At 46.2% G+C, this 121,809-nt stretch overlaps 8 protein-coding genes across 32 annotated transcripts; 4 read left to right on the top strand and 4 right to left on the bottom strand.

The window, feature by feature from the left end:
- Positions 1–7,750: 7,750 nt before the first annotated feature.
- On the bottom strand, positions 7,751–9,550 carry RPL35 (ribosomal protein L35). Its single transcript, XM_080561902.1, has 4 exons — positions 9,433–9,550; positions 9,071–9,207; positions 8,673–8,754; positions 7,751–7,971 (listed from the first exon to the last, which is right to left on the bottom strand). The coding sequence occupies exons 1-4, from the start codon at positions 9,433–9,435 to the stop codon at positions 7,822–7,824; spliced, it is 372 nt and encodes a 123-aa protein (XP_080418028.1). The 5' UTR covers positions 9,436–9,550; the 3' UTR covers positions 7,751–7,821.
- Positions 9,551–9,565: 15 nt separating this feature from the next.
- Positions 9,566–53,262, top strand: SCAI (suppressor of cancer cell invasion). 10 transcript variants are annotated; one of them, XM_080561890.1, is made up of 19 exons: positions 9,566–9,706; positions 22,286–22,401; positions 23,224–23,355; positions 24,368–26,238; positions 29,850–29,945; positions 30,576–30,662; positions 31,249–31,347; positions 32,664–32,760; positions 34,158–34,256; positions 35,028–35,180; positions 36,006–36,107; positions 36,830–36,931; positions 37,549–37,627; positions 39,699–39,798; positions 40,271–40,352; positions 44,684–44,756; positions 46,078–46,251; positions 46,446–46,546; positions 47,636–53,262. In XM_080561890.1, exons 4-19 carry the CDS (start codon positions 26,099–26,101, stop codon positions 47,783–47,785), a joined length of 1,734 nt encoding a protein of 577 aa, XP_080418016.1. In that variant the 5' UTR covers positions 9,566–9,706; positions 22,286–22,401; positions 23,224–23,355; positions 24,368–26,098; the 3' UTR covers positions 47,786–53,262. The 10 variants fall into 10 exon arrangements, with proteins under 10 accessions (XP_080418016.1, XP_080418020.1, XP_080418013.1 ...); XM_080561891.1 differs by lacking the exon at positions 9,566–9,706 and adding an exon at positions 10,086–10,195; XM_080561894.1 differs by lacking the exon at positions 24,368–26,238.
- A 509-nt stretch (positions 53,263–53,771) lies between these two features.
- On the top strand, positions 53,772–71,615 carry GOLGA1 (golgin A1). Of its 6 annotated transcripts, none has more exons than XM_080561881.1 (22): positions 53,772–54,299; positions 55,570–55,660; positions 56,503–56,577; positions 56,995–57,092; positions 57,610–57,642; positions 58,318–58,446; positions 58,736–58,905; positions 59,322–59,433; positions 59,557–59,652; positions 59,878–60,003; positions 60,544–60,639; positions 61,088–61,183; positions 61,467–61,619; positions 61,845–61,940; positions 62,690–62,779; positions 64,017–64,119; positions 64,811–64,929; positions 65,446–65,607; positions 66,169–66,228; positions 67,065–67,235; positions 68,191–68,277; positions 68,763–69,100. In XM_080561881.1, exons 1-22 carry the CDS (start codon positions 54,165–54,167, stop codon positions 68,853–68,855), a joined length of 2,391 nt encoding a protein of 796 aa, XP_080418007.1. In that variant the 5' UTR covers positions 53,772–54,164; the 3' UTR covers positions 68,856–69,100. The 6 variants fall into 6 exon arrangements, with proteins under 6 accessions (XP_080418007.1, XP_080418008.1, XP_080418009.1 ...); XM_080561882.1 differs by lacking the exon at positions 68,763–69,100 and adding an exon at positions 69,114–71,615 and having other exon boundaries at positions 53,776–54,299; XM_080561879.1 differs by having other exon boundaries at positions 53,777–54,299; positions 64,811–64,968; positions 68,763–69,098.
- Positions 71,616–72,015: 400 nt separating this feature from the next.
- On the bottom strand, positions 72,016–75,179 carry ARPC5L (actin related protein 2/3 complex subunit 5 like). The gene is made up of 4 exons (XM_080561901.1): positions 74,877–75,179; positions 74,728–74,800; positions 74,207–74,383; positions 72,016–72,768 (listed from the first exon to the last, which is right to left on the bottom strand). The coding sequence occupies exons 1-4, from the start codon at positions 75,014–75,016 to the stop codon at positions 72,706–72,708; spliced, it is 453 nt and encodes a 150-aa protein (XP_080418027.1). The 5' UTR covers positions 75,017–75,179; the 3' UTR covers positions 72,016–72,705.
- A 155-nt stretch (positions 75,180–75,334) lies between these two features.
- PPP6C (protein phosphatase 6 catalytic subunit) lies at positions 75,335–78,950 on the bottom strand. Its single transcript, XM_080561900.1, has 7 exons — positions 78,791–78,950; positions 78,566–78,661; positions 78,418–78,483; positions 77,995–78,136; positions 76,908–76,987; positions 76,562–76,771; positions 75,335–75,639 (listed from the first exon to the last, which is right to left on the bottom strand). The coding sequence occupies exons 1-7, from the start codon at positions 78,863–78,865 to the stop codon at positions 75,391–75,393; spliced, it is 918 nt and encodes a 305-aa protein (XP_080418026.1). The 5' UTR covers positions 78,866–78,950; the 3' UTR covers positions 75,335–75,390.
- RABEPK (Rab9 effector protein with kelch motifs) lies at positions 78,948–81,572 on the top strand. 3 transcript variants are annotated; one of them, XM_080561897.1, is made up of 7 exons: positions 78,948–79,077; positions 79,169–79,314; positions 79,398–79,550; positions 79,709–79,870; positions 80,222–80,371; positions 80,763–80,912; positions 81,180–81,572. In XM_080561897.1, exons 1-7 carry the CDS (start codon positions 79,022–79,024, stop codon positions 81,458–81,460), a joined length of 1,098 nt encoding a protein of 365 aa, XP_080418023.1. In that variant the 5' UTR covers positions 78,948–79,021; the 3' UTR covers positions 81,461–81,572. The 3 variants fall into 3 exon arrangements, with proteins under 3 accessions (XP_080418023.1, XP_080418024.1, XP_080418025.1); XM_080561898.1 differs by lacking the exon at positions 80,222–80,371; XM_080561899.1 differs by lacking the exon at positions 80,763–80,912.
- An 825-nt stretch (positions 81,573–82,397) lies between these two features.
- HSPA5 (heat shock protein family A (Hsp70) member 5) lies at positions 82,398–86,750 on the bottom strand. The gene is made up of 9 exons (XM_080561885.1): positions 86,595–86,750; positions 86,284–86,423; positions 85,838–86,069; positions 85,433–85,570; positions 85,068–85,180; positions 84,591–84,981; positions 84,022–84,259; positions 83,660–83,827; positions 82,398–83,284 (listed from the first exon to the last, which is right to left on the bottom strand). The coding sequence occupies exons 1-9, from the start codon at positions 86,688–86,690 to the stop codon at positions 82,722–82,724; spliced, it is 2,079 nt and encodes a 692-aa protein (XP_080418011.1). The 5' UTR covers positions 86,691–86,750; the 3' UTR covers positions 82,398–82,721.
- A 535-nt stretch (positions 86,751–87,285) lies between these two features.
- Positions 87,286–119,437, top strand: GAPVD1 (GTPase activating protein and VPS9 domains 1). Of its 9 annotated transcripts, XM_080561877.1 has the most exons (28): positions 87,286–88,349; positions 91,445–91,533; positions 94,574–94,785; positions 95,196–96,039; positions 97,272–97,358; positions 98,385–98,519; positions 98,641–98,830; positions 99,731–99,811; positions 101,073–101,233; positions 102,144–102,273; positions 103,121–103,246; positions 104,083–104,256; positions 104,562–104,702; positions 105,285–105,419; positions 105,995–106,114; positions 106,668–106,745; positions 106,870–107,243; positions 107,771–107,858; positions 108,450–108,530; positions 109,183–109,305; positions 109,760–109,889; positions 110,291–110,400; positions 110,754–110,913; positions 111,384–111,571; positions 112,941–113,154; positions 113,742–113,814; positions 114,581–114,778; positions 115,521–119,437. In XM_080561877.1, exons 3-28 carry the CDS (start codon positions 94,601–94,603, stop codon positions 115,659–115,661), a joined length of 4,467 nt encoding a protein of 1,488 aa, XP_080418003.1. In that variant the 5' UTR covers positions 87,286–88,349; positions 91,445–91,533; positions 94,574–94,600; the 3' UTR covers positions 115,662–119,437. The 9 variants fall into 9 exon arrangements, with proteins under 9 accessions (XP_080418003.1, XP_080418001.1, XP_080417997.1 ...); XM_080561875.1 differs by lacking the exon at positions 99,731–99,811 and having other exon boundaries at positions 87,287–88,349; positions 102,144–102,210; XM_080561871.1 differs by lacking the exon at positions 99,731–99,811 and having other exon boundaries at positions 87,288–88,349.
- Positions 119,438–121,809: the final 2,372 nt, after the last annotated feature.

Here is a 121,809-nt window from a genome sequence, read left to right as displayed (position 1 = left end):
CTGCCCCGGTGCCCCGCTGGCGGTGCGGTGCGGTGCAGCACATCCCTTGCTCATCCGCCAGTCCCCCGCCAGGGGAAAGGAGCTGGCTGACTTTTTTTCCCCCGGCTGGGTCTCTGCCAGGCTTTTATCTAACGATCCCCAGCAAATCCCTGTCTAAACAATACGGATTTCTGACATTTTTTTGCGGTAAAGTAAACTCCCAGCACATCTCTAATTCCAGGGCTTTGTTGTTCTTCTGCGGGGGCTGCCGCTTTGCCTTGCGCTGTCTTGCTGCGCCGGACCAGCGTTGGGCTTGGGGTTAGGGGCGTCCCTCGATCCCCTCTGGGAACGAAAACATCAGGAACAAAGCACGGCCCCGGCCGTGCCCTGGGGGTAGGCGTCGCACCCAGCGCCACGGGACCCGCAGGCACCTGCACCGGAGCGCCCTGGGGCCTGTCCCTGCGCCCCCGGTGCCCCCGGCAGCGCTGCCTGTGCCCGTGCCCGGGGCAGCAGGCGAAGACGCAGCCACGGCTGCCCGGGAAGCAGAGGGTGCGATGAGAGGAGACGGTTTGGGGCCCGAAGGGGAAGGGAGGGGGGGGTCCCAAGGCAAGGTTAATTAAAACCGCGTGGCTGGAGGGCAGCGTTGCCTAATTGCAGCTGCGGGGCCTCCGGCAAAGGCGCCCCTCTGCGAGCACACCCTGGCTGCCATTAACACCACGATAACGAGAAACTTTAATTACACCCAAGTGACAGACATTTCACGAGATAAGTCCTTCCCCCGACGGCTGCTGGCATTTCCCCAAACCCTGCGGCCCCAGCCCGCGGCACCCGTGGCCAGGACAGCTCGGCGCAGCCCTGGGGGACACGCCGGTGGTTGGGTGACGCCGACCCCAGCGCACAGCATCCCCAGGGCTTGCCCAGTGCCCGCCACCACTGGGCCCTGCACTGGCCACGGGGGCTGTGGAAGCATCCCCGACCCCCGGCTCAGCACCACAGCAGCCCTGCCCCGCTCCTGCCTGACAAAACACCAGCAGCGAGCAAAAACAAAGGGGCTTTTGTCTCCCGGAGGGGTCATTATGCTGGGTTCTTCGGGCTTCCCCGGCCCCCCACCGCTCCATGATTTTTTCTCAGCCTAAAGTCACCCCGATGCCTTTCTCCGCTATTGTGTGCCGGGGACTCCCCCCCCGGCCGTGGCCATGGAGCTGCCCCTTGGCGCCTGCCCGGGGGCTGCCCACGCAGCCGGGACACACGGCTCGGGGACATGTGAAACCTCCTGGGCCACTGCCACCGCCACGGGGCCGGGCTGCTTGCGCATGTGGGGACCACAGCCCTGCCAGCCCGTGGGCTGCACGGTGCCAGCTTGTGCTCGTCCTGCTCCTGCTGCTGGTCCCCGGCCAGGCCGGGCAGGACGGAGGTCCCAGCGCAGGATGCGGTGGGGACACGTGGCTGGGGACGGGCCGGGTTCCTGCCGCGCCAGACGCCACTGACTTCCAGACATTCCTCCTGTGCGTGCCCAGCGCCACCTCTGCTCATAACGTGATTAAGAGATTAAAAATCCCTCCACGCAGCAGCAAGCAGCAAACGAAGCTTGAGATGGGGACGCAGCGGGGTGGCAGCGCCCGAGGCCTGGTGCTTGTGACGGTAACGCAGCACCTGGGGAAGGGCGGCCGAGCCCAGCGGGGGCGGGTGGCTGCGGGCACCGCGTGCCCCGTTCCACAAACACCCGCTGTGGTCAGCGGGGCGCAGGCGGGTCCTGGGGGGCTGCCCCCTGCGGGCCCCTCTGCCAGGGCAGGCGGTGAAGCAAGAAAGGCCAAACTCCCCCCTGACCCCGTCTGCTTCCTTCTCAGTTACCAGCCCGGCTCTGTGTGTTTGCGGTAGCTTTGCCTCCCCGCTGGCCCAGCTAATCAGGCTGGGGCCCCTGCTCAGCACAGAGCTGCCCGGGGCTGCAGGCACCCCCCAGGGTGCCAGCCCCATGGCGGGGAGCAGCCCAGCCCAGCGGGCAGCGTGCAGAGCAGGACGGGGCGAGGGCGCGGTGCAGGGGTGCTGAGCGAGGCACGGGCTCTGCTCCAGGCGTGGCTCAGCCGGAGCCAGCCCTGGCTGCAGCGTGGCTGCCGGAGGGCCGGAGCCTGCCCGGACCTGCAGTGCCGGGAGCTGCTGCCGTGCCAAGCGCACCTCCCGCCCGCCAGCTCCCGTGCTGGGCACCGCCGGGACCCGCTGTCGGGGATCAGCCCTGCACCACGGATCTCAGTCCTTGTCCCACCTCCAGCCCCCGGGGGTTTGGCTGTGCTGGGAGCCCCCAGCCCCGGCTGCTGGAGCCTCAGAAACAGCCAGCGGGGCTGCCCAAACGTCCTCCCCTGAGTGCGGCTGTGCCAGCGCACGGCACCAGCCCGGCCCCAGCCTCCAAGACTCACCACACCTGAGAGGAGCCATCAGCTACGGGGGAGGCTGGCAGGGAGACGGGCACCAGGACGGGGCCACATCTGCCTGTGGGTGGCACCGAGGGGACTGGCGCACGCGGGGCTGCGCGCCCTGCGTGGCCCTGTGCTGGGCGTCACCCACCTGCCCTGGCCACGGACAGCTGAGGGTCGCGTGCCCATGGTGCTGCACAGATGGGACTGGCGGTGCTCAGGGAATCTGAGCCGGGGAATTGGGCCCTTCCCTCACTTCTTATCTCTGGCCAGAGCTGCTGACCCGGGGAATGAAGCAATGTGTGTCCGGCAGCAGATGGAAGTGTGTCCTGGTGCTGTGCCCACATTGCAAACATGCTTCAAAGCCAGAGCCAGCCGTACCGAGTGTCACATCGGTCTATTTTTATCGCCCTCCCTGACCCTTCCCTCCACACTGTCCCTGCTACGTGAGGGCCTGGGCGCAGCCCCTGCCAGCGGCACAGGAGGCATTCCCCACTGCGCCTCGCCTGCAAGGGGCACGTCCCCGCTGCGAGCTGCCTGGCAGCCCCCGGCTCGCTGCACCCGTGGCTGGCGGGGAGGGGGGGGCTCCCCCCAAAGCACCCCGCTGCCCAGCACCAGGCCTGCTCCAGTGCCCCCCCTTGGCGGGGCCGTGCTCGCGGCAGGGAGCTGTTTCTCTTGTAACCGATGAAGCCGCATCTGGCAGTGCAGCAGGAGGCTCAGGATGCGAATATCGACCAACCCAAACAAGGCTGGTCGGGCGAGCAGCAGGCGCTGCCGGCCCCCACACACCTTCCCAGCCCCCAGGGCTGCGCGGGGCTGCCAGGAACGGCACGGAGGGGAAGCCGAGGCACGAACTGACCGCAGGACCAGGGGGGCTCTGGCATCCCCTGAAGTGCCCCTTTCTGGGCTTGGGCAGGCACCGAGGGCACATCCCCGCACAGACACTGCAGGACAGGAGGGGGCAGAAAGGGCAGAGCACAGGGCATGGGGCATCCCCTCACCCCTCCCGCTTTGCCCTGGGCCCCACCGCCCCCCTTCCCTGTGCCGTATCAGACACCGTCGTTCCCTGTACCTAAAATAGAGCTGATGGTCCCCAGGGCCAGCAAAAGACAGGGCGACAGGGCTGTGACTAAGTCACTGCAGGAAGCAGCGCAGCTCGGCAGGGAGCACGGCCTCACGCCCAGCAGAGCCACTGTCCCCAGGCCCAGGGGGCCGGGAGCTGCGTGGTGGGGCTGGGAGACGGGGGGCTGCCGGTCCCTGCCGGCACACCGGGGCTCCAGGGCCGGGGCTCGGCAGAGGGCTGTGCCGTGACGGTGCCCAGACGTGCCGGCAGCGGCTCAGCAGAGCCTAGGGGCCCCCAGGACCCCCGGGGGTGGGAGTCTCAGTCCCTGCCCGTGCCCCTCTGTGTGCCCTGACCCCATCGGCCCCCTGCGCTGGGACTTGCTTGGTGGGAAGGTGTCGGTGCCTCCGCAGGTCCCAGTGCAGGACCCGCAGAGCCGTGGGTGATGTGGGGCCGAGCCCTGCTGACCCCGCACGCCGCGGGGCAGGGGTGGGCAGCGGCAGGCGGCAGCGGCCGGAGGGAAGGGAGGGAGCCACGGGCCTTGGCGGTGCTGGGGCTGACTCACTCGCAAGTGGAAACACAAATCCGTTCCCAGGCTCACCGCTGCTGCTCCAAACCGCCCTGGCAAGGCAGCCGGGCATGGCAGCCCCCTCGGTGTGCCCTAAGGGCTGGACGGGGCCAGAGGTGATGCTGGGACAAAGCAACCACTCCCAGAACAGTCCCGCCGCCTTCTTGGGCAGCAGCAGCCCCCCCCCTCTGGGCATCCCCAGGACCAGGGGGGATGCGCAGAGGGGCCACGGCGCCCACTCGGACCCTCAGCCCCCACTGCGAGCCCCAGGGCAGCCTCCACCCCTCCGTCGGTGTCGTGCTCCCAGGGAGCTCCTCTGCTTGGCCAGCCTGCGCTCTGCAGTCCCCGCCAAGGAGAATCTCAGCAAAAATGGGCCAGAACTAAAGAAACAATGCAGGACGCAAAACTCTTCCAGATGTCGGGGTTTGCTACTGTTCTCCCACGTGCGCTGCTGCCTCGGCCCAGCGCGCACACTGCCTGCTCGCAGCCCGGCCGGGCCTGCGCCCTCCTGCTGCGCACCCCGGCACTGGCCGGCTGGCAGCGGGGCCACGCCGGGGCCGGACGGTGCCCGTGCAGCGCGGTGGCCGTGTCGCTGCCTCTCCCCCCTGCCCGCTGCAGGAGGGGCTCCTGCTGCTCGGGGTGCCCCCGCACCTACAAACGCTCCCTCCCAGACAGCGCCCTGTGGCACGGCACGGGGGGAGGAGGGCCGCCCGCGCTGCTCCCCCGGCTGGGCTCTGCTCGGCCTCGCACAGAGGCTCCCTTCATCGGGTGCGCGGCCCCGGGCTGGCAGGGAGTCAGAGGGCCCCGGCACGCAGCACCCCCGGGTCCGGGAGCCCCAGTGCCACCTTTGTCCGGGAGCCACCAGGACAGCGGGAGGGGGCCCCGCGGCGCAGCGCCTGCGTGCAGACACTGCCCGCATTCACGGGAGCAGCGGGGCCGGGGGCGGCGCGGGGACAAGGCCTCCCCCTGCCCGGCCAACAAAACCAGCATTCAGGGCAGCCAGCGGGCGGCTGCCCCGGGTGGACCTGGGCTGCCCACGGGGCTGGCGGGACGGGGACGGCGGAGCACGGCTCTGCCCCCCGGGCCGGGGGTGACGATGGCATCGCCGCTCGCACGGCTCCACGGTGGCACGCGGGGGGCAGCGGGCGCGGCCGAGGACACGAGGGCCGCGGTCACAGCCCCGCACGTCCCGCTGCGCCCCCACGTCCCCCGCTGCGTGCAGGAGCCAGGGCAGCGCCCAGGGGAGCCGCGGGGCTGACGTCCCGCAGGAGGGAGGCAGCGGGAGCAGCACCGGGAGCAGGGCCGGGAGCGCCGCGCTTTGTGTGCAGCGGAGCCCCCCCCGTGCCCGGGGCTCCCCGCAGCCGCCCCCCCGCTCCCCGCGGGCTCTGCCCGTGCCGCTGGTGCCGCCCCGCGGCCGGCGGGGACGCGGAGCCCGGCCGGGGCCAGCCCGGGCCCGCCCAGCCCCGCGGGACGGGGCAGCGGCAGCTGCCGGCAGGGAGGGGTCCGGAGGGGTGTCCGTCTGTCTGTCTGTCTGTCTGTCCGTCCGTCCGTCCGTCCCCAGGACCGCGTCAGCCCAGCGCCCCCCGCCCCGGCCGGGGGCAGGCAGCAGGTGCTCGCTGCGGCTGCCAGCGGGAGCCCGGCCCCGCTACCGCCCCCTGCCCCCGGGCCGCTGCAGGAGCACGGAGGCGGCGGCAGGGCCAGCCCAGCGGCTGCCGGGACGCTCGGCGGAGCGGGAAGCGGCACAGAGCGCTGCCGGCCCTGCGCAGCGTGGCACGGAGGGCAGGGAGCAGCTCCTTCTGCTCCGACAGCTGCGACGTGCGGTCCTCCCCCTGCAGCCCGCCACTCCTGCATCCGTTCAGAGAACCGCAGTAAGTTGCTCCCAACATTTTTAGAGTTTTTTGTCCACAGGATGTCTTCTGTAGCAGCGCAGGGCGATTCTGATGAAAGGGCAGGGCTCGCACGTTTTGCCGCCCTGCTACAGGCAGATGGAGCAATGCAGCCCCAGGATTTAATGCAGTGCCTGAAACGCACTTGGCTCTCCCTACACACCTGGTGCAGATTGTGCAAAAACTTACGGTGTTGTCCCCTATTAACTCCCGCAGCAGTGTGGCGATCCCTTTGCCTCGCACTCTGGGCTTCACAGCCAGGTATCTAACAGGTCACCTACTGCCCCCCTCGACAGGAAAGCACAGCACGAGAACCCCACCCCACACAGCAGTTACACACTTTGCTCCACCACTGCTTGTGTAAGAATGCAGAAACAAAGCGTGCCCCTCACCCTGAACGCTGCACTGAGGGGAGCTCAGAGGGGCAGCGCTGAGGCAAGCTGAGCTTTCTTTTGTTGTTTCACAGGTGGATACAGAAAAGCTTCTGAAAAACAGCAGATTGCAGCTACAACCCGTTAGATACGGAAGAATACGGAAGAAGTTGGACAAACTGATTTAACTGCAAAGTCGGCCTTGCTCTCAGCACAGCTGCACTGGAGACCTCCAGAGGTACCTTCTGACCTCAACTATTCTGTCTGGAACCGCACCTTGGAGAACCGCAGCACAGAATTAACAAATTCTCAGTAATGGCTTTAGGATGTTCAGAGGTGTCAGCTGCGAGCCATGATTCGTTTTATCTGTGCAGCCTGGCCAACATGCTGAGTCTTCCCCGGGCATGAGGATGCTGTCCAAGCCTGTGGCTTCACCTTAGATTCTCAGGGCCTGGTACTTAAGCTTTCCCCCCCCCCTTTTTTTCCCCCCTTTCTTTACTGAATGGTGGGCAGCATGTTAACAATCTGTAACCCAACGGCATCAGGCTCCTGGGACAGCAGTGTGCAGATCTGCATCCTCCCAGCGGTCTGCTTGTTTTTCTTCTGGAGGGCCACGCGTGCTGGGGGAAAAGCTCGTGCTTATCCTGAACAGGCTACTGCTGGCCACTGCAGGGCATTCAGAAACGGTAAGCAAAGCATTTTGTAACGCTGCACGTATTTCGGTAACGCATTAGCCTACAGAAGCCACAGCTCAACGCTCCAACCTGACAGCGTCCTTCAGCAGCCTGGCCCCTTGCAGGGCCCGGGCCAGAGCTGTCAGGCTGCGCCTCCTTCACTGCCAAGTGCATCGTGTTCAGGTCCGCACTAAGCCCTTAATGAAGCTATCACACAGCCAACATTAGCGTCATTGTAAAGCTATCCCTCCTAATATCTCAATATATGGGAAATTCACTTTACCACACGTAATTAGACCTCTGTCTGGTTACAATTTGCTTGAGGCTTAAAAATCCTTCAGATCTACGCTGAGTTCAGCGAGCAGAATTAAGATCTTTTCCCTGAACAGAATCTGGATCCAATTGTGTGTAAGGACTCCCTGATGGGTAGAGAATTTCTCATGTTAGAATACATTAGCTATACTAACACAAACCATTACTACATCAATAACGCTTGGACAGCTCTGTGCAACTCTTCACTACATCAGAACCAAAAAAGGCCTTCAGAATCACAACTTTGGGTTCCAAAGAACTCCAGCAAGGGACAGAAAAAGAAATCATTTAACGGGTTCTGTGCCAGCTCCACAGATATGTACTCATTTACCTGCTCTTCAGAGAGAAAAGATAATCGTAGGCTGCAAGTTACGTTAGCATATTCATTACCAATAAAAGTTCAAACAAGTTTTCTGAGAATCCTCTGATTTCTCTCCATAAAGCTGAAGACATCTTTATCTAACTGCTACTCAAAAGACCACCACTAACACCTTCCAAACAAAGTTCTATTTAATGAGACATACCCAGCCCATACAATTAAGAACTTTCAGTACGCTGCCGTTTTATGCCTTGATGGCATATTTCCGGACAGGGTACAAACGTTCTTTTCTCTGCTGTTTTTTGGTCTTCAGATTTTCTTCGTGCTTGTTTAACCTGCGCCGCATGGCACGAGTCTTCTTCGGCCGCAGATCCAGAGGCTTATACTTTTTGCCCTATTTTCAAAAACATACAACAGTTGAGTTTAAAAGACTGCAATGCAGAGATCGATGCATGAGCTCACAAAGAGCTGAGTTACCTATAAAAACATTAGCAGCAGTACTTTAAGCTTCTTTGCACTAGAACTATCATTACAGTCTACAAGCTTATAGGATTTCTCTCCGCTGGGAAGCAGTAGTTGATACTAACTTCTGTACCAGCTCTACTAACCTTCACTCAGGTTAGAGGTAAGTAGTTGATCTTATGGGTCCCAATTTCCCAAGACCTTTTGAAATTTTCTTCTTCTCCCATTCTAACCAACCCACACCCCTAACAAGTATTATTCTAAAAACTACAGGAATGTGCTGAGCAGGAGAATTACTCACTCACCTGCAACTTAATTATTAAGATTTAGCAAGCAGAGCATCTGCATTTCTGGGAACCGCACCTTCAAGAAAATATACTAGACTTTCAGAGAAAGGGTGCTGCCCAGAAAACTCTCCTGGCAAAACGTACTCACACTGAGCTTACAGAATCCTGGTTAGTCTCTTAACAGTATTTTAAAATGAACCATGATTAGAAAACTTTATACATACATGAACATTTTTTTCCTTAAGTTTAAAGCTTTAAAAGTAAGAATCTATAATGTTAGAATGCTTCTGAAATTTTAGCGTGTTTGAGAATAACAAAAATCACTGCGTAGGAAGTTCAGACTTACTTTGTAAAACTTTCTCAAGTTCTCCTTCTGAGTCTGATTGATCACAGTTAAGACTCTAGCAATAGATTTGCGCACCACACGGCTGCAGGTGGAAAAAAAAGAAAAGAGGAGGTCTCAGAACGCACCAAGGGACAGCCACCACAGTTTTAAACAACCACGGAAAACAGACGACGGGGATATTCCACAACCACGCCGCTCGCACCGTGCCCGCTCTGCGCTGCGGCACAGCACCACCCAGCAGGCCTCCCCTCAGCGCCCCGGAGCAGAGCCCCGCACACCGAGCCCCGGGCCCACACGCTCCCCTCCGCCCCCCGGCGCGGGCAGCAGGGGGCGGCCGGTCCCTGCCTGTCCCTGCGCTCGGCCCCTCACGGCCCCGTCCGGTCCCGGGCCCCGCTTACATCTTGGAGAGCTTGGAGGCGGCCCCGCCCGTCACCTTGGCCACGCGCAGCTGCGACAGCTCCACCTTGAGGTCCTCCAGCTGCTTCAGCAGCTCCTCCTTCTTCTTCCCCCGCAGGTCTCGGGCCTTGATCTTGGCCTGCGGGCGGCGGGCAGCCGGTCACGGCGCGTCAGGCGGGCGCCCCGCAGCCCGGCCGCCCCCCGCCCCGGCCCCGGCCGCCCCCCGGCCCATCCGCCCCCCGCCCCTCTCCCCCCCCCCCGCGGTGAGGCCGGGCCGGGCCCGCAGAGCACGGGGCCGCCGGGCCGAGGCTCGGGGTCCCGGTGCCCGCGCGGATGGCGGCGGATGGCGGCGCGGGGCGCTCACCATGATGGCGGCGGCGTCGCGGCTCGGGCGGAAGGGCCGGAAGCGGCGCGGGGCGGGGGGGAGGGGCCGCGGCCCGGCGCCTACCAATGGGCGGCGGCGCGGGGGGGGGAGGGCCCTGAGCCGCGCCACACCCCCGCGGGCCGCGCCGTGGTACCGGCCGCGGAGGGCGGGGGGCGGCGGCGGGGCTGGGCGCCGGTACCGGGCTGGCTGGCCGCCCCGCCGCCCCGCCTCGCTGCTGCCCCGGAGCGGAGCCGGCGGTGCGGAGCGGGCCGAGGTGCGGCGGCCTCCGCATGGGGGCGGCGGGGACGTGACGGCGGGCGGGGGGCGGTCATCGCGGCGGGGCCGGGGCTGAGGCCGGGCGGGACGCGGGGAGGGCCGGTGCCGGTGCCGGTGCCGGTCCCGGAGCGGCGGAGCGGCGTTGGGCCGGCCCCGTGTGGCGCCGCGCCGCGTCCCCGCGCGGTGGCGCCTCCGCTCGCCTCCCGCCTCCCGCCGTGCCCGGCCCCGCGGGGGGGCGAGGCGGGCTCCCGAGTGACGTCCCGCGGGGCCAATCAGGGCGCGCCGTCCCGCCGCTGCCTAGGCGCTCGCCCAATGGGGGCGGGGGGGCGGGGCGAGGCCGGCCCCGAGCGGCGGCAGGCGGCAGCCGCGCTCCGCGCCCCCGGACCTGGGCGGCCGCGGCCGGAGCCGAGGGGGGCTGGGGGCGGCAGCGCCCGCCCGGCACCGGCACGGGCACGGGCACCGACAGCGGCACCGGCACGGCCTCCAGGTGCGCGGGGCGGGGCGGGAGGGCAGCAGCGGCGGCGTGGGGCCGGGCAGGGCCGGGCCGGTGTCCCCTCGCCCCCCGCCTGCCGCCGGTCCCCGCGGAGAGGCCCCGCCGCAGGCCGAGGCTCGGCCCAGGTGAGGCGGCGGCGCCGCGGCAGGTGCGGGGCCGGCCCCGGCGGCGGGTGCCCGGCGCGCGGCGGGAGCGCGCTGCGGCCGTGACAGCGCCGCGCCCGGTGCCCGGTGCCCCGGCGCTCCCCCGGGGCCGGCGGTGGGCGCTGAGCGGCCCCCGGGCGGCACCTGCCTGCCCCCGGGCCCGGCCGCGCTCCTCCGGGGCTGTCGGTGCGTGGCGGGCTCGCCCCGCGGGAGGCGGTCGGGGTCCGTGCGGGGGGCGCGCGGGGCGGCGGGCGCTGAGAAACCGGGGGCCGGCTGGGGCCCGGCCGTGCCCCCCGGGGCCGGCTGCGCCCTCCTGCCCCCAGCCGTGCCGCCCGTTCCCGTAACGGCTCCAGCACCTGACGGCGGCCCCAAAGAAAGGCCGCGGGCAGAGGCGGCTGTCAGCTCCCAGGCTCTGCTCCTCCGGCACGTAGAGCGGGGCACGTTCGTGGCAGCATCTCCCTTGGGCTTTTGTGCCGTAGCGATCGGGCTCCGAGCTCGTGCCGTGTCTCGGTTCGGCAATTCTAGCCCCCCCACCCCGATCCGTTATCGTAAAAAAAATTGCCAGGTTTTGCAAGAGCTGTCCGAACGCGAGCCGTGGCTCTCGGCGTCTCGTCTCAGCGCGGAGCAGCACTGTCGGACCGTAGGATGATGAAAACGCTGGGCGAAGCGGATCTCCCAGCATGCGCATGCCCTCCCACCATTCCTGCGAGCAGCTAAACTGCGGTGGTGGGAGCAGCCTTGGGGATGGCAGCAGGGGCCTGCCGGGGCTCTCGCCCTGGAAGTTTGCGGCTGCAGTCGCTGCCCAGCAGCCCGGGGCGAGCCCCGTTGTGTAACGGCCGCGACTCGCCGCGCTCCGGCGGCGCAGGGAGCGGTGAAGAAGCGTGACACCTGCTCCTAAATCGTGTTCTTGCTTCTTTTTGGAGTCGGATAAGTCGGTCTCTTCTAAGATATTTTGATAAACTGGATTATGCTTGTTTAAAAAAAAAAATGAAATAATGAGCTGCTTAACGAGAAGCGAAGAATATAACTTGCCAGTCAGTCTGGGCTGCCAAAATAATACAGACAGCATACACAAATGTGATAGCCAGGTACTTTGCTCCAGAAAATATAAAAGCAATTATTCACAGAAACCATACGTAGAGGAAAAATATATTCCTGCTTTATAGAGACAATTGTCATCATTGCTTTATTTTGAAGTGCGGGTACAACGCACAGACAAAAGTCACTTGGTAATCCGCGTCCCTTATGAACACTGGAGGTTTTCTCACAAAGATGGCCGGTTGGGGTGAGCATGTAAGAACATGCTTACATCAAACGTGTGAGGACCATCCAGACAGTAGCACCCTGTGCTTTGTTCGCAGTGGTCACTAGAGAAACTAGGTCTACTCGTGATAAAAGGCTGAAAGTCGCCACTGTGCTTGCGCCGTGCAGCCTGCGCATGCTGCACCTTTGCATCGGTTCTGCTCTGATTTAGCTCTGCTGGCTTTAAAAGAAGTTGTTGATAAACAGCAGTGTAAATGGATAATGGAGATGAATCCGATCATCTGGACGCGTCGCTTTGGCTTGTCTTTTGCCATGTATGGTGACTTTGAGGCCAGAAGGAAGAGTTCTGGTGTGAAAGCCTGTTCTGAAGTGATGTTACAGTTAAGTCTTAGCTATTTAGGCAGTATTTGGAAGGGGGAAAAAAAAGCAGAATACAGCTATCAATTTTATCACAGAAATCTGTGTTGGTGTCTTTTTTTCACGGAACTCTTCATAGTTCTTTTCATAGAAATGTTTAGTTGGAGTGAGCTGTGCAGGAGGAAAACCAGGACTTCTACATGCAATTTTTACACTTTTTCTTTGGTATTCTTGCCTAAGAACATTCTGCGGGCTTGGCTCTCATAGCCAAGCTGCTCTCTTTAAGCACATAAGCCCTATTCTGGATATGTAGTTTTTAAACAGGCTGGAAACAGAGTTATGGAATGGGGTATGTGTTGCAGCAGAGGAAGGCTGTTTAAAGGAGTGCACGAAGTTGTATGTGGGAGCTGCATGGAGGGTCAAATAGAGGTCTGTTTCTGTAAAGTATGTGTGTTAGTTGCCAACACAAATATTACCTAGCAGTTTACATGTGCTGAGAGAGCACAGTACAGTCCTGCAACAGGAATAGAATAGAATAACCATCAGTCTGGTTCCCTCAGGATATCAGTCAAGAAAGGAAGTGTGTGATGCCAAAAAGCCTGGATGGAACAGCAGGTTTGGAGGACTCCTCGCTTGAAGGATTTTTAATTATCGCTATTATTATAATGGAACACAGACTAGAAGCTCAATTTTTTGTATAATTAAGGTAGAAATCAGCAGAGGGATTTCTCTGCCTTGTGGTAGAGTAGCGGTCCAGGAGCGGTTTGTGCTCTGCAGGGTGAATTCCCGGAGTGGTGACGCTCTCCGTGCAATTCCCGTGCTTGCTGGCAGCTCACTGCCAAACACCGTCTTGGAGTGAGGAGGAGAACTGAGCTGATCAAAAAGCTTTCCCGAGCTTGCACTGCATTCTCTCTTGTCAGGGTGCGGATCCTGTTGGAAAGCAGCCATTGACACCTTGGCCAAGAACGCTAACAAGATGTAGCATGCGATGAGTCCTGCCCTGCAGGCTGGATGCTGGCCCCAACTGCCATTTGGACTATCTAGTAAATGGCTTGCCCTAAAGAGGTCTCCGAATTCTCTGCACCGCATTAACATCAAGTCCCATTGTATGGCAACCTTTCCGTTTTGAATTAGGAGTGTGTATAAAGGAGTTAAAACATCGGTCGTTTTCTGAGTCAAGAAAAAAAATTATCGTGTAGCTCGGATGCTTTTCAGGAACTTGGCCGCCGTAGATGCGAGAGGCATGTGCTTTTCCACACTGCTTTAGGTGATGGCTTAGTTCAAGGGGGCCCAGCTTTGGCTCAGTCAACAGTTGCGTTGGCGTCGTGCCATCGAACGTGCATAAAATGGAGCTGACTGCAACTCCCTGCTCGCTGCAATATGGAGGGGCACCCCGCGCGTCCCGGGGCCCCGGTACGCCGTGCTGCAGGTTGTCCTGGCCGCGGGAGCGACGTGGGGATGCGCAGCCCTGCAGCGCGTGCTGCTCTGCTGTGACTCGGGAGCTGCCTTTGAGTCCCTGGGTTGTATTTTGGTGTCTTGTCATAACTGATGCGTTTCAGCCCTTACTGTGCCTGTGCTTCCAAAATCCTCCTCCCTTCTCGCAGTGGCTTATGTGCTTTTCCAGATGTGCGAGGTTCACATCTCATTTACAGGCTCTTCCTGTGATTTTGTGGCTTCTGCGCGTTGCCACCAAATCAAGATAAAACACAACTGGCATTTTAGCTGCTCCAAGCACATTGTGTGTAAATAAACCACTAAATAGTTGAGCTTGTGAAATGTAAATACACACAGCTCAACCCGCCGCAGCTGATGGTGTTTTTCTCTCTCCTCTTCCCCTCCCACCCCTGCCAAGAGTAGGCTAGCCTGATGTTCTTTTTTTCTCCTGCTCTTTCATACAAAGCAAATGACTGCTAAGCACCATGTAGGTGGTATGCAGGCACCACTGCAGAGTCACGATTTGAATTAAACGTGGACGAAAGGAAGTAGGTGCATCCTCTTCCACGCTGCTTCTGAACCATCTTCTGGGGATTCCTGGACTCTGGTGACCCAGAGGCTCTGCCTCAGCCTGACTTCGGGCTTGGGCTCGTTTTCAGCTGTGAGCTGGTTAAGTCAGCACAAGAGCAGAGACCCAACTGTGATGGCGTTTTGGGGCTTTGCCCTCTGTTCATCCCATACACAGAGGGTCGTGAACTGTAGCGAAAGAGGGATCACAGAGGGCACGGAGCGGACAAATGTGGAACAGATTGCGAGTGGCAGGAGCATAAAGAAGAGAAGCAAAAGTTTTGTGTTATGAAGTTAATTGAAAAAGGCCACATATGCATCCCATGGTGATATTGTGTCGCTCGTATTTAAAGTGAGTCGGCCTGGAGTGAATTCAGAGAGAGCCTGCTGGTAAGGCGTGACGTAGACGATCTCTTGCTGTAGCGGACGGGAAGGGGCAGCTTTCTGTTCCCAGGGCATGGTGCCGGTGGGCAGCTCCACGCGGTTCTGGGGGAACGGTGCCAAAGCTGCAGTTCTGGGTGCAGGCAGGTGTGCTGGAAGCAATAAAGGGCTTGTAAAAAAAACTGGTCCTATAGCCTAGGCACGTATTTGAAACTGAAATAACAAGATTGACACTCTGTTCTGGGTATTCAAATTCATTTGCCTCCGAGCGGAGCAGGATTTGTAGCGTTGGCTGTTTCCCTGCGGGAGTCTTGAGTCAGTTCCTGCGGAGGGGCGGGCGGCAGCGCGGGGCTGGCAGCCCACGTCCCTGCGGGCTTCGGCGGCTGCTGGCGAGCTGCTGGGCGCCCGGCGGGCCGGGGACGGGCTGCACGTTCGTGTGAAGGCAGAGCGCTGCCGGCCTGCGGTGGCTGCCGCTTGTGCACCTGCGTGCCTGCCGTCGGCCACGTCCACGTGCCGTAGCGCTGGGGGTCTGGAGAGCGCTACGTGTGCGCCCTGTCTTCTCGGGCATCTTCCCTCTCCTCCGCCCTGTGCGGCAAACAAGGCTTGTGCGGTTGCAGTCAGGCCTCCTCCTGCTTCTCCCAGTAACTCTTGGGTCGCTGTCCGATGACACCAGCGTTGCGGGAGGGACAAAGGCCCTGACGGTTCTCGAGCCAGTGATTCCACACAGCACGGCGGAGCTGAAGGAGCGGGACACGGTCGGTGTGTCTGAGGGGCAGGAGCGGAGGGCGGCCCGTCGGCTGACCGGTGCGCAGGGAGGCGCCGGCCTGGCCCAGCGTGCGGGGCAGTGCCACAGGACTCCTTGGCTTTGTGGCTTTGTTAGTTTTTTAACGTATCTCACCTCTTGCTTGATTCGCAGAGCTTGCTACTTCTGCAAGTGAGCTGTAAAGTTGGTACGTTTTGAGTAGGAAAAATACTTTCCTGGAGAGTTCCCGATTGAGTAGAGCTATTTGCGTCTGCAGGTGATTTTCAGTCAGCCACACTCGTTTATTGACAAAATAGAAGTTTTTCACCCTCCTTGCTCGTGCTGCATTTCCCCTTAGTGCCCTTTTGAAGTAACCCAACATCCAGGCACAGAGAACGTGATCCGACCAGCGTTTCGAGCCGAACGAAGGGGTACTTGTTTCTGTGTCTGAAGTTACATTTTAAGTTGATTGTTTGGTCAGACACAAAAATGTCTCCGCAGGCCGGGCTCTGTGCAAGCCCTGTTCGTTGTGCATCCCGTGGGGGTGCTGTGCGAGCAGCGGGCGCAGCCCATGGGGAGCCTGGCCGGGTGTAGGCCGGGCCCGTCCCGCAGGCTGCAGCCCCCGGCCTGCGCCCCGGCGCGGGGAGAGCAGGATGGGGCCGGGGAGCCGCAGTCACCGCAGCGCGGGCGTGCCCCGGGGTCAGCAGTGGCTGGGGATGAGAAATGCCTCTGTTTGGTTCCAGCTCGTACTACAAACCTTGGAATGATAAAGGAATCTATATTTTTTTTTCCTCATATTTCTTTATAAAGTCGCTGTACCCGACGTGTCCCATTCCTCTGCCTGTCAGCCTGTGACGGCTGCGATGGATGCCTGCCCCTCGCCGCTCCCCCTGAAGTGCTGGCGCCAGCGAGCTGTGAAGCTTCTGGCGTGCACGTGTGAATGGGGGCACGCATTTACTGACATATTTACTGATGTGAAAAGGGGTTCTTGCGCAGAACTGAGCGGCGGCTCAGGAATTTGGGGACGGTGGCGCTCAGCAGAGAATTAGGTATTTTGGCAAGAAGAATGGATTTGGGTTCTAATTAATTTTGTGTTGTCTGCAGCTCTGTCAGGACTAGCGCTCTGAGCAGAGTACGTGGAAACACACAGATGGTTTTCCCAAAACGTGCAGCGTAGCTTTGAAAGGAAACACAAGAGGCGAGTATGCCAGTCTGTAGAAGGAAGAGAGAGGCGAATAGCAAAGGTAGACGTCTTGCTTGACAGCAGCAGAAATGCTCATATTTCTCCTGGCCAATGGCAGCAGGGTGGTGCTGGTCCGTCTATTGTAGACCAGTAATCTTTTGTTTGTTTTTCCTTAAAGGATGAAATGGGAAAGAACGTTGGCATAATGCAGGGGCGGGATTCTTTTTTTCTTTTGATGGGTACTGCCGTCATCTGCAGTGGTTCGGTGTGGTTTTTCAGGAGGAAGTTCTCAGCAGGGGAGGTGCCACAACCAGCTGCTCGGAGTAAAGCATGAGGAAGATTCTTGGCATCTGTCCTTTCTTTTTAACAGGGAGTTAGCGGGCTGTTAGGAGCCCAGCACCATATTTCAGTATCATCTAGCGAGAACTTTGAAGCTTTCTGGATACAGAATGGTGCTTCAATCTGATGTGGAAGTAAGGGACAGCAAATCAGACCTTTATTGGTAGAGATTCGAGCTGTGATGGTACCAGGCTTTGGGTATGAGTGATCAAGAGCTTAGTTTTATCTATTTCTTATCAGCCAATTAATGCCTACTGGGTGTCTGGCTTTATATTGCATTCCCTTTTGGCAGTGATGCTGTGGGAGATGTTTCAGGATGAGCCGGTCTCTCTGACTCAAGGTTTGAAACCTTTCAAGTCCTGACAGATTAGAATGATTAGAAATAGAATTCCACCATTAGTTTCTGTGGAGAGCAGTTCTAATAATGCCTTAGTCTGGGGAAGTTCCTGTTTCAACAAGATAGATGTAGAAAGTTTATTTGCTTTTGCTTTTTGGTTATTACTTGCATCTCTGTGCGAGGAGTGGGAAGCATTTGAAAAGCAGTTTATATTTCTCTGCTGTGATTTCTTGATTAAAATGGTAAAACTATCCATGAAGCTGTGAATCAGGATGCAACCATAACTTACTCTTATCATTAGCTCACTTGTCTAAGCACATGATTATATTTCCTGCTCGACTCCAGCATTTGAATATTAATCAGAGCCTCAACTGTAAACCCCAGGCCATTTGTATTCGGTGCAAGCAATGAAACTCCAGATCAGCAAGAGTTTAGGACGTGCTGTTCATGTGACAGTGTGCTGTTTCATGTTGCATCTGTTGCAGAAATGCAAGTTCTGATTCTCAGGCTAAGGGTTAATCAAGACAGCCAGCCCAGCCTAGCTCGCTGCTTGGTTTGCAGCCTGCTGTCATCAGTTGCGCGGGTGAAAAACACTAGAGCAGCACTTTTGCCATAAGATGTTGCTCTTCCTCTTACTCCTCTTCCCAAGACTGACCACCCTGGGTTGCCATGCTAGGCTTGCATCTGCTGTCCTGTTTTGAAGCTCCTGTGGGGGTTATTTAAGGGACAGAGTGGAAAGCCCAGTAATCAAAACAGCTGGAGCCTGAAATAAAATACAGATTCTTGTTCTAATTTTCGCCACGAAACTTCCCTGGGTCATATTGATCACTTTTCTGGGTCATAATAAACATTTATCTGCGTAGTGTGAATATTCAACATCCAGACTTAATCTTTGAAAGGCTGAACCTCCCCGGGGATCAGTATTTGTAAGGTGCGTGAAGTCACTCGCTATGTGAGCGATGTGTTCTGCTTTTAGGAAGAGTTGCTTCCGAAAGATGTATTTGTGCCTATACTTAGGAAACAATAGGATTTTTTAATGAAAGTGATGGTTTGAAGTATAAATGCCTAAAGCTTTAGGGCTAAATTCCTCCGATTTGAAGTAAGAAAGACTGGTTGGTTATCACGTATGTGAAGTATCTGCGCTTGTGCTCAGTGATACAGACTTTGATTTCTTAAAATACAGGAGAGATGTGCAGCTAAAGGCTGTGTAATGGGATTGTGCCTCACCTAGTACAGGATGAGACTTTTAAGTCTAACGCCGATTGTCTGGTGAGAAGAGTTGTTTTTTTCAATTGACCATTTAAATGAAGTAGATAAAGCACTGCTAATGGGCACTCTTGGCTCTTATCCCATAAACATTTGTGCGTGTGAGGAGCTGTGCGGGCTGACTGGAAGGCAGCTGGGCTCCTGAGCCCGCTGCTGAGCAGGAGCGATGGCTTGGCAAAGGAGACATCAGGAGGTCGAGGTGCCACGTCCAGCCCACGCTGCTTGTGCAGCTCCGGGCACCTTCCCTCGTTTGGCGTGCCCGTGCTCAGCAGTTTGCCCAGGTCGCGGGCACCATCCTGCTCCAGGATCGCCGCTTGTTCCGCAGCGAGTGTCAGGCGTGAGGCTGTGACCGCCCGCTCCTACCGGACAGACGGATCGCAGGTTACAGCTACCCTGGCTGAGCAATAAATCTGGCTAGGGAGACGTGCGCGTAATGCCGTTGGTTAACATATCTGTGCTTGACTTCCGCTGTCAGCTTGGTTTCTGTGAAGCAGGGTGTCCTTTCACCATGCACAAAGCATGCCTTGCCTTGCAAGCTTGAGCCTGAGCGTAGGGCCAGTTGGGAGTGCACACCGTTGACTCGAGCAGACTTTTTCCCTTCCAACCGAGCCTGGAAAACCTTAGCCAAAAGACAGCAAACCGCAGGGAAGTGGAAATGTGTGTGATGTAAGTGACACATAACTTTAAAAACTACTTGCTAGCATCGTGAAGCTTTCATCCGTTTCCCATCCAACCCCTCCTCCTCCTACTGCCTTTCAGCTCCAACTGCTCTGCATGGTCTTGGCGTTCTCTGGGATGCCTGTAAGCTCTTCTCTCCCATCCTCCATGCTGCAGTGGGATGAATTTGCACAATATAACAACGTATTGTACTGAGCAAACCTGGAATTGTGCATTCTGAGAGCGTGTTGGTAAGAACCTGGCACGTGAAGTGCTGTGTTTGGCTAGCACAATTTTTCTGCCTTGTATAGCCTGAGGAGTTGGCAAAACCTTTGAGAGAATAATAACTTCTGCCGAAAGTCACATTTTTCTGTCTTATTTTAAGTCTTAAATCAATGTTTCAGAGTCTCCTTCAGACTCTAGAGACGCCTACCTACCTACCTACCTGCATCCCCATTTTTATATATATACATATTTTTTCCCAGCAGCATCGTTCTAAAATGTGCTACTTGAATAAAAAACAAGAAATGTGCAGAGCAGCCCGGTGGTTTCTTTTGTGTGAAAGAAAGCAAAAAACATCAAACACAAGAACAAAAACGTAAGTAGGTGATATTTCTAATATAGCCGGGCTTAGAAAACTGGGACAACCGTCTGTCTGCAGAAGAGGAGCACGGATCTGCGGGGTTACTTCTTGAATCGAGGAGGAGAGGTCTACATTGTGGATATACTACTGGTTGCATTTTATTTCTTTTTGTCATTTGTAGCTCAGCAGTCCCTGAGGAAACGGCGATGTCAGTAGCTGTCTTCCTCCCTTTGCTGTGCCACTTGCTGTTTCTAATAATAATTTTCTCTTCTGTCTGTGATGCTGCTGCATTACAACACAGTCTCTGAGGCAGGGAAGACCTCCTCCTTTCCTGCGCTGCTGCGATCGTAGTTCTTTCTTTGTACAGCACCAAATGCCACCCTCTCTGGTGCATGAGAAGCCAAACCCAGTGCATGAGATAACTGATTTTATTTTTCTTCTTGATTTAAAAAGGAAAAGCCAGCTTCTCCTGTCACTTAACTGCTCATTTTCCTTTTTCTGTCCATCTTCCCTTCCCATCTTCTCTTCATATTCAGGCACATGCTGTGGCTGAGTGAAACTAGGGTTTAAATTGCAGCAGTGCTCAGTTCATGCCTGTAACCAAAATGTTGCTTTGAACTTGGGATCTGTGGAAAAAATTACCTTCTAGCAGCTTTTCTAAAGATACCTCACAGATGGAAATTGTCATGCTTCTTACAACTGCACTTATTTTTCCTCTGCTTCTACTTCTTTCTTGGTTGAAATCCTTATTTCTTTTTCCATTATTTTTTCCCTGGAAGGAAGGCTCTGCTTGCCCATTATGTGGCTCAGTCCGAATGTTTTGGTAGCGTAACTTCTGTATGGTTGTTTTTATAATCAGCGTGAAGATAGGTTTGATGCACGGTGAGTAAGAAACGTGTCCATCCTGAGCAAGCCTCGTCTTACTCCTTAAGCATCTCCTTAAGGAATTTCAGGAGGACTTTCCACTGTACCGTGTCCATCTGTAAATGCACCAGGTGGTTAGAAGTACTCCAGTTTTCTGAATGCAAGATGTGGCAGAGCCAAAACGTGCCTTTAATTATCCTGCAAGAGAGTGAAACTTGAGCTCCTCCGCAGGCACCGTCCAGCGGCGCTACTTGGGGCGTACTCGTTCCCTCTCCCCACGGAGGCGTTGTGTCTGTTGTATCTGTTCTGTCCCACGGGCGATTACGTTTGCATCTTCAGGTCATTGGTGGTTTTGTGACTGTGTGGATAACTACAGTTTTGTTTCATTCTCCTTTTAACTGCGATTTGGCTGTTTCATTATAAAATAACCTAAAACAAACAGGGCACATTGAGACTTCTGTGTGTAATGTATTGTGTACTAATGAAATAGCTTGTTACAAACGCCTGAGTCCTACCCATTCGTTCTGATGTCTCAGACCAGCTGTCTTCTGGTCACCTCCCTCCCTCTAAAAGCATCAGCAGAAAATGAGATAAGTTCCCGTGCTCGTCTCACGAGGTAATGATTAACGTTGGGCGAGAGGAATACCCTCAAAATGTTCGACAAATATTAATGAAGTTAGGCTGTGCATGTCTGAAAAGCTGGCAGGTAGGATTTTTTCCAAGTCCTGCTGTGGATCAGGGTGTTCCTGGTTTCTCACAGAGACTTCTGCCCAAAGCCCTGCAGGAGAAGCCTGCCTGCGGCCGGGAGGGCGGCGCGGCCACCACGCCGTGCTGCTCCAGGGGGCCGCCCATCCACACCGGGTCTGGGTCTTGTGAAACAGCAAAACAACAGGCTTCAGAGCCAGTTTGTTGTCATGGGGGCTGAAAGGCTCTTGGGTAAAGGTGGGTGTTTTTCTGACACCAGGTGGTGGGGGCAGCGGCGGGGATGGCGTGCTGCTGCGGGCGAGCCTGCCCCGCGCTCCTCGTCCCCGCTTCGCGGTGCCACCTCTCAGCCTGGTCCCGGGCTGGTGGTTGCCTCAGTGCCGCCTGCATGGCTCGGTTGCAACATGCATTTGTTTGCATTCCTGAACCCCTGTATAGAGGGGGAGAAAAAAATGTTGTGAATGTTGTAGCGGGCTGTCTCCGGGGTGTACTAATTTTCCAGGTATGTGTGCAGCGTCCAAGTATGCTGAAATGCGGTTTGTTTTCTGGGTTCTTTCAGCAGGAGTCTTGGATAAGAAGACAGGTCGTTCCCTGTGCTTTCAGGCATTTTTTTCAATAAGCAGAAAAGGTGCTTTGGCCCTCTGCTTCAATAAGAAGTCCAAAGCCTTATGCCAGTAGCCATATCATGAAGCTGAACATACAGAATATTCTCCAGTTTTTTTTGTTTTCAGCTGGGGAATCTCTTCCTTTCTCCCCCTCCTCCCCCCAACTCCCCTGCAGTTCTTCTGACTTTCCACAAATTAGTTTTATGCTAAATAATTAGGAACTGGCAGGGCTTAGCATAGGCTTTCAAAGTACGTCTTAACTGTCTACAATCTGAAAAGTCTTTTTTTCCTTCCTTCATTCCCATTTTTTGTTCTCCCCCAGCTTTTTATGGTTTCTCTGCAAGTATTTTGTCTGCCGCCTGATACCTTTCAGAGCAGCAGGCAGGGAATTTGCTAGCTTGTCTTTTAGTGATTGCATAAACAGTCCTCTTTGCAGAGGGCCTGGCGACTCTAATGTGAGGACTGTGGTTGGTTTTGCTTGCCTGCTCCAGGGCTAACACAGATTCAGTTGGCCAATGTTAGCAATGGTTGGGGTAGATGAGTAGTGTAATTTAAAGGTAGCATACGATAAAACTGACTGTACCATTAAATTAAATTTGGGGAATGATATACTGACTGTATGAAACATACTCAGCCATTTAAGCAACCCCTCATTTTTTAGAAATCTGTCTGAAGTTGCTCTAGAGCGTCCGATCGTCCCCAGCGGAGCGCTGCAGAACCCGGGGGCCTCGCCGCAGGATTTAGGTCAAGCTTGCTGCAGAACACACGGGAGCTGGGGTATTGTCCCTCTTCCTGAAATTCTTGAATCACCTCCTGGCTGCTTCTGACATCTGTTTTTCAGCTCTCATTGTTCCCTTCGGTTTCATGTGTTGGTGCTCTGAGTGCTGGCTGTTGTGTTTCACGCTGTGTGATCGCAAACGTAGGGATCTCAGACGTGGGCCGGTGCTTTGCAATATTCACATCCTGCTTTGCTGGACTCATACCAACAGGTTTCGACATCTGGCTGGTATGTTTGAACTCTTACATGGTCTGGCACCCGTACTCACCCATATTGCAGTCTCCTGACAGTGAGCAGAAACTTCCTCTTTTTCTGGAACTCTTCAGCAGGCAGCTGGTGCGCTGCACCCTGTGCTCTTGCAGTAGTGCTCTAGTGCACTGACACGTGGGTGTACAAAACTCAGGTGAATGTGTCTGCATCTTGTCTGCCCTGGGAATCACAGAACTGCTTGGTCAGCAGTGCACACTCACTGCCATCCCCCCAAACTGGAAGGCAAATTCAGAATGTCTTTGTCCAAGTATGAAACTCAAATGTTTATGTTAAAATCCTTTGACTAGCATTTTTGTGTTTGTGAATACAGTCCTCAGTTATTTTATGACTCTTGTGCCAATTCTATTTTTAATTTTGTTCTGTTAGCTAGTGCATTGTGAAGTAATAAGTCCCATGCTTTGATTCTCAGATGTTGCTTTTAACGAGTCTTGAGTCACCCAAGGGAGCATTGCATGCTCGTTGTCACCATCCCCGTGGAACATGCATCTAATCTGGGTGAGTTCATAGTAGCCCTCAATTACTGAGTAATATGTCTATTTTCTTCTTTGTAGGACTGAGTTTGCCCTAAAAGAAATCATGTCATCAGGAGGAGCTGAAGATGATATTCCTCAGGCAGAGAGGAAAACAGTTACAGACTTTTGCTACTTGTTGGATAAATCTAAACAGCTCTTCAATGGCTTAAGGTTAGTGCATTGCATATTTGATAGTACTCCTTCAGAAAAGCATTGGAACATACGCTCGAGTATGTGAGTGAATGTGAAGTAAGACGTACAATCAGCATTTTAATCTCGAAACCAGCAAGTTTGTTTAGGAGAGAGCAGCGTGCACCTGTGTAGGGGTAGTTTTGGACCATATATGTAAGAACGTCTGTAGAAGTTCGCATGGGCTGTTTGCATGTTGTTCAAGCGCAGATCACAAAGATAGCAGAGTACTTACAGCCATTCTGTCTGTTCTTTTGGGGCAGAGTTAGTACTTTTATTGGATTACCAGATAAGAGATGTAGTTTTCATGTACATCCATGGTATTTTGACAAAAAAGTAACCTTCTTATCCAGACAGAAGATAGGAGGTAACCTTTGGATGGAATTTGGGCAATAAAAAATAGAGAGATGGGCTTCAGCAGCCAGCTCTCCTGTGTGAAAATAAAAACATCCTAGAATGGTTAGCTGCCTTTGTCCTTGCTGTAACTTGGCACAGTTAATGTAGGTGCTTCTTGCACCAAACTTCACCGCCATTTCACCTACAAGGCCTGTGATTCCTATGGCTGTAGCTGGGTAAAGCAGCATTCAGGTTATCTCCTCTGTTAATGCTTATTCTCTTCCGGATAGTTCACCTGGAAAGGACTTGGCAAGTATCCTGATTCTTAGTCCAGTTGCTCGCTTTTCCTTTTAGCGTAATAAATACATTGATACCTGCCTGCCCTCTTCTGTTTTGAAGATGATGGTAGCCTTTGCTGCTGTATTTGATGCCGTTGTCTTGTCCGTAACATGTTTCATGGAAAAAAAAAATGTGGTGGGGGAGGGAGAGGAGAGCAATGATTTCCTTCCCGAAATCTCCTCTGGGCACTTCAGCTACAGGGAACTGAGCCTATAGCTGTGTTGGCAGCTGCTTAGCTATTGCTGCTGCCAAAAATGCAAGGGCTCAGCCTGCCACGTCTTTGTTTCAGTAGCATTTCCTTCCTCTCTTCCCAATACAGATGCCAAATACAGCATTTGAGGAAAACATATGATGATCTGCCAAGGTTGCTGCTCCAAAGTATACTTCATGCTCACACTGCCAGTGATACCGTCCTTTTGTGGCCATACCTACTAGAATAACTTAGAAAGGAGGTTGTCTTCCTAGTATCTATACTTGTTTTTGGACGAGCTATAAGTTATAAACAACTGTTAATGAAGTGTGTTCCAGTTTCTCTTTTTCCTCCTTTCCCCACTCCCACTTGCTTTTCTCATCGAAATGTGGAGAGGAGTGTGTTACAAAGCAGCTTTTCACGGTGTGCTGTCTCCTGTTATCTTCTTTTTGATGCTAAAAAGTGCTTCAGTGTGTTCAGTATCATAGAGAAGCTTGAAACTTAAATGAGGAGACTTTCCACATGTGTTGTACTTTCCCAGACTGCAAAGTCTTGTTACTCATTGTGTTGGCTGCAAGAATCATGACTGCTGTCCTTTCATGGAAAGAACTGGTAGTATTTAGCTGTTATTTCTCAGACTTGCAGTAAGATGCAAATTGAACCTCTTAGTTTTATGAGATGCTGCTGATTTAGAAACAATGGGGCCCTGCTAGCTTCAGGTGATGCAGCGGGCTGTAGCCCTGGCTCACACTGGGAGAGGGACTGGCTTCTCACACCAACGGCATCGGTGGGGCGGGCGACTGCGTGCTGTACTGGTGTGCTTACCTCTGTGGGTTGGTAGAGGCCAGGGGGACGCCGTGCTGAAACCCCGTTATCCCACTGCTGTCTAGGTTCTGGGAACAGGAGCCTATAATTACTACAAGCATATGAACATAATAGGAAATTGTCCTTTTTATCTCCTGTCAAAACTGTGAATGTGTTTGAAGCTCTGAATGTTAAACTTACTGTAACCTTCTTTTTGAATCGAAGTGTGCTGCTGAGCCTCTAGGACTTTCTCAGTGTCTCTGTGTCTCTGTGAGCTATGTCCCTGTGTGACAACTCCCACGAGGTGCTGGCCAAACAAATCTCAGCACCTTTAATTGCTTTCCTGTACTATCTGGCATCTGCCAACAGCACGGATGGAACAAACTTCTGGCAGAAAATGAATTACAAGCACAGGAGTAGTGCTGGTCTTTGCTAAGGCTATGCAGCAATAGTGGATAAAATTCTCTGTGGAATTTACCCACCAGCCACTCCAGTGTGGTAAGGAACCAGTCTTCTGTGCCCGGGGTGAGAAACCCATCCTTTCAGAACACGGGAGTTCTTGTCTTCACGTCCGGTCTGGAATATTGTGACATCAAAAAATCAGAAACAGTCTCCATGTGTTGCTGGAGGCCGATGTGTCTCCATGTGTTGCTGGGGATTGCTTCTTGCTGCCCCTTCGTCCCTCTCTGAAGCTGGTCATGATCAGTAATAGCACGAGTGAGTGCCCCTTGGTCCCTACCCAGCGTCCTGAGCCAAGCGCACCCTGGAAGAAGAGGGAGCTGTTGCCTTTTTCTCTATGTATGGCTTTTGTCCTTCTCTAGATCTGAAAGCCGCAAAATGTCTTGCTGTACTGTAGGTATTTTGCTTTCAATTTGGGTGTGTAGTTAATTCTGGATCATATATTCCCTGCCTCCTTCAGTGGGAGAAGCTATATTAATGATCCGCTTTGCAGTCAGCTGAGTCTCTAAAATTCTTTTGGGCTATTACTTCTCACCAAATAAGGCAGATCCTCTGGTCTCATTAAAGAAGCTGTGCACTAAATGTCCTCTCTTGCTTATGCCGTCTGCTTTCTCACAGCAAAATTTCTTGATACATGGGAGCAACATGCGTGATCAGAACACAGAACAGCAAATGGGAAGGAAAATGGATGGTAGCAATGGCAGGGCTTGTCTGCAAAAATCTGAGATGGAACCATGGTAATGTATTGTCATAAATGAAGTGTTATTACAGCCATGTCAGAATACTATCAAAAGAACAAGTGCTACTGTCTGTTTCCATGGAGATCTTTCCTGTTCCCTGGGGAGCTGAGGAATCGCATGGTATTGTGCAGCTATGCCAGCTGCAATTAGGCGAGCATAAAGCTAGAGAAATATACGTGTGGACACCCAGCAGTGACCGTGGACAACAATGGCCAAACATATGTACGCTGCACTAACAGCTTTTTAAAATATCATTGATTTTCACATATTCCGAACTAGTGCAGCACAGCGAGTTGAACTCGGTTTTGGAGGAATGCTCAGGCTTGTATAGAGAGGAAGGTGCAAAATAAGAGGAGTCAGTTGCATGAGGGAAGATGTCAGGTGAGGTACAAAGAACATTTTAGCTTACTGATATGGGATATATTCGTAAGCATCAGCAAACAGATGTTTATTTCTTCATTTGTGCAAATACCTGCTTTTTCCCAGTATTCAAGGGAGGAAGGGTGCATCTTCTTCTCTCCTTATGTCAGACCTCTGCTCAAATGTCCTGAGCAACTTTGCCTAGAAAGCTCAAATTAATACTTGGAGTCAGTTTACTAATTCAGTCATTAAGTCAGTGTCATTGAACTTTTTTTTTTCCTTTTTTTTTAATTTTAAATGATGAGTTTGCATCTTATTTTGTGTTCTTTTTGTGTTTTTTTTTTTTTTACCCCTTCAAAAAAACCCCCACAAACAATGAAACTTGTGCACATGCTAATTAAATTTAACATTACCTCTTGCTATATCAAAGCTTGCAATATATCTTAGTCGTGTATTTGGACAATTTGTTAACTTCGTTGTTTAGCTGAAATGTTTGCATTTATTACTACAATATTTTGCATATATTACTACAATAGAAAGTGGTGAATCTTTCATTGCAGTAAATTATTTAAATGTATGTATTTTTGTATCAATCTGTATTTGGATGAAGACGTATATTGTGTTGGTCTGAAGCACCTGCTTATACTCCTGTTTACCCCTCACTACAACAAAGTATGTTCCAAGATGTTGAGCAGTCTGAGATGATCCTTTTTTTTTTTTTTTTTTTAAATAAAATGCTACCTTGGCATCTCCATAGAATAGCAGCAGCAGGTACTGGAACGGCTTTTCTGGGTTCGTAAGTGTCATAGCTGATAACAGATTCGTTTTGCATATAGTAACTAAGCTAGGTCCCCTCAAGCTGTGTGGGAAGTATAGTTGGCTGATGAGCAAAAGAATATTAATTTACTTTTCTACCCAGGGTGCTGTTAAAGTAGTTCCAGTTAGCAAAAATGCACCACAGTTTTTTTCTCTGGAAATTGTGGTGTGCTGCTTTGCCTGTCTTACTCTTCCAGAGGACATGGCGTGGTTTCCAAAAGGCGGTTTGGAGTGGTTTTGCAGCAGTCTGGGCATCCCAGGCTTGGAGGTAGAATATTCTGCTTTTGTCTGCAAGTCTGCTGAAGACTGAGGTTTTGGATGGTGCGTGAAGCAGCCCAATGATCTGAGAGAGCATTCCCTGAAGGAATAATTCTGGAATCAAATGACAGATTATGCCATCTTGCACAAGTGATTCCAGTTCCGTGTAGGGTTGTATACCTCCTCTGAATCAGCTTCAGTATAGTTTGTAAGCAACATGCATTCAGTGAGACTGATGGGTTTTGGTCTCCTCTGTTGCATTCGTTCCAAGGCTCAAATAACTCCCAGATGAAGGCCTTCTACTAGGATTAAGAGCATGTGTATTTAAAGCTAAGATCCGTAGGACTACATCATCGTTGTGGGGTGGAGCTGGGGGGAAATACAGCTTGGAGCTTGAATGAACGTACGCAAGGAGAGTTATGTGGCTTGACTAACTTGTCTTTCTGCACTGGAGACCAGTGTGGAAAATAGAGTCTCGGGTTCCAACCTATCACTAAGTGTGAGTTAGAGGGTGACAAATGTTTCTCTGATGATGTAACCTGACCCAGTGAATGTTAGCCGTGAGCATCTGTATTGCTTGCTTGGCCTGGTGACACTTGCACAGCTGATTTATGGATGATGTTATAATAGGGTCTGTTTCTGAAACAGTGAGCAGCCTCATCCATCTAAAAAAGGAAATTTCCTTAATGGGTAGCAAGAAATATTTTCAATCTAAATGAGTCTAAGTGAACTAATTACCATTAGATTATTCTGCTTGCTCTTGGGTAGTGTGGTTTGTTTTGTTTTGTTTTGTCTTTAATTTCTTTTTCTTTTTATTATGGGTAAGAGTCCAGTTTAGCTTTCAGTGCATGTAACCAATGAAAATACTTCTCTTAGCAAGACAGTAAGATGTTTTCAATCACATGTTGAAAAATGCATGTAGGAACATGGTCATCTGTTCTTTGGGTTGACTGTAGGCCTATTTTTCTAAGGTTGTTGAGAACCTGTTAATACTGAGGAGCCTTGATAAAGGCATGTTTATGGGGTTAGCATGGATTCCTTTCTACTCCTTAGACAATGTTTTTGTGCATATCCAATCACTTGACTCTTGTGAGCTCACTCATGGGAGTACTACTTCCATCTGTTGCCATTCTGCGTGTTGGAGTAGCCACTCTGGCATTCCAGGTACATCTGGAGAGAACAGGCGCATGTGTTCAGTGTATTGTGTGTTAATAACAAATACGGTATGAATGCATCATAAATATACCATATGTTTCATAGCTGACTTGGAAGTGAATGTCTACCTGTATAACTGGTGGAAGCTGTGGGACACAACTCACCCCGGACAGTCAGCCTTTCCTAAGGGGTCTGCTGTGTCGGGATCGTTGGCCAGTCTGATTTGTAGCTGGACAGGTGCCCTCAGGTAGGGTGTTAAGGACGGGTGGGTGTTGACTGGTGATAGACACTAGAATGATTAGAATAATTCTGCTGTTCCTTGAATAAGTGATTGAATTACAGTTCACACATATGAAGGGTGAAGTATTGTCTTAGCAGGAAAATTTTACCTCAGACACTTATGGTTAAGCTGCATACCTTCAGTTTAACATGACAGCGTTGTCCTTTTTTGGATGGAATCTGTAAAACCAGGGCAATTTATGACACTGGCTCTCTGTATCCCCAAACAGTGATTACCTTTATGCAATCATTCTGAACATTTGCAAAATGCATGGGACCTTTATTAACACTGACAACTTTAATTCTTTTTTCATTTGAAAAGTGACTAGAGAATTCAGCTGGAAGTAGGAAGCCATAGTTAGGAGACAGTAGTGAAGAATTGCTTCATGCCCATGCATGCTTCTTTCTCGTATATATGAGTACACAGCCTTGTACACATGTTAAGTGAATATGCTGCCTGGCTGTTTTGGGGGTAAATGTGTTGGGGATAGTATGGTCAGATCTCGATATATGTACTTCCTACAAGCCAAACAGCATTTCCTTGGAGATTGCAGTTAGAACAGGTTTTGAAAAACTGTAGGAATCATGCTTCTTGTAGTTCTGGGTGCAGGCAGAGTTTGAAAATATTTCAAGTCAATTCTGAACAAAGCTATTCTGACACTGATTCAAATACGCTGCCATCATGCTGGGTTGACTGGAATCTACTCAGTAACTCTGTGTTTGTCGCTTGTCTGTTGCAGGGATTTACCTCAGTATGGGCAAAAGCAGTGGCAATCCTATTTCGGGCGAACGTTCGATGTTTACACCAAACTCTGGAAGTTCCAACAGCAACATCGGTAAGGGAATGTTGTAGACAGCCGTTTTCTATGGATTTAAAGGCAACTTTAATCTCTGGTATTACGGTATGCCTAGGGGCCCCAGTTAAGACTGTGATTTCACTGTTATTCAAGCATGAAGGGAGGGAACAGTCACTTCCTGGAGTGCTCACAGTCTAATGAATTAAAATGTTACAGAGTTTTCGTTTTATTTTATTTTTGAACAAAACCTTTTGCTCTACTTGAATGCATGTTGCTTTAATATATTGCCAAGGAGAAGCTGAGATGATGGCTTCTGCGGTGCAGAACCCATCTGGAATGGTGTGAAGCGCCTTGCTGCAGTGTGGGCTCCGATCTTTCACACCTTATGTTGGCTGTGTTGTTGAGTGTTCTCCTGGGAAGTGGTGACCTTTTTGTGTATTTTGTGCAACATACTTATGTCTAGCTCTTGCAAGTTTTTGCAACATAAATGGTCCTTGTTCTGGTGTGTGTATGCAGTGCTGTTGGCTCTGTGAGGGACTGCTACTGGGAATGCCACACCAGGAATGAAAGCTGAATTTGGCCCTACAATGGCTCTTTGTCTTGTCTGGTGTGATGTTCTGAGAAATTCTGGAATGCCTTTTAATCTCTCTTTTCTCTCTTGCGAAATAGACAAGTATTGGACAATCGGTATGGGTTGAAGCGGTGGCAAATTGGGGAAATTGCTTCCAAGATTGGGCAGCTCTATTACCATTATTAGTAAGTAAGCACAGAAAAGGATTCGGTAGGGAAATGCAGAGTTAGTGGCAGTTTCACGCCAGTTATCTGGATGCTCAGTCAGGAGCCTGCTGAGGTAGAAATGAATGCCAGTTGAGTTGTGATGTCTGTTTGTGAATGAGAACACACTTGGGACTGCATGGGGGTGCTGCAGAGAAAGGCACCTGTGAGCCTGATGTGATATTGCGAGAGTCACACTGATACTGCCTAAGGAGTTGTCTCCTCCCTCAGAAGTGTCTTTAAGTCTTCCATGTGTGCTACATTTGACTCTTGTGCAAAAGTGTGATTTACAAGTTTGGGAGCTTAATGTTCCTTTAAACATGAATTAACCTGTCACCTGTACATGTGGGCACAAGATAGGCAGATTTGATTGTTTTCAGAAATGGAATCCAAGCTCTGAAATCTGTATTCCCAGCATGCACAAAGAATGAGAGTCTGGCTTTCATACAATGTTACTTGAGGAGGGAGTTTTGCCATTGATGCACAAGATGGTTGAGGGGGCAGGAAGGGAGGGTCTGGCATGGATTTTCATCTGAAGCAGTGAGCTAATCTGATTCTTCCTCTACAGCTTGCGCACTTCAGAAACCAGCTATCTCAATGAAGCTTTCTCCTTCTATTCGGCAATTAGGCAGAGGTCATACTATTCCCAAGTCAACAAAGAAGACAGGTATGTCTGAATGCATGCACTCCTTTTTTTCTTTTCTTCCCCAAGGCTAGAACGATGTATGAAAGTAGCAAATAATTATGGACTGTAGGATCAAAACTGAGATGAAATCAATGTTTTTGGAGGAAGTTTCTTTCAACCCTTTTGCAGTGATTAAAAACCTCAGGATAAATAAGAGCTTTTCAGGATGACTGGAAGAATATTCTATTGTGTAGTCCTGGCTAGAAAGCTGTTAGCCCAAAGGTTTTTGTCATTTTGAGTCCTGCACAGTGGCAGTGCTAGGACCTAGTATGCTGCACCTGGGAGATAAATCAGTTGGGCTGGAGCAGAGGAACTGTTTGTTTCTAATCAGGCATTTTGAGGGAGCATCATTTGGTACTGCTGTACAACAGCCCTCTGTAACTAACTGGGACAAGGTCCAAGAGCTTAAGAAGGCATAACATCTTCCTTTGTCGGTATAGTGTCTTGAAGGTGTACTCAAAAGAGGGATGTGTTGTGGCAGTGCCAAGACTGACTGACTGCCAAGAACATAGGTATAAATAAGAATAGCTAGAAAACTCAATTGTGGATCCTGATAATATGTTCTCGAGAGTAAACCTGGGTTCCATTATCAAATTAAAGGTAAAGAAGAAATTATCTGAAGTCATCAAGATAATGCAGAAGGTTTAGTTAGGGACTTTCCTGCAAAGTATTCAAGGATCTCTGGACTTCTTTGCACTTCTGTAGTCTTGCAGATTTCTAAATGTACCTACGTGCCACAAAAAGATGAAAGTTGCTCTGCTCTGGTGTCTGTTGCTCCTATTATCTTCTCTCTTAAAAAATCTCTCAATTTCAGTCTGAGTGCTTGAGCAGTTCCAGACAAGATAGGACTGAGCAAGCATGTTTCTAGATGCTGTCAGGCAATTTTAGAAGTGGTTAAGTAATTACAGGGTATGCTGACTTGCAGGTCTCTTAAGTTGTCCCAGGTGGGTGAACTCTGAGCCAGCTGTGATAATCATCTGATGCAATGGGGTCAGATACTGCCCATGAACTGTCAAAAGGCTTAAAGACAGCTATTATAACTGATTCCCATGCCTCTTCTCATGTAAGGAGCCTGTGAGGAAAGGGGTTTTCTGGTTTTTGTATCTGTATTCAATTTAAATAAACTGAGCCAGATACCTGTTGATGTCTACACGAATTCAGTTAGAATTCCTAATTTGCAGTGTGTTTGATCTCTTTCTGATCTTAACCTCCTCCTCTCCCTTACCCTGGCTCCGTAGTTGCCTATCTATATTGTATTTCAATCTCAAATTTGACTGTGGTGTTCTTGTTGTGTTCAGGCCTGAATTAGTGGTTAAGAAGCTGCGTTACTATGCAAGGTTTATAGTGGTTTGTCTCTTGCTCAACAAAATGGATGTTGTAAAGGACCTTGTAAAGGTATGTTAAAATGATGATAAAGGTGATGGGTGGGAGGCTGCTGTTTATTAAAGGCTTTTCTCCTAATTAAGGAATCTATAATTTAGTCTATTTCATCTGAAATATGATTCATTAGATCTATGATGTTTGCTGCTGCTACAACATAGCTTTTCATTTTTTTAAATTTAATTTGATTGTGCTGTTGGATGCCACAAAAGGAAGGAATAACGTGGATTGATCTATGGAAAGATGTCAGTATGATGTGAACATTTGGCTAGAGAAAAAAATTACAAATTGATATAGTTACTGGGAATAAACTGTAAAATGCATGTTAGTAATCTGAAAGTGTGGGAATCATCCGGTAGCTCTGAGTACATCTTCATTCTTATACTTCATTTAAGACATTGCTGAAATCTTCCCCAGAAAGTCTTTATGACACTGTATTGCTGTGAAAGCCAGTATCTCCTAGATTGATATTGGGCTTATTTTTTCTTCTTTCCAAACTGCTGTCACTCTGTCCCATGTCTAGGACACATCCTGAATATATTTTGCACCTTCCAGAGACCCATCAAAATAAAACCTTGCTAAAGGATATAAATATTACTATGAAATTGGAGAGGCTGAGTCTGCATATGCCTCTGCTGTGGGAGTAAAGTACTGACTGCATATAAACTCAAGTCTTTAGGTACAATGAATAAAGTACTGACCAATGTTGATCATTGCCTTTGTGGTATATCTGACATCCAACACAATGAATATCCTCTGTGAGTCTGACATTTAATAATGACACTTAATGTTCCGATGATTTGACAGTATTGTTTGAACACCAAGTAAAATATTCTGATAGTTACAACTGAGATTGGGAGGTACCCTTTAACTACACCGAAGGAACAGTATGCTTCTCCTGACAGCATATGTTTCCCAAACCGCTCTAACAACCTTATGCAAGCAACTCCTGGCATTGACAGTTTTGTGTAGGTTGCATTACTGTCTTTTTGTCTAAGCTTACTTGAACTAGCAGTAGCAGCTAAAAAAGCCATACCATTCACTTTCTCAATGTATTTAAAATTGCTTGTAAGCTTAAATCTGAGTCCTCTGTGTCCGTAGATTCAGGTAATAACCAGTGACGTAGCTGTATGTGAGTGTGATAGTTACACTTAACTCCAGATATTCTTTGCATTGGGACCTGATGAAAAGACACTTTTCATTGCCAAAGCTCAGTGCAACATTGGCATTCTGTCTCTTGAAAGAGCACGCTTTGGCTAGCATGTTAGTCACAAGCGTGCTACATATGTTCTCAAGTAAAATGATTTTTTTTTTCCTTCTTAAAGGCCAGCACAGCTAACCAAATTGTAAAGTTACTGACTGTTAAGTTCTCAGTTTAAGAAGTAACTGTGTCTTTGAACTTTTTACATCAGGAGCTGTCAGATGAAATTGAAGACTACACTCATCGTTTTAATACTGAAGATCAGGTGGAGTGGAACCTGGTTCTTCAGGAAGTGGCAGCTTTTATTGAGGTGAGAATAGCGGTCTCTCTTAGTTGTCAGTTGTTGACTGTTTTTTTTTGCTGGCGTTTCGACTGTTTTAAAGTGTACTTTGTTGGAGTACTGGCCTTTTACACAGGCAACACATAAACCGTTGGAAAATACAATGTAATCATGGCAGTTAACTGATAGTGTCTCGTAGCAAAGTTGTAATGTGACCAACTTCTGAAGTTTGTTAAAATAAATGTATTTATTCTATCAAACAAGACAGTGTTCTACTTTCTTCTTTTTGTACAAGACGTCATTGTGTAGCATGATTATGTATTTAAATATTGCCAGAATAGATGGCAGCATTATCTTTGATTGACTCATCGCCCTTCCTAGTTCCTTCTAGGAAGGGAAGAAGCAGTAAAATAGTGCACGATTTTTCTGTATTCTAGGAATGTGTAGTTTGTTCTGCATCAATTTGTCCGGTTGTTGATGACATTCGGTTCCTCAGGTGTAGAAAAGCTATAGTATAGGAAGTGGAGTTCGTGTTGTTTGAGGGAATACATTTTTTCTATCTGCTGTACCTTCAAATACTTGTACCATGTATTTGCTTGAAGTCTCTAAAAGCTGTTTCCTTGCCAAGCGCTAAGGCATTGCTGTGTGGTTTGCATGCAAACATCTGCATGGCAAATTAATTTTAAAAATCTGCCTCGGTTATGAAAGGTTTGTTGTAAGTGGCGAGACCTTCGATCTTCTCTCTAACTGTAAATCTGTACATTCCGTTGAATTCCTTATTTATTCTGGTTGTCTTTTTAGGCAGACCCTGTAATGGTTTTAAATGATGACAACACCATTGTAATCACCTCCAACAGGCTTTCTGAAACCGGAGCTCCATTGCTAGAGCAGGGAATGATAGTGGGACAGCTTGCTCTTGCAGATGCACTGATTATTGGGAACTGCAACAACCAGGTAAAAGAGATTGAACTCCAAAGATACAAGCCCAAGGCCTCACAAAGTCCTTCCTCCTGTGACATCCCTTTGGATCATACAGTAGAAACTAGAGATTGCAATAAAGTGATCACTGAAATATTTTGGAAGTGATGTTTGCAGTGGCAGCAAACATAAGAGGTTCTCAGAAATAAGAGACAGGTTTTTTTAGATATTACACCTGTGGTACTCACCTCATATTGCTTATTATTCATCATGTCAATAAGTAGATACAAATGATTTTTCATATAACAGATCAGTCTTAGTAATGTTCAAGCACGAAGGGCCTGTAGGCTGTCTATAAAAATCTTGACTCGGGCTTTCATATGATATACCCCAGCTTGTTGCAACTTCAGTTGCAACAGGAAGGGATTTTCACAAGATATTCAAGGTCTTGTGTTTTACACGATGATGATAATGAAGTTGTGCAAACGTCATGACTTTTCTCTGAGCTCTTTTTTCAGGTAAGCAAGTTGTATCTAAAGTACAGTTTGTGTATCTTCCAGATTTTGTCTAGATTCACAGTACATAGCAGGTTCCAGCACTTGATTTGTAAACACCTCAGAAAAGTCTAACTTGTGAAGTAGAGTCTGCATGACAGTGAACTGGACTAGAGGATCTTTAATAAATAGACTTTGTCCTCTGTGAGCTCTTCTAAGATGTTAATGGGTCTTTAGAGATTCAAAGATGATACTGACAGAAAACAGTCTGTCTGGGATGCAGTTGAAGCTGTTATCTGGGTAATTCTAAAGAAAGAGACTGTTTAATTTGTGTCTGGCAGAGTAAACCATTTCACTCTTTTTGCAGGTCAAGTTCAGTGAATTAACAATTGATATGTTTCGAATGCTACAAGCACTTGAAAGGGAACCAATGAATTTAGCTTCACAGATGAACAAACCTGGAATGCAAGTGAGTTGTATTTCAGTGACAAATCTGACAACAGATCTTAAATAGATTTAAAAGAAAAAAAGGGTGTAATATTTCTGTACTGTCCCTGTGCAGAGGTTATGCAGGTTATGAAGGGTAGTTCAAACCTCTGGAATTTGACCCAAGTAATCAATTTTTGTTGTTGTTTTCTTGGGGAAACCTTCACTGGTGGGTAAAGTATCTGAAGTGAATATTTGGGCATCATTTCACAAAAGGTTTACACTGGTATAGTTTGAGTACTTCTGAAGGTGTGTAATGGCTATCCTTGTCCATGTACACTCACCCATTGTTTTGTTTTCTCTCTAGCAGTCATGCAGCCACACAAGTTCATCAGCTTGCTAATTCATAGGAAGTTTAAATGTCCCTTCCAGAGAAAGCACAAAAATTATTTATCTGTAGGCAGAATTAAACAGCTAGATTTTAATTTATTCAGGGGACATGGGGAGTGTTTTTTTTTCCATTCTTCTCATGGGTTATGCTTTAGAGAATAAGAAAGATGTAGATAAAATGAGGGATAATGTAAAGTTCTGGTGCAAGTACTGTGCATCATACTTTACTATGTAGTAGGAAATGCTGCACAGACAGAGCATTTGTATGAAAAATACGTTGAAGATGAGCATTCTAATAAATATAAATTTAGAGGCTTATGAAGCTGCTTCGTAAATTTAAAGTTGTTGTTGGTTTTTTTTTTTTTTTTTCAACAGGAGTCAACAGAGAAACCAGCCAGGCGGGAAAACCCCCATAAATATCTACTTTATAAACCAACTTTCAGCCAGCTGTATACATTTTTAGCAGCATCATTTAAGGTTTGTGAAAGTGGTCACTTCTGGCTGCCTGCATGCTCAGCCTTTTGCAGAAATTAAAAGTTTCTGCTTCCTCATGTGGCTGGCCCAGTCTGTAGACAGGTGGAAAATAGATTTCTTTTACAGGTCTATACAGGAACCTGGATGTGTTGTGCTTGTTATCCAGCTGAGAAGTTGAAAGGGTCAGGGGGAAGAGGCAGATGTTGCAGACCCTGGGATATTTGGAAACAAAGAATTTCCCTTAGGATCTTGAATTATTTGGGAGTTAGTCTGCATGGATCTTTTGGTTTCCATTCTGTATCTTGAGAATCCGAAAATCCTTTCATTTTTTTTTTTTAATTGCTGCTTGAACCTCTAATGTCAGCTTAAATGTCAATATGGAAAAAAAAAAAAGTGTTAATGTATCTCCAGTTTACATTTTTGTCTATGTACTCACCTATTTGAAGGGGTGTATGTAGTGGGGCGAGGTATATACACCTAAGAATAATAGAGTGAAGGGAAGCTAGAAGCAGAAGTAGCACAATCTTAAATGATGACATTTTTACTAAGGTGATGGTAGTGTATTATAATAAATTTATACATTTTCTCCCTTGCTACTCTTCTCTCTATTTGAATTTCAGGAGCTGCCTGCAAACAGTGTACTGCTGATTTACTTGTCTGCCACGGGCGTGTTCCCATCAGGTCGTTCGGATAGTGAAGGTACAATAAAGGAATGCTCCCTGTCATGAACAGGGCTTGAATTCTCTATGTGTTCCAGGACAAGTGGCCAAGAAAGATGTCACAAAGCTCCTTTTAAAAGACAAGTCAATTTTATTCTCCTGTCTACTTAGTCAGATAGTCTTTTCTTTGCACAAACAGTAGTTAATTCCATGTATTTTAATTAGTGTTCATTAACCTGAGACCTTTTCAGGGGACATAGACAGTTTTTGATGCATCTGAAGTATTAAAAGCTTCACCAGTTTTGAAGACTACATGTCTCTATTGATGCATCCGTGCAAAGTTAATAAAATGGCTAAATGGCACTTTGTGATTCTTTCAAATCTCCAGTACCATGAGAACATATGGTCAGGAAACGGGTGGTAAAAGGGCTGAAGCATCTGCAGGGATTGTTCTATTTGCGTGTTTGTTCATGTGACAATTCAAGCCCTTCTCATGATTTTTTGACAATTCCCGTCACCTCATCCTCCTATTCTTTGCAATCTAGCAGAATATTTGGATGCAGCTGCAGTCTAAAAGTTGAAAACTGGTTGGCTGAAGCAAACACAGTCAAAAGATCTGTTTATATAATTGAAGGAAAAAAAATGTTTTTAACATCCTAAATATTGTACACGCCTCATCTGTTTGAGACTTGCATTCCTTTATAAGATGCATGCCTTGTCCATTCTCATGCATGACTTTTGAGCTCCCAAAATGTTAAAGGAAAAAAAATCTCTGTCAACATCCGATTGTGGCAGTGATTTTTTTTAAATGCTTTTAACATTTTATTTTTTGCTATGACTTGGTGGTGGCTTCTAACTGAACTGTGTTCTTAACAGTATTACGTTCACTTCACTGCATGTATTATTTCAGCTTAGTACTTTACCATAGAGCCATCAAGGCTCCTTTTTCTGTAAATCTGCACAGTCAGACTTTAGTTTTTATTAAATGAATCTCATTACAACTGCATTTTTTTAATAAGGTAGTGTAGTCTGCAAAGACCAAAAAGTTCTACCTTATTAAAAGGAAGAGCAGCTGCAAGCTGCTCTGTTGATTGCCTGTAAGCAGTTTGACAGATCACATTAAACATTTGTAACAGTACTAAATTAATGTATGTTCTGCTCCTAATTTTCTATTCCCAAAGCTTCCCTTAAAATGCAAGGGTGTCTGACATACCCAAGCCTGAAAAAAATGCATTTGGTGGCCAAATACTAGTCTTTCAACTCTGCAAATACATAACAGAATTAGGAAAACCTAATACTGTCTTTTACTAATGTTAATGATGCTTCATAACTGTATCAATGGCAGAAATATTTCTTGGTATTTCTAGTGCTTTTTTTTTGTAGGGTTTGGTATTTTTATTACTTTCATCTTTGCACTAAATCAAACAGATAGGCAGGTGCTCAGCTGTATAAGATTAGTGGAATCTTTCTTTAGGGTGCAGTAGGAGCACATGTCCAGGGTGCGTGCATTTAAAAACTGTGAATTCTTTATTTGAAATCTTAAAAATAAATCTTCTCTGCAGATTTGAAACCCAGTTAAAATGTTTTTTCCTTTCTAGAAGTATTAAAAGCATATTCATTCTTTGAGCTTTTTCCTTTCCCCTTTGCAGACTTCTTACTGCAGATATTATATCCATTCTGAGAGGCAAAAGAGTTTTTGACTGATTTAGCATTAGTTTTTGGTCACATTCTGATTCTAGAATATACTGGCTTACATAGTAATTTAACAGAGGTATTGATTTTCCTGTATGAAACATGTAATGGGTTTTAAACTTTTTGCTATGTAGTATAATGAGAGACAGTATTTGGATCTTTTGTGCTATATTTGTGGATAAATAGCAAGTTAGAAATTACAAAGTTGCGTTGTTTTCTTCTATATGATAGATGCTGAAACTACTAAAACTGCATACAATTGAGCTAGTAAAGTCTCTACAGCTACAGTAGTTCAGATTCACTTAGTTCTCTGGGATTTTTGGTTGCTTCTTTCCTTTCATATATTCATTAAGTCCATAACAGAGCTGAGTTACCTCTGCTAATTTTAACTTTTTTTTTTTTTTTTTTGCCATGTGTAGGTCCATATGATTTTGGTGGTGTTCTGACAAATAGTAACCGGGATGTTATCAATGGAGATGCTATCCACAAGCGAAACCAATCTTACAAGGAGATGCACTGGTAAGTCTCATGAATGTGACAACTGAGAAGAATTTGTTTTTAGTAGAGAAAAATACATCAAAGCCTCTTGAATTCAAACTCATCATTGTAGAACATCATAAATGTAGATTGGCTTGAATTTCAAGAATTATAAATGAATATGCAATTCTGAATGATGATTTAAGCACTGAAAAGTATTACTGTGACTTAAGGTAAGTTCTTTATTATTGGAAAATTTCAGGTAATGGATGATAAGTTTGCAAGAAGATAAACATCTCTTCTTGGGAAGGTGCTAATAACAAGTCTGGTATATTACAGAGAATACCAAATTAATTCTGCAGTTAATTTCTCAGGATGCGCCTGAAGACCGGGGCAAGAGGAATCTGCTTTCTTTTTATCTGGACGTGGGCAGCTGTGTATCTGAGAAACTTCTGCACTGTCACAGCTTTGTAGTGATTCTAGTGCTCTGTGAAGCATCTCTTTCTCTTTTCAGTCTTCACCCTGGAGATCTCTACCCTTTCACAAGAAAGCCTCTCTTTATCATTGTGGATTCATCAAATAGCGTCGCCTATAAGGTAAGGCTCTTGAAGGCAGCTACTTACATGGTAGGATACAGTGTCAACCCCTAGTTAGCTTACACTTTTAATGGGCTATTTTTTTAAACACTTTGTATTCAGTCTTTCTTTTCTTTTGAGGTTGTGCATGCTAGTCAGGATCTGATCCTATGAATAGGAACAAGAAGGAGAACCACATGAACAGCCGCTCATTGGAAAGTAATAAATCCTCCTGGAGGGAAAAAAGGTTCAAGATTTCCAAGATCTCTGGTGGGAGGTTTATTTTTGTTATATACCAAAGACAAATCTTGGTGCGTGTGCATGGGGGAGGGAGCTAACTAATCTGCTTTTTCTTTTTCCAGTCGTCCAGCACTCAGTTGCTTTTAACCAACAGAAACGAGTCAAAGCATTGAGCCTGATCTTTTAAAACACGGGGTGTCTGTGTCTGAAAAGTGTCTCAACCAAGGAAATAACAAGACTCAAATTAGCATCCAGTGTTACTGTAGAGTGGTATATGCTTGGACAATGAGTCTCCTTCTAGGGGGCTATCGACTTAAAGTAGAATTACTCCATGCCAAATCACCTTTGGGAATCTGCAGTTCGGGTAATAAAGAAGCAGGCATTTTCAATCTCAGTTGCCAGTTGCATCTGGATAGCATTATGACAATTATTTAATTCCTGAATGGGATATTAAGAATATGCTGTATCTGGGGAAAGTGCCACTTCCTTATGTCTTCCTTTTTTATAGCTCCATTATTTGCAGTGAGAAAAGTGAACATTCACAGCTGCTTTTCTGAAGAGGAATAGGGACGTCTAGTGGCCAGATGAACTCGTTCTTTGTTCAGTATCCATAGTCTGTGTCATTTGTTTTAAAGGCATGTGTTGGCTAACGAGTTACTAAATTAGTGATCAGTATAATTCAGAGTCGTCCAGTATTGTATCATAGAATTTTTACCCAATAGTTTTAAAAATGATCTGGCCCTCTCTGTAGGTTTTTCTGCTTGTTGTATTGTAATGCATTTCAAAGGGCTTTTTAACCACTATTGCATTTAACTTCGCTGCACTAGATATCAACACAAATCTGCTTTTTGTTAAATTCCCTTCTCTATTTTAGAATGGTTTCCTTGTCTTTCAGAGAAAATGAGGATTTGGTAGGGATTTATTTTCCTTTGCTCTTTCTTGACATTGATTCTGGTATAACAACAGGGGAGTTTGGGTTTGTTTCAGGGGAAAAAGAGCAGCTTGGGTATGGACTTCTTTCTCCCCCTTTCTACTAGATTTGCTGAAAGTGGTCAAGTGGATCATCTCTGGAAGAGAGAGTAAGGGATTTCTGGAGATCCTTAGTTCCAGTACAGCTCTAGACATAGCTGGTTTCTGTGGATAGCTTAGAGCAAAGGGTCTTTTTGGGGTCATGGATTCCCACATGCAGATTTGTACCTGTTTTGAGTATAACTGCCAAGGTTTTTTTCAGTAGAATTCACTTTTTGTACTAAATTTTAAGTTGATAATTGAATTATCTTCAGATTGCAGGGGTTTTTTTTGGTGTTTTTGGTTTTTTTTGTGGGCACACAGTGTGTAAAAACGTAAGTCTCCAATTTTTTTACCTTGTTCTGCAGTGAACTGACCATCAGTGGTGTAAAATACCCCAGTGCTCTGTCTGTTAAGCACACAGAACAGCTGGTGTAAGAGAGGTCCTGTAGTTCCTGCCTTTATTAAGGAGCACAGAAATGCGAATGGTGTGGGTATAATTGTGAGGAATCTAAGAACAGAATGAAAAAAAAAAAAAAAGCATGGTCCTCTATTTAAAATATATATATATATATATTTATCATTTAAGAACTTGCACTCACCTTCACAGTCGATTGCAATTGCACCTAGGCAGGTGAGTATGTGGGAATGGGTATAGGGTTTTTGTTTTGTTTTCAACTGAAAGTCAGTGACAGAGTTCTTGATCTCAGTACTTCCTAGCCTTTGTAAATTCCCGTCTGTTGTTCTGCATGTGTTTACATGCTTGGTTTCACATAGCCAGAATATACCCATAGTGTTGTCCTGCAAATACCCTCTGGGTGTGTTACGAGATGCTTTGTAGACTCAAGCACTGGCACAAACAAAGAGGTTCTGTGCAATTGTGTGAAAAGTTGAAGTCAGTGTACTGACTTTTTTTCCACATGGCTGCTCTGATCTTTTCTGATAGGACAGCAGCTATCCTGACATTTAAATGTCACTGCTAGCAATACCGGCAGTATCAGCAACTGCTCGCACATCTTTTTCTAAACCCATTTCTGATCTTCCGCGCGCATTCTCATTCTCACTGTCTTTCTTGAAGGTTTAAATGGTGATGACTGAGAGTCAGTCTTGCCAGGAAGTGATTCGCCAGTTTGCCAAATCAGCGGCACTCACTTGAATAGCTTCCTCCCCTATATATTTAGCTGAAAGTGGAAGAGAACTGCAAATCAAGCATATCTACGTAAAGCTTTGAATGTTTTTTTAAACCTCCATTTAAATATAGATGGCCGTGCTTTTGAAGGTTACCACTGTGTTTGTGGATGAAATAATATTTTAAATTCAGTATGTTCTTGTAGCTGTGGTTGTCTAAGATTATGATCAAATCCAAAGGCTTAAAGAGTACTGCTCCAGCCAGTAAGAATGCAAAGTCTTTGTTGGTGATGTGATATAATACTCAGTAAAACTTACTTGTGAAATGATCTTTTTGGTGTTGACAGGTAGCTCTTTTTTGGAAAGAGATGTTTGTGAGATGTGAAATGTATTTTTAAAAGCCGCAGTGCTTCTTTTGGAAAACTTGAATACTGAAGTCAAAAAAGAGTCAATTTTGAACCAAAAAAAACACCTTTTTTGAGTTGTCCGTGCACTGAAGGGTAGGTTGTTCCTTACCCAGAACTGCTGTTAACATCTACCCTACAGGGCTGTTTCTTTCCTGTTTACGTTGTGGTCCTACTCTCTAAATCATGGCTGTAACCTGCTCCTTTTCCTCTGTTGCATGTGTGCACACAACTCTTTTCTGTTGAAGTCAGGGGCTAAGGTGGTGGAGAGTGAATCCTGGCATTTGCTTGGGCTGTGGTTAGGCAGTTGTGTCCGGGCAAGACCTGGAACAGGTACCTGGGAGCTTGAGAGTCTTATTCTCCTGGATCTACAGTTTAGATGTAGCGACTGGATATAAGCAATCATCTTCCAGAGAGTTGTGAGTTAGGGTAAACCAAGTAGTTTCTCCTCTTTGTAGGATGTAGTTGTTTTGTTGACTTAGCCTCTTATGGGACATTTAGAGTCCAAAATGTTCTCAGATGTTGTCAATGAATAATAGCCTTTTTGAGATATATGAATGACCCTTGGTTTTGCTGTAGGCAGCATTTAATAGCATTGTTATTTTTACTGAGGGAGTGTATGGGAAATCTACTTTGGTCTCTAGCTGCATGATACAAGATTGAATTCAACATGTGAATCTGTTCATGAATCCTAAGCATGTATGTTGCTTGAGAATGTGTGACCTGCCAGTGCCTATTCAGTTCAAACTGGCAATGTTGAGTGACTCCTCCTGGAGTTTTAAACTCCTTCTTCAGTTTTAAGAAAGCTGTTGTTGACAAGAGATATGAGAGGTGATGCAGGGAGGTTGTTTAAATGAAAAATGTTTTTTTTTTTCCTTAGTAATCATTATTACCAATGAACATACTTCGTAGATACATAGTAGGACTATTACCAGGTAACTGTTGGTGAAACTAGACACGCTTCTTTTGAGGTTTCTGGAGAAATTTATGTGCCACAGGACACTTGTGCAATATTTAAGGTGCTGGTCCAGGAAATGGTTATTTTACAATACGACTTCAGTATAGCAGATGTTAAGGTCATGACCCACTTGTTTTAAAGCAAATGTATTTTAAAACTTTTCTCCATTGATCTCTTCTGTTTCATCAGAAAGAAAAGTGTAAAGAAATCACTTTGACTGGATAGTTCAGTTGGTATTGAGGAAAGACAGTAGATCTGTTTTGACCTGAAAACCATTGGCTTTCATTTTTATTGCAGAAGGTGGTTGGGTTTTTGTTTGTTTATTTTTTCAAGTAATATGTTACTACTGAAAGCCGTATTTCTATGAAATCGGTGTCTGCTATCGATAACAGTGAAAGGAGAGAATTAAACATCCTTAAATATGTAATGGGTTATATTCCTTCTGTGCTGTGTTCTAGGAGTAAGTCAATTTGTCAGCCTTACTGTCAATGTTTAACTGTGTGACAGGTGTTAGCGCGTTCTCTGTCATGAATAGTCTTTGTACCCTTAACCTGTTAAATATTCAAAAGCAAGCAGACTGACAATCAATACTTCAAAATTCTTATCTGTTACAGAATTTCACAAACTTATTTGGACAACCATTGGTGTGCTTGCTTTCTCCAACAGCATATCCAAAAGCATTACAAGGTATGTGTAGTACATTGCATTTCCTAACAAGTTACGGTTGCGTCATTTGTCCATCTCAAACATATGTAGTGTAGATTCTTCAGGAAAAGATATCTTTTTATCATTATGTATTCCCTAAATCAGGTTAACATTCTTAAAGTAGTATGATAGAATTGACATAAAGTTTATGGCAAATAACTTACTCTAACAACAGACAGCTTCAATAAGTGCTAAAAGGCAAAGTTGCTCCTACACGAAGACTCGGAATATTGCCTGCTCAGTGTTGGGATTCTAATTATTGTATTACTGTTTATTTATCATTGTTATTAGTAGTACTTCGGGTAGTTTTACTAGTACCAGAAAGTCAGCAGAGTCAGTTAAGTTATCAGCTTTTAAATACTATATGTAGAGCAAAAGCTTCTCAGAGCTGGTTCTGATTTTGGAGGGTAAGTTTAGGAAAGCTTGGATTTGTATGGCCTGAGAAGGTGGGTTTGTAGTAGGAACGGGCAACAAAACATTATAATCTTTGTCACAAAGACAGGTACGAAGATCTAGCTCAAGCCACGTAGAGAGGTGTTAAGCAAGTATCATGATCAAATGTACGAGAAATAGAAGCTTCTCATTTCTTTTAGAACTAGTCCTGTTACTTAGCTGAAACTTGAGTAGAAAGTAAATACTGTAATGATGAATCCCGTTTAAACAAACTCTGAAAAACAGAGCTTAATTCTTTTTCAAATACCAGATGCTTATATGGTGTTCACTGACCAGTCAGGAACGTCTTGCAGCAGTCCTGCAGATGTGGCACACTGCACTAGAGCGCCATGCAGAGACTTCTTAGCTTATTGAGCTGAAGCTTGGACCCCTGCATATTATGTTGAGCTGCATGAAATAAATGGACTTTAAGATATTGCGATGCCCAATAAAAGCGCAACTGTGTAGACTTTTGAGATGTTGTATAGGTTCAGCTGTCTGGTTCTGGGAGTGGAATAGGAATGTCCATGTTTAACTAAATTCCTCTCAGGGTTTATAATCAGTATCTTCTATCAGTTGTTTACAACTTCTGTGTTCAAGTTGAGTGCACAAAATGATGACACAGACTTCCTACAGTTCATGGGAGAATCTCATTTTTCTTGGTGTTAATGCACATCTCCAGTGAGGCTTTATTGCTAGTTTTGTGCATCACCTTGAGAACAGATCTTCCACAAAAGCAGAATATACGTAGCTAACACAAACGAGTAGTTCTGCTGTTAGAGAATTTAGCGGGTGAGTGACTCCATTCTGTGGCAGGGACCTCTTTTCTGTTTCATGTGCCAAATGTATCTCTTTGTCTATTGATTTTTAGATCAGTCTCAGCGGGGTAGCCTCTTCACACTCTTTCTGAACAATCCTTTAATGGCATTCCTATTTGTCTCTGGATTATCAAGCATGCGCAGAGGTTTGTGGGAGAAGTGTCAAGACTACCTTAGAAAAATCAATCGAGATATTGCCCAGCTGCTGACCCACTCCCGCTCCATAGGTATGTGCCTACAGATGTACAACTAAGACTTACTCTGCTGCTTGAGGAGATGCTGGTTGTTCTTGCCCAGCCTTTCCAAGGGACAGAACAGTGAATAAAGTGAATGCACAAGTATTTGTGGTGGTTTCCTCCAGGTCTTTTCTTGTTTTTAAAGCCTTTCTAAATTGAGTTTTCTTTGTTGCCTTCCTTTACAGATCAGTCCTTTCTTCAGTTTTTTGGGGATGAATTTCTTCGTTTGCTTCTAACAAGATTTATTTTCTGCTCGGCTACTATGAGGATGCACAAAATTTTCCGGGTATGCAGGGATTTCTGTCCCTTTGTGAGAGCAACAATTGAGTGCATATAGAACTGCAGGTTGGAAGGGTCTTATGGCTAAGCATATCACTGTGAGTTCGGAAAGACAGCTGATTCTCACATGCTAATGACTTCAGCTTGTATTGAATTTGTACCTCTGTACCTCTCCAAAGGCATGAAGCCTTTGACTTGCTTCAGTCTTATTTTTCTACATAAGTAGCAGACACCTTCTGATTCACTTATGTCACTCTAAACAGCCTTGTCTGGTAGAAAAATTCCTCTTAATAAGTCAAGGTTATTATTTCTATGCAACTAAAAAGCTGTAAAACGAGAGAATAAGAGGAAGTGGGGAGTAGTGGAACTTTACTGCTGGAATGCAATAGCACAAATAGAGTTTGAAAGGTGTTTGAAGTTTGAGTAAACTAAACAGGAAGATGATATCTTCCCTCCCTGTTGGTTAGTGCTGTGCCAACAGTGAAGTCCTTCTGGATCTACATCATTTTCTATTTATAATTGTTGGCATATAAACTGCCTGCTCCGTTTTAAACATTAGAGGAAAAAAAACAAAAGTCAAAACACAGAAGGGTGCAGTATTCTTCTCGTCTAACTGCAGACATCTAGTAGCTTTCCAAACCTAAGTTAATCTACCTTGGCTTCCTTGGTATCGGGGAAAAGTAGGTTATCTCTGAGCGGGGATGGATTCGCCCCCCGTGTCTTAGATATTTGTTTTAGGATGAGATGAATCTCCCAGTGGAGATGCTTAGATGTCTACAATTTCAAGAAATGAACTCCAGCCTAGTAGGTAAGTATATGTCAAGCCTTTTTCAATTATTATTCTATTTGCAAAGCTTCTTTGAACATGAATAACCATCTTAGATGAATGGGCATTTGTATTGCCGCTACAACCATCTCTGAGTCAAAAGGAAAAGAAAACTGAAAGTGGCTTTATTTCTGCTAGAATCTTTTCTCTCTGTGGCATGCTAAACAGATTAGGGTATCTCTTACGTGAAACTGGCCTTTTGCAATCTTCTTCTGAAAGGCTGTAAAAATAAATGAATGTCTGATTCTCTTTGTTTTCACTGTCATCTAGCAGGAAACACGAAATTATCCAGAATCTTATCCTCAGCTGCCAAGAGATGAAACGGTGGAGAACCCTCACCTCCAAAAGCACATTTTGGAGCTGGCTTCCATACTGGATGTTAGAAATGTTTTCATGGAAAACACTCTCGACGACTATTAAAAGAAACTGTCTTACTGCAAAGGGGTTTCCCTGGCCACAGATTTTGAATGGTGCAGTTTTCTAATGTGAAAATCATAAAAGGAAGTACTTGATTTTATTTTTAAACTTAGGACCATTATTTTAAAAAGTAACAATAAACAGCTGTTAGGTTAGCTGTTCCATTCTGTATGGGGTCAATTTTATAAGCAGAAGTTTTCTTGTCTTGTAAATGTTAAACTAAAGAATCACTAGAGGTTTATTTGTGGTCTTGTGGATATCAACCACATTTCCAACAGCTGATCCTAAGCATATACGTATTATTGGTTACCTTTAGCCCACATTTGTGGAAATTCTTTATTTTTATACAAATTTTAAGAAATTGGAAAAAATCAATAGGGAAAAAAACCACAATATTTTATCCCCAAAGAGTCTGGATTTGAAATGGTAAAGGTGGAACAACACAGTGCAAACCAACAATAGCAATAACACAGAGTCCTTCATAACAAATATATTTTTTCAGTCTTAGGCGAGTAAGTAGACAAAACTGTGGAAGATTAAGTTGTATTTGGAGGCAGCAGGTTTGAAATGAAGTTGTAAAGAAATTAATGCTCCCTTTAAATTCGACACAGCAATTTATATATAAATTTGTACTGCTGACCAAGAACACAATTTCCACTCTGCCTGGCTGGGTAGGTGGTTAGCAGGTTAATAAATTAGAAACTAAGAAAGCTAGCCCCCTTCTCAATGTAATAAGGGTCATCCTGCCACTTGTATTGCTGCCATGATTTTCTAGGAGAGGGCATTCTTCATTTTGAGATACTAGACAGAAATCTTTAAATTTTCAGCAGGTGTGTTACCCTATTTTCTTTGTGTGGGTGAAATGCGAGGCTCCCACAGTGTTACTAGTTAGTCCCTGGTTGGAGTTGAAAGAATGCCCCAAAAAGCACTGAATACAAACAATCCCTTCCTGTCACTCGTTTATCAGACCAGTCTGTGCTGGATCCCAGTGCCCAAGGAGAGATGCTGGTGCTCCTCTCGCAGGTTAATCGAAGTGGGTGTTGCCATAAAGCCCTGTTAATGTTTTGAGTGGCCATCATTGCATCTCGGTCCTTTCTTTGAACCAGTAAAACTGGGGGGCTGTAGTTATGTTTGGCAGAACTATGGGCTCCCTCAGACTTGGTATGTTAAGGAGTACAGTGGCCTTTGCAAAGGCACTTGCCGGAGAAGGCTGTTCTGGCTGCTGGGAAAAGTTACTGCCTGCCTCATTTGGACTGTACCGCCTTCTTTGCAAAGCTAGAGCACCTCTTGCAACTCCTGACAGTGAAGGCACGATCAGAAGGAAGGAAATGAAAATATTTTAGTTAAATAAGCCAATGTTCACTGTTCCATATACTAGAAAGGAAGTGAAAGAACAAGTCTGATCAGTTCTTTTAATGTTGAACCCCAGCCAGGCCTCCATTTTTGTTGGGAAAAAAAAAATTGGTGAGTACCTGACTGCCATAGATACTACAGTAGACCTGTTTGTAGTGCTGTCATACGAGGTATGATGTACTCAGCTGGAATAGTGCAGGGCAGCAGATCAGCACTGATACATCCTCATTCAGCTGGAGAGAGCACAGTATGGAATAGCAAGAATTGCTGGAGTGTAGGTTGGAGTTGAAGTTTGTATGAGGGTTCTCTGTATCTGGGCTGTAGCTGATGCAACCCGTTCTTTAATTTCCCAAGTGTTAAAAAAGAAAAAACGTGTTTGTTCTAAGCAGTCTTGAAGCTATTATGTTGCCCCCACCATCACTTGGTGCTGCTCTTCTTGGACTATGGCAGGACTTTGTTACATGGAATGTGGAGTTTATTTTAAAGAGTGTGTGTTTGTGTGTGTGCATGTGTATTCTAGGCGTTTGTGTGTATATGTACAATACGCATACATCTACTGGCTGGTGTAAATTGTAAATATGTATATATGTATAGGTACTTGTATATGTATTAAAAAGTATGAAACAGTACAATGTCTATATACAAAATTTATATATACACACATACGCCATTCTGGGTGCATTCCGCAAAGTATACCAGATCATTTGTGGTTGTAGTAAAGGTTATTGTTCTTCTGCCATTGTAATTCTCTGTTTTCATGGACTTGCACTTGGTCCTTGAAGTAATTCAGATCTGATTTCAGGTACAGGAGGCCTCGGTTAGCCAGGGGGAATGAGTACTCCTGTATGTATGACAGTGATTAGATTCATAGATTCTTAACTGTGAAGCTGATGATCTGCCTTTTCTTCTGGTAGGAGGTCCCCAGATATTAAATCGTGGGATTGTATGTGGAAGCTGAAAATAGTGAAAGCCTTTAATGCAGCAGCAGGGGATAGATACGCATTATCTGTTACCCCGTCTGCTGTTCCTCCTCCAGCAGTGTTCAGCTTGCACGGGAGAGGGGAATTCAGGTTTCCCCAGCTCACTCCCTTCCAGTCAAATGCTTTTGTTTTGCTTTAGCTTTTGCTTTGATGAAGCTGTTTTCATTTTGGCTCCGTGTATCTGGACAATAGTATGCTAATTGTAAGCATGGGAGTGATGACCATCAGCGTGGGCTGGTGACCCTCTGTGGGATGTTGCGTGTTACCTGACTGGGGAAGCCTTGGCAGACTGCGAGTTTTCACTTTAGCTGCGCTGAAGCGAGGAGTCCTTGCTTGTGATCCGGGAGGCTTCTAATCCACTGTGCAGCCCTGAGAAGAGGTTTTGTTTGCTTGTTACCAACACAGATCTAATCAGAGGAGAACGCGCTTTTTTTTAAAAAAAAAAAAACAAACAACAAAGCAAAGATGAAGAAGCTAGAATACATGAGGAGAATTTAAGGCTTTGGAAATTAGTTCAGAAGTTGAACTTCTTAACAGCGTTGACTGTCCAAGTCAAAAATTCATTCTGGAGGTCCCTCATTCTCTTCTTACCTCCTGACCTTTGCTTCAGAAGGTTTGCTGCTGACAAGAGTATTCAAAGATATTGATTTTACTCCTGTTGTGTTAGTAGTACAAAATTGTACTTTGTAAGAAAAAGGCTGATACCTTCTGTCTGCTCTAGCTGTAGATAGGATGAGTATCTGATCTTGGATTTTGAGCCAGTCCCCTCCCTTCTGGCCCAAAACGACTGCTTTCAAGATGAAAATATTGCTATTTTCCCTCCTCGTCTTGTTTGAACTTACTAAGTCATTCTAAACTTGTACTACTGTGTGCTGTGTGCCGTGGTTGTAGGTACCTTCTCTATGTATGCTTGTATGTACTGAAGAAAAAAATTGGTTTGTGTATCTAGCAGTCCTCACTGGAAGCGAAGGAAAGACTGAACCATTTTTAAGTGAGAAGAGAACAGATCCTTTTCTTCTCAGGCCTAATGCCTTCCCTCTTGTCTCATTAACCCTTTCTTCACATATAACTATATTGCATATGTTAGTGAATAAGACTAGTCACCACCAAGCAATACTGAACTAAAAGGGTAAATTTTGTATGTAATATACTAAGAGAGGAAAATGTGAGCTGTACTGAATGTCTCTGTGTCGGACTCCTTCTGCCTAGCTCCCTACTTACTGCATGTGATACATTCAAATTAATCCTACTTCCACAGGAGGCACCTCTATTCCTACTCCTCTGTTCAAACTGGCTTTAGGACATCTAGGTTAGTGTTGTTGCCTTCTGTTTTTCCCGTTTGACTTCTCAGAATAACAGTGAGAGGGGAAGAGAGGGTCATGAATCTTTACAGCTCTGTTTTTAACTACTCTTGGGATGTCATGTATCATTTTCTCCATGCACAGCTAAATGGAGCACTAGCTTCTGTGGGCTGTGTGAACTGGAGTTGCTGCCTGGAGTGCTTTCTTGAAAAGTTTCAGGACTTTGTTTGGGTAATTTGTCAAAACAGTATCTGCAAGGTTGTGACTTGTTAAAACTCTCATGACAGGGAGATGTGCAGAGATGTCTTTTAAAGACCATATGAAATAGATGAGGAAAGGGAATTAGACTTAAGGTAATCGTCTTCAAAAGCTGCAACTTGAGTAGCTTTGGTCAGGCTTCCCTTCTAAGGATGGAAGTATTGCTCCATCATTCATCCACAGGCATGCTGTTGTGAAGTGCCTCCCCCTGCTTTGCCTTCTTCCTTGCGCTGTAACTCCATGCTATGCCTGAAATCTGCTTTTTCCTGAAAGCTAAAAAAAAAAAAAAAAAAAAAAAAAAAGCTTGGAATCTGTCTGAACAACTTTTTTTTTTTTTTTTTTTCCCTCTCTTGAGGCTTCTTTTGTAAGATCTTTAGCTATGTTAGATTCTTCAGTAGATGTTCTTACTACAGATCACTAATGATGGCAGTGGCACAGTCCTCGTTTAGTCCTGCCCATTCCAGGCCCAGAGGCTGCTTCGGAGTCGGCAGCTGATCTGTGATGGCTGCTGCAGTTCCTGTGACTGAGGGAGCTCCGCAGATGGTAACAGTAAGGGAATCTTACCAGCAAGGGAAAAAGCTAACGTATGAAGCTGGAAGCTCTTCTGTACACCTTGCTGACATGAGCCTGGTGTCAGCCTCAGCGTGAGGGATACTGGTGCAGAGGACAAGGCAAAAGTCTGCGGAGTAGAGAAAATACATGTTCCTGAGATGGCTCTTGTGTTTTCTAGTATCTTTGAATTCTAGAGCAACTTTGTTACTGTGACCAAATCTATTGCAAGTGCTTTCAAGATTCAGATGTCTACAAATAGAACCAGGAAGGAATACATCAAACGAATTTGTCTGCTTTATATTCAAGAACGAAAGTAAAGCTACTTTTTTTTACTTAACTTTTTTTTTTTACCTTAACACCAAACCATTCCTCTACCACGACAGAAAAGACTAAGTTTGAGATTTCTGAATTTGACAGATCTTTTGGAAAATCAAGGACTGTCTCTGCATTCTGATTGCTACGTTAATGAGCCAGCTGCCCTAAGCATGCATAGATGCTTCTCTTAAAGCTCCTGGTTTCACGTTTAGAGCAGATTTCAACTGCTACTTGCTGGTCCAAAGGAGTTCTTTAGCTATTTAGATCTTTCTAGATCTAACAGCAGCTCTTTGTTCAAGAATAAAAGCCTGGTTTGAATATCTGCCCCCTTGACTTCGCAGATTTCTTTTGGCATGTGTTTGTTATCACTTCTCAGTTGTAACCGGTTTCTTAGGAGCAGGATTCTGCATGGTGCAGCCTAAAAAGCAGACGTTGCTTGTGCCCCAGCCCCAGGCTCAGGCAGGACCAGGGCGGTGCGGATGGCAGGGCGAGGGGCAGGGTTCTGCAGCAGCAGAACGGGGAGGGAAAAGGGCCCGTCCGCCCGCGAAGGTAAAAGGAGCGTTTTGCCTCTGAGAACCAGATGATTTGTTACGCAAAGTAATTTTATAGTGAATTGGTTTAAAGTTATTTCACAGCCATGTGCCTGTATATCATATTTTGGTAAAAAACAGATATTTTACTTTAAAAATATAAAGATATATAAATAAACTTTTCTTTTGGAGCAAACAGCCTTTCTTTGCCAGGGATCTGTAATACCAGAGCCTGTCCTGCCCTTGCTTCCGGCGGCTGCGGGAGGAGAGAGCCGCGTTTGTACGGCCGCGGGCCCCGTCAGGGGGCAGCCAGGGCCCCGCCTGAGGCGCGCCGCGCTGCTTCCCCGCCGCCGCTGTACCCCGCTGCTCCGCCGCGTTTGCTGTCAATAAACTGTGGCAAGTGCTTGTGCGTGACCAGGCGGCTGCTGCTGCTGCTGCGCCGGGGGCGGGCGGGGAGCGGGGCCGGGGCCGGGGCCGGGGCCGGGCGTGGGGCTGGGTCGGGGCCGCCTGTGGGCAGGGGCCGGGGCCCGCCATGGCGCCGCCCGCCCACGGCGCGTGCGCAGCGTCCCGCGGCGCTTCCGGCCCGCGCGGCGCTTCCGGGTCGGCGTCGCCAGGGGAGCGGCGGCGGCCGCGGGGTCCCGGCGGCGGTGGCGGGCGGGGCGGGGCCGGGAACCGGGAGGCCGGGAACCGGGGAGGCAGGCGGCGGGGCCGGGCCGCAGGGCTGACGCGGTGTCCGCGGGGCCGCGGCTGCCTGGGAGCGGGGCGGGGGCGGCGGGGCCGGGCGGCGCCGAGCTCCGGCCTCCCGCACAGCCCCGGGGCCGCTCGGCGGGGGGGCTGCGGGGGGGGGCTGCGGGCCCCCCGGTGTCCGTGCGCGGCCCGCGGCCGCCCCGCGCGGCGCGAACCCCCCGGCCGTACCCCGCAGGCGCTGCCGGGCCGCGGGGCTCCTATGGGCCGAGGGGCGCCGTGAGGGCGGGCGGGGCTCGGAGCCGAAGCCCGGCAGCGGGAGGCGGTGCGCGGAGCCCCGCGGCCTCACCCGAGCGGGGCGCGGCGGCCGGCGGGAGCACGGGGCCGTTGCGGCAGCGCGGAGGGTAAAATGTTCGCCAAGCTGAAGAAGAAGATCGCGGAAGAGGCGGCCGTGGCGCCCAGGGCGGGGGGCGCCGCCAGGATCCCCAGGTCCCTCAGCAAGGAGTCGATAACGTCCGTGGGGGCCGACTCGGGAGACGACTTCGTGAGTTGCGGCCCGCGCCGGGTTTTGGTTGCTTCCGCAGCCTTTCTGCCGTGGCTCCGCAGGCCATAAGTGCTGAGCCGGCCGTGCGCGTTGCGTACGTGTCGTGTCTCTGTAGGTGTGCGCCTTAATACGTGGATGAGTCACTAGTTTGAGGCGACTTAAGCACGGATGAGAAAATATTTGTGTGTTTACTACAGCGCTTAGTAGCTTGCTCACGTAAACGTGAGCTACAGAGCTGCCTCGGTACAGAACATTGCTGAGCAGTTATAAAACTGAACGAATGTTAAACGAACGAACACGTAAGATACCTGTTCGTGAAGTTAATTCCTTGAAGCAGTAGGAAAGGGAGCTGGATGCTGGTTAGCTGTGATCTCGCCGTGCACCTGCGTTTGCCTCCTGGTTAGCCAGCACGTTGTGTAACTGCTGAGAGCGCGCGTTGGGTATGGTTGCACTCAGGGCACTGTCGTACCTCCCATGTTATGCACAAGCTGTCTTTTGTTATAAAACGTTGCTTAAGCAATCTGCATAATTCCAGGTGTGAAGGGATTAAATGAGTGCTGTAATGCTCTGGCACCTCAGCCCCTTGATGGCCATAGTGTTTTTCAAACCCCAGATTAAGATGCAGGGTAACGTTGCTATAGTTGGTGCCTGCTGTATTGATTGCAGTCGTACAGCAGGTCACTTCTGTGCTTCCATTTTGCTGTCTGCAAAATTGAGATGTTAGTTACCCAGTGGAGTTTTAACTCATTGTTCTGAAGCTCGCGTAGTTGAAATGCAAGTTCTGTTGTGCAGAAAGTTGCAATTCCTGATGTTTAAATACACTTGCCAATGGAAATATATATTAGCCTTTTATTTTTCCGGTTTCTGTTCTGCGCTTAACAGATTCTCGAATGGAATTTTCATTTATTGAAATTGAAGGAAAGCTCATTCTTGTGAGTTTAGAGCACAGAGAATGAATAAAAGTGAAAAAGTCTATGATGCCATCTCCTCAGCGATCAGTTTGAACAAATGGTTTTCAGCTATGGCTTTGTTTAAAAGCATTATATTTCATGGAACAGGCCAGGGTTGCACAGCTGACTGTTTTAACTCCTTACCGCTCTTCTTTAACATTTTCTGTGCATTCTGCTGTGCTAGTACAGCTCCCCCCCTTTATGTGAAAAACTGAAGCATCGTCCCTTGGTGGAACGGTGTTTATCATCGTAGAGTTAGTATATGACAGGATCGTTTTGTCTATATTTATACGTTACACAAGTGTTCTTCTTCTGTCAAGGCTTCTGATGGAAGCAGCTCTAGAGAGGATCTTTCATCGCAGTTGTTCAGAAGAAATGAACAAATAAGAAAGCTGGAGATCAAGCTGTCTGGTATGTGTCTTGATGCATATAAAATCCTATTAGAAACTATTTTCCTTTCAACTTAAGTGTTTACATTTATTTAAAATGTATGTTTGGTTTGAACATTGATGGATGACTCTTCTACTGATTCCTCGATGCATTTATGCGATCCTTTTGAACAGCATTTATGTACTCCTTTTTGGGGTAGCTTTCTGTCCCCGTGCCTCAAATAGTGTTTCCCACTTTTTTTTTAATATATTTTTATGTGATAGTTCATGTCTCTCAGTATCTAAGACTTGTGGTGTTGACAGTAACACCGTTGAAATGAAGAAAAAGCAGAGAATTGAGCATAAAACAGTCTTGAGGCTGTTTTTCTTTCTAAAATGGTACCTTGATCTGTAGAGCTGTTGGAAGGGCTCTGCTCAAGACTGTTTCCATTCCTGTTGCATGGAGTGGATCAGAGACTAGGATGAGCTGTTGTGCAGCTCCTTCCCAAAGGTCAGAGATGGCCTTGGGAAATAAGGAGAGGTTATAGCCAGATGAAGATAGTTTTTTTTATAGCCAGATGTGGGGATAGTTTTCCATTCTCTGGTACTGCCCTTTTTTTGAGTAACTAGCGTGCCTAGGACAGGTCCCTCCTGTTTGTACTGGTCGTTTTCCCTATGGACAGCGTAGAATTAGTTGCTTGTGTTCATTGTTACGGTCACCCGAGTTTTCCTCAGCAGGAATGATTTTCTGGTTGAGAAAATCATTGTCATTTTCCACTCATCCTTTTTTCTTTTTTTTTTCCCCTTATTGTTTTTTTTTTCTCTTTGATTTCCTTCCCTAATGTCTGTCCATTCCTGGTCTGTGCTTCTCCCTCCTCACACAAGATTATGCTGATCAGATCCGAAACTTGCAGAAGATAAAAGAGAAGCTTGAGAATGCATTAGAAAAGCATCAGGATTGTACGTATTTTTCTCTCTCTCCTTTTTTTTTAGTTGAAAACTGCTATGATTTAAATACAGCTGAAAAGAAACAATTTTGATGTATAGTTGTTTTAAACATTTCTTTTCAAACTGTGCACCTGTGGGTTGCAAGAAATAGAACCCAAGCTCTTGCCTTATTTACAGCATGATAAGCAGCAGTAGTTTGTTGGCTGATGAATGAAATTGTTAATACACTCTTTTTGGGCAAATTTGGGGCTAACGTGCAGGAGAGACTTTTGAAACCTACAGCTTTGTTATAATCCTGTGAGGAACGATACTCGTATCTTTGTTATTTCTGGAACTTGTTTCATGTGCAAGCAGTGTGATGTAAATGACATAGAAATTTCGGAAGCCGTTGATGGGTTTTTAACACAGCTGGTGATTCTCTGTTGATAGCCTCCATGAGGAAGTTTCAGGAGCAGAATGAAGCTCACCAGGCCAACCGAGCCAAGATGGCTGAGGGAATGGCTTTGGCCTTAGAAAAAAAGGACCAGGTAATGGAGCTTGAACAGCTCGGGTTTTGACTGGCTGTGGAGACCTGAGTGCATGACGTTGATGTTTTAAACAGGGGTCACCATTAATTAAAGTAGTTGTTCTGCATCGTGTTCGATTAGTGTGCCAAAGTTTAAAAAAAATAAATTAATTAAAATGGTGTAGTACTTGTCATTTTTCTGAGTCTTCTTCATGTTTTTAATAAGAGCCCGCAAAACTTTCTAATGTCAAGTTCACACTTGTAAGATTCCACTGCAGTAGACCTGCTGTCATTTTTGTTTTATTTTACTTGAATAATGCTTATATATGCAGGTAACATAAATTATTCCACGGTTTTTATATATTGAAATATTACCTGTTATTTTTTGGTGATTACTGTGGTTTTTTTTATCATTTCCACAACTTATCAGTATCAGTAACTTTGTATCAGTACAAATTCTTTTTTTTTTTCTAACCATAATTGCTCTCCTTTAAAGTCTGCAGCTGGGTTTTGATTTTTCTTCTTTCTTTCTTGTTCAGGAGTGGATGGAAAAATTGGGTCAAGTTGAAAAGGTAATTAAGCTTTTCTTTTGTTTTGTATTTTTAAACAGCACCCACATGCTTTCTACAGCTCAGCTCTGTTCAGCTCTTTTTAATATTTGATCATTGTTCAGTGGGTGGGGCCAGGGATTTACCAGCTCCAGTGCTTCATGAAATATTTCTGGAATTAATTTTCAATGCGGAAAAAAAGAACGATGGGTTGCAAGAGGAAAGATCTTACTGAGGAGGCAGCTGGGATGTAGAAAGAGGTAGTGACTTAGTCTGAGGTCTTGTAGTGGGTCATCTGTTTCATAAAAGAAATAAACCTATTTTTTGGTATGGGAGTTCAGTTTTGCTGTAGTTCTGGCCGTTTAACTTAGTCTATTTTAAAGTACCTCTGACTATGAAGACATTAAACATGTTACTACTTGCTGTCAGTTTTTTAGAGTTGCGTTTTCATTGACTGCATTGTAACGAAGACAATTTTTAAAAAAAGATTTTTGAAGTTCAGTAGTTTGCTCCACATTGCCTGGTGCAACACGAATTTGAAGAGGTTCTAGTTCTATATGTAGCACTGTCAGAGTGCCTTGGGGATGCCAGAAAAGATTTCTTTCCCAGAGAATTTAACTAAACTCATATTGACTTCAAATTAGCATTCATATATTCTCAGATTCCTTTTGTGTTTTTTTTTTTGTTGTTGTTTATCAGGAAAAAAAAATGCTTGAAAAGCAGTTACGAGAAATGAGGGAGCAGAGTTTGAACCTTTTTCAAAAGAGAGATGAAATTGATGAACTGGAAGGCTTTCAACAGCAGGAAATGGCCAAAGTTAAACACATGGTAAGATTGTTTTGAACATGACTTTTTGCTAAAATTTCTGTTAGAATACCTACTCAGTGGTAGCACTGTGTTATTTTTAGCCCTAATGCTTATATACAGTCTTGGTCAGTGTCCAAGTCCTATCAGTAGGTATGTGCATACAGTACTGTACAGAGCGTTACAACAGTGACTTTTCTGGGAGTTATTTAATTCAGCTCATAACTTAATAAGGGAGACAGGTTTAAATGAGAAGACTCTGTCAGCATTACCAGTTCATATATATTGTTAAAGATAACGTTCTGGTATCCAGCTTTTGAAAAAGGAAGAATCTCTGAGCAAAGCAGAGCAGGAACTAGAGGCACGCACTCAAGAGCTAGCCCACACTAAGGAAGTGCTTCAGGATGCAAGCAGTGAGTCATCAGGCCTACGAAAAGATCTTCAGGAGTTGCAGCAGCAGTTCTTGGAGCTAGAAGCACAGAGGTACGGATGTTGTATTTCGTGATGGGTGTATTCATTTCCCCTATACTTCTACTTTGTGCCCGAGTCTGTCTTTTATGGAAGAGTTTATATATGCAATGAACAATAATTGCATTAACTGAGTAATTGCTTCTAGTGTGCCAGTGTGGATGCAAATGTCAAGTTTATATATCTTGATTTTCAAGCCAATTAAAGTGGTACTGGTTTAGGATTTTGTAAGAATGTTACAATTTTTGTGTGCGTAGTTTGAATACTTAATCATTACCTCTTTGGAAAGCATATAGTCAAGATGGTGGCTGGTTTGAAGGCAAGAAAATGTTGTTCATGTTGCTTAGTCCATTTTCATAAGAAGCAGAATTATTTTCCAAAGGTTATTTTTCTAGAATACTATATCACTTTTTTTCCCTCTTTCTGTGAAGAGATGAACTAAGGACAGCTGAGACAAATGCAGAAAATAAGATCACTGCTCTGGAGTTACGAGAACAGGAACTCCAAGCTGTCATTCAGCAGCTTTCTGTAGACTTGCAAAATGTAAGTTTCAGATAAGTGAGGTTTGATTCAAAGAGCTCGCTGTTTACAGAAGTTATATTTGATATCAGTTTTGTGGTTTTGGAAATCTAAGGTTCAAAGCAAGTCATTTCTCAAAATTTTTAGGCTCAAGTTGCTGGTTCTGGTTGTGAGAAGAGACTGGAAATGTTACAGGTGGAGCATGAATCTCTGAAGGTGGAATATGAACAACACAAGCTAAAGGTTAAGTGTTTTCAGATGCATCTTCTGTTGCCTGGTGTGAAGGTGTATACTTTGGTAATGCACTGTTAGTCTGAAATTTGGTGTTCATGAAGTGTTTGAACATTATATTGTCTTTTCAAATAGAACTTTTCTCTTTCTAGTGGCATTTTTTTCAAGTCAAACTACAATGGATTGGATGAAAGCTTGGCTACAAAAAAAAATAAAAATGATTTCTTGTTCCCACAGATGACTTTTGAATTTGCTGAGAGAAGTAAACTTACCGAACAGCTGCAGGAAAAAGTGTCCTCTTTGGAAAAGAAGCTAGAAAGAAATCTTTCAGGGGATGAACATGTGCAGGAACTGCTCAAGGAGGTAGTTTTACATTTATAGACTGCTTAAAAGTGCAATCTTAAGGAGATCTTTTTAGAACATACATTGTTCACTACATATGGAAAGAATATATGATGATGTAATGCAGGCATGTTTGATCTTCTAGTGTATACTGGCACGCTGTGCTGGACAGGCTTGTGTGGATGACTACATTGGGCCTATTTATGTACTTTTTGCACAGATGTCTTCACTGGTCTTTCTGAATTGTCTGTTTAGGCAACGTGTCTATCTGCTTAGAAGGGAAAGAAGAGCTTTTTAACATGCCCACAAAAGGTGGAGCAACTGGAAAGTTTTATTGTTTAATCCTTACAGAGAACAGTGCGCACTTTTTCTTATTCTTCATTTGTTATTATCATGAATGGCAAAGCATTAAGATAGGAGTGGGAAACTGTTTTGTTTTTTTTTTTTGCACGTGGGTCCATTTTAGTATTGTTTTATTAATGAAATGCAAAGACAAATCTTAATTAAAATCCTATCTCTGTCTGTCTGTTCTCCTGTTCTTCAACCCAATATAATCTTCAGAAAGCTGCTCTCGAGCTGAAACTGGATGAAACCAGACAGCAGATACTAACAGACAGAATGCATCACACTGATACTGTGAACCAGTTGGAAACACAGGTAAATATTTTTTTTCCTACAAATTCCCACTATTTCCATCCTTTTTATACACAATACCTCTTCCTCTCGCTGTACTTGTGCTCTTGACCAAAGGTGAGGCTGTGTCCCATTTAGTCTTGAAGGGAAAGTTTAATTGATCTGTGGCTCTGGTCATCTCCCCACCTACAGTGATGGAGAGGTGCCTAGTGGTTCTGAAGTTGAGAGTTTTCAAGCGTATCTTTCCTACCCGAAGAAACAAGTAGCTGAAGTGCAAGCATTGCTGAGGAAGGGCTGGGATGGTGAAGAATTTTTAAAGAAAGCTGCATGTGTCAAGTAGACTTTCTCTCTGAACTATGTGGTTTCACTGTGTTGATATTTACTGGATCATCCCACGTTCTGTATGTTATTATTTTTTTCTAGTAGTGTAGATGCCAATGGATAAGGAAGTTACTGTATTGTTATGTTTTAGAATAGAGAACTGGAACAAAAACTGCAGATCACAACAGAAACATTGAAAAAGATCAAAGAAGCAGCTGGTGAGCAAGATCTGAAGATCCAGAAGTTGGTGAGTATGCTGCATAATATTTTCATGACCAGTAGCAAATCAGTTTTCAGCATCTCCAGTGGCACTGTTTTCTCTGTGTTCAATTCGTTGCTCCGGTGTTTTCTTGCTGTTTGTCTCCTTAAACTAATAATGTCTGTATGAGAGTGCATGGCACTGCTGCCAAAGAAACAGTGTTAATTCAGTTTGAGTATATGTCACATGAAATGATGTCCAATTCTTATCAGAGAATAATACAATTAATAAAATACCGTTTTATTACTCAGTGGTCTTTATTTCTCTTAAGCAAACAGATCTGGAAAATGAAAGAAATAAACTGCAGCAGCAGATATCAAGTGAGAAACATCAGTATGACCAGAAAGTTACTGAGCTGGAGTCTCAAATTGCTGCTCTTGAAACAGCTTGGGAATTTGATAAAACATCTACTCGGCACAAGATAGTAAGTACAGATACTGTTCAGGGGGCACCTGAGTCTTCACAATTATTTTAACAAAGCTAGTAGATACTCATGTTGTCTGAATGTGCTTACTTAGAGCTCCTAAGCATTCCAATAGATGATCTAATACTTTGAGAAACTAAATATGAACAGAGCAACTCACTAGATGTGTTTAAACGAAGCATTGGAATACTTGTACTTAGTAGTTAAGCAATCTTTATTTTACAGAACCAGTTGGAGAAGGAAAATGAACATCTTAATGAAAGCAGAGAAAAGTACGAGAGTTCTTTAAAAAATCAAGAATCTGAACTAAACAGGCTAAAGGTAAGGGCTTAATTGGTTAGTGATACTGGTTAAATGTTGTGCTTAGTTTGAGAAACCGTTCCTGGCAAAGTATGTTACCTTCTCAATACTTGGAATCAGATTGCATTTAGGTTCTGTGTACTTAAAGCTGTAAATCATCTCTGGTCCTCAGTAGAAACACATTTGAGGAGCATTACAAATGGGTGATCCTTTCTTGAAACAGAATGCTTGTATCTGCCTAAATCATGCAGAAATAATACATTCCCATACTGTCAGGCATGAAGAGCTTTTAAATCTTGTTGGCAGCAATGAACGCAGAGTAGTTCAACATCAATTCCACTCGTAGCATTCAAAAAAAGCAGTCATAAACGTAAGTGGAACTTGGTTAGGTACTTACAGCTTATACTTAGTCTTCTGACTAATTTTAGATTGTTGAAAGTTTTTTTCTGTAGCTACTGTTAGATGCTTAATTAAATTTAAAGATAGTTGTAGGAAGGAGCCACCACTTTGTAATAGATACTTCAAGCTAATAAAAGATGTTTTTAAGTGTTGGATGTGTTTGGGGTCTATTATGAGTTCTGTACTGCTGCGTGTGCGGGTGTCAGTAGTACAGTCAAACAAAACAGTGGTGCGCAATTGGAAATAAATGTAAATCATAGTGTATTAGAACACCGATAAATTGTAGTTGCTAATGGATTTGGTTTTAAAGATGAGACACTAACCTGATTTTAGTTGCCTCAAGTAACATCTGAATTACCTTTGTTTTGCAGAAGGAATTAAGCAGCAGAGAGACTGTCAGCACTGAAATTGCCAAAGCACTGGAAGAAACACGAAAACAGAGGGAGGAATTACAACAGCAGGTTGGTCAATACCAATAGTCTAAAATACGTTCAGGTGCACAGGTTCACCTTGCACAGATCAGATGAGACTTGGACGTAATGTTCCTGACTTACGTTAATTAATTGGAATCATCTTCAGCATGCAAGACAGCCAGGGTTGCCTCAGTAAACTTGAAAGTTGGGGTGAATATGTAAATGCTTGCACAGGAATCTTACCAACTTATGCAAGTTGTTCCGGTGGGAAAATGTAAAATGCTGCTAGCTGCAAAGTTGAAGGTATTTGTAAGTTTGTAGGCTCAAGAATTAGGGCAGGTTGTGACGTTTACTATAAAAAACTGAGGGGAAGACCAGTTGGTAGCAAATGAACACATTTGCTCAGAACAAAGATGATTATTTCAGACCCCTTTAATCTGTAAGATGGTGTGTAGTCCCAGTGGGCCAGTCATCCTGAGACACTGGCTAGCTGGCTTTCTTTTTTTTTAATCATTCTGTTGTTCCTTTCAGTGCTTGTATCACATCTTTGTCCCTCTTAAGCACAGCAGTTCTAGAATCCTAAGTTTCCTTTTAGGGAGGAGTTTATATCCAGTAACCAAATGTAAACTCTGGGTAGTCTTATTTTGTTCTGTTTGTTCAAAGCAATGTAGTGGATAATGGGAACTCCTGCTTTCTGAAGCTGGGAACTGCCAGCTGAGCAAGTTTGAATTTAGTTTGATCTTGATCTTCCGGCTTCTTCATGCTTCTAGAACAGTTGTAGATAATGTGCTTGCTCGATCCAGCTGTAGAAGGGGTACAGTGATCTCTGGTTTTGCACAGTGGCTGTTTTACAGCTGCCACCTGCTGGTTATGAGGCAAGCTGTAGTTGTGACAGGGAGCTTGTTAGAAGTGGAAGTGTGGTTTTAGCTCCGGCAGCACATTGACTTCAGTGCTTTCTAAATGAGGAGAGTGTGGAGGTGATGCCTTCTGTGAGTCTTGGGACAGATCACAGACATCCAGGTTGTATTATCTGTAACACTAATGCTGCACAAACTACTTCTCAAGGTGCTGTATTGCCTAGCGCAGGGCTCAGGCAGCCCCTGCCTAGTTGTAGATACCAGCTGCTGCCTTCCACTGAGAGGAGAATTCTTCTCCAGTCCTCCTCCCTTGCCACCCCCCCACCCCCCCACCCCCAAATTCTGAACCTGAGATATGTTGAAATCTTTCCATAGCCTCTTCTAGTTGCATGTCTTTAATGAATTCTGTTTGTTTGACTGCTTTGAAGGTTTCACATCTGGCTTCCTTAATAAAGGAAAAAGACCGACTTATTGGTGAAAAATCGGATGTGTTTCTAAAACAGAAGGAAGAACTAAACCAACTCAGACAAGGTTAGATCAAACGAGCTTACTGTATTCCAGACAGCTTCATCTGAGTACAGTCTTGCTGTAGGCAAATGTATTGTGCAAAACACGTGAAATAAAGAATTGCAGTTCAAAAACTGCTACTTTGTTGTACCACTTTAAAAACTGCACTTGCATGAAATACATTATTTACATTCTTAAAGAGCAGTTGTAGGCCGATATTCCACAATTATACTAAAAGATGAAGTGCAGTCATCTTCATTCAATTTCAGACACTCTGTGTTTCTCTTGTGTGTTGTCATTATTTAGAAAGGGAACAAAACTTTAGCCTCGTGTTACACCATTCCATTGGCTAGCCATCTGTGCCAGCTAGCCATTTGTGCTTGCAGCTCAGCCCCACGTGTTCCTGCATGGTCAGAACACAAGTTGCAGACTTCTGGTGGAGGTCCGTGTTCTTTTAGAACAGGGTATAATTTATAATTATACTTTTAAGTATTAAAATCACCCTGACTTTTAAACAGCTAGAGCGCTCCTCTGCAAGAATATGTGCATGAGCTTGGGTGGCTTAAATTTCATTGTCCTCTGTCTTTGTGACAGAGCAGAACAAAAAGGTCAGGATTTACTGTCAGTGTATCTTGCTTTGTCTAAGAAAAATAATTAAAAAAAAAATCCCATTTGATTCAGAAGACTGATACTAAGCAGATTTCTCCTTCCTCAGATCATGAAGCTGTCTTGCTGCAAATGCACCAGTTGCAATCTGAGATAGAGGCATGTAATAGCCAAGCAGTGGAGAAAGAAGAAACGGCAAGAAAGGAAATAGATGAGTTGAAGTTGCAGGTACAGGAATGCATGTTGGCCAGAGAACATGAGAAAAATGTGAGTGCAATTGCAAAGCTACTCTGTTCTGACTTTTTAGGAAAATAAGTAGTTGTGCAAGAGATCCTGCTTCTGTCATTCCTTGGTTATACACCATTAGTTGTTGCTCCTTGTCTTCCTAAAGGAAGCTGTTTGCTGTCAGATCTGTGACTGGTTCATGAAGGATACCATCTTATTTGACTTACTCAATTCCCTCAAGACATTTTATGAGACAGAGACCCAAAAGCTCTGAAGAGGCCACTGGGAGATGATGTAGCCAACTCGATTGTCACTAATGCTTTGTGGTTTAAAAGAACACCCCCACACAAAAAGAAAACCGCTGCCACCCACACACAAAAGCAAACAAGTAAAAACAACAAAAAATAAAACAAAACAAAAAAACTCCAGAAGTAGGAAAGTCCAGCTTTCTTCTTGAAGAGTGATTATGGGCTGCAAATACCATGATATCTCTGCAATTCACTGTTTTCATTTTTACAGGTTTCAGATCTAGAAGAATCAGCAGGAGCCTTGAACAACGAGCATTTACATCCTCCAGAAAACCGTGTGATGGAACAGAATGGAGAGATAGCAGCTGCAGATGTCATTCAACTTCAGAAGGATAACAGAGAGCTGGAACAGCAAATTGTTGAGAAAAACAAGGTAAACTGAAACAGGAGAAACAGCTGTTAGTCTTTCCCATTTTAATTAGGAAGCCTAATAATTGGAGCTACCTGTGCCACAGCCTTAGAAAGACAGGCCGAAGCAGGCTTCTCCAAATGAGAGATCCAACCTGAATCCAACGTTCTATGAGTAATTTTTTTCCCTCTGGATTGTATAAGGGTATCGTAACAGTAAATGAAAACTGCAGCCAGAGTTGTAAGGAAATCTCTGCTTGTGGCATGGTCTGCTCCTTATCTGTTTTGGAGGAAGGAAGCACCAAATGATACCACGTACAGCTTTCCTGCAGAGCCCTTTTGTTTGAAATCATTGAATTAATTTCCGTTGTGCTGTCACATTAAAACCCAAGTATCCTATTGCATGCCTGTGAATGTGTGCCGCTAGAAAGGCAAGACATTCAGGTTGCTTCTTTGGAGCTGTCTGTGTTTAATTACTGTTCTGTTCCTTACACTTACTTGTCACGTGTTTTTACGTACACCTGTGGGTCAAAATGTGTCCTAACAGTGAATGCTATGTTAGCGCTGTCCTTTGCTCTGTTTATAGATGATAAAGCAGCTACAGCAAAGAATGACGGAACTGAAAAAAACCCTCCAAAAAGAACTGGTAAGGGTTGTGTTTCTCAGTCTCTCTCCAGCTGGCACTCGCTGACAGTTACTTGAACTAGTAGTTCCAAAAACTTGACTGCTAGCTACAGTGTAATTTTTTTTCTACTGGGAATGCTTGCAGTTTCCTTGCATTTTAGGCAAGTTCTGTGAACCCTTAACTTAAGAAATACGTCATCCTAGATCATTATTTATTGAATGGATGGTGTGACAGGTAGCCATCACCACTGAGCTATTGCAACGCCAAATTTTAGCTGTAGATGACCTGTGTTTGGTAGTGTCCAGCATCCAGTACATTTCTGTGGAGCGATTGGCTGAGGTTTGATTGCTACTTAGCTGCCATTCATTGAAGTTTTCCCACGGGAGTGATGTCAGCCCTCAGGGAAAGCTCTTCTTTAATCCCTTGTACAATGGCTTTTCTCTCTGAGAAGAAGTTCTCTTTTAAACATTTTAAAAGCAATTTTTAAATATTCTGATGATGTGATTTTTGTTCTGAGCTTGAGAATTGTTTGGAGAAAGCCCTCATTTGAAAAGCATAGAGCAGATGAGTGGTGAAAGAAAATGACCAGATGACAGTTTCTAGGCTGAAGCCAATTCTGCTAGTTTGTGGCATGTAGACGTAACACTAACAGCAACTAGCTTCTGTCCTAGAGTCTAGGGAGAGGTGAAGATGTCGCTCTGCTATGATCCCATGAAGGATGAGAAGCTCGTCCTATTGATGCCAAGGTTTTACCCACCTTGTGGATACAAGCCCTCTGCGTTAGATATTTCAGACGCAAATCTTCTCCCAGTGCCAAACTGACACAGTCCACAACGTATTTCTCTTTTCCTTTTCAGAAAATAAGGCCTGACAGTGAGGTACCTGAAATACGTGAAAAAACAAATTCTGAAGTGCCTAATACTTCTGTGACTGTCACAAACAATTCTGATTTAAATGACTCGAGGGAGATAAACTTTGAATACCTTAAACACGTTGTACTAAAATTCATGTCCTGCCGGGAGTCTGAGGTAAAAATGTATGCTTGTCTTTTAAGTCTTTCATTCTCTAGAAACTGGCACCCGCTAAGGATACTTCTGTGCCAGTTCCGTACTTTTGCACTTAAAAAGTAATTGACTGATTCAGCACAGTAACACAAACTAGCTAACAGCAGTATGTTTGGAAGTACAGATTTTTAGGAACTAAATGGAAGGTAGGAGGTAGTTACGTCTGGAAGTTAAAGATCTGAAGCCACAAGACGTTCTCTCTGCACTATTCTTAAAAAGCATATGGAGTATATGCAATTAGTGTAAAGTGGCTGTGTATTTAAGACAGCAACAAAAAAGGACGACATAAACCACTTGCTATTGAGGTGATATTTATGAGGTGCAATTCTGTGTGCATTGGGGCTCCTTTATACTCTCCACATTATGTTGGAAAAAATATAGGTAAAAGTCATGACAAAATACGCTTATTTGCAAGTCAGACAGTAGATAAGATCAAGGAAATAATAGTGCAGCTCCATGGCATCTTGACTGCTTGACTCCTTTACTAGTTCTCCATGATGTGTCACGTTTAGAATACTAGTACTATGCAGTTAATACACCTAAGTGTGTGCTTAAAACACCATGATTCTTACCTGCCTGCATGCTGGCTTGATCAACTTTTCAAAGCTTAAAAAAACTAGGATGCCACAGGAGCCAGGCTTCTTTATTCTTACTAACTAGGCTCCCCATTTGTCTTTTTTCCCCCAAATATGCAAACCACTGTTAAAGAACAGAAAGCCAGGAAACACAAACAGAAGAAATAAGATACAGGCTGTCCTAGTCTACTGGAATTGGGGATAATGGAAAGCTGTTGCTCTTCCTCTCACAGCTGTGACTAAAAAGTCTGTGACTAAACCTACAGAAAAACGGTGCTGCACTGTAGTCCAAAATGTGGAGCCTGAGAGCATCATAAGCAGCAAAACTCTGTGGTTTCTTTCAGGCATTCCATCTAATTAAAGCTGTATCTGTGTTACTGAATTTTTCACAAGAGGAAGAAAATATGCTTAAAGAAACTTTGGAGTACAAGGTAAGGATTCTGTTCCACTTGTAATCTCTAACTGGATTCCGAGCAAAAGGAATGAATGTTCTTAGATGCTAGGAGATCATGAAAAATATCTTTTCCAAATGTTAGGTACCATAAGACATGTAACTTATTATTAAAACGTTAACTGATCGCATAGATACGTGTTGGAAATAGTCTGTCAGTGAGGGAAATACAGAGCAACTTTCTGGTGCTTCAGAGGAGTGACAGCACAGTTTTGCCCAGTGGACTTAGTCCGTGACAGGAAGCTAGAAGCTCCTTGAGTAGTCAAATGTTTAAGAGGAAGCTGAATTCTTGGTCTTGTCATTTTGACACTAGGCTTAGACACCTAGATCTGTTTCTCCCTTTGCCTTGCATAAAACGAGATCTGCTCTATGCCCCTGGCTATGTCATTGTCAGTGGATGTTCATAAACGAGTGCTGCCTCAGTTTCTTCAATGTGCCCTGCATTTATTTCTCTTGATTTGGTAGGTTGAACGCATTCAGTCTACGTACCCCTTGCCGTCTTGTTCAGAGAGCAGCTTAATACTAGATTGGCTACAGGTACCGTTTAAAGGACTGTAGATTTGTTATTACTTTAAAGAATACATATAAGTGTACTCTTCAGTAATCTTCACTTGTGAAAACAGGATGCTGTTCCTTCCAGGTTTGGTTATGTGAAACGGTTTTCAGTTTCTTAATCTGAAGAGCACAGTGTTGTTTTGTAAATAGCTCTTTCCCTCAAATGATAGGGAGATACATAGGTGCTGTATTCATTTTCAGGTCTTCAGCTTCTTAAAAGTGTGTACCTAGCATAATGCGTGTTGTGCTTTCCTGTCCTAGATGTCGTGGTTTGGGTCAAAGCCATCTCCTAAAGGCAGTATCCGGCCATCTATCTCGAGCCCAAGGACACTGTGGTCTTAAGGGAACCTGAAAATGGGCGTTCAGCATCTAGCCACTTTTTTTTCTGTGAAAAGAACACTGAACACACCACTTCAGGTGTGTCTTAATCACTGTCATTGCAGTATTTTGTACAAGAACGTTGAAGCTGTTTACAAAAGTAATACTGTGCAAGGAGAAATTTTCACTACAGACTGAAACACCTCTTCCGGGTTGGATTCGGGGACCATTGTCTCGATGGTCTTTCATTCAAAGGAAGTCAGCTCCTTGTGCTCGTCAATCTGGTTTTCTTGGCACCAAAGGGTAACGTTAACCTCACTAACACCGGTGCTGGCAGTTCAAGCTTCTAACACGTGCATCTGTTATGAGGGTGGCTCCGGCTTCTGTCATGGAGTGCTAGAGTTGAGTAACTCTAGGCACAGTAAAGCTTCCTTGTCTCGCTGTGGAAAGCAAGCAATGGAAGAAAAATGTTGGCAATACTGTACTGAACTTTTGACAGTTTGAGAAGGCTTTCAGAGAACAGGAGCAGGAGCTTTAACCAAAAACGAAATTTGCCTTGCCTTGTTATACTGACATAACTAATAATTTGCATCTTTTCATATCACTGTGTAATTTAAGGTGCATATATCCTGGCCTGCAGTCCTGAAGGCTGCATGTTGATGACGATTATTTAATTTGAGAGCACAACTTTAGAGTTGTCTGATTTTACTTTTCTTAAAGAAAAATAATATTTAAAATGGTCTTAATTATAGTCCTAATACTCAGTCGCCTTTAAAACTAATCTATTAGTCTGTACTATAGGTTGTTAGCATTGGGAAGAAGGGGTGGTAAACTATTTTAAATTTTTAAAGCTGAATTCCAGGTATTGTAAATGCACACTGAAAATAGCTTTTATTTAAAAAAGAAAAAAAAAAAAAGAAGAAAAAAAAGGTGAAGAATATTGGTACTAATTTTTTTTCCTTTCCAAGTCTGATAGTGACAAAATTTCATAACCAGTATCCACCTCTCTTGTGGTTTTGTATAGTTCAGATACTGATGCTTAAAAACTGCTATGAACATGTAGTGGGCTGTTAACTGTGTCCTAGCTACATGGTAAAAGGAACGCTGCTTATGAGGTTTTTGGTTTTGAGGGCAAAATTCAACGCTTAATAGATCTTGGTCCCAGCAGGTTGCTTTCTTCTGCCTTAGGAAGAAGGGACCAAGCTGGCACAGACTGGAAGCACAATTTTGCCCTTTAATTACAGCACCACCACACAATCTAGACGAAAATAGGAAGCAGCAATCAGTCTGGCTCCTTAAAATTTGGATATATTTTCACAAAAACTATGCATGTATGGAATTTGAGCAGGCTGCAATTCTGGGAATTCTCTTAACACTGAGGTTTGTGTTACTAACAATGTTAAATGCAGTCAAGAAATTTCCACCTGTCCTTAGTGGAAATACGGTCACTGTTCAGAATTTTAACTTTGCTTTGCTAACAGAGGTCTGAATGACCGTGGTGGTGGCAGTCAAGATGTAGTGTTGAGTTTCAGCATGTGAACTGCTCCCATGCACACGGACGCTGTGGTGAAGATGAAAGTATCCTACATGAGGTCAAGTTGATAGAGCAGTAAATCTGCTGCAAATCTTCGATTTTGGTTAAGTAGCCATATACAAGACGTAGGTACTCACAGTAGCTATTACCTTGGTACAGGTGACACTCCTCAGTTTAGAGCTAGGCTCTATTTAAGTTTAGTAAAACCAACAGGACTTTTTAGTACATTAAACTTATCAAAAGTTGCTAAAGACTCTGTTTTGACCTGTGGCACTTAACTGTATAGAGTAGGGAAGGTTAGGGGAAGAGTACAACTCTAATAATGAAAACAGACAATCAAAAGGTATATTGCTGTCAGCTGCTCCTGTATTGAAACAAAGTGGGGGCAGGATGATAACCCCATTGGTTCTGGGAAGGGCCTTCTTCTTTAGCATGTCCCCTTGTCCTGTTTCTGTGGGACCCAAGGCCATGGGACGGGATTCTCTCACGCTGATGCCTGCTTAATGACAAATTGGTTTAAGTTGAGCCTGGGTTGAAAAGTTACTGCTGAATAGTAACAAATGCAGTACAGGTACCCTAGAAGAAAGCGTGATACGTGTCTTAGATAACAGACTGACTAACGCTTTAAGATCTCAAAGCTCATACAGGATCAACTTACCATAAGAACTAGTTCTTAAGTGTTGAATTTTCTTCAGATACCAGAGCAAGAATGGTGTGTGTGTGTGTGTGGTGTACTAAAAAAAAAAAAGAGCTAATGCACTTTCCCTTGTATAAAACCAGTGGTATACACAATCCTTTCTATGGCCAATGGATTTCTTTCCTTCTATGCTGTAAATATGGATTGTATTGGAACACTATGAAATTTGTGGTGCAATACATTTTGGATTAAAACTCTAATCTTGATTTCTTTATCTTTATAGTCCTGGTTATGTCCCCTGGGACGCTGCAGCTAATTAAAATTGGGAGTTTTAAAGCATAAAACAACATTTATCATCTGCCCATCATAAGAAGGGGTAGTTAGGTAATTAAGGCCTCTATTTCTCGTAGAGAATTAGGTCAGGAATGAGGCAGAGTGCTTCCTAAAATCATCTCACCAGGGACAGCTGCTACTGCACTTCTAGAAGCTGATAAAAACAAAGACAGAAGGGAATACAGCCTCCCTTCACAGCTGCTTCAGGTGGCGTACACAGGGCTGTGCCAGAAGAAGCAAGGCCCAGACTCCGCCTGCACTGCAAACTGAGCCCCGAGGGACGCTACAAACGGGGTGCTCTTACCTAGGCTGCTTGTAACGGATGCTGGAGACAACGCTGGTTTGAACAGCTGCATCTTTATTAATTTACTGACAGATTTTGTAGGGAAGTGGAGATCAGAGCACTCTTCTAGAGGTGGGCCCTTAGCTTAGAAGTGCTGTATTGTTTTTGAATGTGTCATACTTAGGATTAAGCCAAAAATACATTACTAAACTTGTATGATCCAAGAACTTTATTACCGCAGCAGGCACTTTACAATGAAACCAACCCCATAGCCCAACTAGTCCTTCGACCATATGTATATATATGCACACACACACATATATATATGTATGTATACACACAAACCCATCTTTCTAATAAACACTTCTTCCATTCATAAGCTGTCAGAATCTTGCATCCGCTAAGGCCCTCTTAAATAAGCAGTACAGACAGGATCTGCTATCACCACAGCTAGATTAAGCAGCATCTGCGAACACCTGTTCACTTACAGTAACAGGAGGCAGGAGGTTGCCTTCTCTCTGCCTTTTTAAAGTGATCAGGAGAATGTCTTGGCTCCTGTATGTGGTAGTCAGAATATGCAGGAATACCTTTGCTCTTTCCCCACCTTTGAGGTTAAAAGCATTCCAAGAGGAGGTTCCCGTAGTAGTTCAGTAGATTGCAATCTCTAATAAGGATGGACTGGTGTCGTTTCAGCTAGTTCCTTCTTCTGGCTCCAAAACTGATCGTCATCTTGGTTCGTTAATAGTCTTTAAACAGACTTTCTTGCAGTAAGAACTCTTACTATGGCACCTAGTCCACCTACTGCTAATGCCTGTGGGGATGGGAAAAGGAGAGAGGTGTTACTCCAGTCACACACAGCCAGCCGCCGCGCCGTGCCCAAACGGTATCGTAAAAGAACAAGCGTGTGTTTAGTAACAGAGGCGTAGATGGCTCTTCTCCATAAAACTGCTTTTCACAGACGGGCAGGTTGCACCTCATTCTACCCTTTTTTCCTTTCAACTCTTTAAAACAGTTATTTGGGGAAAAGCTATTTGTTTTCTCTAGACTATGCAGGCATTCCAGACATTTTAAAGTTTCATTCAGACACCAAACCGCATTGTTCTCGACAGCCTGCCAGGCTGGCAGCGGTTCTCTGGGTGCAGCTGATCCATCACACAAAGGGTGTGCGTCTGCCGCTCAACTCCCGCAGCTGCCTCCAGTCTGAGCAAGCCACCTCTTACCTGTACTGCCACAATGCAGGACAAAGGCAAAGTTTTAAATACTGCCCAGCCTGCTTCTGACCCGCCTTGTTCCTTTCAAAACAACAAGGAAGAGATGCTTACATGTGGCCACATGCTCTGAACGCAGACGTCTTTCCAGTCAGGACAGTCTTGTGCAATGTTACACACTGGGAGCACCAACCCACGGTTACCCAAAAACAGTCTCCGGTAGTACGAACAACAACAAAAAACAAGTCAAGCAGAAACCTGTTCCCTCCTGAGAACTTTCCTCTTCCTCCTCCTCACCTGGCAACGTTCTGCAAGGTTGTGACAGCTGCTGATAGCCAGTGCTGTGGTTAAAACCTGTGCAGCTGGGGGAGTCTGCAGTCGTTTCAGCAGCATTCCCACCGGGCAGCAGTGGCACAGAACGCTTGCTTCACGTGCCTCGCCCCAGCACAAAAAGCAGTCAGCTGATGGGCACAAGCACACCTGTCCTCTCTGTGCCCTCCGTACCCCGCTACGAGCAACTCACAGGAACTCCAGGCAGCACCGCCACGGCTGCCACTGGAATCCTTCCAGAGCTGGCAGAAGCCCTCACCGTGCAAACTAAGCAGGCTCACGAAATCCCGCTGAGCTGGGTCTCAGCGTGCTGACAGCACCTGGCTGATGGGAAGCGTCAGACCCAAGCCCCCCACTGGCCAAACACTCAGCTACAACAAACCAAGAAAACACCTCTCAGCCAGTTACATCCCTGCTCCCAGTCCTCTCTCCTTGGTGGGCGAAACCACCGCGCATGTTAGTCAGAACGTGCAACGCCTCCTGCAGCGGTCGCTGCCCTGCCACGTCTCACCTCTCTGCCTGGCTGAGGAAAGCTCTGAAATCAGGTAAACACTTAAAAAGTCCAAGCCTGAAGAGACCAAAGATAAAATGCAAGACCAAGGACTGCGCTCCTCAGGGAGGGATCTCACATACTTCTCCTCCCAGGGGCTCTCCCTGGCGGTGCCGTGCTGACCGCGGCTGTGCCAAGAGGGCACCGGAGGGGACACCTACCTTTTCGTGCCATTGAAGTAATATTGCACTGCTATTTTCTGTTGGCTTTTCAAATCCCTTATAAATATACTTCATTAACAAGTCAATGCCATTTCCGTCTAAGGAGTTCACCGCTTGCTCTATCTCACTGCTTTTAAAAGACGTGAGGACTTTAAGCATGGTTCCCTGGGCCTGCTCCTGCAAAGGGAAGGAAAACGAATCAGAGCCCGCAGAGCTGGAAGCGATCCCCGGGCCCGTGCCGGACAAAGCGTGCTCAGGGGGCCGGCGGCTGCTCTAGAGGACGGTTTGTTCGTTGTGCCCAGCAGGCGAACGGCCTTCACTTCGGGCGGGGAGAAGGAAGACGAGGAGGCCGTTCTGAGCTGGGCTTTTTGACGCTGCTTTCCCGGAGCAGCTCTCCGAACCGCACCGCCCGCCGCGCTGCCGCGAATGCCGCGCTTTAAGCCCCGTTTCCCCGCCCCGAAGCACGCAGCGGGCCCCACGCGGGTGTCACCGGGGCGCTTCTGTTTCCCCCCCCCCCTCACCTTGGTGTCCGGGCTGGCGGCGAGGCGCGGGGCGCTGCGCAGGGCGGCCTGCAGGGCCCGCACCGCGTCCCCCCTGCGGCGCTGCGAGTCAAGGACCCCAACGGCAGCGGCACCGCCCCCCGCCCCCCCGGCCGCCCCCCCAAGGATACTGCCGCAGCAGCGCCTCCGCCTCGGGGCCGGGCTCGGGCTCCGCCGGCGGCGCCTCCTCGGGCTCGTCCTCGAAGCGGCTCCCGTCGAAGCGCTCCACGTCCAGCCGGCGGAAGCGCGACGAGAGCGTGCTCCGCGCCATGCCGGAACCGGAACCGGGGCCCGCCGGAAACGGAACCGCCCCCTGGAACCGGCAACCGGAACCGGAACCCGGCTCCGGCACCGGTCCGCCCCCGCCCCGCCCCGCGGGAACGCCCGGACCGCGGCACCAGCGGCCCCGGCAGGGCCTTCGCTGCCGAAAGCCCCCGGAGCTCCCCCGGCAGCGAGGGGCCCCGCGGGCAAGGCCTCGGGCCAGGACTCTCAAATTAACCGGGGGGGGGGGGGAACGAACTCGCCGCAGGCTGCGCAACACGCAGCAAATTTCTGCAACCGATCAATAACGAGGGCAGGAGGCAGCGCGTCGGCAGCAAAGTGCTCAATAAAAATGTATTGCGGGGGGCGGGGGGCGCGGGGCGCTCAGAGGAAGTACGGCGTGGTCGTCCGCGGCGGGATGACGCGCTCCGAGTCTGGCACGGCGCGGAACAGCTTTGGTTCTCTCGTGTTTACGTCCTTAAAGACCATAATGGAGGCGATGTTCCCACAGCGGTAGCAGTAGTTGGGAGCGGACCACACTGTTACCAGCTTCTCGTCGAACATGAACTTGTAGCCTTCGTGAACCAGCTGGTGCGCTCTGCAGATGAGCTTTAAATTGTTGATGTGAACGAACTGCGGAGAGAAAGGAACCTCAGTGCTCCGCCCGGCACCCACGGCCAGCCCCCTCCCGGCAGGAGCTGCCTCACGGCCCCTGAGCAGCCCTGCCCTGTGAGCCCGCCCCAAGGCCCCTCTCCTTCCCGGCCCCCTGTCACGGTCAGGCTGCGCAGACGCCCCCAGCCAGCCCGGCAGCACGGCACTGCCGCCCCTGGGCCCCGGTGCGAGGGTCCCCCTGCGGCTGGAGGCAGCGGCAGCAGCGGGCTCCAGGCGCGGCGGGGGCAGCGCAGTGCCACGAGTGAGCCTCTCCTCTGGGAGCACGCCGAGGGCACGCTGGGGTTTTGAACGCTCAGCGGTGCGAACCGCTCCTTTCAGAGGCAGTCGGGATGCCTGCGGCTGCGCTGTCAGGGGTGTCAGTCCTTCCTCTGTAGAAGGACCTCAGAGAACAAGGGGCAGCACGAGGCTCTTGTAACGTTGCTGGCTCAGAAGCCTGGGAACATCAACATGTCTTAGCCTCGAGAAGTCTGCTCGCTGTTTTGCAAAGTAACAAAAATTAAGTGAAGAATTGCTCAGGAAACGGTATTTTTGTCTTCTCCCGACTCCTCAGCCAAGTACCCTACGCACTCCCCAACAATCCTGGCTAGTTGCACTGCACTGCGCTTTTTAAAAGCAAGATCCCTGTTCTCTCCTTTGGCAGTTTTATCCATGCCTTTAGGATGAAACAGCTTGTTCTTTTCAAGTGGGCTCAAAGGGACAACAATAAGGCACAAGCAAACCTCCTCCTCCTCCTCCTCCACAGCTTCCTTGCAGCTCCCGCAGGAGGACAGCTCCTCTCAGAGCGCCCCAGGCCACTCACCGCTCGGGTAATCGCCAGCGTTGCCACCAAGCCCCATGTCTCGTACCCGCAGTTGCCGCGCGTGCCACGCGGCAGCGCCCTCACCTCGTTCGTCACCTTGGCTCCGAACAGCCAGCCTGCGCCCCGCGGGCTGATGGCCCACGTGTCCACGTCCTCTGGGTCCGACCACACCAGGTCGCAGAAGGCGCCTTTGTGAGGAATTTCTTGATTGCGTTCAATGGTTCGAATCTGATCGAGCGTCTTGATGTCTGGAGACAGGCCGCCGTGCACGCAGAGGATCTGCTCGTCTATTAACTGGGGAAAGACACGCAAAACATTCAGTATTTCACTCAAACCCAGAGCGTTGCTGGTGTGGCCCTTAACGGCCACCGGTTCTGGAGGTCATATTTAGATAGTCTACTCGTGGTTTCACTGCGGCGTTTACACTTACAGCTGCTATTGTGAGCATGTCAAAGACTTTGGTGCAGTACCTCCAAGCGTTAGCATTTCCGTATTTGGTTTGGCACTCATCTGTCGAACAGAGAAGTTTTTCCTTCTCAATGGATCAGAAGAAGTTCAGGCAGTAAGATCAGAGGCAGCACAACAGAACTTGAAAAGTCGGGTGTATAATACAAAAATAACAACAAAAAAAAACACACAACCAGCCACCAAGCAAACACAACCCCGGTCGGGAGCAGCAGCGAGCAGCGGGTGGGAGCCGCCCCTCCCTGCTGCTCGGGCCCACCGGCAGGGAGCAGACCCCGGTGCCTGCAGTGTTCTGCTTACAGAGCAACGCGCGCAGACATCGGGGTCCCCAGCAGCCGATGCTTTCCCTGCTTCCCACAGACCCCTCGGCGCGAGGGCAGCTCTGGTTAAAGCTGTACAAGCGTGACACTGAAGCTGACAGACAAATGTCTCTTTTGAGCTTGGCTGACTGGTGAACTCGTTTACTCGTGCTCTTGGTGACGGTTCCCCAGCAGGACGCACGTCACAGGCCATGCTCGCTGCTGCAGGCACTACGATACTTCCCAGCATTTCCTCAGACTTTATCAAAGCCTCGCACCGAGGAAAAAATAAGTTCCCCAGCAACTTAATTCCCCCAGATTTCGGAGCAGTCATTCTGCTGCTCACTTCTTGTCAGGGGCATTTTCCCAAATGGGAACTGCTGGCAATACACGGCCTCCACAGCAAACTACACACAGACGCTTTTGGTTATACCTAAGGAGAATTACAGTAACAGCAGCGTTTGGCGTAGCACCTTTCATTCACAGACACCAAAGCACATTGCCGAGCAGAAGCACAAACAGAAAACACAGACGCTGGAGGAAAGGACGGGCGAGGTGTGGACTAAAACACCTTTACTTCACGAGCACAACAACCGCGCTGACAATGTTAACATTTAAGTTTTATTGAGTCTGTTTCCCCCCCAGTTCTGGAAAAGCCCCACGCAGTTCAAAGCGGGCTTCCCAAGGGAGAGGTGAGGCACTCGCTCACTGCGCGCTAACCCCCGCTCAGAAAGCATTGGGATGAGGACTTACCGTAAAATCCATACACTTGCGTTATCTGCCTGCTCTCATGATTGCCCCGTAACAGCGTGATACGATCAGGCCACTTAGCTTTTAGTGCAAGAAGGTAAGTGAAAGTCTCGAGACTATAATAACCTCTATCTACAAAGTCCCCCTGCAAGTCAAAAAAACATCGGTGAATGGACAAACGGAGCGGCGGGGGAGGCAGCGCGGGAACTCCCGGGTGCGCGAGGCACCCAGCGCCGGAGGGATGCGCCCAGGGGAAGGGGCTCCGGTCACTGGGATCGCGTTGGGGCACCGCGGTGCTGGGACCTGCGGGATCCTTGCGGGGGCCGGGCACGCTGCGGGCAGCTCCGGGGCAGCTCCGGGCAGCGCCGCAGGGCCCGGCAGCGGGAGGGGAGGGGCAGCGGGCTGGTGGGGGAGGGCCGCACGTACCATGAAGATGTAGTTGGTGTCCGGGACCTGCCCGCCGGTCCGGAACAGCTCGCACAGGTCGTAGAACTGCGGGGAGGGCGCGGGCTCAGCGCGGGCGGGCGGCACCGGGAGCCGAGGCCGGCGCCGGGCGCCGAGGCGCGGCCGTTACCTGCCCGTGGATGTCGCCGCAGACGGTGACGGGCGTGCAGACGGGCTGCACGTTGGACTCCTCCAGCAGCAGGTCGCACACGTAGTCACACAGCCGCTGCGGGGCGACCACAGCGGGCCGGGGCGGGGCGGGTCAGCGCCGTCGCCGCCCCCGCTACCCGCTGCCCGCCGCCCCCCACCGCCCGCCCCCCACCGCCCCGGTGCCGGTGCCGGCGCCCCGCCGCACCTTGAGGTCGTTCTCGGGCAGGTACTTGCAGAGCCGCGCGATCTCCACGTACTTGTCCAGGTCCAGCGGCGCCATCTTGGGATCGGCGGCTCGGGGCCGGAAGCGGAGCGCGAAACTTCCGGGCAGCGGCGCTGAGCGGTACGAGCGGAAGCGGAAGCGGAAGCGGAGGGGGGCGCGCTTCCGGCGGCGGCCCCGGGAGGGCGGCGAGGCAGGGCCCGGCTCGGCCCCGCCATGGGGCCGCCGCTGCCGCCGCTGGAGCCGGGGCGGCGCCCGCAGCCCGGCACGTGGTGAGCGCTGCCCCCGGCACCCCCCCGGTACCCCCCGGTCCCTGCCCCCTCCCCTGCCCCCGCCCCGCTACTGAGCGCCGCCTCCCCGCAGGTACCGGCTGCGGCCGCGCGGTGCGGGCCCCAGCGGGCGCGTGGGCCACGGCTGCCTCCCGGTGCCGGGCGGGCCCGGCCGCGTCCTGCTGCTGGGCGGCGCCGACCCCGACGGCGCCTTCGCGGACGCGCACGTCGTGGAGCTGGGTGAGCGCCGGGGGCGGGCGGGGCGGGGGCGCGGGGCCCTCACGGGGCCCTCGCGGCGCTGACGCCGCCGGCGGTGCCCGCAGGGTCCCTGCGCTGGGCCCAGGCCGGCTGGAGTGGGCTGCGGCCGCGCTACGAGCACGCCACCTTCCTGCCCGCCCGCCGCCCCCTGCGCCTCTGGGTCTTCGGCGGCGCCCACCGGGCCGGGAACAGGAGCTGCGTCCAGGCGCTGGACCCCGGTGAGTGCCCGGCCGCGGCCCCGGCAGGGTGGGTGGGGGCCCGGGGCCGCGGGCTGGTGGCAGCGGGCAGCCCCCGCAGCCCCCCGGCTCAGGCCCGGGGGTGTTCTGCGTTCCCCCCCGCCTGCCGCGTTGCCTTCTTAACGAAACGCCTCGATTAGAAACAGGAACCTGGGAGAGTCCCGCGGTGGCCGGCACCCCGCCGCTGCCCAGGACGTTCCACACATCCTCGGCAGCTATCGGGGACCGTCTGTACGTCTTCGGAGGGGGAGACAAGGGAGCAGAACCGGTCCGAGACCAGCAGCTTCACGTGTTCGACACAGGTACCTCTGGGTTGTTGTCGAAGGTTGGAAACGAGCACCCGCCAGGCTGCAGGTCCGCGTTCTGAGCTCGTCAGGGACACCCAAACACCGGGCCCCCGCCTCGGCCGCCAGCTTAACTGGGTGGACGGAGGCGGAGGCTGCTGATGCACGCTCACCCTCATACCGTAACTGGGAACTTGGACCAGGATGGCAGTGGGATGGCAACGCCACGGGTGTGCTCGCCCGGTGTCGTTATTGCTCTGTTCATTCCCCGGCCCCGCGTGCAGCAAGGAGAAGCATCGGCGGGGCTGTGGGACCGCTGCTTTGGGGGGCCCCAGGGCCGTTCCCTCATGCGGCCGTGCTCCATTGCAGCCACCTGTACCTGGTCCCAGCCGGACACCCGCGGTGATCCCCCGTCCCCCCGGCACGGGCACGTCGTGGTTGCAGTCGGGACCAAACTTCTCGTGCACGGAGGTTTGGCTGGCGACGTTTTCTATGATGACCTGTTCTGCATCGATACAAGTAAGGATGGGTACAGGCTCCTTGGAGCAAGAGCCGTGGTGGTGCGTTTTGCTTTCAGGGAGACCTTTTTGCTAAAAGATCAGCTCTGAAGTGTAGTAGACAGGGAAGCAAGGTCCGCGTGCTGCCGCATCTTGCTCAGCTTGGCTCTGCTGCTGTTTGCAGAGTAGTACCAAGTAATCTGCAGCTGCCTTTGCTTTCTCTTTTAAACACGTAACATTTATTTCCTGAGCTCAGAAAAGCAAAACCCTACAGGAACCCTTTTTAAAATAAAGGGAACCTATGATTTTGGGTAATTGCCGTGAAATACTTCAGTCATGCTAAGCATGACTGTTTTTGTGTTGTGGTTTTTTTAATAACATGTACCCGTAGGTGTGGTGTTTTCCTCCCACAGACGACCTGACGTGGGTTAAGATACCAGCCAGCGGTGATGTCCCGGGAGGACGGGCGTCCCACGCCTCAGCGGTGTTTAGGGACCACCTGTACATCTTCGGGGGGATAGGCCCGGCCGGGACCCTCAACACCACGCACAAGTACCACATCGGTAGGGAGGCCCCTCGGGACGTGGCAGTAAACACCGGTCTGTCTGAAAACGTTAACGCCTTCCGTTCCCAGGCTTCATCTTAGCAGCTGGTGTCATTGCCCTGGGACTACACCAGGACAAGACTAAACGCTGCAGCTGCTTCTCTCTGCTGCTTTTTTAAGGCTGTATGATGTTGCAAACTAGTCCGTGGTGATGGCACCACTCTAGCACGCGTCTCTGAGTCGGATGCGCTGTTTGTAGATGCGAACACATCTCTTTGCACTGCAGGGGAGCAGCGGTGGACGCTCCTGCAGTTTGAGGCCCCTCTGCCCGCGGGGAGGCTGGACCACGCCATGTGCGTCATTCCCTGGCGGGCCGGTGGCACTGCGGAAGAGGAAGCTGAAGAGGAGCCGCCCGCGCCAGCTGGGGGCAAGGCCAACCTCCTCCAGGGGAGCCGGGACGAGGAGGGGCTCGGTGAGGACCCAGTGCTGCATCTGCTGTTTGTGTTTGGGGGCATGGACACACAAGGGGAGATGTTCAGGGACTGCCTTGTAACCTTGATCGAGTAGCCCGCGGGCGGTCATTTCCGGGCAGGTTTTGTAGCGGCATCTGATCAAGTTCCTGCCCTCCAATAAAGGAGCTGGTGCTGCCGGACAGGTGGCGCTGCGCCCACCCCCGGTACAGCCGCCTGTTCTGCACGGTCATGCCTCGAGTCCCTTCGCAAGACTGCAGCTGGGGAAGAGCTTCAGCAGCAAACTCCGGGAACACCGCGGGGAGGCAGAGGCCTGCGCATCGCTTCTGGGCGGCTTTCTCCCTAATGCAGCTCTCATGGTCCTGCTCGGCCACAGAAACCTGCAGAGCGCTGCTGTTAGCTACAGCTTTCTGAAGGATAATTAAAGGGGTTTAATTAAAGGGGTTCAGCTGCCAGTACTGTGAAAGTGAGTGGGAAGCACAGGGCCACCTGTCCCCCACACCAGGGAGAGCCCCGCAGGCAGGAAGCAGGTACAAGAGCTGGACTTTGCTCCCCTGGTGTGAGGGGCTTTGTCATCCCCTAGGAGGGCTGAGCTTTCGGTGCTGCAGCGGGGGTTCAGTCCCTGTGAGCTTTGAGCTTAGCTTCCCTCAGACGCTTACACAGCCACACTCCAGCAGCAGCAAGTGCTGAGCGTGAGGAGCCTCATCCAACCGGGGCTGGGAGCTGTCCTGGAACAGGCAGCTCCTGCACAACAGGAGGGGCCTGAACCCAGCTCTCAGCACCAAACCCCAGCAGCAGGGTGACAGCTCTCAAGCCAGCACCTTTCCTTGGCAGCTTTCTTTGCATCAAACTCAAGTTCTGCAGCCAGAGCTCAGCTTTGTAGCAGAGCTGCTACAATTCGCACCCTCCCAGGGCAGTCTTACCCTGAGGAAGAAGGGTGTCAGGGGTTACCCAGCCCTAGCATTTAGGGCCCCCCCACTTCCTCAGTAGAAGGAGCAGCTGCTGCTCAGTGGCAGAGGTACAAGCTACAACAATCCAGTGTAAATAACAAATTTATTGTGGTCACTTCAGGTAGAAAAGTTCTCCACCAACTTCACATGACCGAGTTGTTAAATAGAACGCTTCCATGGCCAGTACTTCTACGCCCCTGTTCTCATTTACACGTCCCCCCCATGCCCTTCCCTCCCCAGACATCAAGCACCTGCTAACGAAAAGCAGTAAACAGCCACTTCGGGCTAGCATTTCCAGCTCCACTCACAAGTGAAGATTCAGTTACATTCCAAATTAAGAGTTCAATATTTTAAACAAGTGTTCCTGAGTCCAATATATACACACACCACATTCAGGGATGCCGGTATCTACAACTCATCCTTTTCTGCTGTTTCTTCTTCACCCGAGGGAGGGGGGCCTGCACTTCCGTAGAGCTTGCTAACAATGGGCTGAACGACTTCCTCTAGCTCCTTCTTCTGTGATTTGAAGTCTTCGATATCTGCATCCTGGTGGCTTTCAAGCCACTCGATCTTTTCCTCTACTGCCTTCTCTATTGTTTCTTTGTCTTCAGATGACAGCTTGCCACCCAGCTTCTCTTTGTCCCCAATCTGATTCTTCAGAGAATAGGCGTAGCTCTCCAGCTCATTGCGGGCATCAATACGTTCCTTAAGCTTTTTGTCTTCCTCCGCAAACTTCTCAGCATCATTAACCATCCTCTCAATCTCTTCGGGTGTTAGCCGATTCTGATCGTTTGTAATTGTGATCTTGTTTTTGTTCCCAGTGCCCTTGTCTTCAGCTGTGACACGGAGGATTCCATTTACATCTATTTCAAAGGTAACTTCGATCTGTGGGACGCCACGGGGAGCAGGAGGGATTCCCGTCAGATCAAAAGTTCCCAGAAGATGATTGTCCTTGGTGAGGGGACGCTCACCTAGAAGAGGCAATTACACAATTAGATAGTTCACAATTAGATAGTTTTTCCTTTGCTACCTGTGGTTTGCACTTCTTGCAAGACCATCAGCTTTAAGCTACATGCTTGTCAAAGCTGAGGTTTTAAATTCCACCTCGACATTTATCTTGATGCCTACAGTATCACCTCTTACTCTGAAGAGAAGCTCTTCAGAACGCAACCATGGAATAATCATGTTTGAGAGCTGATCTGCAGTTGATGCTGCTCAGAGCTGCCTCAGTCTGTTAACAGCCAGAGCTAGGTGTAAGTGTGAGAGTACCTACAGCTGTCTGACTGGTAGCAAGTACGAGTCTCAGCGAGATTCCAGCTGCTGCAGGGGACAGAGGCAGCACTTACCTTCATAGACCTTGATTGTCACAGTTGGCTGATTGTCAGAAGCTGTAGAGAAAATCTGAGACTTCTTTGTGGGAACAACAGTATTTCTTGGGATCAGCTTAGTCATCACACCTCCAACAGTCTCGATACCAAGTGTCAGAGGACACACATCGAGCAGTACCAAGTCACCTGTAACAAACAGGTCAAGGGGCAGAATGTGAGTGACTTCAGCTCCTCTTTGACAGAGTGCACCACTGTGAGGAGCAATCTGAGGCAGATGCAAAACTAATTAAGGACTCAGGAAATTCAGATCTACCACTATTTGTCAGTAACAATACCCACTATTCAGGCACTCCTCAAAGTGTGAATGAAGATGTAATTACCTGTATCTTGGTCCCCAGAGAGAACACCAGCCTGAACAGCTGCACCGTAGGCTACAGCCTCATCTGGATTAATGCCACGAGAAGGCTCCTTCCCATTAAAGAACTCTTTAACGAGTTGTTGTATTTTGGGGATGCGAGTAGAGCCACCGACAAGAACAATCTCATCAATATCAGACTTCTTCAGGTCAGAGTCTTCCAGAACTTTCTGGACAGGCTTCATCGTAGAACGGAACAGGTCCTGAGAAGACAAGAGTTAGGACAGTGAGACTGTATTCCCACACGCCTAGTCCCCAAGTTATGCAGGCTTAGGGTACTAAGAACTACCGAGTCCGATCATCAACAAGGCTTGTGTTCAGCCTCGATGGGACCTCAGCTGTCAGTAACATGTGCAGCCCCAGATGCCCGAGGAAACAATGGCTTTCTGCTTTTTAGGTCAAGTAGCAAGTTATTTAAATTCTAAGTTACTTATATTCTGCTGAAGTGTAAGGCACAATGTGAAGTCCTGTGCATTCACCAGCAGCAGTTTTGGGAGGGGCTGAGGAAATTTACTGTTAGTTTTCTAAGCTTACCATGTTCAGTTCTTCAAACTTGGCTCGAGTAAGTGTCTCAGAGAAGTCTTCTCCCTCAAAAAAGGATTCTATTTCAATTCTAGCTTGATGCTGAGATGACAAGGCCCGCTTTGCTTTCTCCACTTCCCGTCTTAGTTTCTGCACAGCTCTATTATCCTTCCTGACATCTTTCCCAGTTTTCTTTTTGTAGAGCTTGATGAAGTGTTCCATAACACGTTGGTCAAAGTCTTCTCCACCCAGGTGAGTGTCTCCATTAGTAGCCACAACTTCGAAGACTCCATTGTCAATTGTGAGGAGGGAGACATCAAAAGTCCCACCACCCAAGTCAAACACGAGGATATTCTTCTCACCCTCTCTCTTGTCCAATCCGTAAGCAATAGCAGCAGCCGTTCTGTTTAGGGAGTAACAAATTCAGGAGACTGATCTCTAGAGCCCACCCCCAGCCAACCAGCAGGCAAAGTGGTTTAGGCTACTTACGGCTCGTTGATGATCCGCATCACGTTCAGTCCAGCAATAGTACCAGCATCCTTTGTGGCCTGACGCTGAGCGTCATTGAAGTAGGCTGGCACAGTAACAACAGCATGAGTAACCTGCAGAAGTAGCAAGAGAAGATTATTAGAAAAATAAAGGAAAAGCTACACACCTTAGAAATGAGCATAGCAACGCCTGGAACAAGTAGCCCATTGTTCCTTATGTCCTAGTAAAACCCCACAGTCAGCTGAGCCGCCTAAGCACTGAACAAAGTTTATGACAGCAAGCTTAATCCTGAGATTCTGCCCAGTTATCTTTAGTTTTGTAAGGCAGCTGCTGCTTTAAGTTCTTGTTAGTAGCACTCAACTCACCTTCTTCCCCAGGTAAGCCTCTGCAGTTTCCTTCATCTTTGTCAGGACCATAGCAGAAATTTCTTCAGGAGCAAACGTTTTTGTCTGTCCACCACCAACATCAACCTGAATATGGGGCTTGGCTTTCTTTTCAACAACCTGCGAAGAAAAAGACATGGTGTCATATTCCAGCAATTCCAAAAGTTATTCCTAACTGCCAGATTGCTTCCTTCTCTCTGATAATTCAGTAAATCCTTTAAGACAGTTGATTTGAAAGCAGGGCTATAAAAGCCACAGGGTTGCTCATAAAAACGCTGATTTAATGGCCTTGCTTTTCTCAGGCAAGAGAGAAAGCAAGCAGCATCTGCAGCCTGTTCTCCTGACCCCCACCCACCCCCCCATCCACCACCCCGTAACCAGGCACACCTTGAATGGCAAGTACTTGATGTCCTGCTGCACCGAGGGGTCGTTCCAGGTGCGGCCTATGAGCCGCTTGGCATCGAACACGGTGTTCTCAGGGTTGGATGTCAGCTGGTTCTTGGCGGCATCCCCGATCAAACGCTCCCCCTCGGGCGTGAACGCCACGTAGGATGGGGTGATGCGGTTCCCCTGGTCGTTGGCAATGATTTCCACCCGGCCATTCTTGAAAACGCCCACGCTGCAGGAGAAGCGGAGCCGTCAGGCGGCACGGGGGCCTGCCCTCCCCTTCCCCCCCTCAAGTTCCGCTTCTCCCTTCCCCCTCCCCGTGCTCCGCCGATCTCCCCCCCCGCCCCCCCGGAAGCGCTCTCCCAGGCCCCCAGCCGGGCCCACGGCCCGCAGCCAGCCCACGGCCCGCAGCCAGCCCACGGCCCCCCACGCGGCCCCCCACGCACCAGGAGTAGGTGGTGCCGAGGTCGATGCCCACCACCGTGCCCACGTCCTCCTTCTTCTCCTCGTCGTCCGCCCGCGCGGCGCCCAGCACCAGCAGCGCCCACAGAAGATGCCTCATGCCGGCCGCTCGCCCCTCGCCGCCCTGCCGGGGAGCCAAGGGTCACAAAATGGAGGCGCCACGTGCGGGGCGCGCCGGCCCCGGCCCCCAGCGCAACCGCCCTGCCCCCTGCCCCCCGCCCCCCCGCCAGGCCCAGGCCCAGGCCAGGCCCAATGCAGGCCCCGATCCCCCCACCCCTTCCCGTCCCATCCGTACCGTGACACCGACCGCGCCGCCAACTGCCGCTGAACGCCCAGGCCGCGCCGCCCGCCCATATATACCCTCCGTTACTCCTGCGTGGAGGCTCGCCATTGGCTGCAGAGCCCTCGCTGGAGCGCGCCTATTGGTCGGCTGCCACTAAGCTGTCCTTCCTCGATTGGCGACGATCGCGCGGCCGCTCTGACACACCGGGCGCGCGCCCCTCCCGCCGCCCGATTGGTTCGTGCCCCGGCGCCGCGGGCCTATCAGCGGAGAAGCGTGAGCCAAGCGGAGGGCGCCCATTGGCCGCGGGACGCCGTCACGGCGGGGACGGGGCAGCGCCGGGGGGACGTTCTGGAAGTTTCCATGGTGACCGCGCGGCCCCGCCCCGCCCGCCGCGCCTCGCGCCTCAGGGACGGGACGGGGCGGGTGGGGGCACGGCCCCGCGCACCCCCGAGCTCCCGCCCCGGAGCCCAGCGGCAGGGCCGGGCCGGGCCGGGGGCTCGGGCGGTATCACGGGGCCGCGAGGTCGTTGGCTCCCCTTGGGCCGTGCCAGGGCCGAGCCGTGAGGGAGCGGCTGGGGGCGATGCACGGAGCCGCGGGGAGCGGGGCCGGCAGCGGCCTGCGGGCAGGGCTCGCCTCGGAGCCGCCCCGTGTGCGGGGGGGACGTTTCCTGAAGTTCTTCAGTGAGTGATGCTTAGCTCGTGGAAGAGGGCGGCGTCAGCACAGCCGTGTGTCCGGGAGCTGTAAAGAGCCCCTCTGGGTTCCCAGGAAGCCTGGTGCAGGCGAGGGGGCAGCTGCGTGCTGCTAGGCCTCAGGCTCGTTGCTGTCAGCTTTCCTGGGGGAGTAATGCCGTAAACACCCCTGGTGCCCTGTGGTGCTGCTGGGAGCAATGCTGACAGCCGGCTGCGTGGTACCAGGCGCAGCAGTTTGGTGACACGTTGTGTGGTCACGCTCGATAAACGTTTTCTTGTTGTATTTCAGTTTGCCAAGGTTGTTTCTAAAACGTCAGTTGGCTTTTTAGAAATCAATTGCATAAGGCATTCTCTTTTATCAGAGGAGAAAATGCAAGGCGGTACCTGTGCCAGTACGGAAGAGGCACACACATAATAGTTCAGAGAATAACAGATATAAAGCGTAAATGGGTGGCTCTTGTGCTGAGCTGGCCCTTGGAGGAGCTTTACAGACGATTTAGGCATAGAAAGAGCAGCCGCGGTGACTCAGGGACTTGCTTTCCTACCTACACCACCACCGGCCCCGTGCTGAGGCCTGGATGCCCGGTCCTTACCACAGGGCACCTGGGGGTATTCGCCAGGGTGTTCGCCCTGGGGGATTCGCAGCACCAGGGATGTCAGGAGCCGTGGAGCACAGCTGTCACTGCGCGCTGCGACGAGGTGCTGTGCCCAGGTGAACTCCCTGCGAGTCCGCAGCGGTTACGCTGCAAATGGCACCACTGACGTGTCTGCGATTACCTCTGTTTTTTCTTAGAGAATAAGCTTCTTAAATCCTCTGTCGGGACAAATTCTCACATAATAAGCGACATCCAACTCTTTAGCTTCCCCTAGCATTCCTGCAAGCGCAAGCCTAGAGGTACGCGCGTTGGGAGGAGCGGCCGTGTCGGCCGGGCTGGCAGTCCCAGCGCTGGACTCGATGCCCGTCCGCGCCGTGACCTCAGCAGTCGTTGGGCCGCCAAGTCGTGCGAGGCCGCATCGCGCCCAGCCAGCAGCTCCGTGCTCCCCGAGGCCGGCGTGCCAGGCGAGGAGGACGGGCAGAGTAAGAGTCCCCCCGCGCGGGTCGCTTTTCAGACCAGCGATCCCGGCCGCGCCGCTCCGTGCGGGGCAGGCTTGCCGCGCCCCTCTGGCGGCGGCTCTCCCGGGCTTCTGCGGCGCGCCGCTGGCTCCGCTCGCCGTCGGCCCCCGCTCCAAGCGGCCCCGGCGTCGGGACTACAAGTCCCAGGGCCCCCGGGTCCCAGGAGCGCGGCGTCGCCGCCCGCCGCCTGCGCAGTGCCGCGCCGGGCTCGGGGCCGCAGCGGGAGCCGGGCGGCGGCGGAGCCGGGGCGCTGGCCGGGTAGGGGCGCGCTGCGGGGGCCGACGGGCGGGGGGGGGGAGGAGGAGGAGGAAGAGGAAAGGGGAGGAAGGGAGGGGAAGGGGAGAGGAAGAGGAAGGGCAGCGGGAGGGCAGGAAGGCGGCAGCCCGGGCCTGGCCGAGCTCTGCCCGTTCCCGGGAGCCGAGCGGGAGGAAGGCTGCGCGCCGAGCAGGAGGTGCCGTCTCGCTTCGTCCGCGGGGCAGGGGCAGGGGCAGCGCGGCCGGGCTGGCCCCGAGGGGGGCGGCTGGAGCCCGGCCCCCGGCCCCCGGCGTGGCTCGGGGCTGCCCCGCGGCCCTCCCTGCTCGCCGCGGCGGGGGCAGCGGGCGGGCAGCGGGCGGCCCGGCAGCGCGGCTCCGCGGCGCCCGTCGCGTTCCGGAGCTTTACAACTTGCAAGTTGCAGAGCGCCGTGACTTCCTTCTTCTTTTTTTTTTTTTTTTTTTTTTTTTTAATTCTTTCTAGTAGGGTCTTAACGCTGGAGAAGTCGACCGAGCGAGTGTCTGTGTTTTTTCTTGCAAAGTCATGATACTGTGCTGCGAGGGAAGCGCCGTCCGTGCCGTTGAGATTAGGCTCTCACCCGGAGCGTGCGATGCTCTACTTAGCGATAGGTGGAAGGCTATTTTTGTGGACGATGCAGCTGACTCACAAGTGGAAGCTGCAGTTTGAAGATGATGGAGGGGGGCATGGCACAGACAATAGGTGAAATCCAATATGGTGCGCTTCCAAAAAATGGGCAGCAGACAGGACGGTGATTTTAGGAAACGCTCCTAGGAGCTGCTCCTCCTGGGGAGGGTTCCAGAGTGCTTGAGGTGCCGTACGGGAAGGTTTCAGTGTGTGATGCATCAGGTCCCGGAGCGTGCAGGCTGTGCTGAACAGCAGTCAGTCCCCCTTTACGGTGGATTGCAGCGCTGGGACGTCTCGAGATGAAGATAGGAACTGGTCTCAAGCAAGGAGGCTGGGAACGGGTTGTTTTTGTCAGCGACTTCAAGTTCTGCGCTTCTTCTGGCTGAAAGTTAATTAGTGTGACTCATTATGTAAGGGGAACCCCTCTTTCTAACAGCACAGGCAGCCGGAGTGCATTTTAGCCTAGTTGCGTGCTCCTGTGGATTTTTGCGCAATGCAATCATACCACAATTGACAGCTCAGGAGCCAGCTGAGCCTGAGCATTCCTGATAAGCCCTGTTAAGGGGCATGAGAAGCAAGGAGCTTGTTGCACGTAGATCTCATTGCATAGGCACTACGCTGCGTGTTGGCTGCAGAGCAGCCACTTTCAAATGAAGACACAAACTTGAAGAAAGAGTTTCAGCTTAATATTGACAGTCAAATTGTAGCAGATTGAAATGCGTTTTGCATGTTGGACGTGTTTTGAGATGGTGGGTATTGTAACGTGAGAGTTCAGCGGGTAAATCCGAGGTCATGGTGAACTATCCTGCTGAAAAAGGTTTTTTTGTTTGTTTGTTTTTGCTCAAAGTTGGGAGATAAGTTGTTAGCTTGTATAAAGAAGGCTTGTTAGTTGTTACTATAAATATTACCAAAGAGAGAGAGAGTTTCATCTGGGTAAACTAGCATGGAAGTTATTCAGCCCTGCTTTGGAATTCTTTTTCAGTAAGATGGAGTGATTTCAGCTTTGCCTTGCCCTGCCCTGCCTACATTAGATCTGCCCAAACTTGCTTTGGAAGTTGAGTCTTGCGTAGCTAGACTCAGGAGGAGCAAATAACCTTGAGCAGGAAGCGTTGGAGGAGGGAGAATTTGGTGTACTGGCAGTATCTGTGGCTTTGCTTAATCTCTCTTCTGTCAACTGAATTGCAGAAATATTTAATGGAGGTGTCGCTCGTTTCTGTATGGCACGGTACAAAACCGCATACTCTGTAAGTTCAGTACCTGAAGGTTTATGAGAGTGTTTTCCAGGAATTCTAAACGTGAGAAGCAATCCCATGGTTAGTCCCATATTTATCAAAGGCAGAGATTGTCTTGGGTTCTAATAAACTTAGGTCGTGCTGATGGCAGGACAAAACATCTTAGAAGCTGTCAGGTCACACAATCTTTGTGGTTTTGGTGGAGCGTCACAAAGTGGAATTGCTTGAATTGCTGTGATAAGTTTTTCATACTGTGCCACAGCTTTCAGTAGCTTTCTGAGCAGCCTTAGGAATTATGAAGTGTTTTCCTATGAAAATGAGATTACCGGGATTGAAAAATAGCTGGCAGATAGCAGGAGTTATTTAGTACCTGTTGTTTCTTCAGACACATCAGATTGCCAGATAGGTAAATTTCCTAAACTCTCTTTTATACAACTATGTACAGACATCTCTCATTTCAAGTTGATGAATGATAGTTTTAAACTAGATAACTGGGTAATTATGGACAGCTTTTTTATTTGTGAGAAACCGATAAGGTGATCTGATAAACAGCTTTCTGGAATTAGTACCAGCTGAAGCTGCTGCCGCTCTGTCTAACGTTGCCTTCTGCAGTGCGTTACCGAGTACGTAAGTGTGGCTAATTGCTTTTTAAAGCTCTCGTCCTGAGCGCTGGCATGGAGTGAATGTTGTGAAGCGTGGGAAGGTCAGAGAATACAGCTGTTGTCCTGTTATACCGATTGTAAAGGGAAGAGGTTTTCTGAGGGGAGCGGTGCGCTGTATAGGTGTATTCATGGTAGAAGAGTTTCCCCTTTCAGCTTAGGCTGTGTTCATATCAGTATCCAAACAGAGTAATAGCATCTGCATCTCGCCTGAGTAGGTTTTGGGGATTTTTTAATTTTTTTCTTTGACTGTGCTGCATGTTTTCTTTAGAGCCAGCCTGAAGCCTGCTGAAGCGCCGTATGTGTCGAACTACCAGCGTTACAGCTCTGGTGTTCTCAGACGTCGGCCAGACGCTGAAGGTGAAGACAAAGTTTTTTGCACTGTTACTTTCTATGCTTGTGTGATTTCAAAATAATTAACTTTTAAGAACTGGTAATAAGAACGAATGAGACGTTCCTCGTCTGCAGCGGTGTATTTCAGCAGCTGTCATTAGCTGTCAACATGTTTAAGTTTTTTGGAGGACTGTAAAGCCACGGAAGCTGCTGCTCCCTTTTTCTTGTACACAGGGCTCGGGGTGGTGTCATGCAGTCAGCTTCCTGCCCTCTGGATTTTCACAGCTCCTGACAAAATGGTGGCACTTGCTACCCTCCCACGGTTCGATTTCAGATCGGTTCTCCTCTTTCATTATATTTGGTGTTCTGCAGTAGCAATGGGTAAGAGACACGTGGGCCCTGGCAAATTGATAGGATGTTAGCGAGTGGTCCTGGCACCAGGATGTTTAGAAGTGCCGCTGCAGGTGCTAGCAGTCTTCTGAGCTGTGTGCTGTTCGGGGCCTGAGGTTTGCCATGGTGATTTGGAGAAGTAAAAAAACCTGCACAGCAGCGTGAAACTTGCCACGGTTACTCAGTGCTTACATGTCTCACACCTTCTCTGTTTAAAAAAAAAAAAAAAAAAGTGGCAGTGAAACTCTCTGTGAGAGAAATAACTTTACTAGTAAGTATACGAGACATCTCAGAAGCAGGTTAATCAGCATGTCCATTGTTGAAAGTTTTTATAATGAGTGACGCAAATAGAAACCAGTTGGGAAATTTGGCAAGGCAAAGGCACAGGAACGCAGGCTCTTCATGAGGGTCCTCCCTGCAGTCCCCTGCTCCTTCCCAAAACTTGCTCATAAGTGGGAGAACAACTTAAAATGGAAAGCGTCAACTAAAACCATTATGGTTTGGTAAACTGTGAGCAACTTTTAAGTCCAGCCCTATGGCGGAAAGCATGTGAAAAGGCAGAAGATAGTTCTGCAGATTGCAGAGTATGTATATTTATACACGTGGAACTTTTTTTCCTGGTTGATATCAACAGCTGGTAGTCTAATAACAAGTTTTTACTCTCTTTACAGACAATATCAAGTTTGATGCTATTTTTCTGCAAGCCGTAAAATTCTGTGGCTAAAATAAAATTGTTGCAAAAAGTTGGTATTTGTTTCTCAAAGAACTTTGGCAGTAATGTCAGTGTTTCTTTTTTCTAATCGTTTGTCTGAGACTGCCCTAGTTAGAACATCAGAACTACCGCATCCTTGAAGTTTCTCGCTTAATTCCATCTTCTGATAGGAAATATGCATGAGCTCTAACTGGTTAGGGTTGCTGGTTTGGGGTTTTTTGTTTGTTTGCTTGCTTTTTGTTTTTAAGGAGAGTTTTGTATATGTGTCTGTCTCTATTTGCTAGGAACGTCCTTTAAACCACCAGGTGTAATAATACTACACTTTTTTATGCATAAAGACTTGTGACAACATCTGTTTCCATCTCTGCTAGGGTTTTTGTTGTCAGGTAAAAAAACATAGAGGAAAGAACTTTATTGTGTGCTCAAGGAGTAGTGATGGTTGTCGGTGCACCTGGTTAGCAGGCTTTCTCCATTCACTGGGGAAAAAACAAGAACAAAAAAGCCAACCCCGCCAATGAATGTAAAACCTGGGCCTAATCTGTATTCTGTAATCTGTGTGTGTAGAGAGGATCATCTGCTAGCTATGAGGAGCAGTGAGCCACAGGTCTTTAAAACAGTAAAGAGAGAGAGCATTAGACTGGTGGCTGGTAAACGTTTTGTAGTTGTTCAAGCGTGGAATAAACGGTCTTGTGAAACAGGGTGCCTCTTATGAGGAGTAAATCTTTTGTTTCACTGTAGCGTGGTTTTGAAGGATCCTCCCTAAGATCCCTTGACAGCTCTGACGTCCATCCGTTACCAGGATGTCCGACAGGTAGCTGTTAGGTCTGGATCAAAGCCCTTCTCTTCCCAAATTACCTAGCATGGCTCTTAATGCTGCTGGTGAAGAAGCCTTGGAGCAGTTAATGATTAATGCTATGGAGACGTGATCTGATCTATGTGGTTCTACCCCTTCCCTTGTCAGCATTAATGCAATTGATGTTTGGTTTTTTTTTTTGTCCATGAGTTAATTTTTAGATGGATTAGCTGCTTGAACTTGCTGTGAGTGGTATGGTACTCTGTGTTTATGTAACTGTTAACTAGTAACTAGGATTTAGTATAAGCTCTGACTTCATAAGGAGAAGATGTTGAGACAGACAGTGGCTAGTGGTGACCTCTTTTTTGTCACTGGTGTATTAGGAAAACCTTTGGTTGTTTCAGGTTTTTCTCTTTTAAAAAAAAATAATAATTTTTTTTGGATCACGCCTCCCCCCCCGCCCCCCCAAATACTCTTCTGAGTGGAAATATTTGAGGAATGTTTTCTGGGTGAGTTTTACCATTGAGAAGCATCTCCAGACTTACTTCCAACTTCTGCCTTACCTAGGTAGTGGTAATCCTTCTTTTTTTTTTTAGTTAGGTAGCAGAAAAATCCAATTAATATATTGAGAGCTTGGTGCCCCTTATACCCAGGGTCTCCTTTTTAGGGGACAGCTTTTTGCTCTTTTAATGGACCAGAGATAACTACCCCCAGATACCTGCGTGGCGCTGTGTTATGCGGGCATGCTTTAGAGCAAAGAAGCAAGCACAAAACTCTTTTTCCATGTTCACCAGGCAGTAGTCAGAATTGGACTCCTCTTCCTCTCCCGAGCTCGTGGCATCGAAGCGGCAGGAATGTCTGCCCCTCTCCAAGTAGTGGCCGGTTGCTCACCCTGCCTGCTGGAGGTGCGGTGTAAGAGGGCTGTGGGTACTGTGTTGCTGGCTCAGGTGATGTGCGAGTTGAAGATGCCACTCACTGCTGTGCAAGTGTCCCTGATGTGCTGACATGTCAAGGGGTTAATGAAACTGGCTGTTAGGAAAGCTCACATTAAGGCAGGATGGCCACGGAAATATTTACTGCTAAGCTTGCAGCCTTCTTACTGCTTCATCGGGGCCAACAAAGCTAGTTCTGGAAGTGTTGGAATTCACCTTTTTTTCCCCCTTTTCTTTCAGTGAGTGCTGTGTAGTCCACTGTCAAAGATGGTGAAGCTGGATATACACACGCTGGCTCATCACCTCAAGCAGGAACGACTGTATGTGAACTCGGAAAAGCAACTGATTCAGAGGCTCAATGCGGATGTACTGAAGACAGCTGAAAAGCTGTACCGCACAGCATGGATTTCCAAGCAGCAAAGGATTAATTTGGACAGACTGATCATAACAAGGTGACTAGGAGGGGTGGTAGTGGAGAATTTGTGGGGAGAAAAAACTCTAAACTTCTGTGAATTGCAGCAAATCTATCAGATTTTTCATCCTTATTATCTCGAGTCCTTTGCTGTGCTGACTATAAAAATAGTGAAGTTTTAAAACAAATCTAAACTAGGGTGTCTGACTCACCTGAGGCTTGCCTGTTGTCTGTTTAAGCTACCCCCATTTCATATGTGTATTTGTTTTACTTCTGTTCAGAGTTTATGGGAGCAAACTGTCCTTGTCCCTGAATATGGCAATCGTTTGGGTTAACTGTATGGGAAGACTTTTTGCCTTCGTGTACCCTTGTTAACAGATTGACCCCCTGATGCCTTCTGGTAAACTTGTTTGCTTACGAGTTACACTGTTTCTGTGTTTTTCTTTAAAGTGCTGAGGCTTCTCCTGCTGAATGCTGTCAGCATGCAAAAATCCTGGAGGACACGCAGTTTGTGGATGGATACAAGCAGTTGGGATTTCAGGAGACTGCTTATGGAGAATTCCTAAACAGACTGAGAGAGAACCCTAGGCTTATTGCATCCTGTCTGGTTGCCGGAGAGAAGCTCAACCAGGACAACACGCAGGGCGTCATCCACACAGTCTTCACCTCCATTTACGGCAACTGCATCATGCAGGAGGACGAGAGCTACCTCCTCCAGGTCCTTCGCTACTTGATCGAATTTGAACTTAAGGAAAGTGACAACCCTAGGCGGCTGTTGAGACGAGGTACTTGTGCGTTCAGCATCTTATTCAAACTTTTTTCTGAAGGACTTTTTTCTGCAAAACTTTTTCTTACTGCAACTTTACACGAGCCAATCATGCAGCTTCTGGTTGAAGACGAAGACCACCTGGAAACTGATCCAAACAAATTAATTGAGAGATTCTCTCCAGTACAACAGGAAAAGTTGTTTGGAGAGAAGGGCACAGAAAAGTTCAAGCAAAGAGTTCAAGAGATGGTCGACTCCAATGAGGCCAAATTGGTGACCTTGGTGAACAAATTCATAGGCTATCTCAAACAAAACACATACTGTTTTCCACACAGCTTGCGATGGATCGTGTCACAAATGTACAAAACGCTCTCATGTGTAGACAGGCTGGAGGTCGGAGAGGTCAGAGCAATGTGCACGGATCTCCTGCTAGCATGTTTCATCTGTCCTGCGATTGTTAACCCAGAACAGTACGGGATAATTTCTGATGCTCCTATAAACGAGGTGGCAAGATTTAATCTGATGCAGGTATGACTCCTTTTAAGCTAATCTAAAAAAAAATTTGAAAGAAATGTCCTTGGCTTTTTTTTCCTCTACTGCAACAGGGTGGTACTGTGTTAAAGGTAGAGTGCTCTACCTCCAGTCTACAAGATAAATGCTAATACAGTATTTATCGTTGCTGAGAAGGCATGTTCTAAAGTTTATCTGCTTGTTTGCTTAAAATATTCACTTTAAAAATGTTACAGGGAGTATTCCTTTCTCTCTTACGAGAGCTGCAAATGTACTTAGCTTCCATTCTTCATAGTAGCTTTTATAAAGTGTAAACGTGACTGTAAGATGAATTCTGGAATGTATGTAAACTAATGCAGTGCTGTTCTTTCTAATGTTAAGTATTATGCCAGGTATTTAACAAAATAATGAAATATTTTTCTGACAAAAAAACCTCTTGTCAAGCAGTAGTGACCACTATGTAGCTGTGTAGCTGTCTACTCTTTTATTAGAGTATTCCCCAGCCCTCACGGCAAATTTTTGTCTGCGCGAATACTTGGACAATTTAATGCTAGTATATAGAGGTATAGCCTGTGGGTATTAAGTGAGACTCGTTTGGCTGAGGATATGGCCCACACAAGTAACAAAACTTTTTAAAAAATGTCTACGAAGTGGACAGTGATCCCCACAAAAATCATTCCTGTGAATTTTACTCACTACACTTTTACTGCCAGGGCCTTGCATTGGTTTTCAGGTACGTTAGCAGTCCTGTCCAGTATCGCAGCTTGCGTGTTGCAGCACAGGTTGCAGTTGTTGACTCTTTAAAACTGAGAGTAGGTTGCAGTTGGTGATTTATAACGAGTATACTCTCTGATCAAGAGTTAGACCTTTTCCTGTTTTGTTTTTCTCCCCACTTACACTTAGTAAAGTACATACAGCCTTTTAAAATCTCTAGCTTTGAGATAATCGGAATTGAGAGTTGAATCTAGGTCATGTTGTAAAAACAAACATGCTTTGTTCTTGCGAAGGAAGTATGGATACTCATGGCATACTGTGCATGCAGATTTTCTTATTAAATGCAATGACTGCTTTTTTTTTTTTAATATGCTTGCATTTTTTCTGCCCTAAAAGCAAATACAAAACTATCCAATCAACCAAAAGTATTTACAATGTTAAATTAAAATGAACGTAGAACAGAAGAGTTGCCTTAACTAATTTTTATAACAGGGTCCATCATGATGATGTTTTGCAATATTTATTCCTCATTTCAGGTCGGGAGACTTCTGCAGCAATTGGCAATGACAGGTTCTGAAGAGGGGGATCCACGTATGAAGAACAACCTTGCTAAATTTGACAAAGTAAGAGTCCAGACTTCAAAAAACCAAGACTCCTGTGTATACTTCATCCTTCTGTAGCCTCTTTTTTCTGACATTGCATAGGACTTGCTGAGCAGTTAACTTAGGATTTCCATGTACTGAAAAGCAGATTAAATCTGCACAGAGCTGGGAACAAAATCTTGAGTACTAGAATTAAGGCTCAGGGATTCTCACTTCTACTTTGACATCATACTTCTTAAAAGAAAATGCAGAAAAGAAATTAAAGCAAGTTACCTTTTAAACTGAAATGCTGAATTACTGTCTGTTTTTTACTGATGCGAAAGAAAACACTTAGATCTGCAGGCAACTTTTCTATGAAATCTAGTGTTTAAAAAGTCATTTGTTGGCACAAGGAACTTCTGTTTGTTTTTTTTTTTTTTTGCTTTTTTGTTTGCCTTTTCATGTGTTAGTATGACTCCTCCATAGCAACTAGCTTCATCAGAACAATGAAACTAATGATTTTTTATGTACAGCCATATATTAAAAACAAACAAACAAAAAAAACCCATACACTTAATTTGCTTGTGTAACTTCCAGGTTTTGGTTAATTAAAAGTGCACTTCAGTCATCATACGAAGTTACATATCTATTGTACAGGTAATGTTCAGTCAGATTAGAAAGTGATACTGTGTGTTGCTTCCTTGTTTCACTTTTAATCTGTGCTCAGCAGATCCTTCAGGAAGGGGCAGCTTATTTGCCATAAACAGTTTAATTCATATTTAAGATCTGAAACTGCTGTTCTGCAATGAAACACTTTAAAAACTGTAAGAACACTTAAGTAGCACTTTTAAATGCAGAAAAGGATTGCAGGAAGTACTAAAACTAACTGCAGACTTTCCTTACTTGCCTTTCAGTGGGTTTAATAATGCATGGTATTTTATCCTAAGATGTTAGAAGTAGGAAGCAAAACTTAATGTTATTATGTAAACTATTTAGCTCTTGTCATAACTTAGGTTCTTTTCAACCGCTGGTACATGGTCTTTCATTTCAAAACTTCTTCCCTTGCAGAGCTGCGTTGCTGCTTTCCTGGACGTAGTTATTGATGGGCGTGCAGTTGAAACTCCTCCAATGTCTTCAGTTAATCTCCTGGAGGGGCTGAGTAGAACAGTGGTTTACATGACATACAGCCAGCTAACTAGTCTGGTAATATTTTAAGTTCCTAAATAGAATTAATATAAACTTGCACCCATGTGTTTACAGATCGGATAAACAGGGCTGGTAATTCACACTGCAATTCTTACCCACTCTATTTCTAAACTTGTAGGTTGGTTTTATGCGGAATGTGATGTCAAGTGATCAACTTAAGGAAGATCGGATGGCTTTGGAAAACTTGCTAGCAAACTTGCCCCAGAACAAACCAGGGAAAAGCAGCAGCCTTGAAATGACTCCGTATAATACCCCACAGCTCTCTCCTGCAACCACTCCAGCTAACAAAAAAAATCGCTTACCAATAGGTAAGGACAGCAAACAGGCTTCCTGCATGATTTCTGATACCATGATATATTTTTTTTTTTTTACCTTTTTTTAATCATCTTCTTAGGATTATTCTTTGGCTACACCTTCAGGTCCTGCTTTTTATTCTGTAGATGATAGAGAATTTTCTTTCGCATAAATAGCCAGGTATCTTTATTACTTTCTGATGTGAGTGTCGTGAGCTTCCCCACTCTGGACTGAACTGGAGAAGAATGCTGGAGTAGTTTTTAGGTTAATGCAAGGATAGTAAAGGGAAAGTTTGAAGATGGGAAGCAGATCTAGGAGGGAAGATTGCTTAGGAAAGTGGTAAGATGGAAGCTATGACACTTAAATAGTGGGGCAAAATAAGTTTAAAATGATTGTATCATAGAAGGGAGCAAATGTGGAGGAGGAAGAAAAAGAGTAGAACTTTGAGTATGTGTTGAGAAGAGAATCTCTCTTTGGCCTCCATTATTTGTCCAATCTAGTTTCAGTAGTTAAGATACTGGAATGCAATTTTATGTTTTCTTTTCCTGTTTTTGAACAGGTTTTCTGAATCTTGAACTTTTCCATTTCAGTAATATTTTCTCTTAATATAAGAAGTGTGGTACTCTTTGTCACTGTGTATTTATGTGGATATGACCAAATGGGATATTTCTGTTCATTTGAGACATTTCGTGTTAGTTTGTAGTAGGATCAAAATACATACAGACAGATAAGCGGCACAGAAAAACAAACCCCAAAACAAACCTATCCCATGTTGTTTTAACTCTGCTGCTGAATGGTTCTGGTCTTAGGCCTATAAAGTAGTGGCACAACAAGATTTATTTTATGATACAAAATAGTTTTGTTACTCAAAGTTTTGATTTCTTTTGTTTTACTTTAATGCTTTCGAAATCCAGGACAGCAATTGGCAGCCATTACTGCCTGGGATACTTCTGCTACCAATCTTTCAGCTCATATAACTCTAGTAACCCCTTTTGGTGGGTAATGCCCTCTTTCCGTTCTTTTCTGTGAAACTTACTTATAACACAACTGTCATACTTAAGCATGCTTTTGGTTTACTTTGGCAATCAGTTCTTTTTCAGATTTTGTAATTGATTTCTATATGAAACTCATTCTTTATGTACGTGTAGTTTTTAAGAATACCGTATGTGTATTTGTGGATGATTTTAAAATCAAAATTTGGCTGTTAGTTCTGCATACTTGCCTTGTATTCCCTGGATCAAATAAAGAAATAATTGGTGTCACGTTGCCATACTTAGCAATGTTAATTCCCTGTGGGTGTTTTTCCTTCCACAGTGTCAAACATGAAAATGAGGCTACTTGAAAAGACTAATAAAGAGTCACCAAATAATCAGAATAAAACACCTGATGTTGTATTTGCGGATCTGCATTTGAGACACATACTAGAATAAATTTTCTCTACTTAAAAGTTTTTCCTCCTAAAATGCAAATTAATTAAACATCGTTTATAAGCCACAGGAACCTAGACCTTTTTTGTTGGTAACAGACTTCCTAATGTTATCAACTAATTTATTAAGGGTCTTTCTGTGATTGGAACACACGATTTTACAAAGGCAGAATCTGTTTTTCAAGAGATCTTTTTGTTTCTTTTTGGGTGCTTTTTAAACTTTGCCTATTACTAGATCAGTGGCAATCTCTTCTAAGGATAGATGTTTTTTCTAGGTTGTGTGGGCATGTATGACTACTATTTAAAGAGCGAAGAAATAGCACATGGTTCTTAAAATATTTAAAACATAAATATCTTCCTCAATTCCTTTGAATTATATGGATGGAGTAGTCTTTTTAACAAAATGAGTGCAGACATCATATTCCCACCTCCAAGTGTATATAGTTGGGGAGCTCCTCTGCAGCTACCACCACATCAAATTCACTGTTACTACTTGGTTGCATTTTTGATTACACGTCAAAACTCTGGACCCTTTAAAGTTACTGAAATTTGTGCTAATCTTTGGTGTAAAAAATTGTGCAGGCAAACAGGATGTGACATACGTTGTTTCTCTCAATTTTTATGTTATGTGCTTTTTCACAGTTCAGTACTTAATGTTAAACACTGATTCTATCTCTCAAATTCTATTAAGACTTGGCATTTTATAAATTTATTAGTATGCATGTTATTAATTTGAAACATTGCAGTTCTGTATCTCCATTGTATTGTCTTTTTTTCTCCCTAAACAAGGAACAGCTTTCTAATGTTGGTATTTCAAAACACTTTCTTAGCAACTCGTAGCAGAAGTAGATCAAATATTCTAATGGATCAGCATGGAGATCACGAAGGATCCTCGCAGGAGACTATCCCAGAAGTTCAGCCGGAAGAAGTGCTGGTGATTTCTTTAGGAACAGGTCCACAGATTACTCCAGGAATGATGTCAGAAAATGAGGTATGCAAAATCTATTACAGCTTAGATATTTTGAAAAATACAGCCTCTGTGTTCTTTAATAGCAGAACAATGAAGTTGTGGTGCTTAAATTCAGATAATACATTCAAAAAGTGATTAAAATCTTCACTTGTTTGTTTTACTGAACTTGGGTGTTTTAGCTTTCCAATTTCCACGTGTTAGAAGTTTTTTCTCCTCCCTTAGTATATCTGCAAGTTGTGAAAAACAGTATATTAACACAGGAAAAATGAGGCTGGCAGTTTTATGAAGAGGCTTTGTCATCTAACATGCTTAACAAACCGGGGCTGTTTCTTCTGAGCATGAATAAATTAATTCTATTACCTCCCTGTGTGCTTTGTCCTCTGCATCAAGTGATGTATGTGAATAACAGCACAGGAACGCTGATCCTGATGTTTTTGGCAGCTCAGACTTGAATCACACAAGCCCAGCTTCTTGTGAGGGTGGAGCTGTGGTCACGTTGCCACGAATGCCTTCAAAATATGTCACTTAGGTTAAGGCTGGTTTTCTAGCCTGTTCTTTCATCAGGCACAGAACAGCATTCTGCTTTCATCTTCACTGCTTTGCTTGATAGTTGGGATTATCTCCTTCTGCAGCCTTGTGTAACCATCAGTTTCCATATTACATCAGACTGATGGAGTAAGGAGGGAGCTGGTGGGCCTGCTATTACCAGGGTTTGCCCTATGTTCATGTCTTGGTTACCTTATATCCCCTCCAGGCTCTAACTTTGGAGATAAATGTGTTTTTTTCAAATGGAATGTTAGGAGTTTGATTATACCATTAACATCTAGAAAAAAAAGTACAAAAAGCATGTGCAAGTTTTTGTTCACTGTGTAATTATCTGGAAAGTATATTATGTTAAGAAAGTCTTGTTTATTTCCCCCCAACTCTCCAGGTCTTAAACATGCAGCTCGCAGATGGCGGACAAGGAGATGTCCCTGTTGATGAAAACAAACTCCATGGTAAACCTGATAAAACCTTGCGCTTTTCCCTCTGCAGTGATAATCTGGAAGGAATATCTGAAGGTGAAGGGTTACTTAAGTCTTGAAGAAGTTTTGTCACTTTTTTTCCCCTTATCTGTAAAAGAAACTTCTGTTAAATATAGCATGTCATCTCTGCTGTTTTAAAGACCAAGCTAAGAGCTTGTCTTTTCTGTTAGCCATTCAAAGAAAAAAGTCTGGAACTGAACTTTGACCTGCAAAGGCATAACTTAGTCTGAGTATTATGACCAAAAACAGTAAGTGTATTTAGAAGAAGAGTGTTGTTGTTTTTTTAATTAAATGCACAACTAATTATTAAAGATAATCTAACTTTCCTCTAAACTTAGAGTTCTCAGACTTTTTTTTTTCATCATGTTTTAATAAATTATTACATATCTCAGAATGGTTTCTGGACTCAGGACAACTCCTTTATATTAACCTCAGACACAACAAAGCAGAAGTTTATCTGTGGTGTCGAAGAGGTCTGTACAAATTATTTAGCGTGCTTTATTTTTTATAGCTTCTGTAACGTAGTTCTTGCTCTCTTTCTTCTCAAATAAACAATAATTTAATTAAAGAAAAAGGCTTTATTGACTTTCAGTTGAAGTATGGTAATGGTGAGATTCTAGATATCTCTGGTAATCTATTTGTAGGTTATGATAGTCAGCATGGTCCTTCGTACATGTGAAGTATAAATCATAGTGCAGATTAAGAATCTACAGAGTCGGGATCAAGAGTAGCAAAACACTTCGTTCATCAGTTCAGTATCTTGTATTGGAACAACTACTTAATTTCTCTTAATCGTTGTTGTTAATTGTGTCCTGGATTGTTAATCCTGTATATTTGGAAACTGTTATTCAAATTAGATTTATGGTAAAATGTGTTTTCACAGGTCCTTCAAATCGCTCCAACTCTGTATCATCTTTGGATTTAGAAGGAGAGTCTGTATCAGAGCTTGGTGCAGGCCCCTCTGGGAGCAATGGTGTTGAAGCTCTGCAGCTGTTAGAGCATGAACAAGGCAGGTGCTAATTCTCTGAAACAAGTGCCTGAGGTGCTGTAGATGCTAAAGCCAAAGTTCTGTGGAAAAAGGTTGAGAAATTTACTAGTTTGGGGAAAAAATAAGGAAATGTTCACCCTGTGCAATCAGTCTTGCATTTATTTCTGTGGCGTTTTTGTTTTTCCTCCTAGAAATATTTCTTGTAGTCCACAGGAAAAGAAAATTGCATGGAATTTTGAGACTTAAGTCCTTTATAGGAAACTGCTTGTAAAGTTTTGTTTGATACTTAATTTCCCTTTAAGGGAATAAGGTGGTCTACCTTGGAGTAGTCTTAAAGCAGCTGAATAGCTTTCTGTTTAACATAAATTTGTGAAACACCGGAACGGGTTGCCCAGAGAGGTTTTGGAGCCTCCAACCTTGGAGATTTTCAAAACAAGACCATGAGCAACCTGCTGTAATTGACCATGTTTCGAACAGGGGGTTTGGACTTGAATGATCTCTGGAGATCCCTTCCAACTTCAACAATTCTGTGTTAAGTTTTTTATTGGAATTGTGTAAGTTTCTTGATAATGTGTTAAATTTTATCCATTACCTTATCTGTCAGTTTGGTTGATAGGTCACCATGTGTTTTTTAAGACTCTTCTTACATCTCAGATGTACTTAAACATTGCTTTCAGGGAGCATCTCTTGAATTGTATAATGGTGCTTTACAGGCCTTACTTGTAAACACTATCTTATGTGACAGAATTAGTGTTTGTGCTTTTTTTTCCCCCCCTTTAATGTACTCTTACAGATTTTCAATTAGAAGTAATCAGAGAAGCCTTTCAAAAAATTCAGAACTTTTTATTTTTATATAGCCACAACTCAGGATAATCTTGATGACAAGCTCCGTAAGTTTGAAATCCGTGATATGATGGGGTTGACTGATGACAGAGATATATCAGAAACTGTCAGCGAAACTTGGAGTACAGATGTCTTGGGTAGTGACTTTGATCCAAATATTGATGAAGACCATTTGCAAGAAATTGCAGGTAACTCAGTTGTGCATCTGGTATGTTAAAATGTTTCATGCTTGCTTTGAAATGGTGAAGCTCCAGAACCCTTCTCCTCTCTTTCTAAATAGGTGTTTTCATTGATTAAAGTGGAGCTGCTCTGTAGGAGGATTTTGTGTGCATGACTTGTATTGTGTTTGGTTGCCCATTTTTATCTTTGTAACATTGTCTTTCATTATTAGTTTATTAAGGACACTTACAAGAGGAAAAATAAGAACACGTTGTGTTAGACTTATCTTCAGAAAGTATACATCTAGTTGTACATTTCTGCTTTACTTTTGCAGGTGCAGCTGCAGAGAACATGCTAGGCAGCTTGCTGTGTTTACCAGGTTCAGGATCTGTGTTGCTTGATCCTTGCACAGGTTCAACCATATCAGAAACCACAAGCGAGGCCTGGAGTGTGGAAGTATTACCAAGTGACTCAGGTCAGAATTATGTAGCTTGTATTTATTACTTCAGTGTGAACCAGAGGCATATAATCCAAAGCAACAGCCTCTTCCTCTGTTTCCTCAAGAAACTCTTGTTGTAAGCTTAAGTTAATATTTGTGAATACTTCTAGTATTAGAAGGATGTATTATTCCTAGGCAGAGAGAAGATAAAAAGCATTGTAAGAGACTTACTGCTACTTAATAAATTCTTAAGGGCTGAAAAAGGAGGGAAGGGAATGCAAAGCAAAATTGTTAGCTCTTTTTTATAGTGCTGTTTAGTAGTGCTATATTTGATCACGATTTACTTTGGTTGTTTTGGCTGTATACTGTTGTCTCTAAGTAATACAATACTTAAACTGATAAGAACTTGTCAAAATGCCTATGCAAATAGGGCATTGCTATCTGTGCAGAGTCCTGCCTTCTGTGCACGGAGAAAACTTGCTGAAGTGGTTCAGTTAGCTTAAAAATTAATATTCCAAATCAAGCCTCACACTCTTCTTTTTGTATGTGAATTTTAAGGGAGCCTAGCATTGAGTAATGATGCTTTTTCTCTCTTCTCTGTGTTGTCTCCCTTTGTAGAGGCCCCAGACCTAAAACAGGAAGAAAGACTGCAAGAACTGGAAAGCTGTTCTGGGCTGGGTAGCACATCTGATGACACAGATGTAAGGGAGGTCAGCTCTCGACCCAGTACACCAGGCCTCAGCGTTGTATCAGGTGTGTTTAATTGAGTCTGAAAACACACTGGTATATTAGAACATAGCATCTGCTCTGCTGCGTTTGCTTTAGTTTCATGAGAAAAAAATTATATGTAACTTTTTGTACTCATTCTGGGATTTTCAAAGCTGTAATTCTTTATTTAACTTAGAAAATTAAAAAAAAAAAGTAGCAATGCATAGAATACTGTGTGGTACAGTAGTAATGGTTAGTAGTGGAGCATTGATTTAGAGGAAACTCCTAACTTTCTTGTATTTAGTTTATTATCGTAACTTTAAGTAAATCGGCATATATGTACTTGAGTTCCTAGTTTTCCACAAAGTATTTATCAGAGTGAAATATCTTTCTAATGCACGTTTTCAAAGTGTATTCATGGGTGTGTTAAAACCATTGAATATGTAAAGCAGAAATATAAAATCTCATTTTACAATTATGGAAATTTGGAATGCTCTTAAGTGGTGCTGTCAGTTAGGACTTGATTATTGCATTGCTCACCAAACATTTTAACAGCTTCAGGATTTTACCTCCTTTTTGTCTGGAAGAGTATTTAAGGTGCTTCTTTTGTTATATGTAAGGTATTAGTGCAACATCTGAAGATATTCCTAATAAGATTGAGGATCTCAGGTCTGAATGTAGCTCTGACTTTGGGGGAAAAGATTCTGTGACAAGTCCTGACATGGATGAAACAGCCCATGGTAAGTAAGATACCAGTAAATGAGAAGTAAAAACTCTGATAACTGAGGTCTCACAACATTAGTAAAAGTGATGTGTTTATAATGGATATTGAGAATCCCCAAATTTTTACGTTGTAGTAGAAGCACAGTAGAAGCTCAGAGGATACTCCTCCTCTCCTAGTTTTTTCCCTATTTCAAAGATCTGATGGCTGAGAAGTTCAGTATTTTCCTTATTTCTAGCACTGTATTTGTTTGGCAAAGAGATACCGGTATTTTGTAGCACTAGAGCTTGATCCTTCAATCTAAGATTGCCTTTTGCTAATTCTGTTCAATTGCATTGATTGTTTTCTTGCACTTTGGAATTGGTCTGCTCCTCAAGATTTTCCCCATTTTTGTGATGCAGTTTTTTGATCATCAGGCCACATTAGACAGGAATCTTTCCGTATCAGAATATCTTTAATAATTTTTTAGAACATAAGTTCTGTGAACTGTTACTGAGGGCTGTTTTTTCAATGTCCCTTACATGCAAGTGGTTCTTTGAACAATGCTAACTTTTTTTTAACCTGTGTTTCAGGAGCTAGTCAGTTGACATCTCCTCCTTCTCAGACAGATTCTTTGCTTGCATTGTTTGACCCTCTGTCATCAAATGAGGGTAAGTGGTAAAGAATAAGCTTTGTTAATAAAAATTGCCATTCAATACTTCTATGTTAGTATCAGCTAATTTGGATGAATATTAACAGAAATGTGTGTGGCTTCTTTTATGTTTATTACCTCAGGTGTATCAGCTGTAGTAAGGCCTAAAGTACACTATGCAAGACCATCTCACCCACCACCAGATCCACCGATTTTGGAAGGAGCTATGGGAGGTAATGAGGCCCGATTGCCAAACTTTGGGTCTCACGCTTTAATTCCAACTGATCTAGAAGCATTCAAGCAGAGGCATTCTTACCCAGAAAGGCTAGTCCGCAGCAGGAGTTCAGATATAGTGTCATCAGTTCGGAGACCTATGAGTGATCCTGGGTGGAACAGACGTCCTGGTAACGAGGAGAGGGAACTTCCGATGCCAACCACCAACACTGGGACAGCCGTTCTGGTGGCTGCATCTCAGTCGTCGTCTTCATCTCCCAGTAAAGACTCCTCTAGGGGAGAGGTGAGGTTCCTGTTTATCATTTTGTGTTGTTGGTTTGTTTTTTTCCCTAGCGTGCCCACTATAACTATGCTTCTCATGCCAGAAAGCTGTTAGTAAATGTTTTTAACCAAGGAATTACAATGTATTGTGGGTACTTCTTAAAAATTGGCCAATGACTTGCAAACTAAAACTACAGGCATTCAGATTGACTTAAATCTACCTGTTTCCTCTTAAATTTACTGGATAAGCTTTACTTGACTTGGTAGGATTTCAGAAATAGTTCTGTTGTATTGTTAAAATGGAAAATGGTGCAGCTTCCTGAAAAGCAATTGATTTAAAAAAAATAAATTCTTTTCACAGCATTTGTGTTGTATTCTTGGCTGTCCTCCTCAGGAGGGGTATTTCTAACTTAACCTGCTCTGGCTTTCTGTACTCTGCCATAGTTCTGTTTTTACAGTTGATAAAGCATAACCTGTAGCTGTTGAGGAGAAATTGTCTTTACACGTGATGTGGTAATGTACTAAAATACATATTCCATCCCTCTACAGATTGAAGAGCGAAAAGACAGTGATGATGAGAAGTCTGACAGAAACAAGCCATGGTGGAGAAAACGTTTTGTGTCTGCCATGCCCAAAGGTAGGATCATGTCTGTCTGGTTTTGGTGCTTTAGTACGTGATGCCTTTTTATTTTATCTTTAGTCACTTCCATAGAATTTTTTACTGTTTCATAAGATAATCCTCAGAGCATCAATGTGTGACTATAAATAACAATATCAGTGTTTTAATATTGCTTTATTTGGTCTTCTGTTTCACAATTGACTGTCTTTACATCTTCCCCCTGGACTTAATAATGGGAAGGAGTTGCCAGAAAAGATTCTTGTCATTACAACAAATATTTGAGTTATGACTGTTGGCTAAATTAAAGTATAAATTAAAAATAAATAGAAATGGAAACCAACATGACTCCTAATAATTTCGTAGAATGTACTGGAAGGCAAAGCTGTTTTAAAAAAAAAAAAAAAAGCGCTCTGCCTGGCTCTTGGTAGTATTTTTGTTAACCGTAGAACTTACTGCATATGCTGATAATACAGTTTAGCTCCAACTCACAGATAGGCTTTTGATGATGTTTATTTGGTGACAAATTTCCTCGTTAGCCATTTTCTTAAAGTTTCTTCAGTCTGGATTTTATCTCAGCGTAGTCCCTGATAAGCTACCTTGCATTTTCAGCTCCAATTCCATTTAGAAAGAAAGAAAAACAGGAAAAAGACAAAGATGACATGGTGCCTGACAGATACTCAACACTTCAAGGTATGTGAATAATATCATCATAGAAATTTTTGCTTGTAACATGCCCTTTAAAATTCCAGAGTGCCCATTAGGTGTCCAATACCAGAAAGAAATGCACTATTATAGTTAATGTTCACAACCCACTTTCTGAATAAGAAAGTGGATAAAGACTTGTTTCCTTGAAGACTGATTTTTAAATTGTCATGATGCTTCTGTCAATAGTACTGGAACCTTGGCTCGAATCTTTTTTTTTTTTTTTCTCTCCATTAAAAAGCTTGCGTCCTTATCATAGCTGAGCTGTAAGGCTAGCTGCAGACGCATTCCTGTGATAATTTCTTCAGTGCTAAATTTAAACATAATTTGGACCTGGGTGTTGAGTTTTCTATTTTCCTAGTCATTTCTAGAAGTCTTCAAATAGACAAGAACTGTTTGTGTATACAGTATAAATATGCCAAGGATTTGGCTTTATTTGCTCGCTTTCATTACACTTTATTTTTTTTCCTACTTTTGCTTCAGACCTCATAAATGTATTTGAATTGTGGTTTTATGCAACACAAGCAGCTATTTGTTTTGGCTAAGGCAGAGTCCAGATGCATGAGTCTAAATTTTTGTATTTAGCTTTCAGTTGTCACAATATAAGGTTAACTCCTTTTGTTTTTAATGGTCTTTTCAGATGATCCCAGCCCAAGGCTCAGTGCACAGGCGCAAGCTGCAGAAGATATTCTGGATAAATACAGGAATGCAATTAAGCGAACCAGTCCTAGTGAAGGAGCTTTAGTAAACTATGACAGTGGAGGTGAGAACCTGGCTTTTATAGTCATCACTGACATAGTTTTTCCTCCTTAAAGATAAAAAGCACTTCAGTGTTCTAGACAAACGTTAGTGCTAACACCTGAACAATGTGAGCTTTAAAACAGGAACATTTTCTCATATAACCTGTAGAGTAGTTTGTTTGAGAATTAAATTAGTATTCCCAAGGGCAGCTCTTCCATGTTGCCATTGAGGTGGCTGTTTAAAAAAAGCAAACTGGCAAGAGATGTGCTATTAACAAATGGATACTGAAGAAGTATATTGTCTTTGAAAACTGTTGCAATTTCTTCTTAGTAACTTGCAGATTGCGTATTTTTCAATATAGGTCTTCCACTTATTCAGAACAAGTTATTTTATTTGCTGTCTTTGTTTCTCCTAGAGTATTAGTCTAGGTTCTTCTTCAGACTCCTTCACTCATGTGTAACTTTTTATTTTCATAGAGACTACAGGGGATGGTGAGAGCGTGCATGACTCTCCACGTGATGAGGCTTTGCAAAACATGTCTGCAGATGATCTACCAGACTCTGCAAGTCAAGTAGCCCAGCCACAAAGTTCTGCTTTCTCCTATAGGTAAACACATCTGCGAGTTTAATCGTAACCACAAAGCAGAAGTAAAAGCTGAAGCCATGTTATTGATTCCCACAAATATCAGTGTGGATAATGGTGTCTTCCTTAATTGTAAATTTCTATGTGCTTTTAGTTTTGAGCATCTCAGACTGTTCTATTTCCACCGAGGTAGTGAGGGATGTTGTAATTTGAGAGGAGAGAGCAATTCATTGGAAAAATTCATGTGAAACTGGTCTAGGTGGTATATCAAAAGAACTGATACTCGAAAGTCTTGACAACATGGGTGTATTAAAATTATGTTAAATAACATTTAGTAAGTTTAAAATAAAACAACAGAAACAAAAAACAGACTGCTTAATGAAGAAGCTGTGTTTGCATTTAAGAAAATGCTTTTCCTCTTTAAGGGATGCAAAGAAGAAATTGAGGTTGGCTCTTTGTTCAGCAGATTCTGTTGCCTTTCCAATGTTGACACATTCAACAAGGAATGGTCTACCAGATCACACAGACCCTGAAGGTAAATTTTCTTTATGCATTCAAATGTTTTGTACTGTATTCATCTCCTCTTTTCTGCAGTCTAATGATGCCTGTACTGCAGGTTATAGGTTTACTTGCAGACAGGTCAATCTGTCTTCTTGTCTGGTCCTCTTCACATTTCAGAATAATTCTAAATAGTAAGTAAGGTAGTGATATGAAAACTTACCCCTTGATATCTGGGAAGCTCAGAAATACTTAATTTAACACTCATTGTGTCATGTACAGAAGTTTTGGTTTAAACTGCTGCATACGTCTCCCATATTCAAGACTGTTGTTCCATTTTCATTATGCCTACATCCTTTTCCTTAATAATTTTTCTTTTTTCTTTATTAGATAATGAAATAGTGTGCTTCTTGAAAGTTCAGCTAGCTGAAGCTATTAACCTTCAAGACAAGAACTTGATGGCCCAGCTGCAAGAAACAATGCGATGTGTAAGCCGCTTTGATAACAGGACCTGTCGAAAGCTGCTGGCCTCTATTGCAGAGGACTATAGGTTTGTTCTGTGTCTCATTATTAGTGGGTTTATGAATTCATATACTTACTCACTAACAGATTGGAAAGATCCATTTTGATTTAAATTGTACTTTACCAAATCAGGTATTATATTTCTGCTTTCCCACAAAGTGATGACATTGTCTCCTGTTTCTGGGAATGGCTTAAAGTTTGGACCTTAAGTCAGTTCAGGTATAAATAAACTTGAATTAAATCAGTTTGTGGCTAATGTTCAGCTCTTAACACACAAAAGAGGCAGTTTAGAATTTGCTTTAGTCTTGCAGTCTGGAGTGCTGCAAGGGCAGTGAATTCAGGCAGAGAAGTCTGTGTAAGACTGAATTTCCTAATTCAGGTGTTATCTTTGTTTTAAAAACAGCAGGTTGAAGATTATTCTTGCACTACAGCTTAACAGTTTATAAAGCTATTATTTTCTATCTTCTCTGTGAATCTAATGTAGAACACTTCTTTTAGGAAAAGAGCTCCATATATCGCTTATTTAACTCGGTGTCGCCAAGGTCTACAAACAACACAAGCACACTTGGAAAGGCTGTTGCAAAGAGTTTTGCGAGATAAAGAAGTGGCCAACAGATACTTCACTACAGTATGTGTGAGGTTACTGCTCGAGAGCAAAGAAAAGAAAATAAGGGAGTTTATTCAAGGTAAGATTAATGCAGACTGTGGATTGTTTATATTACTTCACTCGGTATTTACGTACTGTCTTGGGTTAATATTTTAAAGTATAACTCCTGGTCTGAGGAGCGGATTCCTAAAACAGTCTTCATTTCAGCTAGTGAATTAATGGCTCAAATGTACAGATTACTGTGATTTAACATTGTCTTGTGTCAGCTAAGCTGTGGTAACTGTCTGTGTTTTTCATGGGCTAGAATGAAAGTAATTTCACCTCACCTGGCCTTAAAAGTGATGCTAAGTCATATTATCTAGCATCTGCTCCAAGCATGAACACTGTTAAGCAATTAAGATTGACTGACTAATTATGAAATGATAAATTAAGTTGCAGCATTTAGTCATCAGCACAGATCCTGTGGTTGTATCTTAGAAGATGTGGAGAAGAGTAGTAATTTGAATCAGATGAATCAAAGATACAAAAATGTCATAGCATAAGGAATATAGGCACAGGAAGACAACTCCCAAAACAGGGCCTCTTAGAACAAACTATTTCTGTTATATATGCACATACCTGACTTAATGAAGCACATAAGAAATTTGGAGTCAGTTCTTGCTCCTGGAGCAGATAGTGCTGTATATTAAATCTGTCTGAATAGGCTGGTATTAGTATAAGAATTTATATCTACTGGGATTAAATTCTGGTAACAAGATTCAGTGACCCAGAAAAGGAGTTAAGCCCTTTCATTGGACAGAAAGAAGGCAGCTATTTCTGGATGATCTAAAAGAGAAATTGGCAACTGTGGCATTTAGGCTGCTGGCAGATGTGAGTGGCAGTTGTCTTCTGATCCAGAATGCTATAAATATGATGCTGATGAATGGCCAGTGATTTGGTCACGCTGCATTAACTTGGCTGCATCACTCGTTCTGTATTTTGTAGATAAATGTGAATGTTGCAACTATGCATACTTAATAAAGGTAGGGGTAGAAAATAGTACACACAGGTTTTCTTGATTTTATTTATTTTTCCCTCTCCCTGACAACTTTGTGTGCACTCATTCCAACCAGTTCTGGTGATTGTTCTGCGTTATCTCTGTGGGTGGCTAGAAAGAAAGTACAAGAATTGGTACTGCAGAGGAAGTGATTGATACATTATCAAGTATTTTAACCGTATGCTTTGCTAAATATGGTCTATATGCTTTTCCTTTAATTCCTTTGCTTAATTCAGGTGTTCTTGCCTGAATTTCCCTGACCAGGGTGTGGGCAAAACAGAGCTCCAGTGTTGCCTAGCGAGAAGTCTGAAATGTATTCTGAGCTCTTCTTTCCAGAAAAATATCTAGGAAATGTTTTTGTTTGTTTGTTTTTTAAACTTTAACTGAATGTGCTTTTTTTACTTTTTATCAGATTTCCAGAAACTTACAGCAGCAGATGATAAAACAGCCCAAGTTGAAGATTTTCTTCAGTTCTTATATGGGGCGATGGCTCAGGATGCCATATGGCAGAATGCCAGTGAAGAACAGCTTCAGGATGCACAATTAGCTATAGAGCGCAGTGTGATGAATCGTATTTTCAAACTTGCGTTCTACCCTAATCAGGATGGAGATATTTTGCGTGACCAGTAAGTTACTGCAATTTGAAGTACCTGGTTTCTTTTTTGCAGTTGGTGCAGAAGGAAGCGCTGTGGTCTTCATGTGACAAACTTGATTGTCGTAAGGCCATCATGCCATATAAACTTGTTTCCTTTTAGAACATTTTGTACAAAACCAAAGAAGTACTTTAGCATCACGTGCAAAAGTTTGTGTTTGCAGCAAACAGCTAGAATGAAATAAAATTTTAAGTATAATGACTTGAGATACAGACTTTCAGCTCTGCAGGTGTGTATGCTGAGAATAATTGAAATCTGCTTCAGGACTTGCTCTTTCCATTTTCTGTTTTAGTACAGCACTCTCCATGCATTTAGGTGTTTTGCTACTTCTTAGAACATGTTTTTTGAATGCTTTACTGGCTGCATAGTTGAACTTGATTGTATGGCAAAATCCTGCGTGTCACTTACTGACCTAATGTCCATTAGCTGGGACCACCGTGATATACATTTCTGAAGATCTTCTTTACAGTATACCAAACCTGAAACTACTGGGAAACCCCAGGGGGCTACTGGCTGGCTGCTGCTTACCTCTTACTCTTATTTTTTCTGTTTGTTTTTAGGGTCCTTCATGAACATATACAAAGGCTATCTAAAGTAGTGACTGCAAACCACAAAGCACTTCAGATACCTGAGGTAACAACTTCTCCTTTCCTTTGCTTTGTGCGTTGAGGTTCTTGGGTTTTGATTGTGTTTATGATGAGGGGAGGATTGTTTTGCTTTACATCTAGAAACATTGTTTTTCTGTCTGTGCCAGCTGTAATACCCTGCACGAAAAACACTGCGCCAATACTAAGATGCAGTAACTTTCTGATAGTTTCCTTCAAAAGACAAGACTTCAACCCTTTATATTTCTAATGTGATTCATAGGCTATAGCTGTGGTTTGCAGTTATCAAGTTAGCTTTCAGAACTAGCCATCATTAACAGAACCGTGACACATCTCTGAATTTGCACAGCATTTTCAATTTTCTCATGGTTAATAAGGTAACTAAAAGCAGGTTGGTAGGCTTAAGAAGTCTGCGAGAGGCTGAATGTTTGCAGCCTTCCTAGTTCAGTGCTTGAGCTGTGTGACTCCAAACAGTGAGCATTCATAAAGCTGCTTATAGGGAAGACAGAGACGTACAGCTCTACCTTCTTTCAAAATAGTGTACTGGAGAAGTCAGTAATAAGTACAGGCTAATCATGTTAATTGCACATACAGCATTGTCTCCTTGTACTTTTTCATTATAACACAGCAGGAAGCGACCTTTTTTCTGAGTGTAATGCAACCATCTTGACCTAGAGCTTCCTGCTAGTCTGGAGCCTTGCTCCCGCCTGCAAGTCTGTGGTACCTCAGATCCTTTGTGGTGCACATTAGTAGCTTGGACAAATGAGAACAGGCAATGTGTTTCTTTTTCCTAGGTATATCTCCGGGAGGCACCGTGGCCATCTGCACAGTCTGAAATCCGCACAATAAGCGCTTACAAAACCCCCCGAGACAAAGTACAGTGTATCCTGCGAATGTGTTCAACAATCATGAACCTGCTTAGTTTGGCAAATGAAGATTCAGTACCTGGGGCAGATGATTTTGTTCCTGTTCTGGTCTTTGTTCTCATAAAGGTGAGTTCTTCTGCAAAGATCACAAACTTCAATTAATTCTTTTAATAAGCAAGCACACATTAGGAAGAAAAATAATTCATTTGGGTAACTGGGAGCATGCTAAACTTAAACAAGCAAACAAACAAAAAAACTAATTCAGCATGTTTAAATAGAAACATCAGAAATGTGATCACAGTTACGGTTTTTGAATCCAAGCAAACTTCGCTAGTTGGAACCAAGGAAATTGGGACCAGGCATTGTTGGAGTGATGGTGATGGTTCTTTTTTGTAGTTGTTGTTTTGGGTGGTGGGTTTTTTTTTGTGTGTCCATCAGCCTCTGTTATCTGTGCATGCTTAATGTTGTCCTCTTCGACATCCAAGATTCACATTAGTACTGACTTGCATTTTTTTGAAGCATGAGGGTTTGGAGAATGGTCTGTGATGTATAAAATTCTAAAATAATAGGCTATTCCATGTGTTAAAATCTGTGATGGCTTTTATAGATTCTGCCTGTGTTGTTCTTTCTCTTGGCCTGTTAGTTGTTTTTCCTTGTTGGAAAAATGCTCCTTTCACCAAGTCAGATGTCTTCTGAGGATGTGAAAAGGGGGTGGTCTGGATAAGCAGTCACTATCCTACAGATGTATTGCATAATCATGTACATATTTGTGAGATCACTGCAGAAATAGAATTGTACTACTATGTATCTTACAATTCTCTACAGTTAGCTTTGCAAACAAACTATCTTTTTCTTCTTTAACCCTCAGGCAAATCCACCTTGCTTGCTGTCCACTGTTCAGTACATTAGTAGTTTCTATGCCAACTGTTTATCTGGAGAAGAATCTTACTGGTGGATGCAGTTCACAGCAGCAGTTGAATTCATTAAGACTATTGATGATCGCAAGTAACTCAAACAGCACATACACGGGCAGACTGTTAGCAGAAGAGTCTATAAGAATGTACAACAGCTGCAAAAGCTAAGAAGAAACTTTCCTTGTATATAATATTGTACAGAATTGCGGCATTTTAAAACACACCTTTACTAACCAAATTAATTTAACAGGTTTTCCTCTTCTCTTTTGGTTGCGTTTTTCTCCCCTGTAGATACTGGCACTGTAAAAGGGACCACAGTTTTCAGGTATTTTGGAATCTCAAAATATGCAGAAAAGTCTCCATGTTTTTTTTCATCACCCCTTTTCCTGAATTCTTACTCACGTGAATAATTCACTTCATTTCTAATGGAATACTGAAACAAGAAGAATCAGGGCAACCACTTAGTATACTTTCTAGCTTAATACACCTTTTATTAATAAAACACCAGCCACACTGCAAGTTTGTAGTAGGTGACATTAGTTACCAATTGTATTTCACCTAAATTTAAAATCTGAGAGGACAATGTAAATATTATATAACTATATTTAATGCATTGCAATTATCTTTGGACTCATTATCCTTTAAATAAACAAGCAAAAGCCTCTCTGACCTCTAACAGGTTGTTAAGTACTGTGTTTTGGTAAATGAAAGGACTTTCTCAAAAGGAGAGATCTCAAGATTAAAAAAGGACAAACTAAACTATTTATTAAAATGTAATTACTGAAATTTCTGAAACTGGAATTTATAATAGACAGGGCTTAATTGATAGCTAAACGCTTTTTGGCTAGGGCATTAGGGTGTTATAAAGGTTTGAATATATAGAGGAGAGGGACTGTAAGTTACAATAGATAAGTCTAATATAAAAAGGAGTAATAATACCTTACTGTAATATTTTTTTCTGAAATATTGTGTATACTGTACAAACCCCAAACAGAGATCCTTAACAAAACCTTGGGCTGTAATATATATTTTGATTAGTGACATTAAATACATATGCCAGGGGTTTCAGTGAATGTTTTTACTAAATGTTCTTCATGTTGTCTGCTATGCAGCAGTGCAAGTTTTACTGTTCATATAAAATATTTTAAAATATAACACTGTTCTTTATGAAACATATCATGACATCAGGTCAGGGTGTTTTATAGATTTCTCACCCCACCTTTCCCTTAAACTGCTAATTATGAATTCAAAGACGTTTTTATGCACAACACCCCATAAATTTTTCATGAATGAAATGGTCTGAGTGATGGCCAGTGGTTGTCACCTGTATATAAGCAATTGCTGTTCTTTTTTAGTTAGAATTACACTGAAAAAGGACAGTGAGCATTTAACTTTTTCATGTCAGTATTATTCCTTGCTCTTCCTGGAGTGTTCAGTGCACTTCTGACAGAGGGATGTGTTAAGACTTGGTGTCTGTGACTGGTAAAGGAAACAAAATCTTTCTCACATTCTTTACAAAATATGTTCTTTTTTGTTGTTGTCGTTTTGCTTTTTTTGTTGGGTTTTGTGTGTGTGTTTGTGTGTGTGCATTTTGATGATTAAAACCTGTAAGGAACTAGTACTTAAAATCACTTGGTTAACTGAAATTAGAACAATTTATGTAAAGTATCAAGTGCTTGATTTGGCTGTGCTGCTTGTCAAGGCATAATTAAAGAAACTTATTTTCTAGGGCTCTATATGTAATTCAGTATAGCATTTTTGCCAAGGTAATCACAGGTGAAAGAGTGGAATGGTAACTTTTTTTTTTAATAGTCTTTCTCCTTTATTAGAGACTTGATTGTGTGGAGGAGCAACACTCAATAGAAATGGAATTCTTCTGATCTGCCTTACTGTGGGAACTCAGTGTGTGTACCACTGCAACATTCTGTTTATTTAGCCTTGACGGGTTTTTGGTGCTGAACATGTAACTTAATATTGCAAGCACAGCCCTGACCGATAACACACAGCAGTGAAGCACAAATATGCCCTCGAAAAAGATATGGCCAGATCATATCTAAAAGCAATATAAATTTATTTATATTGAAGTGTCCTATAATACGTAATTATTACTTGAATATCTGAGATGTTAAGACCAATGTATGAAAATTCTTTTAGTCCTGAAGTTTGGGTTTTAGTTGAGGATAATATTTGATCCTTAAATCAGTCTTGTTCTAAATCTTACTAGTTTAAAAGATGGCACAACGACACCTAAGCTGGTGATGACCCTGTGCATTGCGTCCCATTTGCAAGCTTTTGGCGAACAGAGTCTGATCAGCATCACCTGGTCTTTCAGATTTGCTTTCCTTCACGGAAGTGGCAAGAACCATTTTCTTCATTATTTTTATTAATTTGCTTTTCTGTGTAGAAAAATGATTAGAAGAACTGGAGTAATTTTTTAAAAACATTTTTAAACCAGTAAGTGTTTCGGTGAGCCCCAGATTAGCTGAGAGTATTCATTGCAAGATGGTCCTTTGCCTTTTTTTTTTACCTGCTCTTGAAAGTCCGTTATATAGTATTACTAGGTGTAGTTAGAGAATTAGGCTTTCCAAAGAATTAAAAACCTTGTAATGTCATCTTAATATTTTCCCCTGGTGTCCCATAACATTTTGTTTTAAAATGATAAATTACGTGTATAGGAAGTGATGTTGTTAGATTTTGGTGTGCAATAGTAAATGTGAAAAGAGTGCATAAAGGACCAAAAGTAACAGAACTGTTGCCAAAAGGTGCCAGCCAACCATGTACACCTGTTTCTGTAAACTTGGTGCTTTCTGTTAAAATTACGTCAACCACTGAAGAATGAATGGAACACCCTGAGGGAAAGGGGTTGGGGGGAGGTCATTAGCAGTAAGTAGATTGCATTCATGGACTTGGGGTTTGGTCATTGACTTCAGCACTGGGTGTTAGCGTGTCTGGAGAAACTGCCAAATTGAACAATGGCCTGACTATGCCTGTTAATTTTTGCAAAGGTGGTGTTTTCCTTTTTTGCGGGGTAGCGGAGTGAAAGAAAAGGGCTGGTTCTTTCATCCCCAGGAGATTCCTTTTTTGCTCCTAACTCTAAAGGAGTTTTCTCTTTAAGGCTTTTTTTAGATCCTCTTTAAGGAGAATTGGAATGTGTATGACCTATTAATCATTTAGGTTTAAAGGTTTTTGTTTTAAAGACCTTATATTACCAAATGCTGAATGTAACTGCCATAAATTTCAGGAAAAAAAGCCACTATCGCAATCCCCTTTCCTGTAGGTGGGTTTCTGTTGAGCACAGTGTTGGTTTGTATCACTCGCAAACATCGGTGTTCTGTAAGCAAAATTCCAGCAGAAGTTTGAGAACTCACCGCCGCGTTAGAGCCGAGTGGCGTGTAGGGGAAGGCTGGTGGGCCGGAGAAGGAGCAGCAGGAGAAGGCAGACCTGTTTAGCCGCAAAGCTTCAAGCAAGTGAAGCATGTGTGTGTGAAATCGAGTGTAACGTATGTGGCCGTGCTGCTGTACCCACTGCGCAGCCTGGGGCTGGCAGCATGACGGGAGAGCTGGAGCAGCAGGCAAACGGCGGACAAGGAGGGGGAAGGATGCTCTGATTCGGGTAACAGCTGGTAACCTGGTTGAGCCTGTACTACTTGAGAATTAATCTCTGCTGCGTTAGTAATGTGTGTTCTGTACCTTTTAATTGTGCTTTACCTCTATTTAAAAGCTTTGTACTGCCTCTCCTCTTTGAGACTGGTAAAGCCTTTATAAATCTAAATTAATGAGCTTGCACAATCTTGTACACAGGAAACCCATCTTGTCTCTAACATGGTTATTAATGTACTATTCTGTAAAAAACCGATTAAAAGGAGAGCAGTTTACCTGACTAGGCTTCCTCTTTCTGCATCGCTCCCCGGAGCAGCGGCAGTGCCGCAGGTACCGTCCCACGGGGACCGGGCGGCACCGGGGAGGCGCCGCTCTCCTCCCGCTTCAGCCGGCCTTTCCCTTCGCTTCCTCGGGCACCCGGCGGGGCCCTGCGGAAGGGCTCCGCTGCGGGAGGGCCGGGGCTCCCTGCCCCTGCCTGCCCCGGCGGTACCGGGCCGCTCCCCGGGCCCCCGCCGCCGCCACCCCCCGGCCCCCGCCGCCGGCCCTCGCCCGCCCCCTGGCGGCCGCGCGGGGCGCCTGCAGCGCCGGGCCCCGCTCCCGCTCCCGGTCCCGGTCCCGGTCCCGTCCCCCCCCGCCCCGGGGCGCCGAGCAGCGGGGCCGGTTCCGCCGCCCGGCCGCGGCCGCCCTCCGCTGGGTCCCCGCAGCGTTATTGACCTTGATTCTCTCTCATTTGCATCCGGCATTTTTCATCCTCTGGAATATGGCGTTTGGGGACCTTTCCATCATTAAGTGGATTTACAGCAATTTCCTTATGTGTTTTCTCCAAGGGATTCTGTTATGAGAGGCACATTAAATCTCCATTAATACCTCATTATCCGACTGATAAGATTACCATGATAATGAGGCAGAAATTCTAATTGTTTCACTTCTTATTGTGCCTTTCATTAAATCATATACCTGGAAGTTGCCAGCGCAGAGGGGAGCTCCGGGCCCTGGGAGGGGAGCCCGTCCCCATGTGCCGGTCGCGTCCCGCGGCCCTCGAGGGGTGCTGGTGCCGCGGGGGGGCCGTGGCCTTTCCCCGGGCTGCTGCTCCCCCTTGGCCTTGCCGTGGGAGGGCTGCCTGGCCGAGAGCTGGGCTGGTGCCTGCGCTGGGGCTGCCCGCTGTGGGGCCGCGAGGGCTGGTGGCCACCGCGCGGCCGAGTCCCAGGAGCTCAGCGCCGCTCTCCTCCCCGCCGGCGCTCTTCTGCCCCAGCAACGCCCGCGCCTTTGCTCTGGCAGAGGCCAAGGCCTGGACCCTGCCCCTGGCCATTACCCTCTAACAGGCGGCCCTGCACGGGCCTTGGCGCCCGCCGGTGTGGCAGTGCCATGGTTTCACACCGCGGCTCTTTCCTGAGGGCTTTTAAGCGCAGGGGTGTACAGCGCGTTAGCGGCCTCCTTCGGAGCTGTTACAGCCCATCAGGTCAATGATCCATGAACGAAAAAGTCTCTAAGCAGGAGCAATTATTGTCTATCATGTGTCAAAGGCGCCCGTATTGACCCCGATAGATGGAGCCATTATGGCCTGTTGAGTCAACGATCCATGAACCACACGTCCCTGGGAGCAGAGGTCTCCACCAGCGCCTGTCCTGCCCGCCGCCCCCGCCCTGTCGCCCGCGGAGGGCTGAGGGAGGCCCGGGATGGAGGTGGCTTTGTGCTGCAGGGCTGCTGCCAGCCCCTCTCCCCAGTAAGAGCCCCAGGAGCAGAAGCTGCCCTGACCTGGCCAGGCGCCCACGGCTGACTGCATCGGGAAACACCACGGGAGCCCCGCTTGGCACTGGAACCATCTCCAGATCCTGCAGCTCCTTACGGCGGGGCCACGAGCCCTCCGTGTGGCCAGGTCCCTTCCTTGGGCTCGCTTCGTGGCCACGCAGAGCGTGGTGCCAGGCTCGCAGTGGCCGTGGGCACGAGGGGCAGGAGATGGAGCAGGGGCCCATCTGTGCCCCCACCTGTGTTCCTTGCATCCGGATCTGCAGCAGCAAATAACATTATCCTGCACAAGTGGACTTCGTTAAGCTCCTCCTGTGCTAACGAGGCGACGTCTCCATAGTAACTGGCACATTTGGAGGGCAGGAGGCTCACGGGACTGGGAGACAAAGCCTGTGCAGGAGTGGAGGCAGAGCCCACCCGCAGCCCCGCAGCCCCGGAGCGGAGGCGATGCCTCCTTGCTGCGGCACCGCTGCAGCCCCGCGGCTCCCCACGAGGGGCTGGGTTTGGCAGCGGCAGCCCTGGTGCTTGCCCCGGCCACGCAGCAGCAGGGACACGGCCGCTGTGCCAGGGCGGTTTTTGGCACTGGCCTGCAGCGCCGGAGCCGCCCGCGTGCCTGGGCTGGGGCGGCCGCGGGCCCGGCTGTGCTGCAGCAGCTGGGCCGGGCAGATGCGCTGGGGCAGCGGGTGCCCTGCCCTGCCCTGCCCTGCCCTGCCCTGCCGGCAGCGCGGCCACTTACCCGCGTCGCCGGCGGAGTCGTTGGGCTGGGGTTAATCAACATTCATTCATGTTTCCAAGTGTAAATTGAGCATTTGTTTAATTATGTGTAAGTAGCAATACATTCTGGCCATTATCTAAATCACTATTTTATTTCCTGGATGTGGTTTCATAATGCTGGGTT

The sequence above is a fragment of the Anser brachyrhynchus genome (genome assembly GCF_964034855.1).
Source record: "Anser brachyrhynchus genome assembly, chromosome: 19".
Classification (NCBI taxonomy): Eukaryota; Metazoa; Chordata; class Aves; order Anseriformes; family Anatidae; genus Anser; species Anser brachyrhynchus.
Note: the sequence above shows the minus strand (reverse complement) of the source record. Positions and strands in the feature narration are given on the sequence as shown.

What these genes read in the sequence shown, in the direction of transcription:
- RPL35 (XM_080561902.1), bottom strand. An exon ending in GCCTCCAAGCTCTCCAAGAT is followed by an intron (nt 8,755 to 9,070) that starts GTAAGCGGGGCC and finishes TTCCACCTGCAG; the next exon opens with CCGTGTGGTGCGCAAATCTA. An exon ending in ACTTGAGAAAGTTTTACAAA is followed by an intron (nt 7,972 to 8,672) that starts GTAAGTCTGAAC and finishes TTTTGAAAATAG; the next exon opens with GGCAAAAAGTATAAGCCTCT.
- SCAI (XM_080561886.1), top strand. Translation starts at nt 19,266, where the DNA reads ATGTTTCAGAGTCTCCTTCAGACTCTAGAGACGCCTACCTACCTACCT. An exon ending in TCAAACACAAGAACAAAAAC is followed by an intron (nt 19,469 to 23,223) that starts GTAAGTAGGTGA and finishes TCTTCTTTGTAG; the next exon opens with GACTGAGTTTGCCCTAAAAG. An exon ending in AGGTCGTTCGGATAGTGAAG is followed by an intron (nt 37,628 to 39,698) that starts GTACAATAAAGG and finishes TGCCATGTGTAG; the next exon opens with GTCCATATGATTTTGGTGGT.
- GOLGA1 (XM_080561879.1), top strand. Translation starts at nt 54,165, where the DNA reads ATGTTCGCCAAGCTGAAGAAGAAGATCGCGGAAGAGGCGGCCGTGGCG. An exon ending in AATTGGGTCAAGTTGAAAAG is followed by an intron (nt 57,643 to 58,317) that starts GTAATTAAGCTT and finishes GTTGTTTATCAG; the next exon opens with GAAAAAAAAATGCTTGAAAA. An exon ending in TGGCCAAAGTTAAACACATG is followed by an intron (nt 58,447 to 58,735) that starts GTAAGATTGTTT and finishes TCTGGTATCCAG; the next exon opens with CTTTTGAAAAAGGAAGAATC.
- ARPC5L (XM_080561901.1), bottom strand. Translation starts at nt 75,016, where the DNA reads ATGGCGCGGAGCACGCTCTCGTCGCGCTTCCGCCGGCTGGACGTGGAG. An exon ending in CCGCCAGCCCGGACACCAAG is followed by an intron (nt 74,384 to 74,727) that starts GTGAGGGGGGGG and finishes TTCCCTTTGCAG; the next exon opens with GAGCAGGCCCAGGGAACCAT. An exon ending in TACTTCAATGGCACGAAAAG is followed by an intron (nt 72,769 to 74,206) that starts GTAGGTGTCCCC and finishes CCATCCCCACAG; the next exon opens with GCATTAGCAGTAGGTGGACT.
- PPP6C (XM_080561900.1), bottom strand. Translation starts at nt 78,865, where the DNA reads ATGGCGCCGCTGGACCTGGACAAGTACGTGGAGATCGCGCGGCTCTGC. An exon ending in TGCCCGAGAACGACCTCAAG is followed by an intron (nt 78,662 to 78,790) that starts GTGCGGCGGGGC and finishes GTCGCCCCGCAG; the next exon opens with CGGCTGTGTGACTACGTGTG. An exon ending in ACACCAACTACATCTTCATG is followed by an intron (nt 78,137 to 78,417) that starts GTACGTGCGGCC and finishes TTTGACTTGCAG; the next exon opens with GGGGACTTTGTAGATAGAGG.
- RABEPK (XM_080561897.1), top strand. Translation starts at nt 79,022, where the DNA reads ATGGGGCCGCCGCTGCCGCCGCTGGAGCCGGGGCGGCGCCCGCAGCCC. An exon ending in CGCGCACGTCGTGGAGCTGG is followed by an intron (nt 79,315 to 79,397) that starts GTGAGCGCCGGG and finishes CGGTGCCCGCAG; the next exon opens with GGTCCCTGCGCTGGGCCCAG. An exon ending in CGTCCAGGCGCTGGACCCCG is followed by an intron (nt 79,551 to 79,708) that starts GTGAGTGCCCGG and finishes CGCCTCGATTAG; the next exon opens with AAACAGGAACCTGGGAGAGT.
- HSPA5 (XM_080561885.1), bottom strand. Translation starts at nt 86,690, where the DNA reads ATGGCGAGCCTCCACGCAGGAGTAACGGAGGGTATATATGGGCGGGCG. An exon ending in CTCTGGGGACCAAGATACAG is followed by an intron (nt 83,828 to 84,021) that starts GTAATTACATCT and finishes TGTTTGTTACAG; the next exon opens with GTGACTTGGTACTGCTCGAT. An exon ending in GACAATCAAGGTCTATGAAG is followed by an intron (nt 83,285 to 83,659) that starts GTAAGTGCTGCC and finishes TGCCTCTTCTAG; the next exon opens with GTGAGCGTCCCCTCACCAAG.
- GAPVD1 (XM_080561877.1), top strand. Translation starts at nt 94,601, where the DNA reads ATGGTGAAGCTGGATATACACACGCTGGCTCATCACCTCAAGCAGGAA. An exon ending in TCTGGAAGGAATATCTGAAG is followed by an intron (nt 102,274 to 103,120) that starts GTGAAGGGTTAC and finishes GTGTTTTCACAG; the next exon opens with GTCCTTCAAATCGCTCCAAC. An exon ending in GGAGATATTTTGCGTGACCA is followed by an intron (nt 113,155 to 113,741) that starts GTAAGTTACTGC and finishes GTTTGTTTTTAG; the next exon opens with GGTCCTTCATGAACATATAC.